This window comes from Rutidosis leptorrhynchoides, chromosome 1, assembly GCF_046630445.1.
Source record: "Rutidosis leptorrhynchoides isolate AG116_Rl617_1_P2 chromosome 1, CSIRO_AGI_Rlap_v1, whole genome shotgun sequence".
In the NCBI taxonomy this organism is placed as follows: Eukaryota; Viridiplantae; Streptophyta; class Magnoliopsida; order Asterales; family Asteraceae; genus Rutidosis; species Rutidosis leptorrhynchoides.
The window spans coordinates 99,249,316-99,372,511 of NC_092333.1; the positions used below are offsets into that span (position 1 = coordinate 99,249,316).

General features: G+C 34.8%; 1 protein-coding gene and 1 long non-coding RNA gene across 2 annotated transcripts; one reads left to right on the forward strand and one right to left on the reverse strand.

Moving 5' to 3' along the window:
• Positions 1-43,631: 43,631 nt before the first annotated feature.
• LOC139863507 (protein transport protein SEC13 homolog A-like) lies at positions 43,632-46,654 on the forward strand. The gene is made up of 2 exons (XM_071852135.1): positions 43,632-43,750; positions 45,568-46,654. Exon 2 carries the CDS (start codon positions 45,601-45,603, stop codon positions 46,492-46,494), a length of 894 nt encoding a protein of 297 aa, XP_071708236.1. The 5' UTR covers positions 43,632-43,750; positions 45,568-45,600; the 3' UTR covers positions 46,495-46,654.
• A 2,567-nt stretch (positions 46,655-49,221) lies between these two features.
• LOC139863515 (uncharacterized) lies at positions 49,222-101,588 on the reverse strand. The gene is made up of 5 exons (XR_011764428.1): positions 101,345-101,588; positions 100,325-100,413; positions 99,343-99,429; positions 49,523-49,595; positions 49,222-49,446 (listed from the first exon to the last, which is right to left on the reverse strand). It is a non-coding gene; the product is annotated as an uncharacterized lncRNA (long non-coding RNA).
• Between the last annotated feature and the right edge of the window lie 21,608 nt (positions 101,589-123,196).

A 123,196-nucleotide genomic window follows, 5' to 3' on the forward strand; every position in this document is an offset into this window, starting at 1 on the left:
CTATATTCATCTTAAATCATCATCATAGTAATCACCAATTTGTCATAACAGATTTTAAGCATAACAGAAACCCATTTAACGGTTGTATTCTTTTCTGAAGTCCAGTTTAACGATATGCAAGTTTGAAACGAAGCCCATTAATCAAATTCTAACTAGATAGCCCAAGAAAAAGGTTTAGTCCAATCCATATATCTGTGATGTTTCATTTAACTAAATTGGATCGTGGGGTTCGGTTTTTAGGGTATAACCCTGTATATTTCATTCTTCCTCTTCGACAGGAACAACAGACCTCATCACCATCGTACATGTAACATATCATTTTTATCAACACACGCTATCAACATCATTAACATTTATAATCGTATGTGAACATGTGGGTTTGATACCCTTGACCCACAACAAACAAAGTAGCTTATTTAAATGATTAAGTGGGATCCTTTGTTTATTACTTTTGGCCAAAGATAAAGAGGAGTAACAGCCCCAAAAGTCAAAGACCCCACACAGATCATTACTCCTAATATATTAATGTGATGATGATTAATTTGGATTTTAAAGAGACCCCATTAATTCGACAGAATTACATAAATATACATGGAAATGCTTTTGTAGCTGCAACGTGCACAACAGGAAAAGAGAGAGATGGTTACTTTGGTTTTGCTTCGAACAGAAACTGATTCATATGCAGCAGCTACAGCAGTTATTATGAAGGTATTGTGTGTTGCAGGATAAAGAACGAAGGAGAGAGAAAAAGCTAGTGGTAGTTGTTTTGACTTTTAGTTGAATTGTAACAAGTACACTCGAGTTAAAAAAAAATGGTGTTTGGTTGTATTAGAACCCGAGCTAGTAGCAATAATAAACAAGGTGATGGTTTGTGATTCAAACAAACATAAACATAGCTGCAGTTTTATGATCTAAAGTGTTATGATGTTCATGGGTGTGGTTGAACATAGGTTTTCTTGTGGTTCGATGGAGGTGGAGTTTGATGGTATTGTGGTTGTCGTTCTCTTCAAACTGCAGTTACAATAATGTACAAAGGGACTATTTTGATGGTTGAATCGTGTAATCAGTTAACGAAGAGGTGGTAATGGGTTATAGAGCGATGGTCATACAACGGGGTGGGTTTGAAGACGAGGGTGGTTATGGATGGTTGTTGCTCACGAAACAAGGTTGTAATTGTGGTATTGGTGATTGGTGATGGAGGCTCACGGTGGCAACGAGTGGTGATTGTCGTCGGTTGTAGTAATCGAATATTTCAAGGTGATGGTTCTCGTTGGTGTGTTCAAGTGGTGTTTGGGTTTTTAATCAATCAAGAATCAAAATAAAGTAGTAATTAGAGAATAATAAAGGAATGGGTTTTGTTTCATAAGGAAATTAAGAGATGTGATACATAAGTGATAAAGTGTCTGTATGTATGCATATTTAAGTTTAAAATATCTTGCAAGAAACCAAAAAAAAAAAACAGTGCTAGTTGAATATTCATAAATATACAAATTTCAAATAGTAGTATATATATAATATAATGAAGACAACGTGCATAATTAATTTAGAGTGCTGACAGTTTCTAAGAGAATGCTATCGTGCTCCGTTGATAAATTAGTGACGGATAAAAGTACTCGGAAAAATTCCAATTTTTTTTAAATTAACTATATTTATTTATTTCGATCTTTTAGGGTATAAAATCAATCATAAAAAGTTGATCAATTATTAACACTCAGTCCCAAGTGAAGATGCACATAGTATTAAAATCTATCTAATATCTTCTAAGTATATCTTTAATAAAACTATAATTTATTATTACTTATTTTTGGACCAACGTTTATTTTAAAAATTATACAGGTTCATTTTTACCTTGTTTAGTATCAATCAACAATGAGTGCTACAATTGTTTACTAAATGAATTTGAAACTATAAATATGTATTCAATATACTTCATTTATATATATATATATATATATATATATATATATATATATATATATATTATATATATATACTACTATTTATTTTACAATATCTATTACTACCTAAAAAGTGACACCCTGTGTCATAATTGAGCCCTAATAAATTCTATTTTATTATTCTTTGCAATTGTAATATGTTCTTAACTACATATATTTGTTAAATGTAGATTTAATAACTATTTGTGACTTCTCATTTTCATCATATTAAATATATTAAAAATCATAACAAATTATTCTTGCAATAATGATAATACGTTTTCAATGATTAGATGTTATGTGTTGATGACTTATGATTAACCATATTAAAAGTCAATAATAAAATTTATATATGTCATGTTAACTACATCATATTTAGTCGTTTGTGACTTCTTATTTGCCATAATATTAAATAACATTAAAGATTAGAAGAAGCTATTTTTATAACGACCCGTCCTAATCCATCTCGACGAATACATTACATTTGGTTACATCGCGAGGTACTTGACCTCTATATGTTACATTTTACAAACATTGCATTCGTTTTTAAAAGACAAACTTTCATTACATCGAAAGTTGACGGCATGCATACCATTTCATAATATATCCAACTATAATTGACGTAATAATAATCTTGATGAACTCAACGACTCGAATGCAACGTCTTTTGAAATATGTCATGAATGACTCCAAGTAATATCCTTAAAATGAGCTAATGCACAGCGGAAGATTTCTTTCATACCTGAGAATAAACATGCTTTAAAGTGTCAACCAAAAGGTTGGTGAGTTCATTAGTTTATCATAAACGATCACTTTCATCATTTTAATAGACCACAAGATTTATATTGCTCATAAATACACATCTCATATCAGGCATTTCACAAACTGCATAGAGATAAAAATCATTCATATGGATTGAACACCTGGTAATCGACATTAACAAGATGCATATAGAATATCCCCATCATTCCGGGACACCCATCGGACATGATAATTTCGAAGTACTAAAGCATTCCAAATTCCAGAATGGGGCTTGTTGGGCCCGATAGATCTATCTTTAGGATTCGCGTCAATTTGGGGGTCTGTTCCCAAATTCTTAGGCTACCAAGCTAAAAAGGGGCATATTCGGCTTCGATCATTCAACCATATAATGTAGTTTCAATTACTTGTGTCTATTTCGTAAAACAGTTATAAAAACAGCGCATGTATTCTCAGTCCCAAAAATATATATTGCAAAAGCATTTAAAAAGGGAGTAATGAAACTCACAATACTGTATTTTGTAGTAAAAATACATATGACGGCGTTGAACAAGTGTAAGGTTGGCTTCGGATTCACGAACCTATATCATTCATTTATATATTAAAACATATTCTTGTAATCGAATAATTCTATATATATTATTATTAATGATATATTTGTTATATTTAATAATTTAAAAGTTTCATTATTTATTTATATATTTTCATTTTTATATATAGAAATATTAATATAATTAAGTTATGTAATTTAAATATATTTTTGTATATGTAATCTTTATTTTTATACTTATAACCTTAACAAAATTTTTAAAACCTTTATTTTCATAATCATAGTAATTTTAATAATAATTATTAATAATGATATTGATAATACTAATAATAATAATAATAATAATAATAATAATAATAATAATAATAATAATAATAATAATAATAATAATAATAATAATAATAATAATAATAATAAAATTTACTTTAAATGATAATATTCGTTTTAACAAAAATGACAGGTTTTGAAAATAATGTTACTTTTAGTAATAATGGTAATAATAATAATACTAATACTGATAATAATAATAACTATAATAATTTTATTACTAATGATATTAGTGATAATAATAATAATACTAGTAATAATAATGATATTGTTAAGAATGATATTTATGTTAATACTGATATTTATAATAATAGCAATCTTATTAAGAATGATAATATTAATAATCGTATTACATAATAATAATACTTGTAAATGTAAACATGATAATAATAATTATATTACTAATAATAACAATAATAATAATAACAATACAATATTAATAATGGTAATAACAATAATAATAATAATAAAAATAATAAAAATAATAATAAGACTACCTTTCAAAATAAGCTTTTAAAAAGAATTGCCACAACCCGGGCTCGAACTCAATACCTCTCATTCTCCAACCACACCCCTAACCATCAAGCTGCCCGTCGCTTTTATATTTTAATTAATAACCAAAATTTACTTAAAGGTTCTCGGCCCAAATTCCATTCCATTTATTATCGACCCAATTATGCACAAAGGTTTATGGCCCAACATAAACCAGATTCGGTCCAACAGGAAATGCTATGTCTTGGCCCAACTTTTCACAGCATCTTCTCTTATAAAAAAAAATTGTACTAGCCTAGATTCGAACCCAGGACCTTTGGCACCCCAGAAAACACCATTAACCACTCTGCCATTTCTACTTTTCTGAATAATGTAGACTTTAATTATATTTAACCTATTAAACTACCTGATTTCATTAACCATTTATTTGTTAAATAAGCTCGATGGAATGTGGAGGTGGGGTTCATCAGACACTACAAACACATTGCTTTTTACTTTACAACCCATCATCATCATCATATAGCTAATACCAATATCATCTTTGTCATTAATCTTCATTATTTCTTTCCTTAATTTAATGGAAAAAGTAGCGGGTGTACTGCAACAGAAACAAAAAAAATAGCTGTAGTTTTTACGGTTTAAGAGTGGTGACAAGGGTGTTGTGGTTTGCAATGAAAAATAGAAAGATAGATGGGTGGTGTCTATCAATTGAGATTATGATTGTTTTTGTTTATTTGCTCAAGGAACCCAGGAACACATGTAATAATAGTTGGAAGAATTCGATGGTGGTGAAAGAATAGAAACAACAAAAAATACGCGAGTATCAGCAGGCTTTAATGGAGGATTTTGTGGTGGAAGTTGTCGTTTGAAAAGAGGAGAGGGGGAGAGAGTTTGTTAGAGGTAGAAGGTGGCATTTGGTGTACTCAATAGAATAAACAAAAAAATATATCTTAACAGTCAATTATAGCAATGGTTATGGTTATGATTTGGGTGATATTCTGGGGTTCAGACGATTGGCAACAAACAATACGGTTGTGAGGTGAGGTTGGATTACAGTGTTGTGGAGGTGAAGTGGTTTTGAGAGGTGGATTATGATGGCGGGTTCACGGTGGTTTTGGTTGTTCTCCATCGAAGCAGTAGTAGTGACAAAAGGAAATAACATGAAGTGATGTAGGTTCTTCAAATTAGAATAGAGAGAGAGAATAAGAGAGATCGGAATTGTGAAAGAGAAGGAGCCGGTGGTAGGGTGGTAGTAGGAGGTTGTCTAGGGTGGAGGTTGGTTGTCTCATAATATTGATGGTGGCCGTAAAATGGTGACTAGTGGTGTTCAGTTTCAAGTGGTGGTGAGGTGTTTGCGGTTGTGATAGTTTTATGGTTGATGAAACGTGACCGATGGTGTTGGGTGGTTTGGGTCGATTGTTTTGGACAGCAAACAGATACAAAAGAAGTTGTATCCGCAGGTATGTGGTGGTGCTCGAGCTGAAGCAGAAACCGATGAGTAACGAATAACAGGAAGCTGTAGCAGCAGGAGTTTACGGTAGTGGGTGTATGTGTTGGTGGAAGGTATCGTTCTATGATCAAAGATTGTGATTGAGTGATCGGATAAAAGCTCTAGTACAAGCTTCGGTTAGCAATAGCAATAATATCAAATGAAAGTTAATTAAAGTGGTTTGTATATGGTACACTATGGTAGATGCAGAATGAGAAAGAGTAATAGATGGAAGTGATTAGGTGGTGGATGTTACATAATGTGCAAGGTGTATATATATATATATATATATATATATATATATATATATATATATATATATATATATATATATATATATATATATATATATATATATAATTAGATACTCCGTAAACTCTAATCTAACAAATCAATATAATAATATAATATTAACCTTTAATATTCAAAAAGAGGATGAAAACGTGTTAAAGAACTTTTAAGGCACAGTAATATGATTGATATCTCAAGTTCACAGACCAAATTACTGTAATTCTGCCGATAGTTTAAACGGACTATTATTTCCTACTCCGTTGTCTACTCAGTGGCGAATAAAAGTACTCCGAAAAATCCCAAATTTTCAGATTAACTATATTTATTTATTTTGGTCATTATGGTATAAAATTCAGTCATTAATTATTAAATAAATTTTACATTAATTATCCACTCCCAATCCCAAGTAAAATATAAAAAATTTTAAAATTAAATAAATAGCTCCTAAATACATTTTTACTTAGCCTATATTTATAAATTCTATTTTCGAATCACCGTTTATTTTAAAATAACATAAGTTCCTTTTTAACTCATTTAATATCTATCAAATGACAATTGAGCGTTACCGTTGTTTATTAAATAACTTCAAAATCACAAAATATATATTCTATATACTTTATTTATGTATATATACTCATTAAATATTAATTATTATATATTATATTTATTTTTCAACATTGATTATAACAATTACAATATATAATATTTCTTTTTATAATATACATATATATTTGTATATATATATTTAATTATATGCAACATCTTTTGAAATATGTCATGAATGACTCCAAATAATATCTCTAAAATGAGCAAATGCACAGCGGAAGATTTTTTTCGTACCTGAGAATAAACATGCTTTCAAGTGTCAACCAAAAGGTTGGTGAGTTCATTAGTTTATCATAAATAATCATTTCATAATTTTAATAAACCACAAGATTTCATATTTCTATTTCTCATAAACATACGTCCCATACATAGAGACAAAAATATCATTCATATGGACTGAACACCTGGTAACCGACATTCACAAGATGCATATAAGAATATCCCCATCATTCCGGGATCCTCCATCGGACATGATATAAATTTCGAAGTACTAAAGCATCCGGTACTTTGGATGGGGCTTGTTGGGCCCGATAGATCTATCTTTAGAGTTCGCGTCAATTAGGGTGTCTGTTCCCTAATTCTTAGATTACCAGACTTAATAAAAAGGGGCATATTCAATTTTGATAATTCAACCATAGAATGTAGTTTCACGTACTTGTGTCTATTTTGTAATACGGTTATAAAAGCAGCGCATGTATTCTCAGCCCAAAAATATAAAGGGTAAAAAGGCAAATGAAACTCACGCATATAAGTATTGTAAAATAGTTAATAAAGCATTTGCATGTATTCTCAGCCCAAAAACGTAAAGAGTAAAAAGGGCAAATGAAACTCACGCATATAAATATTGTAAAACAGTTAATAAATTATTTGCATGTATTCTCAGCCCAAAAACGTAAAGAGTAAAAGGGATCAAATGAAACTCACACATATAATTATTGTAAAACAGTTAATAAAACATTTGCATATATTCTCAGCCCCAAAAATGTAAAGAGTAAAAGGGGAGCAAATGAAACTCACCGTATTATATTTTGTAGTAAAAATACATATAACGACCTTGAACAACTAAACAAATGCAAAGTTGGCCTTGGATTCACGAACCTATATCATTTGTATGTATATTAATACACATAATCGTAATCGAATAAACTTCATATAATATATATATGTCTCATATATTCATTTTGTATATAAAACTGGTAACTCTGTTATGTTATATATTTTGGATATATCTGTATATAAATATATATATCATTTGTTTGTTAAAAATAGCATTTATAATAATGATAAAATAATGTTTGTAATGATAAAATAATGATAACACTTAATATTAATAATAATATTTATGATTCCATTACCGATGTTAATAATGATAATAATACTTATAACAATAATAATAATGATAATACTAATAATAATAATTTTAATTAAAATGATAATTAAATAATAATGTTTTTAATAATAGTTATAATGATCTTCAATAACAATACTGTTATTAACGTTTATAGTAATAAGGATAGTGTTAATACTTTATGTCAAAAATAGTAATACTTATATTGATATTAATACTGTTATTAATAATCATAGATTAATACTAATGCTATTATTAATGAAAATAATAATAAATTATATTATTTTTATACTAATAATGATAATAATAATCATAATCGTAATAATGATAATAATATTTATACTTAGTAATAAAATAATACGATTTTATTTTAGGATGATAATAATATTAGTATTATCAATAATAATAACGATTTATAAATGATTCTTATACTAATAATAATAACAATAATAATACTTATAATTCAATTACTTATAACAATAATAATCTTACCATTAACAATAATAATAATAATAATAATAATAATAATAATAATAATAATAATAACAATAATAATAATAATAATAATAATAATAATAATAATAATAATAATAATAATAATAATAATAATAATAATAATAATAATAATAATAATAATAATAATAATAATAATAATAATAATAATAATAAGGAACATGAGACTACCTTAAGAGAACTCTTTAAAAAGATAAATTGCCCGAAGTGAGGATTGAACCCGTGACCTCTCGTAACCCCAAACACACTCCTAACCATTCAGCCATTTATGTTTTTCTGAATTAAACGCAAACCATTTTATTATAACCCGTATTTTTCTTGTTCTTATTTCTTCTTCCTCCTCAACTCCCATATTTCATTCGATTACATCCTAATCCCTAACATCATTGATCATTTGATGTAACACAGATAATATCTAAATTCGTGATATTAATTAACAGAAGAAAGAAAAAAAATAAAAAAAATAAAAAAAAGAGACAGGAGTTTGATTACAGTCGCTGCTATGTTTTAAAAAAAAAAATATGATTTCACATATGGTAACGTTTTAGAAAAAGTTTAAAGCACGAGATACCTTGAAAATCAATCCTAAAAGCTATCGGTACCATCAATTTAACTTGAATCGTACCATATATCCTTAATTTGATTAAAGAACATTAGTTGACTTTTTAGGAGCAAAACTTTGACTCAAGAATTGAAGCTTGATAATAAGAATTGGAATACAAGACTTTGCAAAAAGATTACTTTGAAGATTTCTAACGAGACTGCATTACAGGATTTTGTTAATTGGCTCGATTTTATTTTTGGCCAAAAAGTAGATAATGTATAAGAACCGACGGGTTTTCAAGAAAAAAATTACTTCTGTTGTTTGATTTCGATTTACAGAAAACGAATTTGAGTATGTGATTAAGGGGTTTGTGCAGTAACAAAATTTGATTGACTCTTATTCGTATCCTGGATTTATTCGACGCCAAATTCGCTCAAAAGGAAGAAACAAGGATAAAAACCAAAATAAAATAAAGGGGATAGTGATATGTAACTGACTTTGGAGACTTTCTAATTGTGATTGGTACGAACCTTTAATCAAATACAGTTTGATAGGCACAAGAGACCAACTACTACATTTTTCTTTAATTTATTGTTTATAAAAAAAATACTAATAATCAATAACTTTGTTATTAATAATTAATAATAATAATAATGATATTAATAATAATAATAATAATAATAATAATAATAAATAATAATGATTCTAATAATACTAAAAAATGCTATTAGTCATGTTAATAACAATAAAATGTGTTATTTACTAATAGATATTAATATTAATACTAATAATAATTATTTTAATAATAATTATAATAACATTAGGTATTAAATAAAATGTGATGGTAATAATAATATTATTCATAATACTAATTATAATAATATTATGATAATAATAATATTGATGATAATAATAATATAACAATCAAATTCACATCTACAAATCATAATTTTAAAATAATATTAATATTACCGATATTAATATTGACATTATTATTAAAAGTAATAACAATAGTATCATAACAACTATATTTTAAATTGTATCATATATATTATTAGTTACATAATATAATATGATAGCCTTTAATGAATATTTATTATTTATAAATTTATATATATATATATATATATATATATATATATATATATATATATATATATATATATATATTATAGTACACATATAAATAATAATTAATCATAGAATTCATAGTTATATATATATATATATGCATTTTAAATTTACACTCAATTACTTTGTATTCTATTTTACGTATTTAATTCAAATGCTTAATTTATATTTTATAATTTTAATTCAATATACATATACTTATATTTACATATACATATTTATTTATAAACACTTGTTCGTGAATCGTCAGGAATGGTTAAAGTCAAATGCATTCATGAAAATAGTTCAAACATTATGAGACTCAGTTTAATAGACTTTGCTTATCGTGTCAAAAATCATATAAGATTAAGTTTAAATTTGGTCGGAAATTCCCGGGTCATCACAGTACCTACCCGTTAAAGAAATTTCGTCCCGAAATTTGAGTGAGGTGGTCGTGGTTAACAATAAAAATGTTTTCATGACAAATATGAGTTGATATATAGAGTTTTATTATCATTGAATAACATGGATAAAATGATTCGATTAATCGAAGCGTATGAATGAAGTTATCACAAAAGATCGAGATGAAGAAATGGAGATTTTCCATAACTTTTGATGTAGTCGCAATTGAATTCCGGAATTCAAGGGATTTAAAGAAAATCTTCGAAATCTAAGAGATTTGATTCTTCGGCGAATAAGGAGATTAAGATCTATATAATTAAATACGGTGATCTGCCTCGATTACTCTATCTGATATTTTCACTATAAATTTTACCTTTTCCGTTCCATTAATCTTCATCACTTCAATACTCAATTCCCAAATTCAAAAAAAATCATGAAATGCTTAATCCAGTTCTGATCCTTGTCCTTATCCTGATTATCGCAACAATCATTCTCTTTTTCCAACTTCCACCGGAGGAATCCGTTTATTTCTACTATGCTTTAGGGATTATTGTATTTATAATCCTCCCGTGTCTTTATATAGCTATTCGTATTAAAATCCACGGTTTGAAATTTCGGTGTTGTCATTAGGCTTTATATTTTCTCTTATATTTTGGATCTCTTTGCCTTTTTATTATCCTCTCGACCTCTAGTAAGGCGAGCAACGATCCAGAATTCATAGATATGAATTTCGAAATGAACATAGTTAACGTTCTAAGAAAGAAATGGTAATAGCAGGATCTTGATTCGTCAAATTACCAGAATATCCGGGAAAGATAGAACTATCAAGAAAATATGTTTTTGATATGTTTATATATATATCAAATAAGAATGTAAGAGTCGTGTAACATGGCACATGATGACGTTAGAGTCTATGAATCATCACGTTTCATTAGAAACTCAGCATGACTTAATGTAATATAATCACGTTGATCAAGTGTCATTATATTATACTAACTCATGCATCAGTTCTCAACATTACTTCAATAACATTCATATTTTAAGCTTGAAAGTTTACAGAATATAGAAACTAACAGTTTCTATATGATGTAACACTGATAGCACTAATAGATTAATGATTCAGATAAAAATAGTTATGAAAATATCTTCAGAAATATGGAGGATATTTATAATGAAAGATACGATGATATCTTGGAATTTCTAAGATCAGAGGATGATGAAGAATATTGTCCGCAAGAGTTTAGAGTAAGGAGCAAGATATTCGTTAAAGACTTCAGCAGGTATTGAATCATTTGGATTCTTTGAAGTCAAACTTATTCTTTGTGATTTGTCCACGGCTTCCTTCATAGTTTCGCATAATCCGTTTTTTGGTACTAAATTTTCTATTGATACTTTTCCAATATAATTATACACAGGAAGCACGAAGAGGTATATAATTTCGGACGAGAATATTTATGAAAATATCCTCAGAAATATCGAAGATATTGATGATGATATTTTGGAATTTCTAAGTTCGATGGTTGATGGAGAAATATTTTCCGCAAGATTTTAACATGACTTCGGAGCAAGATATTCTCTAAAGATTTCAACGGATCCAGAATTATCTGGATTCTTTGAATATAGGGTATGGTCCTTGTATTTGTCCTTGGTCTCCTTCATGGTTAACTCTATCCGTTTTCCAGTTTCAACGTTTCTGAGTTTTTCCAACATATTATTCTTTATCATCAAACTTCCGACGACTAAGGTCGTTTATGGTTGCCTACAGTTTCTGCTGCTTCATTCAGCTTTTTCAACATTCAGAGTATCGATTCGTAAACAGGGTGCCTTTTCAAAAGTTCAGAATTGAAGATCGTAATTCTAGGAGATAATTGTTATATGTATACATATAACTATTGATGTAGAAATGCTACGAGATTCGAAATACTGATTGCTGATTCCCGGTAATTGGTATGGCAATTATTGTTACAGGGTATAGATGAATACAAGATGGGGTTTCAATGAATATAGTGATTTTTCGGAAAGTCCAAATTCATTGAAGTTGCTGGTAATTTTACTGCTAATATGGTGAAATATAAACGGTTCTCCGGTAACGATGACGACAGGCAAACTTATATATCGAGGTTATAATAAGGCTAATTCGAATGGAAGTTGAAGTTGTCTTGTTGGAGCTGTGACAAAATTGGCTAATCTGAAAAGGTATCGCAAAGTTATTTTTCCTAATAAATGCCAAAAGATCTGACGCGGCTATGTGTTGAACTTTTACTCAGTTGCCGAGAGTTTCTCAGGTGCATAACTATATGCATAAGTCTTTCCTTCCGTAGATGAAGTGCGGTTGATTCATCCTATCGATTGAGGTGTTTTCAAGAATCATGAAAGGTTTGAACGCAGATTGTAATCGTGATGATACGAATGGGGTTTACAATGAAATCAAGTGGCAAACTTGAAGAATTGTTTAGTTTCATATGTTATAATCAATATTTTAATTCATTTTAATTGTCCAGTGTTGGTAGTCCACAGTTGATAGTCCACATTTGTAACATCCCGCCTTTTTCCGTCAACTTTTCTGTTTAACTATTTTAAACTCCGTTATATATTTATAACATCTTCCGTTAATACGCGTTTCAATTATCTTGTTTTAGGTAATTTAACGCACCCCATTGCAACTTGAGGGACTTGTTTCGCCAAGACACCAAAGTGGTGACTAGCCACTTGACTAGTCAAACTCTTCCACCTCATTTCTTCATTTAATTTTTCCTTTTCATCTAATACTTCCACCATTCTTTAAATTCATCAAAAAGCAATTCCTCATCCAAATTCGTTCAAGAAGGATTCGATCAAAACAAATTACATATTTGAACTCCTCGTGATCTCCTCTTCGATTCCATACCGATTTCATCAAATTTGGGTAACTTTCTAAAATCACTAATATTATGTGTTCTTGAGATTTTTGAGTTAAAAGGTTGTTAATTAGTGTCTATGGCTCAAGTCTAGTATGATTATGTGTTTTGTATACTCGTTCTTGCTATTTTGATGTAACTAGTTCATATTGAAAGTTCACATGCTTAATCTTGAATTTTGAGTGTTCATATGTTGTTTGATGCTAAGAGTTCATGTTTTAATCTTATTCCTAGTGTTACTAGCTTCGTTATGATGTATGGTTTGGTTAAAGAAACCTTCTAAACTTGATTATGAAATTTGGTGAATTTGAGTTAGGGTTTCATGAACTAGAAATGGACTTTTGATGCTTTAAATGACACGAAATGCTAATTGTAAGTGTTAGGTTGTGTTGTATGCTTAATTACCTTCAAAACGGCATATTGTTCATGTAATTTGGTTACCAAATCATTTAATGGCATTTATGACTTGTATGCATTGAATGAGGAACATTAATTGTGGTTTTTGGTTGTTGTAAGTGGAAATTTGATTGATGATATGTGTTTAGTTGCATCCCTCATCAAAATACCTTTCCAATGATGTATGATAGGCATTATAAGTGTTTGCGGGTCAAGTGTTGTGTTAGAATTGGTTTTGGCTCGTGCATACTTGTGGAAAAGCAGAAACAGACCTGCCCAGTGGGTGGCGCGGCGCGCCCCTATACATGCGCGGCGCGCCAATAGGCCTGGCCAGAATCTGCTCAAATTGTCCCATTTCACGTGAAATGTTTGACTAGCTATTGACCTCCGATTCACATGAAACTTGTTTTAATACACTTGTATATGAATAATTAGCATAGAAAAATAGTCTGGGACCCGACCCGAACATGTTGACTTTTTCGTTGACTTTGACCCGACCAAGTTTGACTTTTTGTCAAACTTAACCAATTAATTATGCAATCTTTCTAACATGATTCTATACTTGTATCTTGCATGAAACTTGACAATTTGCTTCACATGCTACATAATCGAGTCGTGTCGAGCCACAGGACTAATTGAACATCGTTGACCCTGCGTGACTATCGTTATTGATACAACCTATTTGTTTAGGTCGAGACTAGCACTGTTCTTTGCACGTTTACTTGTCGAAGTACTAATACACTCTTGCAATCAAAGGTGAGATCATAGCCCACTCTTCAAACACTTTTATACTTTAAAAATCGTGGGATGAGAAAACATATACAATACATACTTACATATACTTTTCATACTTTAACGTTTTGAATACTATACAAAAGCAAAGATACATACGATTTAGAACGAAAAGCCTCAAGTCCAATTATCATTAGTTACACTTGTAGGGTGTAAGCGAGAAATTATGTTGTGTGGCCATGCGGGTTTAACGAACCCTCATTCGAAGGAATGAAACGTTCTTTCAATGTATAGTGTAGGTTCTAACACTATTATGCAGAGGTAAGATTCAGTTAAGCTTGATAATTGGGTGCTCGTGATACAAACACATCTTTTGAGATGTATACGCTTGATAAACGTTTTATACTAAACCTTGTGATACAAATATACTTTATGCATACAACTATGATTTCACCAATGTTTTCGTTGACAGATTCTCTATGTTTTCTCAAGTCCTTGAACTTAGGTGATGCATGCTTCCGCACATACTTTTTGATACTTGCATTGGATGTCGAGTATATTGCATACGTGGAGCGTATTTTGGTTACTTTAAATTGTGTCGCATGTGTTTCATACAAACTTTAACCATTGTTATGTACTCGTTATGGGAACTTCTTTTGTAAACATTGAAACATCCTTTTATGAAATGAATGCGACATATTTTCGGTCAAACTTTGTTATAAAGACCTACGACACATGTAATGGGACCATACGTAGATGACGCCGTCATTTGAATATTTTTCAGGGTCACTACAAGTGGTATCAGAGCCAGGTTGTAGGGATTTAGAGTTCATTGGTGTCAACCCCGAGTCATAGGGTACATTGGTGAGTCTAGACTACAACCGGCATATAGACTTGACATAGGGATTACTTGACTATTTGTGCATTTATACTCGAACCCTCTTACTCATATCTACTCTTATTCTATCTTACTCTTGCGTTGTATAATTTAATTGACACGCCACCTTGACTATATGTGGTAATGTCGAATGCGCATATGAGTTAGGGTAATATAATTTCCGGGATTATATTACGGTGACTCATATGAACATACCGACATCATGACATAAAGAATTTAAGGCGAGTCAAGGATAATTTTCTCTTTATCTTTATTCCATATCACGGTTAGTATTAGTTAGGATACTAACCAACGGTATTCTTTTGTTTTGAAGGAACAATGCCTCCTCGTCGTGCGCCACGCCGTGAAACACCCGAACAAGCCTTACAACGCATGATAGCCACCGCCGTGGATGCGGCCATGGCCGGTCACTCGTCTAACAACAACAATAACAACAACCACAACAACAATAACCAAGGAGCCGGTAACTCTAGCGAAGGATGCTCCTACAAAGCTTTCATGGGGTGCAAACCCCACACTTATGATGGAACCGGGGGACCGGTTGTGCTTACTCGTTGGTTTGAACAAACCGAGGCCGTCTTTAGCATAAGCGGTTGTCGGGATCAAGACAAGGTCAAATACTCCACCCACACTTTCTCCGGAATTGCTCTAACATGGTGGAACACCTATGTTCAATCGGTGGGTACCGATGAAGCTCATGCCCTCTCTTGGGCCGATCTAAGGGAAAAGATGATTGTTGAATATTTTCCGCGCGAAGAAACCCGAAAGCTTGAGGAAGAACTAAGATCTTTGAAAGCGGTCGGAAACGATCTTAAAGCTTATAATCAACGATTCGCCGAACTATCCTTGATGTGTCCTAATCTTGTTAACCCCGAATCTCAAAGGATTGAGCTCTACATGCTCGGTCTTCCAAAAAGCATCAAACAAGGGGTGATGTCATCCAAACCCACTACTCATCAAGCCGCTATGAACATGGCCCGCCAATTAATCGAAACGGTTGACGAAATCGTAGTGCCGGCTCCTAAGGCCGAGGACAAGTCGGGTGGCAACAAAAGGAAATGGGAAGCCACTCCATCAACCAACTACAACAACACCTCCACCAAGAAGCCTTACAACAACGACGGCAAGAAGGGTTATTCCGGATCTTTACCGTTTTGCAACAAGTTCCACAAACATCATTTGGGTGAGTGTGGAAGGCCGTATTGCGTCAAGTGTCACAAGAGTGGCCATTCGGCCCATGAATGTAGAACCACCGCTCCCGTTGCTCAAAAGGGACCCAATGCACCAAGACCGGGTGTTTGTTATGAATGTGGCCAACCGGGTCACTATAGAAATGCATGCCCAAAGAAGAAAGCCAACCCCAACAACCGAGGCCGAGCCTTCAACATCAACACCGAGGAAGCCCGGGATGATAATGAACTAGTCACGGGTACGTTTCTTCTCAACAACACTTATGTTACTTGCTTATTCGATTCGGGTGCCGATAAATATTTTGTGTCTAAGACTTTGGCTCCTACTCTTTGCACTCCACCACACCCCTTAGATACTACTTATTCCATCGAAGTGGCCGACGGAAAACTCTTAAGTGCCGACACATATTACCGGGGGTGTACTTTAAACATTTTGGGTAATGAATTTGAAATTGACTTGATACCCATGGAACTAGGGAGTTTTGATGTAATAATCGGTATGAATTGGATGGTCAAAAATAAATCTCACATTCTTTGCGATCTTCACGCAATTCGAATTCCTATCGAGAATGGTGAACCATTGATTGTCTATGGCGACAAAAATTGCACCGGACTCAATCTCGTTTCGTGCCTTAAAGTTCGAAAGCTACTTCACAAGGGTTGTTTCGCGATTCTTGCTCACGTTAAGAAAGTCGAGGCCGACGAAAAGCGCATCGAAGATGTGCCAATTGTTAGTGACTTTTCCGATGTATTTCCCGACGAATTACCGGGTCTTCCACCTCATCGACCGGTTGAATTTCAAATCGATCTTATTCCAGGAGCAGCACCCATAGCGCGTGCACCGTATAGACTCGCTCCATCCGAATTACAAGAATTGCAAAGTCAAATCCAAGAGCTACTTGACCGTGGTTTCATTCAACCTAGCCATTCACCATGGGGCACTCCGATTTTGTTCGTCAAGAAGAAAGACGGATCCCTACGAATGTGCATTGATTATCGTGAACTAAACAAATTGACGGTTAAGAACCAATATCCCCTTCCTCGCATCGATGATCTCTTTGATTAACTACAAGGTTCTCGTGTATATTCAAAAATCGATCTCCGTTCGGGTTATCATCAACTAAGGGTTAAGGGGGAAGATGTCTCCAAAACCGCTTTCCGGACTCGTTATGGTAGTTATGAATTCCTTGTCATGCCTTTCGGTCTCACTAACGCACCGGCGGTGTTCATGGATCTCATGAACCGCGTGTGCAAACCTTACCTCGACAAATTCGTTATCGTGTTCATCGATGATATTTTGGTCTATTCTAAAAGCGAAGAGGAACACAAAGAACATCTCCGACTCGTGCTTGAACTCTTGAGAAAAGAACAACTCTATGCCAAGTTCTCCAAGTGTGAATTTTGGTTGAAGGAAGTTCAATTCCTCGGTCATGTTGTAAGTGATCAAGGCATTAAAGTCGATCCCGCGAAAATCGAAGCCATTAGTAAATGGGAGGCTCCTACTACTCCTACTCAAATTCGTCAATTCTTGGGTCTCGCCGGATACTATCGTAAATTCATCAAGGACTTTTCCTTAATCGCTCGCCCTTTAACCGCGTTAGCTCACAAGGACCGAAAGTTCATTTGGTCATCCGAACAAGAAACCGCTTTTCAAATCTTGAAAACTAAGCTAACCACCGCTCCTATCTTGTCACTTCCCGAAGGCAATGATGATTTTGTTGTATATTGTGATGCCTCGAAAAACGGTTATGGATGCGTATTAATGCAACGAAAGAAAGTCATTGCCTATGCCTCTCGACAACTCAAAGTCCACGAACGAAACTACACGACACATGATCTTGAACTCGGTGCCGTCATCTTTGCACTTAAGTTATGGAGACATCATCTTCTTGGTACCAAAAGTACCATCTTTACCGATCACAAAAGTCTCCAACATATCTTCGATCAAAAGCAACTAAACATGAGACAACGAAGGTGGATTGAGACCTTGAACGATTATAATTGCGAGCTTCGTTACCACCCCGGGAAGGCAAATGTAGTGGCCGATGCCTTAAGTCGAAAGGAAAGAGCGGTGCCTCTTCGTGTCCGAGCTTTGAATATCACCATCCACTCCAACCTTAATAGCCAAATTCGGGTAGCCCAAGATGAAGCTCTTAAGGACAACAACATCGCACGCGAACTTTTAAACATTCTCGTCTCCCAATTCGAAGTTAAGGAGACCGGACTTCGATATTACGCCGGAAACATTTGGGTGCCTAGATATGGCGATCTACGAAACCTCATCCTAGACGAAGCCCACAAATCGCGATACTCGATTCATCCCGGCGCCAATAAGATGTACCATGACCTTAAAGAACAATATTGGTGGCCGAACATCAAAAAGGAGGTTGCTAGATACGTCGCCAAATGTTTGACTTGCGCTAAAGTCAAAGCCGAACACCAAAGACCGTCCGGGTTACTTCAACAACCCGAGATCCCGCAATGGAAGTGGGAAAGGATCACGATGGATTTTATCACCAAACTACCGAAAACGTCGGGCGGTTATGATACAATTTGGGTCATTGTTGACCGTCTCACCAAATCCGCGCACTTTCTCGCCATGAAAGAAACCGACAAAATGGAGAAACTTGCACGACTTTACATTAAAGAGATTGTAGCCCGACACGGAGTACCGTTATCGATTATCTCCGACCGAGATGGTCGTTTCGTTTCTAGATTTTGGCGTACGTTACAAGAAGCGTTGGGAACGCGTTTGGACATGAGCACCGCATATCATCCCCAAACCGATGGGCAAAGTGAACGTACAATACAAACCTTAGAGGATATGTTACGAGCCTGCGTTGTTGATTTTGGAAAAGCTTGGGACAATCACTTACCTCTCGCCGAATTCTCTTACAACAATAGTTATCACGCGAGTATTAAGGCCGCACCTTTTGAAGCGTTATATGGTCGAAAATGTCGCTCTCCTCTTTGTTGGGCCGAAGTGGGTGACGTGCAAATTTTCGGGCCCGAACTCATTCACGAAACCACCGAGAAGATTCTCCAAATCCGAGATAGGCTTCGGACGGCCCGGAGTCGTCAAAAATGCTATACCGACAAAAGACGCAAAGACCTCGAATTTCAAGTCGGTGACCGCGTCATGTTAAAAGTCGTACCTTGGAAAGGTGTCATCCGTTTTGGGAAACGTGGGAAACTAAATCCGCGGTACATTGGTCCTTTTGAAATCTTAGAGCGTGTTGGAACCGTTGCGTATCGTTTGGATCTTCCGCCTCAACTAAGCTCCGTCCATCCTACTTTTCATGTATCTAACTTGAAGAAATGTCTTGCCGAGCCCGATATCGTCGTTCCTCTCGAGGAACTTACTATTAATGACAAACTCCATTTTGTGGAGGAACCGGTTGAAATTGTGGACTACGTCGAGAAGGAATTGAAACAAAGCCGGATCCCGATTGTTAAGGTCCGTTGGAACGCCAAAAGGGGACCCGAGTTTACTTGGGAAAGAGAAGATCAAATGCGAAAGAAACACCCTCATCTATTCCCGGTTCCGGAAACGTCAGATTCCGAGGAAGAAACAATGACCACTACGCCTACCTAAATTTCGAGACGAAATTTCTTTTAAGGTGTAGGTAATGTAACATCCCGCCTTTTTCCGTCAACTTTTCCGTTTAACTATTTTAAACTCCGTTATATGTTTATAACATCTTCCGTTAATACGCGTTTCAATTATCTTGTTTTAGGTAATTTAACGCACCCGATTGCAACTTGAGGGACTTGTTTCGCCAAGACACCAAAGTGGTGACTAGCCACTTGACTAGTCAAACTCTTCCACCTCATTTCTTCATTTAATTTTTCCTTTTCATCTAATACTTCCACCATTCTTTAAATTCATCAAAAAGCAATTCCTCATCCAAATTCGTTCAAGAAGGATTCGATCAAAACAAATTACATATTTGAACTCCTCGTGATCTCCTCTTCGATTCCATACCGATTTCATCAAATTTGGGTAACTTTCTAAAATCACTAATATTATGTGTTCTTGAGATTTTTGAGTTAAAAGGTTGTTAATTAGTGTCTATGGCTCAAGTCTAGTATGATTATGTGTTTTGTATGCTTGTTCTTGCTATTTTGATGTAACTAGTTCATATTGAAAGTTCACATGCTTAATCTTGAATTTTGAGTGTTCATATGTTGTTTGATGCTAAGAGTTCATGTTTTAATCTTATTCCTAGTGTTACTAGCTTCGTTATGATGTATGGTTTGGTTAAAGAAACCTTCTAAACTTGATTATGAAATTTGGTGAATTTGAGTTAGGGTTTCATGAACTAGAAATGGACTTTTGATGCTTTAAATGACACGAAATGCTAATTGTAAGTGTTAGGTTGTGTTGTATGCTTAATTACCTTCGAAACGGCATATTGTTCATGTAATTTGGTTACCAAATCATTTAATGGCATTTATGACTTGTATGCATTGAATGAGGAACATTAATTGTGGTTTTTGGTTGTTGTAAGTGGAAATTTGATTGATGATATGTGTTTACTTGCATCCCTCGTCAAAATACCTTTCCAACGATGTATGATAGGCATTATAAGTGTTTGCGGGTCAAGTGTTGTGTTAGAATTGGTTTTGGCTCGTGCATACTTGTGGAAAAGCAGAAACAGACCTGCCCAGTGGGTGGCGCGGCGCGCCCCTATACCTGCGCGGCGCGCCAATAGGCCTGGCCAGAATCTGCTCAAATTGTCCCATTTCACGTGAAATGTTTGACTAGCTATTGACCTCCGATTCACATGAAACTTGTTTTAATACACTTGTATATGAATAATTAGCATAGAAAAATAGTCCGGGACCCGACCCGAACATGTTGACTTTTTCGTTGACTTTGACCCGACCAAGTTTGACTTTTTGTCAAACTTAACCAATTAATTATGCAATCTTTCTAACATGATTCTATACTTGTATCTTGCATGAAACTTGACAATTTGCTTCACATGCTACATAATCGAGTCGTGTCGAGCCACAGGACTAATTGAACATCTTTGACCCTGCGTGACTATCGTTATTGATACAACCTATTTGTTTAGGTCGAGACTAGCACTGTTCTTTGCATGTTTACTTGTCGAAGTACTAATACACTCTTGCAATCAAAGGTGAGATCATAGCCCACTCTTCAAACACTTTTATACTTTAAAAATCGTGGGATGAGAAAACATATACAATACATACTTACATATACTTTTCATACTTTAACGTTTTGAATACTATACAAAAGAAAAGATACATACGAGTTAGAACGAAAAGCCTCAAGTCCAATTATCATTAGTTACACTTGTAGGGTGTAAGCGAGAAATTATGTTGTGTGGCCATGCGGGTTTAACGAACCCTCATTCGAATGAATGAAACGTTCTTTCAATGTATAGTGTAGGTTCTAACACTATTATGCAGAGGTAAGATTCAGTTAAGCTTGATAATTGGGTGCTCGTGATACAAACACATCTTTTGAGATGTATACGCTTGATAAACGTTTTATACTAAACCTTGTGATACAAATATACTTTATGCATACAACTATGATTTCACCAACGTTTTCGTTGACAGATTCTCTATGTTTTCTCAGGTCCTTGAACTTAGGTGATGCATGCTTCCGCACATACTTTTTGATACTTGCATTGGATGTCGAGTATATTGCATACGTGGAGCGTATTTTGGTTACTTTAAATTGTGTCGCATGTGTTTCATACAAACTTTAACCATTGTTATGTACTCGTTATGGGAACTTCTTTTGTAAACATTGAAACATCCTTTTATGAAATGAATGCGACATATTTTCGGTCAAACTTTGTTATAAAGACCTACGACACATGTAATGGGACCATACGTAGATGACGCCGTCATTTGACGATTTTTCGGGGTCGCTACAACATTGACAGTCCAATAATTCATATACAGTTTAATATATAATATTCGAATTAATTAATACGTGTCGTGACCCGTATACATGTCTCAGACTCGATCACAACTCAAAGTATATATATTATTGTAGAATCAACCTCAACCCTGTATAGAGAACTCGATCATTACTGCATATAGAGTGTCTATGGTGATTCCAAATAATATATATAGATGCGTCGATATGATATGTCAAAACCTTGTATACGTGTCCCGATATTTAAAGTGCGTAAAATAAATAACAGAAATTAAATGACGATAAATAAATTGCGATAAATAAAGTGACATAAATAAAATGTAATCAGTTAGCTAGGAACAGTTAGCTGGAAACAGTTAGCGTGGATTCTTAACAAAATTTCTCATAGTTAATTAGTCTGTTTCTAACAAATTTTATTTTATCAAATATTTTCTTCATTATGCCACTTGTTAGATTCTGATAGGTCAAAATCCAAATTTAAATTTAATAAAAATGGTTACTATGCGGTGAACGGATACGGATACCGGTGGATGTAAGTAGGATAGTGAATAACTGTGGAATCAGATTCGAAGAATATACAGTGTAACTTATTAATGTGAAATTTAAATATTCCTCAGGTATTACCTACCCGTTAAAATATTTTCACCATTAACAGTTTGTACGAAAGAATTTTTAATTACAATCTTTATGAAAATATATATACATATATATTTTCTTCAGATATAATCATGGATTTAATGAGTTAATGTGATATTAATCTCATTTGATTTACCGTTATAACTAGAATATATAATCTCTAAAACATTGAAGATTACATAATCGTCATGTCGAACGAAGATAAATGATGTAGAACGATTCGCAGATTGATGATTATGCTCGAGGTACATAATGAGATGTTGAGGTGTGAGATGTTGAACTTGGGTTGTTGGTGGTACTGGTATTGATGTTGGTGGTGCTGTTGGTGCCGTTGGTGGTGCTGTTGGTACGTTTTGCACCATATTTTTCAAGGTTACAACTCGGGCACGTAGTTCGTTGACTTATTACTCCGGGATGATTGTCTGTAAGAACGGGCGAATGAATAATGTTTAGAATCTGAGTTATGATATAGTCGTGGCGAGATATTCAGGAAATGAGGGTGAAAATGGTGTTACGAACATATTCGCCGGTAAGTGCTTCAGGTTCTTCATCAAGAGGTGAATTTGGTTAGTGGAAGGGATCGCCTTCTGCGCGTCTCCATTGATTAAGTTGACTATGAGCCCATCAGATGAATTGGGGATGGATGATTCATTCTGGTGACGCTATTTTCGGAGCTTAGGTGAACATCCATGTTGGAATAGCGGTCGGAACGACTATCGGAATAGCTTATCGGAATCCGAAGGACTCGAACTGGTTGAGGGATTCATCTCGTACGATCAGATGAAGTATTTTCGATAAGAAACAGATTATAGGATGTAGATTAGTACCCTGCAATACATAATTCACATATGCATATACAATACTAAAATCCCATATGTTACGGAGGAATCTACGGAAGTTGTCAGACAAAGTCTACATCACAAGATATGCTAAGATATGAATTACCAGATACGCTAAGATACGATTTTTGTCTATACACTATTCATGCAATCATTGTAGTAAGATGTTTCTAGACTAAGAATGATAAGCAGGTAATTTCCTAAGGATGATAAATAGATGATTTCCGACAAAAATGATAAGCAAAACTTTTGACATGCAGACACGGTCGAAGTCCAGACTCACTAATGCATCCTAACGACTATCAGTTAGACTCACTAATGCAAGACCTGGTTCGCTAAGACCACCGCTCTGATACCAACTGTCAAGACCCGTCCTAATCCATCCGGACGAAGTCCATATCAATTATAAACATTTCACAACAGTTGATTACATCGCGAGGTACTTGACCTCTATATGATACATTTTACAAACATTGCATTCGTTTTTGAAAATACAATCTTTCATTACATCAAAAGTTGACAACATGCATACCATTTCGTAATATATTCTACTATAATTGACTTAATAATAATCTTGATGAACTCAACGACTCAAATGCAACATCTTTTGAAATATGTCATGAATGACTCCAAATAATATCTCTAAAATGAGCAAATGCACAGCGGAAGATTTTTTTCGTACCTGAGAATAAACATGCTTTCAAGTGTCAACCAAAAGGTTGGTGAGTTCATTAGTTTATCATAAATAATCATTTCATAATTTTAATAAACCACAAGATTTCATATTTCTATTTCTCATAAACATACGTCCCATACATAGAGACAAAAATATCATTCATATGGATTCAACACCTGGTAACCGACATTCACAAGATGCATATAAGAATATCCCCATCATTCCGGGATCCTCCATCGGACATGATATAAATTTCGAAGTACTAAAGCATCCGGTACTTTGGATGAGGCTTGTTGGGCCCGATAGATCTATCTTTAGAGTTCGCATCAATTAAGTTGTCTGTTCCCTAATTCTTAGATTACCAGACTTAATAAAAAGGGGCATATTCAATTTTGATAATTCATCCATAGAATGTAGTTTTACGTACTTGTGTCTATTTTGTAATACAGTTATAAAAGCAGCGCATGTATTCTCAGCCCAAAAATATAAAGGGTAAAAAGGCAAATGAAACTCACGCATATAAGTATTGTAAAACAGTTAATAAAGCATTTGCATGTATTCTCAGCCTAAAAACGTAAAGAGTAAAAAGGGCAAATGAAACTCACGCATATAAATATTGTAAAACAGTTAATAAATCATTTGCATGTATTCTCAGCCCAAAAACGTAAAGAGTAAAAGGGATCAAATGAAACTCACACATATAATTATTGTAAAATAGTTAATAAAACATTTGCATGTATTCTCAGTCCCAAAAATGTAAAGAGTAAAAGGGGAGCAAATGAAACTCACCGTATTGTATTTTGTAGTAAAAATACATATAACGACCTTGAACAACTAAACAAATGCAAAGTTGGCCTTGGATTCACGAACCTATATCATTTGTATGTATATTAATACACATAATCGTAATCGAATAAACTTATATATATATGATCTACTAATTATATCATTTTTATATTCATATAATATATATATGTCTCATATATTCATTTTGTATATAAAACTGGTAACTCTGTTATGTTATATGTTTTGGATATATCTGTATATAAATATATATATCATTTGTTTGTTAAAAATAGCATTTATAATAATAATAAAATAATGTTTGTAATGATAAAATAATGATAACACTTAATATTAATAATAATATTTATGATTCCATTACCGATGTTAATAATGATAATAATACTTATAACAATAATAATAATGATAATACTAATAATAATAATTTTAATTAAAATGATAATTAATAATAATGTTTTTAATAATAGTTATAATGATCTTCAATAACAATATTGTTATTAACGTTTATAGTAATAAGGATAGTGTTAATACTTTATGTCAAAAATAGTAATACTTATATTGATATTAATACTGTTATTAATAATCATAGATTAATACTAATGCTATTATTAATGAAAATAATAATAAATTATATTATTTTTATACTAATAATGATAATAATAATCATAATTGTAATAATGATAATAATATTTATACTTAGTAATAAAATGATACGATTTTATTTTAGGATGATAATAATATTAGTATTATCAATAATAATAACGATTTATAAATGATTCTTATACTAATAATAATAACAATAATAATACTTATAATTCAATTACTTATAACACTAATAATCTTACCATTAACAATAATAATAATAATAATAATAATAATAATAATAATAATAATAATAATAATAATAATAATAATAATAATAATAATAATAATAATAATAATAATAATAATAATAATAATAAGGAACATGAGACTACCTTAAGAGAACTCTTTAAAAAGATAAATTGCCCGAAGTGAGGATTGAACCCGTGACCTCTCGTAACCCCAAACACACTCCTAACCATTCAGCCATTTATGTTTTTCTGAATTAAACGCAAACCATTTTATTATAACCCGTATTTTTCTTGTTCTTATTTCTTCTTCCTCCTCAACTCCCATATTTCATTCGATTACATCCTAATCCCTAACATCATTGATCATTTGATGTAACACAGATAATATCTAAATTCGTGATATTAATTAACAGAAGAAAGAAAAAAAATAAAATAAAAAGAGACAGCAGTTTGATTACCGTCGCTGCTATGTTTTTAAAAAAAATATGATTTCACATAAGGTAACGTTTTAGAAAAAGTTTAAAGCACGAGATACCTTGAAAATCAATCCTAAAAGCTATTGGTACCATCAATTTAACTTGAATCGTACCATATATCCTTAATTTGATTAAAGAACATTAGTTGACTTTTTAGGAGCAAAACTTTGACTCAAGAATTGAAGCTTGATAATAAGAATTGGAATACAAGACTTTGCAGATAGATTACTTTGAAGATTTCTAACGAGACTGCATTACAGGATTTTGTTAATTGGCTCGATTTTGATTTTTGGCCAAAAAGTAGATAATGTATAAGAACCGACGGGTTTTCAAGAAAAAAATTACTTCTGTTTTTTGATTTCGATTTACAAAAAACGAATTTGAGTATGTGATTAAGGGGTTTGTGCAGTAACAAAATTTGATTGACTCTTATTCGTATCCTGGATTTATTCGACGCCAAATTCGCTCAGAAGGAAGAAACAAGGATAAAAACCAAAATAAAATAAAGGGGGTAGTGATATGTAACTGACTTTGGAGACTTTCTAATTGTGATTGGTATGAACCTTTAATCAAATACAGTTTGATAGGCACAAGAGACCAACTACTACATTTTTCTTTAATTTATTGTTTATAAAAAAAATACTAATAATCAATAACTTTGTTATTAATAATTAATAATAATAATAATGATATTAATAATAATAATAATAATAATAATAATAATAATAATAATAATAAATAATAATGATTCTAATAATACTAAAAAATGCTATTAGTCATGTTAATAACAATAAAATGTGTTATTTACTAATAGATATTAATATTAATACTAATAATAATTATTTTAATAATAATTATAATAACATTAGGTATTAAATAAAATGTGATGGTAATAATAATATTATTCATAATACTAATTATAATAATATTATGATAATAATAATATTGATGATAATAATAATATAACAATAAAATTCACATCTACAAATCATAATTTTAAAATAATATTAATATTACCGATATTAATATTGACATTATTATTAAAAGTAATAACAATAGTATCATAACAACTATATTTTAAATTGTATCATATATATTATTAGTTACATAATATAATATGATAGCCTTTAATGAATATTTATTATTTATAAATTTTATATATATATATATATATATATATATATATATATATATATATATATATATATATTATAGTACACATATAAATAATAATTAATCATAGAATTCATAGTTATATATATAGATGCATTTTAAATTTACACTCAATTACTTTGTATTCTATTTTACGTATTTAATTCAAATGCTTAATTTATATTTTATAATTTTAATTCAATATACATATACTTATATTTACATATACATATTTATTTACAAACAATTGTTCGTGAATCGTCAGGAATGGTTAAAGTCAAATGCATTCATGAAAATAGTTCAAACATTATGAGACTCAGTTTAATAGACTTTGCTTATCGTGTCAAAAATCATATAAGATTAAGTTTAAATTTGGTCGGAAATTCCCGGGTCATCACAGAATATGAGTTGATAAATAGAGTTTTATCATCATTGAGTAATACGGATAAAACAATTCGATTATTTGAAGAGTACGAATGAAGCTATCACAAAAGAGTGAAATGAATAAATAATGCTTCGTCAAATCTTTTGACGTAGATATGGTTGATTTCCGGAGTTCAAGGGATTTAGAGAAAATTTTCGTAATAAAATTTGGTTCTCCGATAATTAAGAAAATTAGAATCCTTTTTGGTTAAATGTGATTATCTGTCTCGATTGCTCTGTCTGATTTTACACTATAAATCCACCCTCTTCGTTTCCTTTATATGTTGGGGTCCCATTCTTTTGTTTTTTCTTCCCGACTTTAAGTCAAGCGAAAAATGGTCCAGAATTCGTAGATATGAATTTCAGAATGAACAGAGTTAATGTTCTAAGATAGAAATTGTAATAGCACGATCTTGGTTGGTTAAATTACCAGAATACCTTGGAAAAGGTCAAATCATCAAGAAAAATATTTTCTTGATATATTTAGAGGTTAAGTAGAATACAAGAGTCGTGTAACATGGCACATGATGACGTTATGATCTGTGAATCATCACGTTCTATTTAGAAACTCATCATGACTTACTATAATATAATCACGTTGATCAAGTGTCATTATATTATACTAATTCATGCTTCAATTCCCAACACTACTTCATAATCATTCATATCTTAAACTCGAAGGTTTCAGAATTTAGAAACTAAATTAGTTTCCTTTTATGATATATCACAGATAGCGCGGAGAGATAATTAATATCGGACGAGAATATTTATGAAGATATCTTCAGAAATATTGAGGATATTTATAATGAAAGATACGATAATATCTTGGAATGTTAGAATCAAATTGTGATGAAGAAATTCATTCACGATGATTTAGAGCGATTAAGGAACAAGGTATTCGCTAAAGATTTCATCTGAAACAGAATTATCTGGATTCTTTATGTACAAGTTTAGTCCTTGTGATTTGTTCACAGCTTCCTTCATGGTTTGCTCAATCCGTTTCCCAGTTTCAACTTTTCTAAGCTTTGCCAACATACTATTCCTTATCTTTATACCTTCGACTGTTAAGGTCGTGTACAGTTTTTGCTGCTATATTCAGCTTTTTCAGAATTTGAAGTATTGATTTGTAGACTGTGTGCTTTTCAGAATTTCAGAATGGAAGATCATAACTCTAAGAGATAACTGTTATATGTATACATATAACTGTTGATGTAGAAACGTTGCGAGATTCAAAATACTGATTGCAAATTCTAGATAATTGGTATGGTAATTATCATTACAAGATGTCGATGAGTTCATGATAAGACTTCAATAGATAAATATAGTGATTTGTCGGAGAGATTTAAGCCAAAGAGCAACGAGGTTGCTGGTAAGTTTACTACTAATGTGGTGGGATATAATCGGTTCTTTGGTAACGATGATGAAGGGCAACTTATATAACAAGTTTATAATAAGGCTAATCCGAATGAAAATCAAAGTTGTCTTGCTGGAGCTGTGACAAAATTTGCTATTTTGAAAAGGAATTGCATTGTTATTTTCGGTAATAACAACGCCAAAGGAGCTAGCACAGATACGTGTTAAACGTTTACTCAGGTTCCAAGTGTTTTCAGGTGTATAACTATATACATCAATCTCTTCTTCCGTAGATGAAGTTCGAACCATTGTTCATCCTCTCGATTGAGGTGTTTTCAAGAATCATGAAAGGTTTGAACGCAGATTGTAATCGCCAAGATACAAACGAGGTTTAAAATGAAATCAAGTGGCAAACTTGAAGAATTGTTTAGTTTCATATGTTATAGTCAATATTTTAATTCATTTTAATTGTCCAATGTTGGTAGTCCACAGTTGATAGTTCACAGTTAACAGTCCAATAATTCATATATAGCTTAATATATAATATTCGAATTAATTAATACGTATCGTGACCCGTGTACATGTCTCAGACTCGATCACAACTCAAAGTATATATATTATTGTAGAATCACCCTCAACCCTGTATAGCTAACTCGATCATTACTGCATATAGAGTGTCTATGGTTATTCCAAATAATATATATAGATGCGTCGATATGATATGTCAAAACCTTGTATACGTGTCCCGATATTTAAAGTGCGTAAAATAAATAACAGAAATTAAATGACAATAAATAAAGTGCGTAAAGTAAATATCAGAAATTAAATGACGATAAATAAAATTGTGATAAATAAAATGTAATCAGTTAGCTAGGAACAGTTAGCTAGGATTTTTGTTAGCGTGGATTCTTAATAGAATTTCTCATAGTTAATTCCTTTGTTTCTAATAAATTTTTATTTTTTCCAATGTTTTCTTCATTATGCCACTTGTTGGATTCTGATAGATCAAAATCCAAATATAAAATTGAATAAAAATGGTTATTTTGCGGTGAACGGATACGTATATCGGTGGTTGTAAATAGGATCGTAAATGACTGTTGAATCAGATTTGAAAGGATGTACAGTGTAACTTATTAATGTAAAATCTAAATATTCCTCGAGTATTACCTACCCATTAAAATATTTTCACCATTAACAGTTTGTACAAAAGAATTTTTGATTACAATCTTTATGAAAACATATATACATATATATTTTCTTCAGATATAATCGTGGATTTAATGAGTTAATATGATATTAATCTCATTTGATTTATAGTTAGAACTAGAACACATAATCTCTAAAACATTAGAAATTATATAATCATTACGTAGAATGAAGATAATTGATGTAGAACGATAAGTAGAACGATAATTATACTCGAGGTACAGAATGAGATGTTGAGGCATGTGGTGTTGAAACTTGGTTTGTTGGTGGTACTGGTGTTGATGTTGATGGTACTGTTGGCACTGGTGATGTTGCTGAAGCTGGTAGGTTTTGCACCACGTTTTTCAAAATTGATTACTCGAGCGCGAAACTCGTTGACTTCTTCCATTATTCCAGGATGATTGTCGGTCGAAACAAGCGGATGAATAAGGTTTAGAATTTGGGATATCATATAATCATTGCGAGATATCCTGGAAATGAGGGTGAAAATTGTGTTTCAAACTGATTCGCCGGTAAGTGTTTCAGGTTCTTCGCCAAGAGGGAAATTTGGTTGGTGGAAAGGAATTACCTTCTTCTCGTTTCCGTTGATTAAGTTGACTACGAACTCATCAGATGAATTGGGGATGGATGATTGGTTGATTCGATTCCGGTTACACTGCTTTCGGAGCTCGAGTGGAAATCCATATCAGAATAGCTATCGGAAGCCGAGGGACTTGAACGGGTTGCGGCACCCATCTTGTATTGTCGGAGAAATGAATTTTTGATAAGAGATAGATTATAGGATGTAGATTAGTACCCTACAATACATAATTTACATATGCATATATAATACTAAAATCCCATAAGTTACAGAGGAATCTACGGAAGCTGTCAGGCAAAGGTAACAATAACAAATATGCTAAGATATGAATTTATCTATACACTGTCTATGCAATAGAGGCAGTAAGACGTGTCTAGACTTTAAGGATGATAAGCAAATAATTTTCGACACTAAATGATAAGCAAAACTTTTGACATGCAGACACGGTCGAAGTCCAGACCCACTAATGCATCTAAACAACTATCAGTTAGACACACTAATGCAAGACCTGGTTCGCTAAGACCACCGCTCTGATACCAACTATAACGATCCGTCCTAATCCATCTGGATGAATACATTACATTTGGTTACATCGCGAGGTACTTGACCTCTATATGTTACATTTTACAAATATTGCATTCGTTTTTGAAAGACAAACTTTCATTACATCGAAAGTTGACGGCATGCATACCATTTCAAAATATATCCAACTATAATTGACGTAATAATAATCTTGATGAACTCAACGACTCGAATGCAACGTCTTTTGAAATATGACATGAATAACTCCAAGTAATATCCTTAAAATGAGCTAATGCACAGCGGAAGATTTCTTTCATACCTGAGAATAAACATGCTTTAAAGTGTCAACCAAAAGGTTGGTGAGTTCATTAGTTTATCATAAACGATCATTTTCGTCATTTTAATAGACCACAAGATTTTTATTTCTCATAAATACACATCTCATATCAGGCATTTCACAAACTGCATAGAGATAAAAATCATTCATATGGATTGAACACCTGGTAACCGACATTAACAAGATGCATATAGAATATCCCCATCATTCCGGGACACCCATCGGACATGATAATTTCGAAGTACTAAAGTATTCCAAATTCCAGAATGGGGCTTGTTGGGTCTGATAGATCTATCTTTAGGATTCACGTCAATTTGGGGGTCTGTTCCCAAATTCTTAGGCTACCAAGCTAAAAAGGGGCATATTCGGCTTCGATCATTCAACCACATAATGTAGTTTCAATTACTTGTGTCTATTTCGTAAAACAGTTATAAAAACAGCGCATGTATTCTCAGTCCCAAAAATATATATTGCAAAAGCATTTAAAAAGGGAGTAATGAAACTCACAATACTGTATTTTGTAGTAAAAATACATATGACGGCGTTGAACAAGTGTAAGGTTGGCCTCGGATTCACGAACCTATATCATTCATTTATATATTAAAACATAATCTTGTAATCGAATAATTCTATATATTATTATTAACGATATATTTGTTATATTTAATAATTTATAAGTTTCATTATTTATTTATATATTTTCATTTTTATATATAGAAATATTAATATAATTAAGTAATGTAATTTAAATATATTTTTGTGTATGTAATCTTTATTTTTATACTTATAACCTTAACAATATTTTTAAAACCTTTATTTTCATAATCATAGTAATTTTAATAATAATTATTAATAATGATATTGATAATACTAATAATAATAATAATAATAATAATAATAATAATAATAATAATAATAATAATAATAATAATAATAATAATAATAATAATAATAATAATAATAATAATGATAGTAAAAAATGTTACTTTAAATGATAATATTAGTTTTAACAAAAATGACAGGTTTTGAAAATAATGTTACTTTTAGTAATAATGGTAATAATAATAATACTAATACTGATAATAATAATAACTATAATAATTTTATTACTAATGATATTAGTGATAATAATAATAATACTAGTAATAATAATGATATTGTTAAGAATGATATTTATGTTAATACTGATATTTATAATAATAGCAATCTTATTAAGAATGATAATATTAATAATCGTATTACATAATAATAATACTTGTAAATGTAAACATGATAATAATAATTATATTACTAATAAAAACAATAATAATAATAACAATACAATATTAATAACGGTAATAATAATAATAATAATAATAATAATAATAATAATAATAATAATAATAATAATAATAATAATAATAATAATAATAATAATAAAAATAATAATAATAAGACTACCTTTCAAAATAAGCTTTTAAAAAGAATTGCCACAACCCGGGCTCGAACTCAAGACCTCTCATTCTCCAACCACACCCCTAACCATCAAGCTGCCCGTCGTTTTTCTATTTTAATTAATAACTGAAATTTACTTAAAGGTTCTCGGCCCAAATTCCATTCCATTTATTATCGGCCCAATTATGCACAAAGGTTTATGGCCCAACATAAACCAGATTCGGTCCAACAGGAAATGCTATGTCTTGGCCCAACTTTTCACAGCATCTTCTCTTATAAAAAAATTTGTACTAGCCTAGATTCGAAACTAGGATATTTGGCTCCCCAGACAACACCTTTAACCACTATGCCATTTCTACTTTTCTGAATTATGAAGACTTTAATTATATTTAACCTATTAAACTACCTGATTTCATTAACCATTTATTTGTTAAATAAGCTCGATGGAATGTGGAGGTGGGGTTCATCAGACACTACAAACACATTGCTTTTTTACTTTACAACCCATCATCATCATCATACAGCTAATACCAATATCATCTTTGTCATTAATCTTCATTATTTCTTTGCTTAATTTAATGGAAAAAGTAGCGGGTGTACTGCAACAGAAACAAAAAAAATAGCTGCAGTTTTTACGGTTTAAGAGTGGTGACAAGGGTGTTGTGGTTTGCAATGCAAAATAGAAAGATAGATGGGTGGTGTCTATCAATTGAGATTATGATTGTTTTCGTTTATTTGCTCAAGGAACCTAGGAACACACGTAATAATAGTTGGAAGAATTCGATGGTGGTGAAAGAATAAAAACAACAAAAAATACGCGAGTATCAGCAGGCTTTAATGGAGGATTTTTGTGGTGGAAGTTGTCGTTTGAAAATAGGAGAGGGAGAGAGAGTTCGTTAGAGGTAGAAGGTGGCGTTTGGTGTACTCAATAGAACAAACAAAAAAAAAATATATCTTAACAGTCAATTATAGCAATGGTTATGGTTATGATTTAGGTGATATTCTGGGGTTCAGACGATTGGCAACAAACAATACGATTGTGAGGTGAGGTTGGGTTACGGTGTTGTGGAGGTGAAGTGGTTTTGCGAGGTGGATTATGATGGCGGTTTCACGGTGGTTTTGGTTGTTCTCCATCGAAGCAATAGTAGTGACAAAAGGAAATAACATGAAGTGATGTAGGTTCTTCAAATTAGAATAGAGAGAGAGAAGAAGAGAGATGGGAATTGTGAAAGAGAAGGAGCCGGTGGTAGGGTGGTAGTAGGAGGTTGTCTAGGGTGGAGGTTGGTTGTCTCATAATATTGATGGTGGCCGTAAAATGGTGACTAGTGGTGTTCGGTTTCAAGTGGTGGTGAGGTATTTGCGGTTGTGATGGTTTTATGGTTGATGAAACGTGACCGATGGTGTTGGGTGGTTTGGGTCGATTGTTTTGGATAGCAAACAGATACAAAAGAAGTTGTATCCGCAGGTATGTGGTGGTGCTCGAGCTGAAGCAGAAACCGATGAGTAACGAATAACAGGAAGCTGTAGCAGCAGGAGTTTACGGTAGTGGGTGTATGTGTTGGTGGAAGGTATCGTTCTATGATCAAAGATGGTGATTGAGTGATCGGATAAAAGCTCTAGTACAAGCTTCGGTTAGCAATAGCAATAATATCAAATGAAAGTTAATTAAAGTGGTTTATATGTGGTACACTATGGTAGATGCTGTGACGACCCGGAAATTTCCGACCAAATTTAAACTTAATCTCTATATGATTTCGACACGATAAGCAAAGTTTGTAAAGTTGAATCTCAAAATTTTTGGAAAAATTACATTCATGTAATCAATTACCCTTTGACCGTGCTCGACGATTCACGAACATTTATATGTGTATGAATATTATTTGTAAATATATTATAATAATAATATTATTAGTTTAAAAACATAATTAGTATTTAAAATATATATATATATATATATATATATATATATATATATATATATATATATATATATATATATATATATATATATATATATATAAAGTATACTGAATGTATGTATTTAGTTTCGAATTTATTTAGTAAACGATTGCAACACTCGATAGTTATGTAAACAAATCAAGATATAATTATTATACTAATATTACTTTGGTACAATTAGTATTAATCTTAATATCAATATTATTAGTATAGCTATATATAATGTACATAGATATGAAAGGTTATACATTTAAATTGTTACTAAAAATTATTATCCTCATTATTGTTATTACTTCTATTATTTTTATCATATTATTATTATTTTTATCAATATTATCATTATTATTACTAACATAATTATTAACATTATTAATAATAATAATTATTATCATTATTATTATTTGTTATTATTATTAATAGAATTATTATTAATATATTCATATTTACTAATTATGAGCATTAATTATGTACCTAATCAATCCAAATTCTGTTTGAAATCACCATCACACTTTATTTAATTTGTTTTCTGTCTACAATGTGATACCATCGAATCCATAGCAGTTAAGAATTGGAACCAGTTGATTGTAACTATCTGCTTTATTTTTTTTTATTCCCTTAATTGAAAATTCTTGTACTACCTGTCTGAAAAAAATTGCTATACGTCAATTTCACAATCAATTAGGATCAAAGTAACCGTTAAATCATGTACTAAACATATTATTCATACATACACATGGAAATGATAAGAATAGACACTTCATCACTACTACTATGATCTCTCTTCACCTCTCTAAACATCTCATCTCATTCTCTATTATATTACACTTATACATAAACCACTTGAAACTCCTCATGCTTCTTCATTCTCAAAACTCATCCCTCGAGTCACTCATCGATCAACCATAAACACCTTTGATCAACAACCATCGATTTCCATTATCACCACCTTCCATCATTCGCGACTCAACCAAACACCACCCATATCCACCATCAACAAACAATCCATCACTCTATCTTTTGTCCAAACCATAAACACCAAGAACCGCCATTGAGCTCAACAACCATTTGCTACTCGATCCTTATTTCTATCTCTGGTTTGATTAATAACCCCAACCGTTACCCATTTGTTTATCCAGCTATTTTCTGTTTTGATTCAAATGAGCATCAACCACACTTTCATCACCATTATTATATTACAACAAGCAACCATTTAAAAACACCACCTTGTAATCTGCTTTGGCTACTGTCACGTTCATATTTTCTGTTTATGCCAATCGAACCCACTTGAGTTACTACTCATCGAGTTCTGTTGAGAACGAAACCCAAAAACCAATATTTTCCATCACCTAATTTGATTACCAACGAGATAATTGCTACTTGTTTCGTTTTCTGAATCAAACCAAACTCCAACGTATAATATTACTACGAAGCTTTTGTTTATTGTTCGACCATCTTCACTCCCTCTCTTAACCCTTGCAAACAAAGCACCATATTTTTGCTACTGCCATATGGTCTTACTAGGCAACTTTCGAACGACTACAAACCACCTTGAATCACCATTGCAATCAAACCATCATCACCACCCACCTCAACAATATCATCGAGAAACACTGCAGTTACTTTTGTTTTATGATGAAACTATGGTATGATAATGATAAACTAACGAGGTTGAGATGCTACTACCACTGCAACAACATTAACTTCTGTGAAAACAACGAAAATCACCACTGCACTTCTACAACCACTCGCTAGTATTTTTTCTATTTAACCTATTTAATTCACAAATGAAGCATGCGAAAAAGGGATATATACTACTATATGTGGCCAACAATCTTTTTTACCTACTTCCAATTATTCGTTTACTAGTGGGTTAGTGGGAAGGTGTAAAGTAAACCAACTTCCACTAAATGATTAAGATGAAGAGTAGGATAATGAATGATTTGATGATGATGTGTTTGTTGTGCAAAGAAAAAGAGTAGGGAATAGATAATTAATTAAAATGGTTAGGTATTTGAGTGAGGAGAAGTCAGACGCACCATTTGCTATCCCCACATATTCATTTTTAATTGTTACGGATCATTAGAGGGCTAAAAGGATTTATATCATGGGCCGATCGTGTATTAGATTATAATAGATGGGCTTGTGATAGGCCATAACGCGTTTTTTAAGGTGAATTACGAAAGATGATGATGAAAAACGGTTTTGTTTGAGGTAGGATGATAATGTTGATGATCATAAAAGAAACATGGTAAATGAAAAAGGAAAACATAAATATACAGTTAAAAAGATATAGGGTGGGTTTAAATCCGAAATACATAAACAGATTAATGGTTTGGTGGTATTTGTGTGAGCGAGAGGTCACTGGTTCGAGCCCCGGGCTTGGGCATTTTTTTTAGAAAAAGAAGGAGAAGAAGAAGAAGGAAATAGGGTTTTATGGCTTAAAGGGTTTAATGGGCAATTTATGATAAGAAATAAATAAATAGAGGAATGGTTAAGGATATTATTGGGTTAGCGGGACGTCGCGGGTTCAAACCCGGACATGGGCATATTTTCTAGGGCTACTTCCTTGAGGTAGTTATTTATCTATTATTATTATTATTATTATTATTATTATTATTATTATTATTGTCATTATTATTATTATCATTATTAGAAAGATTATCATATTTATCAAAATTATTATTATTACTATCATTATTATTATTTTGACATTAATATTATTATTTTCATATTATCAATATTATTATCATAATAACTATTATTATTATTATTATTGTAAAATAAAACAACTTTTAGTTATTATTATTTTCAATATTATTTTATCAAATAATTATTAGTTATATAAAACTATATTTACTACACATAACATAACTATATTAACACCTTTATAATAAATATTAATAAATATAATTAATAAGGTTATTAATGAAAAATCCAATTAAAATAACAATTAAATCATTAATAATATATAAATTTGTTTGATTACCATTTTATGTGTTAATATATATAAATGATATAGGTTCGTGAATCCTAGGCCAACTTTACATTTGTCCATTGTCGTTATATGTATTTTTACTACAAAATACATTAGGTGAGTTTCATTTGCCTTTTTACCCTTTATATTTTTGGGCTGAGAATACATGCGCAATTTTTATAAATGTTTTACGAAATAGACACAAGTAATCAAAACTACATTATATGGTTGAATGATCGAAGCCGAATATGCCCCTTTTTACTTGGTAACCTAAGAATTAAGGAACATCACTAATTTTGAGAATTAGTGCACGCCTAATTGACGCGAATCCTAAAGATAGATCTATGGGCCCGACGAACCCCATCCAAAGTACCGGATGCTTTAGTACTTCGATGTTTTTTTATCATGTTCGAAGGATTTCCCGGAATGATAGGGGATATTCTTATATGCATCTTGTTAATATCGGTTACTAGGTGTTCAGTCCATATGAATGATTTTTGTCTCTATGCATGGGACGTATGTTTATGAGAAATGGAAATATGAAATCTTGTGGTCTATTAAAATTATGAAATGATTATTTATGATAAACTAATGAACTCACCAACCTTTTGGTTGACACTTGAAAGCATGTTTATTCTCAGGTATAAAAAAAATCTTCCACTGTGCATTTGCTCATATTAGAGATATTACTTGGAGTCATTCATGACATATTTCAAAAAACTTTGCATTCGAGTCGTTGAGTTCATCAAGATTATTATTAAGTCAATTATAGTTGGAGGTATTATGAAATAGTATACTTGCTGTCAACTTTCGATGTAAAGAAAGTTTGTCTTTTAAAAACGAATACAATGTTTGTAAAATGTATCATATAGAGGTCAATTACCTCGCGATGTAATCAACTCTTGTGAATCGTTTATATTGTATATGAACGGGGCATTTCAGATGCAGAGTGAGAAAGAGTAATAAATGGAAGTGATTAGGTGGTGGATGTTACATAATGTTTTAGGTGTGTATATATAAATATATATATATATATATATATAAATATATATATATATATATATATATATATATATATATATATATATATATAAAATTAGATACTCCGTAAACTCTAATCTAACAAATTAATATAATAATATAATATTAACCTTTAATATTCAAAAAGAGGATGAAAACGTGTTAAAGAACTTTTAAGGCACAGTAATATGATTGATATCTCAAGTTCACGGACCAAATTACTGTAATTCTGCCAACAGTTTAAACGGACTATTATTTCGTACTCCGTTGTCTACTCAGTGGCGAATAAAAGTACTCCGAAAAATCCCAAATTTTCAGATTAACTATATTTATTTATTTTGGTCATTATGGTAGAAAATTCAGTCATTAATTATTAAATAAATTTTACATTAATTATGCACTCCCAATCCCAAGTAAAATATAAAAAAATTTAAAATTAAATAAATAGCTCCTAAATACATTTTTACTAAGCCTGTAATTTATAAATCCCATTTTCGAATCACCGTTTCTTTTAAAATAACATAAGTTCCTTTTTAACTCGTTTAATATCTATCAAATGACAATTGAGCGTTACCGTCGTTTATTAAATAACTTCGAAATCACAAAATATATATTCTATATACTTTATTTATATATATATACTCATTAAATATTAATTATTATATATTATATTAATTTTTCAACATTGATTATAACAATTACAATATATAATATTTCTTTTTATAATATACATATATATTTGTATATATATATTTAATTATATGCATATCTATATATTATATATTAAATTAATAATATTAACTATTCTAATATTATTTTATATATTTATTTTCAACAATTAAATCATATATTATTTTAAATAATATATTTCAAATAAAATTATATATATCTATTTACAAATTAGTTGTTCGTGAATCGTCGGGAGTAGTCAAAGGTCAAATGTATACATGAGCACAGTTTACAGTTTTTGAGACTTCAACATTACAGACTTTGCTTATCTTATCGAAATCATATAAAGATTAAGTTTAAATTTTGGTCGGAAATTCCCGGGTCGTCACAATTTTCCCAATACGTTATAAGCCATATAAAAATATGTTTGATGATATGTGAACAACACATTCAAATAGGGTAAAGATTAATTAATTGGATTGCTCATATGCTCATGCATCAAGCATTCAGCCATCAAGCATGATGTACCTGAGTATGATTTTTGTTGTTGTAAATCAACTTTCGATGACGATGCAATTGGTTTCTTTCGTTCAATATTTATAATTGCTTTTAGTTATTGTAGATGTGTTGGATATAATATAATTTATATACTAAAAGTATATTACTATTTCTTTTTAAAATCATATATCTAATTTTGTTGCAAACTATTTAATAGGTGGGATGATATTAAAATGGTCATGAACAAGTGAAGTGCAAGATTTAAGGATGAATGAAGGTATAAATTATTTGGTTTCACAATTCTATGTATGAGCTTTCGGTTTCCTATCCTTTCAATAGATTCTATTTATATGATAATTAATTGGTTAAGAGGCTTTTTTTATGACGTTCTTTTACTGTATATTAAAGCTCCCAAAAAAAAAAACGTTTGTCAACATTTCACATCTCTCATATTTCACATTAGTGAAATTGGGTATTTGTTGTTTAAAATATTAAGAAAATAAATTTGCATATCCTAAAACAATGACACAATATGGTTGTGATTGTACTGCAATCTAATCACATTAGTCAATAACACTCAATTGTTTTGGACGAAGGGTACGAGCACTGAGATTAGCTTTAGATAAAATTCTCATGGAAACATTTCGAACGTGATTGAAGATCTTACCAAACATGATTATGCAACATGACGATTTCCATTTCTACTAATTGAAAAGCATGTGTATAAAAATGTTATATTAATTATATGATGTATTCTTCTTCTTATTCTTTTATATATATATATATATATATATATATATATATATATATATATATATATATATATATATATATATATATATATATATATATATATATATATATATATGAAACAATATTATTATGACTATAGTTCATAATTATAATTATGAATATGATTATGATTAATTATAATAATAATTATTTTTATTATTATTACATTTTAGTTCTAATTTATATAAGTATGATTATTATAGGTGTAATTTTTTTTATTCATGTAAATATATAGATCATGTTTATTTAATTAATTTCCATAAATAATTATATATATATATATATATATATATATATATATATATATATATATATATATATACATACATATGCAATGATATCTATCAATGTAAATATAAAAATGAATAGTTTGAAACTACTGTTATTATCTATGTCGTAGCTTAATTTTAAATTTATGACAACAATATGATAAGGAAAATGAAAACATTGAAAGTAATCATATAATTTATGAGATATAAATTACACTTATTACGAATGAATGTTTATAACTAAATTTAATTAAGGAAAATAAAAAATTAACAGTTATTGAAAATTTTATAACGTTTATTAATAGTTAATTTCATATCAATTGTTATTTAATGTTATGAACCTCCAATTTGGTTCATGTTTATATTTAGAAGTTTTTTTCCATGTATTCCAAGTAATTACTTATTGTCATATATGAAGTTATAAAGAGAGACCTTTAAAAATTCAATGGTAAATTGTAAAGGTAATATATGTTTTAATATTATGAATCGTATTACAATATGTAAGTTTTATAATGTATTTTGGCATCATATGTTAACTCATTTGACCACCTTTAGTAAGCTTTTGTTTATATATAGTTTCATCATACGTTAGTACATATGACCCGAATGTGCAGATTTTTGTAGTGGCAAACAAAACATATGCACAAAAATCCTACTTGACCACTTGCATGATGGGACCAACATCAACTTTCACTTCAAGGTTAATTCCAAGTGTCATACACAAACCGTAAACATATTCGTGCAACGCACGGGCATTGCAACTAGTTAATTCTAATTCTAATACTTACATCATATAATATTTCAAGTTGTATTTCAACTTATTATATCTCTCTCTCTCTCTCTCTCTCTATATATATATATATATATATATATATATATATATATATATATATATATATATATATATATATATATATATATTTACAAGCAATTATTCGTGAATCGTCGAGATTGGTCGAAGGTCAATTGAATATGTGGAAGAGTTCAAATTTTTTGAGACTCAACCTACCAGACTTTGCTTATCGTGTCAAAAATATAATATCGTATCGAGAGTTTGGTTTAAAATTAGTCGAAATTTTCCGGGTCGTCACAGGTTACAATTTCAAAAATTAACGGGTTAAAAGTGTTGAAGTCCAATGTCAATATCTCGACGACGAGAAATCGACGCTCGTCAAGGACGCCAACACAGTGTAGATTTCTCATTCGTCCTAGACGTCAAATTCGAATAACGGCGAAAAAAAGACTATCGACACCCGGTGCTCTAAGATGCTAGATGCCTAAAGAACAAGGTTGCAAAAGACGTGAGACAGGGTCAAGACGGCCGGGTCCTAAAAAAGTCGAGACGGACGTTGACCAAATTTGACTTTTCAATATATAAGTATATAAATGTATATATGTATACATATTTTAAAGCCAAAAACTTTAATCGACTAATTTTTTTTTCCATAATAGTTGTCACCGTTAGTTTATTTTAATACAAAAAGTTTAAACTAAAATACGACAAATTTTACCGATTTTACCTACTTTCTGGCTTTTCCAAATTTTGACCGACTTTGACCCGATTTTTTTCAACTTTGACCCGAATTTTGACCATTGACTGTCATATTATACGGTTTTCTTCGAGACGAGACGAGACGAGGTAGTCACCAAACAATCGTAACGAGCGTCGTAACAGCTTGAGACGGGATCTTTTACAATAGTGCTAAAGAGTAAAGAGTAAAGTCACCATCCTATTTATCTTTTCACAGGGTGTCCTTTTTAAATTACCCGGTTACGATTCAACCCGGATCCAATTCAAAAGTGGAACATACTTTTTATATTTCACCAAAACCCCTCACATCGCGCATATCGGCACGAAACGACAATTCGCAACACCAGTTCATCTTCTTCAAAGGTACCTTGTACACGATCAGTTATTATATGTAGATCTGCATTATTCATTAGATAATTATGTTGTATTCCTTAACCAATCGATCTATACGTATGTTCAGATCTATATGTGTATTTTAAAAATTATAAGATCCTTAGCCATTAGATTTTGCAGATGCATATACGTCTAAATTCGTTCTGTAATTTGTACGAGATCTCATAATTAAATGATGCGTGCCTTCAATTAGAAGTTTATCTGGTCTGTGTAATATTGTATTCATGTAGATTAGCTTATGAACAATTAGGATTTAGGTAAAATTGTTATTTTTCTTTTAAATACACTTCCTATTATTGGTTTCATGGATTTTTATTTTTTTATATTATTGTTGTTCTGGTAGTTAATAATAAATAACTCAGTGTTTGTTGAAATTGAATTTGGATATTGAGGATCTGTTTGTAACATAAAGTTGATAAAATTTGTGAGCATTTGTTGCAAAAAGTTTCATATGCTGGATTAAATGAACATTATAAAACATTGAGTGGAGTGTTTGGGTGGGTTTATTGTATTAACTTATTTGATTACTCTAATATAACAAGCTAGACTAGATATTTAGTGTTTAGATAAGAGTATTTGGCTTAACTTATATGCTTATTGTTAGCAGGATTTTATAAGCTTGAAATAAGCTTAAAATTTTGAGCTTATTTGCTTATAAGCAGTGAGTAATAAATATAAGCCCAGCCAAACACTTTTCGAGCTTATTGTTAGCAGGATTTTTAAGCTCAAAATACACTTTTTATTTTGGTATCGTGGATTTAGGAAGAATGTTGGTTTTCATTGCTTATTTTGAGTGGTGGAAATTGAACCCGACTACAAAGGGTGAAACTAGTGACAGGGGTAAACACTAAAAAATACCTTATTGAGCCAGATGGGCGAGCACCCCCTCCACATAGCCTAAGATCCGGCCCTGCTTATTTTGTCGTGCTTATCTGGGTAAATAATAAGCATGGACCAACGTACTTATTTTATGTTTGTATTCTTTATGAGATTAAGGAGATAAGCAGTTTTTCAGCGGGTGTTTGGATTCGCTTAAAGGCTTTAAAAATAAGCATCAAGTGGATAAACACTGACATAATTAATCCCAGACACCCCCTTAAGTTCGCTTGCTTACCATTTTGCAAATTTTTGTGTGTATCTGTCTATCTGAATATTATAGGGAGTAAGTTTTGGTTTGACATATATATATATATATATATATATATATATATATATATATATATATATATATATATATATATATATATATATATATATACACTAAGATATTGTTAGCAGGATCTTAGTGTTTGGATAAACACTAAGATATTCAATCCCAGACACCCCCTTAGGGATTGCATCACATATATGTCATCTGTTACTCTACTTTTATTATAGGACTGATTAATGAACATTAGTAAGAAACATGATATAAGCATATTAGATACCATCGAATGCTTTCTTAGAGATATAACTACAAACATCCCCATAAGTTGAATTACTGTTGATTTCATATGTAGATCGTGCATCCTATTGAGGTTAGCATACTTCTCAAAAGTCCAAACTATAAAAGCGATTGTAGATTCAATTTATCGATCAGATAATACGATCTTCCCCTTAGTGTTATATGTGTTTAAATGTTTAATTAATAATCTAAAACGTGGCTTGGTATTATAGTTTGTGCCCGTGATAGAGATGGGAGGCATTTGTTTTTATTTTTTAAAATCAAAACCTTAAATTCTATCAAACCTTATTTTTTCTTTCAGTTATTCAGTTGTTTTAAAATCTCGAATCTTCTGGAACTGTAGGATTAACAAAATATAGCAAGGTGGTAGAAAATCATGCCTAAGCAAAAGATCGAAACGGGACACACCGACATCATCCATGATGTCAGCATGGATTATTATGGAAAACGGGTTGCATCTGCCTCATCTGATGCCACTGTCAAGATAAGCAGTTTGAACTCACAGCACCTTGCGACGCTTTCCGGTCATAATGGGCCTGTTTGGCAAGCTGTTTGGGCCCACCCCAAATTCGGATCACTTCTCGCATCATGTTCATACGATGGCACTGTAATCATTTGGAAAGAAAGTTCTTTAAACAACTGGACACCAACTGATACCTTCAATGATCACAAATCATCTGTAAACTCGATTGCGTGGGCCCCTCACGAGCTCGGTCTTTGCTTGGCATGTGGGTCTTCCGACGGGAATATTTCAGTCCACACCGCCAGGTCTGACGGTGGTTGGGACACCACAAGGATAGACCAAGCTCACCCTGTTGGTGTAACCTCTATTACGTGGGCCCCTTCGATGGAACCTGGGTCACTAATCGGGTCGGGTGAGTTTGACCCAGTTCAGAAACTGGCTTATGGTGGTAATGATAACACCGTGAAAATCTGGAAATTTTCTAATGGTGAATGGAAATTGGACTGCCTTTCGGCTCTTAAAATGCATACTGATTTGGTTAGGGATGTGGCGTGGGCTCCTAATTTGGGCCTTCCTATGTCCACAATTGCAAGCGGTTCACAGGATGGTACAGTTGTAATATGGACTGGGGAAAAAGAAGGTAAGCAATGGAAGGGTAAAGCGTTAAATGACTTTAAAGCCCCTGTTTGGAGGGTCTCGTGGTCTCTTACTGGGAACCTGCTGGCTGTTGCTTCTGGGGACGATAACGTCACTTTATGGAAAGAAGCTGCTGATGGAGAATGGCAAGAAGTATCGAGTGTTGAATAATTTCTTATTTTCTGGAGCATACATCATTTTTGAGTGTATTTTGTATTTGACTTTTTATGAATTTGATGTTGTTTTGAATTTGTTAATGATAATAATTATCAGAATACTTGCTTAGCATTTGTTAGATGGAACAAAAATGATAACAATGCTTATTTGTTTACTGTGTTATATTCTTTCTCAAATGTGTTAGGTTTTTGAGTGTTGGACAGGGTTCTTAGTTATTGCAATAGCCGCAGTGTTATGTAGATAACAATGCAGCTATTGATTGTGATCCTACACCAAGAATGTAAAACAACTCAAAACTACATCTCAAATGATTGTTTCTTTGAAGACTATTCGTTTTTTAAAACCGTTTCTCAAATGTTTGGGGGGCCACATCCCCTCTATGTCTCCACTGAGTACTGCACTACCGCCACTGCATAGACTGGTTAAATATAGACCGGTTAGTCGTTGATGGGTTAAAATGGGCTGTCTCCTAAACGGGTCGGGTTAGTTCTTATATAATACATATGTTTTCGAAGAGTCCTTAAGCATTAAAATACAGTTTTGGCAAATTTGAACCTGCTTGATCCATTTGACATGTTTCTTTAAATCTACTTCTTTATATTACCCGTTAGAGATGAAATGGAAACTAAATCAGCCCGATCAACAAGTATATGGGTTGATATTGACACCTGTTAATTACTAATTACTAATACTTTATATATAACCTCTCAATTTCTATCGACAATAAACAGAGAATCCGTAACCGTCATCCACAGTGGCGGATCTAGGATTAGTAGTGACTGGTTAAAAATAAAAAACAAAATTCTACTAGATGTCTTATTTCAGTGGTGTCACTCATAAAAATTTACACTATCCAGTGGTGTCAAAAATTAAAAACTCAAAAAATTTCCCACTACATCGCGTATTTCAGTGGTGTCCCGTGCTATCACTCGTTACTTAATAGGTCCGCCCCTGGTCATCCATCAACGGCTAGTCGTCTTCATCTTTGTACCTAAAATTTTTACAAATAACGCATAGTAATAATCGGTGACTTAACACAAACCCTAGGCAACGATTAGAGATAAAGAAAATATCGAAAGAGAATATACGAAAGTGGAAAGTGTGAAAGAAACGATTGGAACCCTAACACTTACTTTTAGCCACAACAAACGAAGAAACATGAGACGATGGAGAAAGACGATGAAGTAGGAGTGGCGGTGCTGGTGGTATCCGGCGGCGCCGGCGGTAAATGCAGCGGCGATGATGGCGGTAGCAGAGGTGATTGTGCTAAGGCTGCCTTACCTGGTAACTTTTATTTGTTGATGGTCTCAGTGGTGTCTCAACTAAACTATCGAACACCACAACTTTACCATCATAAAAAAATTTGGGCACTTGATCTTTGACTCATCAAAGTCAGATGCCATAAGCTACCCTAATCCAAAACCTCAACATTATAGTGTATACCAATAAGCAAGGGATCCCAATAAAATGTCCCATCCCATTCGCCAATCGCCATATATAGCTGCTTGGTTTCAGAGTAACACCCAAACAACAAAAATACAATGTATAACCCGAAGATGGGCATTTTTAAGAAACACATTGCAACTTTAAGAAAATCATACATTCAGAGTGTAATTACTAAACTGTTTATAACAGCATAATCTTAAACAGCGCAGACCTGTGGCAAAACTGATTGCAACTGCCTCAATATGTCCAGTCATTGATTGTGATTTCATTCTGATGGTTTTAGATTTTTCAGTAGAGTCATCGGGCCAATTAGTTTTAACAATATTCATCATCATCATCATCATCATCATCATCATCATCATCATCATCATCATCATCATCATCATCATCATCATCATCATCTGTACTTTGGCGGTTTGGCCATTATTTGCATAGCGAATAACTAATTTACAGAGAATCGCACGTATAGAAGGACCCAATTTAATTTACAATTGATCTTAACGTTAATACAGAAGGACCCAATTTAATTCATGAAAACACTACAAATTGTGGCAATCCTTTAAAATACTGTCAATCTGATGAGGCCTAAGCTAGCGTCACAGTTTATCCCAGACTCGGAAACGTTTTGGAAAAAGAATCACAACTTGTAGTTCGTTCAGAATGATTCATGCCAAAAACATGGCTCGGTATATACATAAAACCAAACAACTGGTTGGGCCTAAAGCTAAAACAATGAAGACGGAGACTAATTCCAAATCATCAAGGTCGACTAGTAGGAGCAATAACATAAACTTATCAGAAGACGCAATAAATTTCAAGGAATTTGGTGAGCAACTTGGATTTCGTTGGGATGAACCAACCAATTATTAAGGTAGGGTTCTCTCATGCATTTAAAACCTAATCATGAAGATCCTTTCGCTTAATATTCATGGATTTAGTATAAACAAAATCGATGTGAGAACAGATTGGTTCAATAAATTGTGAGCATCCGAGAATCCCATAGTCGCATGGATACAGAAAGATGCAGTATGTAGCACAGGAGGATAGTTACTCCGTATTAATTTGGGATCCAAACATATTTCTAGTTAATCAGGCACTTGAGAGTGAGTTTTTCATTGCCTCTTATCCTTGTATTTTATGTCACATCTATTGATATTCAGGCAAGGTGTCTGGCAGTTTACTTTATTTTGGTGCTCCATCATATAAACTAGATAAATTCCGGCCACTGCGGCTAGATGTAGGTGCGTTAACAGTGATAACAGCCATTGTTGCTTAATAACATTGATATAGCTACATTTACAAAATTGCTACATCGTTGATAATAACATGCTTAGGATCGATTTTCGAGGTACATTTACAAAGTGCCTTCATAGTATATGATATAGCTAATTCCCAGTGACATTTACATTTACATTTGTAGTTCCTGGTTATGCCCTGGTTGGCATCTCCTGGTTGGCATCTCCTGCTTTTTTATTTTCACCGTGCCGCTGCTTTCTGCAACTACAATAAGGTAGGTATATGCTATTAGTATGCGTATGAAATGATTATTGTTATTTGGTATATACTTATTACTTACTGTTTGTTACATTGTTTGAAATAGTGTCCATTTTTATATCTTCTCTTCCAACGGTCTTTTCCGCAACTGAATTCTGTAATTAGCATATATTTAGTTCTTAAACCTTAACAAATGAGTTTATTACCCACGGACAATAAAGTTTTTGATCATCCAAAAGCATTACATAGCTGACTCCAGCTACCGGGTGTTTATGAATGGGGTTGTCCCTATGTATTCTTACTCTTTGATACATTAGAGAGAGATACCTCCGTATCCTCAGGCAGTCTTTGGTAACTTCGTGATGAAATCCATGGTAATACCATCCCATTTCCATTCTGGGATTTCTGGTTGTTGAAGTAACCCTGACGGCTTCTGGTGTTCAGCTTTGACTTTGGAACAAGTTAAACATTCCCCAACATATGTTGCAACGTCTGTCTTTAAATTAGGCCACCAATAATGTGTCTTAAGATCTTGGTACATCTTTCCAACTCCAGGATGTATCGAGTATCTTGTCTTATGTGCCTCATTCAATATCAACTTCTTTAATCCACCCAACTTCGGTACCCAAATACGGTTTGCAAAATATCGAATTCCATCTTCCCGTATAACGAGTTGCTTCTCATACTTCTTCATTATTTCATTTCCTATATTTTCTTTAGTAAGTGCTTCTCGTTGAGCCTCTTTGATTTGTGAGTTGAGATTCATGCGAATTTTTATGTTCATTGCTCGTACTCGAATTGGTTCTCGTTCCTTTCTGCTTAAAGCGTCAGCCACCACATTCGCTTTCCCGGGATGATAACGAATTTCACAGTCATAGTCGTTTATTAACTCGACCCACCTACGTTGCCTCATGTTCAGCTGTTTCTGATCAAAAATATGTTGAAGGCTTTTATGATCAGTAAACACAGTGCATTTAACCCCATACAAGTAGTGTCTCCATATCTTCAATGCAAACACGACTGCTCCCAGTTCTAGATCATGCGTCGTATAATTCCGCTCGTGAATCTTTAATTGTCGGGATGCGTATGCAATAACTTTCTTTCGTTGCATAAGAACACAACCAAAACCTTGTCGCGAAGCATCACAATATATTTCAAAATCATCGTTCCCTTCAGGTAACGATAAGATAGGCGCCGTAGTTAACTTCTTTTTCAGTAATTGAAATGCACTCTCCTGCTCAGAAGTCCATTCATATTTCTTCCCTTTTTGCGTTAACGCTGTCAACGGCTTAGCTATTCGGGAAAAATCTTGAATAAACCTTCTATAATAACCGGCTAAACCCAAAAATTGGCGTATCTGCATTGGTGTCTTAGGAGTCTCCCATTTTTCAATGGCTTCAATTTTTGCTGGATCAACCTGAATTCCTTTGCTACTAACAACGTGGCCAAGAAATTGCACTTCTTTCAACCAGAAAGCACATTTAGAAAATTTAGCATATAGCTGTTCTTTTCTTAACAACTCTAATATCAACCTTAAATGCTGCTCATGCTCTTGCTCACTCTTGGAATAGATAAGAATATCATCAATGAAAACGATAACAAACTTATCTAAATATGGACTACAAACTCGATTCATGAGGTCCATGAATACAGCTGGCGCATTCGTCAATCCAAACGGCATGGCCAAAAATTCGTAATGACCGTAGCGTGTCCGAAAAGCAGTTTTCGGTATATCTTCTTCTTTGACACGTAATTGATGATAGCCCGATCTTAGGTCAATTTTCGAGTACACACATGATCCTTGGAGTTGATCAAATAAGTCGTCAATTCTCGGTAGTGGATACCGATTCTTGATAGTTAACTTATTTAATTCACGATAATCTATACACATTCGGAAAGATCCATCTTTCTTCTTGACGAATAAAATTGGAGCTCCCCACGGTGAAGTACTTGGTCGTATGAATCCACGATCCAGTAATTCTTTTAACTGACTCTGAAGTTCTTTTAACTCGGACGGTGCAAGTCTATATGGAGCACGGGCAACCGGTGCAGCTCCTGGTACAAGATCTATTTGAAATTCTACAGATCTAAATGGAGGTAATTCCGGCAACTCTTCCGGAAATACTTCAGGAAAATCTCTTGCCACAGGCACGTCATTGATGCACTTCTCTTTTTCTTTCTTTTCGACTGTGCATCAATGACGTGCCTGTGGCAAGAGATTTTCCTGAAGTATTTCCGGAAGAGTTGCCGGGATTACCTCCATTTAGATCTGTAGAATTTCAAATAGATCTTGTACCAGGAGTTGCACCGGTTGCCCGTGCTCCATATAGACTTGCACCGTCCGAGTTAAAAGAACTTCAGAGTCAGTTAAAAGAATTACTGGATCGCGGATTCATACGACCAAGTACTTCACCGTGAGGAGCTCCAATTTTATTCGTCAAGAAGAAAGACGGATCTTTCCGAATGTGTATAGATTATCGTGAATTAAATAAGTTAACTATCAAGAATCGGTATCCACTACCGAGAATTGACGACTTATTTGATCAACTCCAAGGATCATGTGTGTACTCGAAAATTGACCTAAGATCGGGCTATCATCAATTACGTGTCAAAGAAGAAGATATACCGAAAACTGCTTTTCGGACACGCTACGGTCATTACGAATTTTTGGTCATGCCGTTTGGATTGACGAATGCGCCAGCTGTATTCATGGACCTCATGAATCGAGTTTGTAGTCCATATTTAGATAAGTTTGTTATCGTTTTCATTGATGATATTCTTATCTATTCCAAGAGTGAGCAAGAGCATGAGCAGCATTTAAGCTTGATATTAGAGTTGTTAAGAAAAGAACAGCTATATGCTAAATTTTCTAAATGTGCTTTCTGGTTGAAAGAAGTGCAATTTCTTGGCCACGTTGTTAGTAGCAAAGGAATTCAGGTTGATCCAGCAAAAATTGAAGCCATTGAAAAATGGGAGACTCCTAAGACACCAATGCAGATACGCCAATTTTTGGGTTTAGCCGGTTATTATAGAAGGTTTATTCAAGATTTTTCCCGAATAGCTAAGCCGTTGACAGCGTTAACGCAAAAAGGGAAGAAATATGAATGGACTTCTGAGCAGGAGAGTGCATTTCAATTACTGAAAAAGAAGTTAACTACGGCGCCTATCTTATCGTTACCTGAAGGGAACGATGATTTTGAAATATATTGTGATGCTTCGCGACAAGGTTTTGGTTGTGTTCTTATGCAACGAAAGAAAGTTATTGCATACGCATCCCGACAATTAAAGATTCACGAGCGGAATTATACGACGCATGATCTAGAACTGGGAGCAGTCGTGTTTGCATTGAAGATATGGAGACACTACTTGTATGGGGTTAAATGCACTGTGTTTACTGATCATAAAAGCCTTCAACATATTTTTGATCAGAAACAGCTGAACATGAGGCAACGTAGGTGGGTCGAGTTAATAAACGACTATGACTGTGAAATTCGTTATCATCCCGGGAAAGCGAATGTGGTGGCTGACGCTTTAAGCAGAAAGGAACGAGAACCAATTCGAGTACGAGCAATGAACATAAAAATTCGCATGAATCTCAACTCACAAATCAAAGAGGCTCAACGAGAAGCACTTACTAAAGAAAATATAGGAAATGAAATAATGAAGAAGTATGAGAAGCAACTCGTTATACGGGAAGATGGAATTCGATATTTTGCAAACCGTATTTGGGTACCGAAGTTGGGTGGATTAAGGAAGTTGATATTGAATGAGGCACATAAGACAAGATACTCGATACATCCTGGAGTTGGAAAGATGTACCAAGATCTTAAGACACATTATTGGTGGCCTAATTTAAAGACAGACGTTGCAACATATGTTGGGGAATGTTTAACTTGTTCCAAAGTCAAAGCTGAACACCAGAAGCCGTCAGGGTTACTTCAACAACCAGAAATCCCAGAATGGAAATGGGATGGTATTACCATGGATTTCATCACGAAGTTACCAAAGACTGCCTGGGGATACGACACCATTTGGGTGATTGTTGATCGTCTCACCAAGTCTGCACATTTCTTGCCTATAAAGGAAACGGATAGAATGGAGAAACTATTACGATTGTATATAAAGGAAGTTGTTTCAAGGCATGGAATACCTATTTCCATTATATCCGATCGTGATAGTAGATTTACATCAAAGTTCTGGCAATCACTACAGGAGGCCCTAGGAATGAAATGTCCCGTTCTTATTGATTAAAAACGTTCCATATTAATTGATTTCGTTGCGAGGTTTTGACCTCTATATGAGACGTTTTTCAAAGACTGCATTCATTTTAAAACAAACCATAACCTTTATTTCATCAATAAAGGTTTAAAAAGCTTTAAGTAGATTATCAAATAATGATAATCTAAAATATCCTGTTTACACATGACCATTACATAATGGTTTACAATACAAATATGTTACAACAAAATAAGTTTCTTGAATGCAGTTTTTACACAATATCATACAAGCATGGACTCCAAATCTCGTCCTTATTTAAGTATGCGACAGCGGAAGCTCTTAATAATCACCTGAGAATAAACATGCTTAAAACGTCAACAAAAATGTTGGTGAGTTATAGGTTTAACCTATATATATCAAATCATAATAATAGACCACAAGATTTCATATTTCAATACACATCCCATACATAGAGATAAAAATCATTCATATGGTGAACACCTGGTAACCGACATTAACAAGATGCATATATAAGAATATCCCCATCATTCCGGGACACCCTTCGGATATGATATAAATTTCGAAGTACTAAAGCATCCGGTACTTTGGATGGGGTTTGTTAGGCCCAATAGATCTATCTTTAGGATTCGCGTCAATTAGGGTGTCTGTTCCCTAATTCTCAGATTACCAGACTTAATAAAAAGGGGCATATTCGATTTCAATAATTCAACCATAGAATGTAGTTTCACGTACTTGTGTCTATTTTGTAAATCATTTATAAAACCTGCATGTATTCTCATCCCAAAAATATTAGATTTTAAAAGTGGGACTATAACTCACTTTCACAGATTTTTACTTCGTCGGGAAGTAAGACTTGGCCACTGGTTGATTCACGAACCTATAACAATATATACATATATATCAAAGTATGTTAAAAATATATTTACAACACTTTTAATATATTTTGATGTTTTAAGTTTATTAAGTCAGCTGTCCTCGTTAGTAACCTACAACTAGTTGTCCACAGTTAGATGTACAGAAATAAATCGATAAATATTATCTTGAATCAATCCATGACCCAGTGTATACGTATCTCAGTATTGATCACAACTCAAACTATATATATTTTGGAATCAACCTCAACCCTGTATAGCTAACTCCAACATTCACATATAGAGTGTCTATGGTTGTTCCGAAATATATATAGATGTGTCGACATGATAGGTCGAAACATTGTATACGTGTCTATGGTATCTCAAGATTACATAATATACAATACAAGTTGATTAAGTTATGGTTGGAATAGATTTGTTACCAATTTTCACGTAGCTAAAATGAGAAAAATTATCCAATCTTGTTTTACCCATAACTTCTTCATTTTAAATCCGTTTTGAGTGAATCAAATTGCTATGGTTTCATATTGAACTCTATTTTATGAATCTAAACAGAAAAAGTATAGGTTTATAGTCGGAAAAATAAGTTGCAAGTCGTTTTTGTAAAGGTAGTCATTTCAGTCGAAAGAACGACGTCTAGATGACCATTTTAGAAAACATACTTCCACTTTGAGTTTAACCATAATTTTTGGATATAGTTTCATGTTCATAATAAAAATCATTTTCTCAGAATAACAACTTTTAAATCAAAGTTTATCATAGTTTTTAATTAACTAACCCAAAACAGCCCGCGGTGTTACTACGACGGCGTAAATCCGGTTTTACGGTGTTTTTCGTGTTTCCAGGTTTTAAATCATTAAGTTAGCATATCATATAGATATAGAACATGTGTTTAGTTGATTTTAAAAGTCAAGTTAGAAGGATTAACTTTTGTTTGCGAACAAGTTTAGAATTAACTAAACTATGTTCTAGTGATTACAAGTTTAAACCTTCGAATAAGATAGCTTTATATGTATGAATCGAATGATGTTATGAACATCATTACTACCTTAAGTTCCTTGGATGAACCTACTGGAAAAGAGAAAAATGGATCTAGCTTCAATGGATCCTTGGATGGCTCAAAGTTCTTGAAGCAAAATCATGACACGAAAACAAGTTCAAGTAAGATCATCACTTGAAATAAGATTGTTATAGTTATAGAAATTGAACCAAAGTTTGAATATGATTATTACCTTGTCTTAGAATGATAACCTACTGTAAGAAACAAAGATTTCTTGAGGTTGGATGATCACCTTACAAGATTGGAAGTGAGCTAGCAATCTTGAAAGTATTCTTGATTTTATGAAACTAGAACTTTTGAAATTTATGAAGAACACTTAGAACTTGAAGATAGAACTTGAGAGAGATCAATTAGATGAAGAAAATTGAAGAATGAAAGTGTTTGTAGGTGTTTTTGGTCGTTGGTGTATGGATTAGATATAAAGGATATGTAATTTTGTTTTCATGTAAATAAGTCATGAATGATTACTCATATTTTTGTAATTTTATGAGATATTTCATGCTAGTTGCCAAATGATGGTTCCCACATGTGTTAGGTGACTCACATGGGCTGCTAAAAGCTGATCATTGGAGTGTATATACCAATAGTACATACATCTAAAAGCTGTGTATTGTACGAGTACGAATACGGGTGCATACGAGTAGAATTGTTGATGAAACTGAACGATGATGTAATTGTAAGCATTTTTGTTAAGTAGAAGTATTTTGATAAGTGTCTTGAAGTCTTTCAAAAGTGTATGAATACATATTAAAACACTACATGTATATACATTTTAACTGAGTCGTTAAGTCATCGTTAGTCGTTACATGTAAATGTTGTTTTGAAACCTTTAGGTTAACGATCTTGTTAAATGTTGTTAACCCAATGTTTATAATATTAAAAGAGATTTTAAATTATTATATTATCATGATATTATGATGTACGAATATCTCTTAATATGATATATATACATTAAATGTCGTTACAACGATAATCGTTACATATATGTCTCGTTTCAAAATCATTAAGTTAGTAGTCTTGTTTTTACATATGTAGTTCATTGTTAATATACTTAATGATATGTTTACATATCATAATATCATGTTAACTATATATATAACCATATATATGTCATCATATAGTTTTTACAAGTTTTAACGTTCGTGAATCACCGGTCAACTTGGGTGGTCAATTGTCTATATGAAACCTATTTCAATTAATCAAGTCTTAACAAGTTTGATTGCTTAACATGTTGGAAACATTTAATCATGTAAATATCAATCTCAATTAATATATATAAACATGGAAAAGTTCGGGTCACTACAGTACCTACCCGTTAAATAAATTTCGTCCCGAAATTTTAAGCTGTTGATGGTGTTGACGAATCTTCTGGAAATAGATGCGGGTATTTCTTCTTCATCTGATCTTCACGCTCCCAGGTGAACTCGGGTCCTCTACGAGCATTCCATCGAACCTTAACAATTTTTATCTTGTTTTGCTTAAGTCTTTTAACCTCACGATCCATTATTTCGACGGGTTCTTCGATGAATTGAAGTTTTTCGTTGATTTGGATTTCATCTAACGGAATAGTGAGATCTTCTTTAGCAAAACATTTCTTCAAATTCGAGACGTGGAAAGTGTTATGTACAGCCGCGAGTTGTTGAGGTAACTCAAGTCGGTAAGCTACTGGTCCGACACGATCAATAATCTTGAATGGTCCAATATACCTTGGATTTAATTTCCCTCGTTTACCAAATCGAACAACGCCTTTCCAAGGTGCAACTTTAAGCATGACCATCTCTCCAATTTCAAATTCTATATCTTTTCTTTTAATGTCAGCGTAGCTCTTTTGTCGACTTTGGGCGGTTTTCAACCGTTGTTGAATTTGGATGATCTTCTCGGTAGTTTCTTGTATAATCTCCGGACCCGTAATCTGTCTATCCCCCACTTCACTCCAACAAATCGGAGACCTGCACTTTCTACCATAAAGTGCTTCAAACGGTGCCATCTCAATGCTTGAATGGTAGCTGTTGTTGTAGGAAAATTCTGCTAACGGTAGATGTCGATCCCAACTGTTTCCAAAATCAATAACACATGCTCGTAGCATGTCTTCAAGCGTTTGTATCGTCCTTTCGCTCTGCCCATCAGTTTGTGGATGATAGGCAGTACTCATGTCTAGACGAGTTCCTAATGCTTGCTGTAATGTCTGCCAGAATCTTGAAATAAATCTGCCATCCCTATCAGAGATAATAGAGATTGGTATTCCATGTCTGGAGATGACTTCCTTCAAATACAGTCGTGCTAACTTCTCCATCTTGTCATCTTCTCTTATTGGCAGGAAGTGTGCTGATTTGGTGAGACGATCAACTATTACCCAAATAGTATCAAAACCACTTGCAGTCCTTGGCAATTTAGTGATGAAATCCATGGTAATGTTTTCCCATTTCCATTCTGGGATTTCGGGTTGTTGAAGTAGACCTGATGGTTTCTGATGCTCAGCTTTGACTTTAGAACACGTCAAACATTCTCCTACGTATTTAGCAACATCGGCTTTCATACCCGGCCACCAAAAATGTTTCTTGAGATCCTTGTACATCTTCCCCGTTCCAGGATGTATTGAGTATCTGGTTTTATGAGCTTCTCTAAGTACCATTTCTCTCATATCTCCAAATTTTGGTACCCAAATCCTTTCAGCCCTATACCGGGTTCCGTCTTCCCGAATATTAAGATGCTTCTCCGATCCTTTGGGTATTTCATCCTTTAAATTTCCCTCTTTTAAAACTCCTTGTTGCGCCTCCTTTATTTGAGTAGTAAGGTTATTATGAATCATTATATTCATAGATTTTACTCGAATGGGTTCTCTGTCCTTCCTGCTCAAGGCATCGGCTACCACATTTGCCTTCCCCGGGTGGTAACGAATCTCAAAGTCGTAATCATTCAATAATTCAATCCACCTACGCTGCCTCATATTCAGTTGTTTCTGATTAAATATGTGTTGAAGACTTTTGTGGTCGGTATATATAATACTTTTGACCCCATATAAGTAGTGCCTCCAAGTCTTTAATGCAAAAACAACCGCGCCTAATTCCAAATCATGCGTCGTATAATTTTGTTCGTGAATCTTCAATTGTCTAGACGCATAAGCAATCACCTTCGTTCGTTGCATTAATACACAACCGAGACCTTGCTTTGATGCGTCACAATAAATCACAAAATCATCATTCCCTTCAGGCAATGACAATATAGGTGCCGTAGTTAGCTTTTTCTTCAATAACTGAAACGCTTTCTCTTGTTCATCATTCCATTCAAATTTCTTCCCTTTATGCGTTAATGCAGTCAAGGGTTTTGCTATTCTGGAAAAGTCTTGGATGAACCTTCTGTAGTAACCAGCTAGTCCTAAAAACTGGCGTATGTGTTTCGGAGTTTTCGGGGTTTCCCACTTTTCAACAGTTTCTATCTTTGCCGGATCCACCTTAATACCTTCTTTGTTCACTATGTGACCGAGGAATTGAACTTCTTCCAACCAAAATGCACACTTTGAAAACTTAGCGTACAATTCTTCCTTCCTCAATACTTCTAACACCTTTCTCAAATGTTCACCGTGTTCTTGGTCATTCTTTGAGTAAATAAGTATGTCATCAATGAAAACAATGACAAACTTGTCAAGGTATGGTCCACACACTCGGTTCATAAGGTCCATGAACACAGCTGGTGCATTAGTTAAACCAAACGGCATGACCATAAACTCGTAATGACCGTAACGTGTTCTGAAAGCAGTCTTTGGAATATCATCTTCTTTCACCCGCATTTGATGATACCCGGAACGTAAGTCAATCTTTGAATAGACAGACGAGCCTTGTAGTTGATCAAATAAGTCATCGATTCTCGGTAGTGGGTAGCGGTTCTTGATGGTAAGTTTGTTCAACTCTCGGTAGTCGATACACAACCTGAATGTACCATCTTTCTTCTTGACAAACAAAACAGGAGCTCCCCACGGTGATGTGCTTGGTCGAATGAAACCACGCTCTAAAAGTTCTTGTAATTGGCTTTGTAGTTCTTTCATCTCGCTGGGTGCGAGTCTGTAAGGAGCACGAGCTATTGGTGCAGCTCCTGGTACAAGATCTATTTGAAATGCAACGGATCGATGTGGGGGTAATCCCGGTAATTCTTTCGGAAATACATCAGGAAATTCTTTTGCGACGGGAACATCATTGATGCTCTTTTCTTCAGTTTGTACTTTCTCGACGTGTGCTAGAACAGCATAGCAACCTTTTCTTATTAGTTTTTGTGCCTTCAAATTACTAATAAGATGTAGCTTCGTGTTGCCCTTTTCTCCGTACACCATTAAGGGTTTTCCTTTTTCTCGTATAATGCGAATTGCATTTTTGTAACAAACGATCTCCGCTTTCACTTCTTTCAACCAGTCCATACCGATTATCACATCAAAACTCCCTAACTCTACTGGTATCAAATCAATCTTAAATGTTTCGCTAACCAGTTTAATTTCTCGATTCCGACATATATTATCTGCTGAAATTAATTTACCATTTGCTAATTCGAGTAAAAATTTACTATCCAAAGGCGTCAATGGACAACTTAATTTAGCACAAAAATCTCTACTCATATAGCTTCTATCCGCACCCGAATCAAATAAAACGTAAGCAGATTTATTGTCAATAAGAAACGTACCCGTAACAAGCTCCGGGTCTTCCTGTGCCTCTGCCGCATTAATATTGAAAACTCTTCCACGGCCTTGTCCATTCGTGTTCTCCTGGTTCGGGCAATTTCTAATAATGTGGCCTGGTTTTCCACATTTATAACAAACTACATTGGCATAACTTGCTCCGACACTACTTGCTCCGCCATTACTCGTTCCGACACCATTTGTTCCTTTCGTTCTATTAACCCCTGGTCCGTAGACCTCACACTTCGCCGCGCTATGACCATTTCTTTTACACTTGTTGCAAAATTTGGTGCAGAACCCCGAGTGATTCTTTTCACACCTTTGGCATAGCTGCTTCTGATTGTTGTTGTTGCGGTTATTATTGTTGTTGGGATGATTGTTGTAGTTGCTGTTGTTGTTGTTGTTGTTGGGCCGTTTGTTGTAGTTGCAATTGATGTTGCGATTGTTGGGATAATTGTTGCGATTATTGTTGTAATTGTTGTTGTTGTTGTATTGGTGATTCTTATCACCGTTTTCCTCCCACTTTCTTTTGACTTGCTTCACATTGGCCTCTTCAGCAGTCTGTTCTTTAATTCTTTCTTCAATTTGGTTCACGAGTTTGTGAGCCATTCTACATGCCTGTTGTATGGAGGCGGGCTCGTGTGAACTTATATCTTCTTGGATTCTTTCTGGTAATCCTTTCACAAACGCGTCAATCTTCTCTTCCTCATCTTCGAATGCTCCCGGACACAATAGGCACAATTCTGTGAATCGTCTTTCGTATGTGGTAATATCAAATCCTTGGGTTCGTAACCCTCTAAGTTCTGTCTTGAGCTTATTGACCTCAGTTCTGGGACGGTACTTCTCGTTCATCAAGTGCTTGAATGTTGACCAAGGTAGTGCGTACGCATCATCTTGTCCCACTTGCTCTAGATAGGTATTCCACCATGTTAACGCAGAACCTGTGAAGGTATGCGTAGCGTACTTCACTTTGTCCTCTTCAGTACACTTACTTATGGCAAACACTGATTCGACCTTCTCGGTCCACCGTTTCAATCCGATCGGTCCTTCGGTTCCATCAAATTCCAAAGGTTTGCAGGCAGTGAATTCTTTGTAGGTGCATCCTACACGATTTCCTGTACTGCTAGATCCAAGGTTATTGTTGGTATGTAGCGCAGCCTGTACTGCGGCTATGTTTGAAGCTAGAAAAGTACGGAATTCCTCTTCATTCATATTCACGGTGTGTCGAGTAGTCGGTGACATTTCCTTCAAAATAGTCAAATGGAACAAGTTAATCATACAGAATGTTAAGAGTAGTTAATAGTATTTCGTAGCATAATATGAACTCATTAATAAAAGCTTTTTCTTCATATTAGCGTTTTATAAGTTTAAATTCGGGTAGTACCTACCCGTTAAGTTCATACTTAGTAGCTAATATACAATTCAACTACTACAATTCTATATGAAAAACTGATTGTAATAATATTTCGCGTTCAAGCTTTTATACAATATTTTACAAACTTACAATACCGCTTATTTTACATAAAACATGAAATATAGCACACAATAACTTTGATACAAGATAGTTGTGAAGATAATTCTAGCTAGTACACAAGTCGTTCAGCAAAGGCAATAAAGACACGTAATTCATACGTCCAGAAACAAGTCATGCATTCTGGTTTTACTAGGACTACTTCCCATCCTTGGTCTTGTGCAACATAACCGTTATGGCCGTTGATAAGACAGCGTGTTGTAACATCATCAAAGGGACGAGGGTTACGTAATGTCCAACAGTCCCGTAATAATCTAAAAACCTCATTTCTTACCCCAATTACCGACTCCGTCACTTGTGGAAACGTTTTGTTTAATAGTTGTAGCCCGATGTTCTTGTTCTCACTTTGGTGAGAAGCGAACATTACTAATCCGTAAGCATAACATGCTTCTTTATGTTGCATGTTAGCCGCTTTTTCTAAATCACGAAGTCCAATATTCGGATATATTGAGTCAAAATAATTTCTTAACCCGTTGCGTAAAATAGCATTTGGGTTCCCCGCAATATATGCGTCAAAGTAAACACATCGTAACTTATGGGTTTCCCAATGTGATATCCCCCATCTTTCAAACGAAAGTCTCTTATAAACCAAGACATTCTTGGAACGTTCTTCGAATGTCTTACAAACTGATCTCGCCTTAAATAGTTGTGCCGAAGAATTCTGGCCGACTCTAGACAAGATTTCATCAATCATGTCTCCGGGTAGGTCTCTTAAAATATTGGGTTGTCTATCCATTTTGTGTTTTTAAACTGTAAAATAGACAAGAGTTAGATTCATAAAAAAAAAATACTTATTAATACAAGCAATTTTTACATATATCATAAAGCATAAGCACACTATATTACATATATTACACCACAGGAATACAACTATCTTATTCCGACTCGCTCGTTTCTTCTTGTTGGGTTTTGGTTCGTTTTGCCAAGTTTCTAGGGATATATGATGTTCCCCTAATACGAGCCGTTGTTGTCCACATTGGTTTAGAAAAACCTGGTGGTTTAGAGGTTCCCGGGTCATTGTTACAACTTAAGGACTTCGGGGGTTGACGATACATATAAAGTTCATCGGGGTTGGAATTAGATTTCTCTATTTTTATGCCCTTTCCCTTATTATTTTCTTTTGCCTTTTTAAATTCAGTTGGGGTTATTTCTATAACATCATCGGAATTCTCGTCGGAATCCGATTCATCGGAGAATTGGTAATCCTCCCAATATTTTGCTTCCTTGGCGGAAACACCATTGACCATAATTAACCTTGGTCGGTTGGTTGAGGATTCTCTTTTACTTAACCGTTTTATTATTTCCCCCACCGGTTCTATTTCTTCTTCCGGTTCCGATTCTTCTTCCGGTTCCGATTCTTCTTCCGGTTCCGACTCTTCTTCCGGTTCCTCTTCGGGAACTTGTGAATCAGTCCACGAATCATTCCAATTTACATTTGACTCTTCATTATTATTAGGTGAGTCAATGGGACTTGTTCTAGAGGTAGACATCTATCACATAATATCAAACACGTTAAGAGATTAATATATCACATAATATTCATATGTTAAAAATATATAGTTTCCAACAAAAATGTTAAGCAATCATTTTTAAAGAAAACACGGTCGAAGTCCAGACTCACTAATGCATCCTAACAAACTCGATAAGACACACTAATGCAATTTTCTGGTTCTCTAAGACCAACGCTCGGATACCAACTGAAATGTCCCGTTCTTATTGATTAAAAACGTTCCATATTAATTGATTTCGTTGCGAGGTTTTGACCTCTATATGAGACGTTTTTCAAAGACTGCATTCATTTTAAAACAAACCATAACCTTTATTTCATCAATAAAGGTTTAAAAAGCTTTAAGTAGATTATCAAATAATGATAATCTAAAATATCCTGTTTACACATGACCATTACATAATGGTTTACAATACAAATATGTTACAACAAAATAAGTTTCTTGAATGCAGTTTTTACACAATATCATACAAGCATGGACTCCAAATCTCGTCCTTATTTAAGTATGCGACAGCGGAAGCTCTTAATAATCACCTGAGAATAAACATGCTTAAAACGTCAACAAAAATGTTGGTGAGTTATAGGTTTAACCTATATATATCAAATCATAATAATAGACCACAAGATTTCATATTTCAATACACATCCCATACATAGAGATAAAAATCATTCATATGGTGAACACCTGGTAACCGACATTAACAAGATGCATATATAAGAATATCCCCATCATTCCGGGACACCCTTCGGATATGATATAAATTTCGAAGTACTAAAGCATCCGGTACTTTGGATGGGGTTTGTTAGGCCCAATAGATCTATCTTTAGGATTCGCGTCAATTAAGGTGTCTGTTCCCTAATTCTCAGATTACCAGACTTAATAAAAAGGGGCATATTCGATTTCAATAATTCAACCATAGAATGTAGTTTCACGTACTTGTGTCTATTTTGTAAATCATTTATAAAACCTGCATGTATTCTCATCCCAAAAATATTAGATTTTAAAAGTGGGACTATAACTCACTTTCACAGATTTTTACTTCGTCGGGAAGTAAGACTTGGCCACTGGTTGATTCACGAACCTATAACAATATATACATATATATCAAAGTATGTTCAAAATATATTTACAACACTTTTAATATATTTTGATGTTTTAAGTTTATTAAGTCAGCTGTCCTCGTTAGTAACCTACAACTAGTTGTCCACAGTTAGATGTACAGAAATAAATCGATAAATATTATCTTGAATCAATCCATGATCCAGTGTATACGTATCTCAGTATTGATCACAACTCAAACTATATATATTTTGGAATCAACCTCAACCCTGTATAGCTAACTCCAACATTCACATATAGAGTGTCTATGGTTGTTCCGAAATATATATAGATGTGTCGACATGATAGGTCGAAACATTGTATACGTGTCTATGGTATCTCAAGATTACATAATATACAATACAAGTTGATTAAGTTATGGTTGGAATAGATTTGTTACCAATTTTCACGTAGCTAAAATGAGAAAAATTATCCAATCTTGTTTTACCCATAACTTCTTCATTTTAAATCCGTTTTGAGTGAATCAAATTGCTATGGTTTCATATTGAACTCTATTTTATGAATCTAAACAGAAAAAGTATAGGTTTATAGTCGGAAAAATAAGTTACAAGTCGTTTTTGTAAAGGTAGTCATTTCAGTCGAAAGAACGACGTCTAGATGACCATTTTAGAAAACATACTTCCACTTTGAGTTTAACCATAATTTTTGGATATAGTTTCATGTTCATAATAAAAATCATTTTCTCAGAATAACAACTTTTAAATCAAAGTTTATCATAGTTTTTAATTAACTAACCCAAAACAGCCCGCGGTGTTACTACGACGGCGTAAATCCGGTTTTACGGTGTTTTTCGTGTTTCCAGGTTTTAAATCATTAAGTTAGCATATCATATAGATATAGAACATGTGTTTAGTTGATTTTAAAAGTCAAGTTAGAAGGATTAACTTTTGTTTGCGAACAAGTTTAGAATTAACTAAACTATGTTCTAGTGATTACAAGTTTAAACCTTCGAATAAGATAGCTTTATATGTATGAATCGAATGATGTTATGAACATCATTACTACCTTAAGTTCCTTGGATGAACCTACTGGAAAAGAGAAAAATGGATCTAGCTTCAATGGATCCTTGGATGGCTCAAAGTTCTTGAAGCAAAATCATGACACGAAAACAAGTTCAAGTAAGATCATCACTTGAAATAAGATTGTTATAGTTATAGAAATTGAACCAAAGTTTGAATATGATTATTACCTTGTATTAGAATGATAACCTACTGTAAGAAACAAAGATTTCTTGAGGTTGGATGATCACCTTACAAGATTGGAAGTGAGCTAGCAATCTTGAAAGTATTCTTGATTTTATGAAACTAGAACTTTTGAAATTTATGAAGAACACTTAGAACTTGAAGATAGAACTTGAGAGAGATCAATTAGATGAAGAAAATTGAAGAATGAAAGTGTTTGTAGGTGTTTTTGGTCGTTGGTGTATGGATTAGATATAATGGATATGTAATTTTGTTTTCATGTAAATAAGTCATGAATGATTACTCATATTTTTGTAATTTTATGAGATATTTCATGCTAGTTGCCAAATGATGGTTCCCACATGTGTTAGGTGACTCACATGGGCTGCTAAGAGCTGATCATTGGAGTGTATATACCAATAGTACATACATCTAAAAGCTGTGTATTGTACGAGTACGAATACGGGTGCATACGAGTAGAATTGTTGATGAAACTGAACGAGGATGTAATTGTAAGCATTTTTGTTAAGTAGAAGTATTTTGATAAGCGTCTTGAAGTCTTTCAAAAGTGTATGAATACATATTAAAACACTACATGTATATACATTTTAACTGAGTCGTTAAGTCATCGTTAGTCGTTACATGTAAATGTTGTTTTGAAACCTTTAGGTTAACGATCTTGTTAAATGTTGTTAACCCAATGTTTATAATATTAAAAGAGATTTTAAATTATTATATTATCATGATATTATGATGTACGAATATCTCTTAATATGATATATATACATTAAATGTCGTTACAACGATAATCGTTACATATATGTCTCGTTTCAAAATCATTAAGTTAGTAGTCTTGTTTTTACATATGTAGTTCATTGTTAATATACTTAATGATATGTTTACATATCATAATATCATGTTAACTATATATATAACCATATATATGTCATCATATAGTTTTTACAAGTTTTAACGTTCGTGAATCACCGGTCAACTTGGGTGGTCAATTGTCTATATGAAACCTATTTCAATTAATCAAGTCTTAACAAGTTTGATTGCTTAACATGTTGGAAACATTTAATCATGTAAATATCAATCTCAATTAATATATATAAACATGGAAAAGTTCGGGTCACTACAAGGAACTCGTTTGGATATGAGTACCGCGTATCATCCGCAAACCGACGGGCAGAGTGAAAGAACGATTCAGACTCTTGAAGACATGCTCAGGGCATGTGTGATCGATTTTGGAAACGGATGGATCAAATGAAACAAAAATATCCACACTTGTTTCTCGATGACGCAAAATAGGTACAATTTTAAAATTTCGGGACGAAATTTATTTAACGGGTAGGTACTGTAATGACCCGCACTTTTTCGATCATTCTATACTTATAAGATTAATATTTACATAAATTAAACCTTACCAACATGATAAGCAATCCAAATTGTTGAGACTTATGTTTCCGAAAAGAGTTTTACACAACATTTGACCGTCTAGTTTGACCGATGATATCACGAACTATACAATATATGATAATTATACGTTTGTGTATATATATGTATATATACATATTTAACATGATTAATGAATGTTTTAATATCTCATTTTGTATTAATAACAATAAGTTATAAGTATATTTTGAAACTACTAACTTAAGTTTTCAAAACGATAACCATACGTAACGTTATTTGACATAAATACTTATAACCTATAATGTTTATACATATATCGTATATGTAATGTATTTAATCACTTTTAAGGACTTAAATACATAAAATCATATAAGTGTATTCACAAAAGATAGCTATATTTGAATCCTCATTCTATTTTTCACAAGATTTCTATACGTATATCTAGAGTATATGTACTCGTATCATACCTAACTTCTATACGTATTTACTATTGGTATATACACATCAAATCACCACCTAACTAGCCCTTGTTACTGCCCTAAGGTAGAGGTAATTGCTTTTGTATGATTGTTTGACAAATACACAAGATTACAAGCTTAAAATTTTGTCCTTGCCCCCCCCCCCATATCACGTTTTAAAGGGTCTTCATGGATCCTCATTTTGATTCATTTTAACTTCAATTATCTTAGCTAATACACACACTCTTTCTTAACCTTTAAACTCCATAATCATCCAGCAAGTTACCAAGAAGATCTAGCCATAAAAACCTTACTTAATCACCATAAGAAAACTCTTACAACAACACTTCAAGAAATCCTTCCAAGAACACAAACTTACTTCCAATCTTTCATCCAATTCCATCACCCTTTTGGTTCTAGGTTCTTACTCCTCTTTTACAGCAACCTTGTCCAAGGAACTTGAGGTAGTAACTATGTTCATAACCTTATTCGATTCATATATATATAGCTATCTTATTTTGTGGTATAAAATTTTAACAACAAGAACATAGTTTGAATGTTTTCAAACTTGTTTGCAAACTAACTAGATCCTTCTAACTTAACTTTTAAAATACTTCAAGACCTGTAATATATCTTAAATATATGCTAATTTAACAAGGTTTAACTTGGTTTTTCAAAGAACACCTTAAAAACTGTTTTTACGACGTCGGAGTGTAACCGGGGGCTGTTTTGGGTTGGATAATTAAAAACCATCTTAAACTTTGAATTGGAGGTTTATTTTCTGGAAAAATGATTTTTACTATGAATATGTTAACGCATAAAAATTTTATGATTTAACTCAAAGTATAAGTATTTTTAGAAAAATAATCATTTAAGGTTGTTTACATGATGGAAAATGATTAACTTCATAAGTTTCACCAAAGTTTGACCTATGACCTGTGATTTCGAATACAAACTAAGGTATTTACAGTTCATATTCTTAAAGAGGGACTCGATCCAAGGAAGTGGCAAGTTGAACCAACGAAAACGGAGTTGTAACGAAGAAACTATGACCAAAACGAAATCGGATATCCAAGACTAGTTTAGCTACGTGATTAATTGGAAAAAAATTAAATAAACCACATCCTTCTAAAATAACATGATATTTTATATATATGTACTCATAATTTAATTTTATATGGTTCAGGATCACCCGTAAACAATACGAGAAGATTAATCATAAGATCCCATGATTGTACGCAACACGTCATTTGACAACACCGGTACTTTATGTACGCAACACGTCATTTGACAACACCGGTACCGTGGGTCAAGATTAATCTCGACCAATACATATACGATGGGGGTTTTATTTATTTCATTGGGGGTTTATTAAACATCTAAATATGAACCATTAAAATTGAATTACTAACTACGGACTAAGAAATTATTAAAACTATTAAAAGTATAATAAGTATATATATGTGACGATTGTTTAAAATGGAAATATATTGATAAACTATATATGGATAGGTTCGTGATATCAACCGGAGACCAAGTCAAAATATATATATCTTCAAGGCAAAAGTGAGTATATAGTCCCACTTTTAAACTCTAAATATTTCGGGATGAGAATACATGTATTTTATGTTTTACGATATGGACACAAGTAACTGAAAAATATATTCTACGTTGAGTTGTACCACTGGCATACTTCCCTGTAGCTTGGTAACTGTTATTTACAGCGGTATTGTAAACGCGAATCCTGTTGATAGATTTATCGGGCCTGACAACCCCAACCGGACTGGACGACCAGTATTCAACGGTTGCACAGTACTTCGTTTCGTGACTACACTTGGTACGGTGTAGTAAGATTTCATAATAAAGGGAATATGCGACGTGATTAAATGTTAAGTATGGTTACCAAGTGCTCAACCACTTAGAATATTTTTATTAAAACGTTTATATATGAAATCTTGTGGTCTATATATATATTGATGCCGGCATTAAACCTATATCTCACCAACTTTATGTTGACGTTTTAAACATGTCTATTCTCAGGTGATAATTAGAAGCTTCCGCTGCAACATGTTGAATTTAAACAAGATCTTGAGTATGCATATTTGTGTCAAAAATAAAACTGCATATCGGAGGATTTGTAATGTAAAATATGCTAGAAATCGTAATGTTATCATCACATGTAAAGTTTGTAAGTCTAAGATTATCGCTAAACGATAATCATCTTTTTATTGTCTAAAGCTTGTATTAAAATAAGAGTTATGGTTTGTAATGTAAAATAAATGCAGTTGTTCTTTTAAAAATGTCGCATATAGAGGTCAATACCTCGCAATGAAATCATACGTTATCTAACTCGTTCTTATGGTTAAGGACGGGTTATGACATGTGGTATCAGAGCGGTGGTCTTAGCGAACCAGGTTTGCATTAGTGTGTCTAACCGAGAAGTCGTTAGGATACATTAGTAAGTCTGGACTTTGACCGGGTTTGATTTAAAAACCATTGCTTATCATTGTTGGTTAAAATTTATATGTAAATATTATGTAGTACTAATGGGTTAGTTGTTGTGTGATAGATGTCGGGCTCAAAACTTGTCATCACGTTCAGCGACTCCGAACCAGAATCTTCAGATGGTGTTCCAGTCATTAACCTATCCGATGACGAAAATAATATCTTTGGGGAAGACTCACAAATTCCGGATGAACCGACTATAGAGAACCCGGAAAGTGAACCCGAGGAGGAAAGTGAACCCGAGGAGGAAAGTGAACCCGAGGAGGAAAGTGAACCCGAGGAAGAAATACAGGAAATTACAAAAGAAGAGTTCGAACTAGGAAAGAAACGAAAGGCTAATGAATTAGAAAATTCAAATCCCGAGTTTAGTAAGGATGATGTGGCACCAACTTCACTAGACACTACCACCCCTATTCCCGCTATTCCTATTCGTTCTATCCCGGCATCCAGTTCTTCAGTCCCACAGCCAAAATATAGGCAGACAGCCAGGATAAGCGTTAAGCGATTCTTTGAACCTAAACGTCCTAGAAAATAGACCAAACGATGCGCTGCCGTATTAAACCATGGGATCATATAATGTTTTGTATAATATTATTAGTGTGGTTTGTTTAATGTTCGATGTAAGATAAGCATATGTAAAATAGTGAAGTGTGAAATGCAATAATTTTCCATGGTTAAGTATTATTTAGATGGTAGTAATTGATTCTGTACTAAGCTATTAAGTATGGACATTAACGGGTAGGTACTACCCTAGATATAATTATAAAACGCTAATAAGAAGAAAAGGCTTTTATAATAATACCTGGTTCATATTATTAATAAGCTATAATGTACTGTAAATATACACTACATCTATAATATTCCATGTGAATAATTATTTTCTTTTCATTCTTATAGAAGAATATGGCGCGATTGAACCGAATGACGGAACAAGAAATCCAGGAACTCATCAATCAGCGAGTGAACGACAGAATGTTATGGGTCGAGGCTGCAAGAGGTGCTGCAATTAACCCAAATCCTCGTGTGGGGTGCACTTACAAAACTTTTCAAGCTTGCAAGCCCTCATCATTCAGTGGAACAGAAGGACCGATCGGTTTAACCCGGTGGATAGAAAAGATGGAGACTGTGTTTAAAATCAGTGGTTGTGTTGAAAAGGACATGACCAAGTATGCATCATGCACTTTACAAGATAGTGCACTCACGTGGTGGAAAAATTATGTGAAGGCTGTAGGAGGAGATGTAGCTTATGATACTCCGTGGGAAGAATTCAAAACAATGTTAATCAACGAATATTGTCCAAGGAACGAGGTTAGGAAGTTGGAAGATGAGTTACGAAGTCTGAAGGTTATTGGTACTGAAATCACCAACTACAATCAGCGATTCATGGAATTAGTTTTGCTATGTCCTGAATTGGTTCCAACCGAAGAACGGAAGATTGAAATGTACAAAGATGGTTTGCCCAAAAAGGTCAAGGCAAATGTTACAGCATCGAAACCTAAGACAATTCATGAAGCTATAACCATGGCAAACGAGCTAATGGATCAGGTCATCATGGATAAGAAAGTATCCAATACTGATGTGAAGGTATCAGGTAACAAAAGAAAGTGGAATGGAAATTATGATCGAGGTAACCAACAACAATCTTTTAAGAAACAAGAAATCACGCAAGGTGCGGGTAGTGGTTTAAGCTTTGGTTATAAAGGACAAAATCCTTTATGCAACCGATACCACAAACATCACTCTGGTTACTGTAATGTGGTATGCAACAAATGTAATCGAAAGGGTCATCTTGCTGAAGATTGTAGGACTCTCGTTACAAATACAAATGGTACCAAGACTCCTGCCACTAATGCAAATAGAACTGCTTTGGCTACTGTTACTTGTTATGGATGTGGGAAACAGGGTCATTATAAGAGCGAGTGCCCGAATCCAGAGAAGAATATCGGACCTGCACGAGGGAGAGCATTTGTTATTAATGCTAGAGAGGCGTGTGAAGACACGGAGCTTGTTACGGGTACGTTTACCATTAATAACTTATCCGCATCTATTATATTTGATACTGGTGCCGATAGAAGTTACGTGAGTAGAGGCTTTTACGCTAAATTGAATTGTTCATCATTACCTCTAGATGCTAAGTACATGATTGAGTTAGCTAATGGTAAACTAATTAAAGCCGATAAAATTTGCCGTGATTGTAAAATAAATTTAGCCGGAGAAACGTTTAAAATTGACTTGATACCCGTAGAATTAGGAAGTTTTGATGTAATAGTCGGCATGGACTGGATGTCCAAAATAGGAGCTGAAGTTGTGTGCGCCAAGAAGGCAATTCGCATTCCTCGTAAAGATAAAACGTCAGTAATGATTTATGGAGAGAAGGGTAACTCAAAGCTAAAACTCATTAGTTATTTGAAAGCTCAAAAGTGCTTGAAGAAAGGGTGCTATGCTATCTTAGCACATGTTAATAAAGTCGAAAAGAAAGAAAAAGAGAAGTGCATCAATGACGTGCCTGTGGCAAGAGATTTTCCTGAAGTATTTCCGGAAGAGTTGCCGGGATTACCTCCATTTAGATCTGTAGAATTTCAAATAGATCTTGTACCAGGAGCTGCACCGGTTGCCCGTGCTCCATATAGACTTGCACCGTCCGAGTTAAAAGAACTTCAGAGTCAGTTAAAAGAATTACTGGATCGCGGATTCATACGACCAAGTACTTCACCGTGGGGAGCTCCAATTTTATTCGTCAAGAAGAAAGACGGATCTTTCCGAATGTGTATAGATTATCGTGAATTAAATAAGTTAACTATCAAGAATCGGTATCCACTACCGAGAATTGACGACTTATTTGATCAACTCCAAGGATCATGTGTGTACTCGAAAATTGACCTAAGATCGGGCTATCATCAATTACGTGTCAAAGAAGAAGATATACCGAAAACTGCTTTTCGGACACGCTACGGTCATTACGAATTTTTGGTCATGCCGTTTGGATTGACGAATGCGCCAGCTGTATTCATGGACCTCATGAATCGAGTTTGTAGTCCATATTTAGATAAGTTTGTTATCGTTTTCATTGATGATATTCTTATCTATTCCAAGAGTGAGCAAGAGCATGAGCAGCATTTAAGGTTGATATTAGAGTTGTTAAGAAAAGAACAGCTATATGCTAAATTTTCTAAATGTGCTTTCTGGTTGAAAGAAGTGCAATTTCTTGGCCACGTTGTTAGTAGCAAAGGAATTCAGGTTGATCCAGCAAAAATTGAAGCCATTGAAAAATGGGAGACTCCTAAGACACCAATGCAGATACGCCAATTTTTGGGTTTAGCCGGTTATTATAGAAGGTTTATTCAAGATTTTTCCCGAATAGCTAAGCCGTTGACAGCGTTAACGCAAAAAGGGAAGAAATATGAATGGACTACTGAGCAGGAGAGTGCATTTCAATTACTGAAAAAGAAGTTGACTACGGCGCCTATTTTATCGTTACCAGAAGGGAACGATGATTTTGAAATATATTGTGACGCTTCGCGACAAGGTTTTGGTTGTGTTCTTATGCAACGAAAGAAAGTTATTGCATACGCATCCCGACAATTGAAGATTCACGAGCGGAATTATACGACTCATGATCTAGAACTGGGAGCAGTCGTGTTTGCATTGAAGATATGGAGACACTACTTGTATGGGGTTAAATGCACTGTGTTTACTGATCATAAAAGCCTTCAACATATTTTCGATCAAAAACAGCTGAACATGAGGCAACGTAGGTGGGTTGAGTTAATAAATGACTATGATTGTGAAATTCGTTATCATCCCGGGAAAACGAACGTGGTGGCCGACGCTCTAAGCAGAAAGGAACGAGAACCAATTCGAGTACGAGCGATGAACATAAAAATTCGCATGAATCTTAACTCACAAATCAAAGAGGCTCAACGAGAAGCTCTTACTAAAGAAAATACAGGAAATGAAATAATGAAGAAGTATGAGAAGCAACTCGTTATACGGGAAGATGGAATTCGATATTTTGCAAACCGTATTTGGGTACCGAAGTTGGGTGGATTAAGGAAGTTGATATTGAATGAGGCACATAAGACAAGATACTCGATACATCCTGGAGTTGGAAAGATGTACCAAGATCTTAAGACACATTATTGGTGGCCTAATTTAAAGACAGACGTTGCAACATATGTTGGGGAATGTTTAACTTGTTCCAAAGTCAAAGCTGAACACCAGAAGCCGTCAGGGTTACTTCAACAACCAGAAATCCCAAAATGGAAATGGGATGGTATTACCACGGATTTCATCACGAAGTTACCAAAGACTGCCTGGGGATACGACACCATTTGGGTGATTGTTGATCGTCTCACCAAGTCTGCACATTTCTTGCCTATAAAGGAAACGGATAGAATGGAGAAACTATTACGATTGTATATAAAGGAAGTTGTTTCAAAGCATGGAATACCTATTTCCATTATATCCGATCGTGATAGTAGATTTACATCAAAGTTCTGGCAATCACTACAGGAGGCCCTAGGAACTCGTTTGGATATGAGTACCGCGTATCATCCGCAAACCGACGGGCAGAGTGAAAAAACGATTCAGACTCTTGAAGACATGCTCAGGGCATGTGTGATCGATTTTGGAAACGGATGGGATAAATATCTACCATTAGCAGAATTCTCGTATAATAATAGTTATCATGCGAGCATTAAAGCTGCGCCATTCGAAGCATTGTACGGAAGGAAGTGTAGATCTCCTATTTGTTGGAATGAAGTAGGAGATCGACAATTAACTGGTCCCGAGATCATACACGAAACAACTGAGAAGATAGTACAAATCAAGGAGAGATTGAAAACAGCCCGTAGTCGCCAAAAGAGCTACGCCGATGTTCGAAGGAAACCATTAGAGTTTCAGATCGGTGACATGGTTATGTTAAAGGTGTCACCGTGGAAAGGTGTAATACGCTTCGGAAAAAGGGGTAAACTGAACCCAAGATATGTAGGTCCGTTCAAGATTATCGAACGCATTGGACCGGTAGCTTATCGACTCGAGTTACCGCAACAACTCGCCGGAGTACATAATACATTTCACGTCTCAAACCTTAAGAAGTGTCTTGCAAAGGAAGACCTCACCATTCCTCTTGAAGAAATCCATGTCGACGAGAAACTACAATTCATCGAAGAACCAATCGAAATCATGGACCGTGAAGTTAAACAGCTCAAGTAGAGCAACATACCGATCGTTAAGGTTCGTTGGAATGCTCGAAGAGGTCCCGAGTTTACTTGGGAACGAGAGGATCAGATGAAACAAAAGTATCCACACTTGTTTCTCGATGACGCAAAATAGGTACAATTTTAAAATTTCGGGACAAAATTTATTTAACGGGTAGGTACTGTAATGACCCGCACTTTTTCGATCAATTTATACTTATAAGATTAATATTTACATAAATTAAACCTTACCAACATGATAAGCAATCCAAATTGTTGAGACTTATGTTTTCAAAGAGAGTTCTACACAACGATTGACCGTCTAGTTTGACCGATGATATCACGAACTATACAATATATGATAATTATACGTTTGTGTATATATATGTATATATACATATTTAACATGATTAATGAATGTTTTAATATCTCATTTTGTATTAATAACAATAAGTTATAAGTATATTTTGAAACTACTAACTTAAGTTTTCAAAACGATAACCATACGTAACGTTATTTGACATAAATACTTATAACCTATAATGTTTATACATATATCGTATATGTAATGTATTTAATCACTTTTAAGGACTTAAATACATAAAATCATATAAGTGTATTCACAAAAGATAGCTATATTTGAATCCTCATTCTATTTTTCACAAGATTTCTATACGTATATCTAGAGTATATGTACTCGTATCATACCTAACTTCTATACGTATTTACTATTGGTATATACACATCAAATCACCACCTAACTAGCCCTTGTTACTGCCCTAAGGTAGAGGTAATTGCTTTTGTATGATTGTTTGACAAATACACAAGATTACAAGCTTAAAATTTTGTCCTTGCCCCCCCCCCCCCATATCACGTTTTAAAGGGTCTTCATGGATCCTCATTTTGATTCATTTTAACTTCAATTATCTTAGCTAATACACACACTCTTTCTTAACCTTTAAACTCCATAATCATCCAGCAAGTTACCAAGAAGATCTAGCCATAAAAACCTTACTTAATCGCAATAAGAAAACTCTTACAACAACACTTCAAGAAATCCTTCCAAGAACACAAACTTACTTCCAATCTTTCATCCAATTCCATCACCCTTTTGGTTCTAGGTTCTTACTCCTCTTTTACAGCAACCTTGTCCAAGGAACTTGAGGTAGTAACTATGTTCATAACCTTATTCGATTCATATATATATAGCTATCTTATTTTGTGGTATAAAATTTTAACAACAAGAACATAGTTTGAATGTTTTCAAACTTGTTTGCAAACTAACTAGATCCTTCTAACTTAACTTTTAAAATACTTCAAGACCTGTAATATATCTTAAATATATGCTAATTTAACAAGGTTTAACTTGGTTTTTCAAAGAACACCTTAAAAACTGTTTTTACGACGTCGGAGTGTAACCGGGGGCTGTTTTGGGTTGGATAATTAAAAACCATCTTAAACTTTGAATTGGAGGTTTATTTGCTGGAAAAATGATTTTTACTATGAATATGTTAACGCATAAAAATTTTATGATTTAACTCAAAGTATAAGTATTTTTAGAAAAATAATCATTTAAGGTTGTTTACATGATGGAAAATGATTAACTTCATAAGTTTCACCAAAGTTTGACCTATGACCTGTGATTTCGAATACAAACTAAGGTATTTACAGTTCATATTCTTAAAGAGGGACTCGATCCAAGGAAGTGGCAAGTTGAACCAACGAAAACGGAGTTGTAACGAAGAAACTATGACCAAAACGAAATCGGATATCCAAGACTAGTTTAGCTACGTGATTAATTGGAAAAAAATTAAATAAACCACATCCTTCTAAAATAACATGATATTTTATATATATGTACTCATAATTTAATTTTATATGGTTCAGGATCACCCGTAAACAATACGAGAAGATTAATCATAAGATCCCATGATTGTACGCAACACGTCATTTGACAACACCGGTACTTTATGTACGCAACACGTCATTTGACAACACCGGTACCGTGGGTCAAGATTAATCTCGACCAATACATATACGATGGGGGTTTTATTTATTTCATTGGGGGTTTATTAAACATCTAAATATGAACCATTAAAATTGAATTACTAACTACGGACTAAGAAATTATTAAAACTATTAAAAGTATAATAAGTATATATATGTGACGATTGTTTAAAATGGAAATATATTGATAAACTATATATGGATAGGTTCGTGATATCAACCGGAGACCAAGTCAAAATATATATATCTTCAAGGCAAAAGTGAGTATATAGTCCCACTTTTAAACTCTAAATATTTCGGGATGAGAATACATGTATTTTATGTTTTACGATATGGACACAAGTAACTGAAAAATATATTCTACGTTGAGTTGTACCACTGGCATACTTCCCTGTAGCTTGGTAACTGTTATTTACAGCGGTATTGTAAACGCGAATCCTGTTGATAGATCTATCGGGCCTGACAACCCCAACCGGACTGGACGACCAGTATTCAACGGTTGCACAGTACTTCGTTTCGTGACTACACTTGGTACGGTGTAGTAAGATTTCATAATAAAGGGAATATGCGACGTGATTAAATGTTAAGTATGGTTACCAAGTGCTCAACCACTTAGAATATTTTTATTAAAACGTTTATATATGAAATCTTGTGGTCTATATATATATTGCTGCCGGCATTAAACCTATATCTCACCAACTTTATGTTGACGTTTTAAACATGTCTATTCTCAGGTGATAATTAGAAGCTTCCGCTGCAACATGTTGAATTTAAACAAGATCTTGAGTATGCATATTTGTGTCAAAAATAAAACTGCATATCGGAGGATTTGTAATGTAAAATATGCTAGAAATCGTATTGTTATCATCACATGTAAAGTTTGTAAGTCTAAGATTATCGCTAAACGATAATCATCTTTTTATTGTCTAAAGCTTGTATTAAAATAAGAGTTATGGTTTGTAATGTAAAATAAATGCAGTTGTTCTTTTAAAAATGTCGCATATAGAGGTCAATACCTCGCAATGAAATCATACGTTATCTAACTCGTTCTTATGGTTAAGGACGGGTTATGACATGTGGTATCAGAGCGGTGGTCTTAGCGAACCAGGTTTGCATTAGTGTGTCTAACCGAGAAGTCGTTAGGATACATTAGTAAGTCTGGACTTTGACCGGGTTTGATTTAAAAACCATTGCTTATCATTGTTGGTTAAAATTTATATGTAAATATTATGTAGTACTAATGGGTTAGTTGTTGTGTGATAGATGTCGGGCTCAAAACTTGTCATCACGTTCAGCGACTCCGAACCAGAATCTTCAGATGGTGTTCCAGTCATTAACCTATCCGATGACGAAAATAATATCTTTGGGGAAGACTCACAAATTCCGGATGAACCGACTATAGAGAACCCGGAAAGTGAACCCGAGGAAGAAAGTGAACCCGAGGAGGAAAGTGAACCCGAGGAAGAAATACAGGAAATTACAAAAGAAGAGTTCGAACTAGGAAAGAAACGAACATTAAACATTAAACATGGTTAAGTATAATGTTTAATTTTCCATGGTTAAGTATTATTTTGTAATTTCCTGGAACAAAATAAATGCAGTTGTTCTTTCCTAGTTCGAACTCTTCTTTTGTAATTTCCTGTATTTCTTCCTCGGGTTCACTTTCCTCCTCGGGTTCACTTTCCTCCTCGGGTTCACTTTCCGGGTTCTCTATAGTCGGTTCATCCGGAATTTGTGAGTCTTCCCCAAAGATATTATTTTCGTCATCGGATAGGTTAATGACTGGAACACCATCTGAAGATTCTGGTTCGGAGTCGCTGAACGTGATGACAAGTTTTGAGCCCGACATCTATCACACAACAACTAACCCATTAGTACTACATAATATTTACATATAAATTTTAACCAACAATGATAAGCAATGGTTTTTAAATCAAACCCGGTCAAAGTTCAGACTTACTAATGTATCCTAACGACTTCTCGGTTAGACACACTAATGCAAACCTGGTTCGCTAAGACCACCGCTCTGATACCACATGTCATAACCCGTCCTTAACCATAAGAACGAGTTAGATAACGTATGATTTCATTGCGAGGTATTGACCTCTATATGCGACATTTTTAAAAGAACAACTGCATTTATTTTACATTACAAACCATAACTCTTATTTTAATACAAGCTTTAGACAATAAAAAGATGATTATCGTTTAGCGATAATCTTAGACTTACAAACTTTACATGTGATGATAACAATACGATTTCTAGCATATTTTACATTACAAATCCTCCGATATGTAGTTTTATTTTTGACACAAATATGCATACTCAAGATCTTGTTTAAATTCAACATGTTGCAGCGGAAGCTTCTAATTATCACCTGAGAATAGACATGTTTAAAACGTCAACATAAAGTTGGTGAGATATAGGTTTAATGCCGGCAGCAATATATATATATAGACCACAAGATTTCATATATAAACGTTTTAATAAAAATATTCTAAGTGGTTGAGCACTTGGTAACCATACTTAACATTTAATCACGTCGCATATTCCCTTTATTATGAAATCTTACTACACCGTACCAAGTGTAGTCACGAAACGAAGTACTGTGCAACCGTTGAATACTGGTCGTCCAGTCCGGTTGGGGTTGTCAGGCCCGATAGATCTATCAACAGGATTCGCGTTTACAATACCGCTGTAAATAACAGTTACCAAGCTACAGGGAAGTATGCCAGTGGTACAACTCAACGTAGAATATATTTTTCAGTTACTTGTGTCCATATCGTAAAACATAAAATACATGTATTCTCATCCCGAAATATTTAGAGTTTAAAAGTGGGACTATATACTCACTTTTGCCTTGAAGATATATATATTTTGACTTGGTCTCCGGTTGATATCACGAACCTATCCATATATAGTTTATCAATATATTTCCATTTTAAACAATCGTCACATATATATACTTATTATACTTTTAATAGTTTTAATAATTTCTTAGTCCGTAGTTAACAGTCCGATGTTAGTAATTCAATTTTAATGGTTCATTTTTAGGTGTTTAATAAACCCCTAATGAAATAAATAAAACCCCCATCGAATATGTATTGGTCGAGATTAATCTTGACCCACGGTACCGGTGTTGTCAAATGACGTGTTGCGTACATAAAGTACCGGTGTTGTCAAATGACGTGTTGCGTACAATCATGGGATCTTATGATTAATCTTCTCGTATTGTTTACGGGTGATCCTGAACCATATAAAATTAAATTATGAGTACATATATATAAAATATCATGTTATTTTAAAAAGATGTGATTTATTTAATTTTTCTCCAATTATTTTCGTGACTAAACAAGTCTTGGATATCCGATTTTGTTTTGGTCATAGTTTCTTCGTTACAACTCCGTTTTCGTTGGTTCAACTTGCCACTTCCTTGGATCGAGTCCCTCTTTAAGAATATGAACTGTAAATACCTTAGTTTGTATTCGAAATCACAGGTCAAAGGTGAAACTTTGGTGAAACTTATGAAGTTAATCATTTTTGTTACAAAAATATCATTTAATGACCATTTTTCTAAAAACACTTATACTTTGAATTAAATCATGAAATTTTTATGTGTTAACATATTCATAAGAAATATCATTTTTCCAGAATATAAACCTCCAATTCAAAGTTCAAGATAGTTTTTAATTATCCAACCCCAAACAGTCCCCGGTTGCACTCCGACGTCGTAAAAACAGTTTTTAAGGTGTTCTTTGAAAAACCAAGTTATACCTTGTCAAATTAGCATATATTTATGTTATATTACAGGTCTTGAAGTATTTTAAAAGTTAAGTTAGAAGGATCTATTTAGTTTGCAAACAAGTTTGAAAACATTCAAACTATGTTCTTGTTGTTAAAATTGTATACCATAAAATATGATAGCTATATATATATGAATCGAATAAGGTTATGAACAAAGTTACTACCTCAAGTTACTTGGACAAGATTGCTGTAAAAGAGAAGTAAAAACCTAGAACCAAAAGGGGGATGGAATTGGATGAAAGATTGGAAGTAAACTTGTGTTCTTGGAAGGATTCTTGAAGTGTTTTTGTAAGAGTTTTCTTATGGTGATTAAGTGATGTTTTTATGGCTAGATCTTCATGGATATTAGCTGAATGGTTATGGAGGTTAAGGCTCTTAAAAGTGTGTGTGTTTTAGTTAAAGGAAATGTGTAGTAAAATGAAAATGGAATGGAGTATAAATGGTGGTGTAAAAGGTGTATAAGTTTGTAATTTTGTGAAAAAATCTTTTAATCATGTGAAATTGTCATACTAGATAACAAAAGTAGTTACCTTATACATAAGGCATTGAACAAGGGCTGGTTGGTGGTGATTTGATGTGTATATACCAATAGTAAATACGTATAGAGGTTAGGTATGATACGAGTACATGTACTCTAGATATACGTATAGAAATTTTGTGAAAAATGGAATGAGAATTCAAATATAGCTATCTTTTGTGAATATACTTATATTGTTTTATGTATTTAAGTCTTTAAAAAGTGATTAAATACATTATATATACGATATATGTATAAACATTATAGGTTATAAGTATTTATATCAAATAACGTTACGTATGGTTATTGTTTTGAAAACTTAAGTTAGTAGTTTCAAAATATACTTATAACTTATTGTTATTAATACAAAATGAGGTATTAAAACATCCTTAGATCATGTTAAATATGTATATATACATATATATACACAAACGTATAATTATCATATATTGTATAGTTCGTGATATCATCGGTCAAACTAGACGGTCAATCGTTGTGTAGAACTCTCTTTGAAAACATAAGTCTCAACAATTTGGATTGCTTATCATGTTGGTAAGGTTTAATTTATGTAAATATTAATCTTATAAGTATAAATTGATCGAAAAAGTGCGGGTCATTACAGTACCTACCCGTTAAATAAATTTCGTCCCGAAATTTTAAAATTGTACCTATTTTGCGTCATCGAGAAACAAGTGTGGATACTTTTGTTTCATCTGATCCTCTCGTTCCCAAGTAAACTCAGGACCTCTTCGAGCATTCCAACGAACCTTAACGATCGGTATGTTGCTCTGCTTGAGCTGTTTAACTTCACGGTCCATGATTTCGATTGGTTCTTCGATGAATTGTAGTTTCTCGTCGACATGGATTTCTTCAAGAGGAATGGTGAGGTCTTCCTTTGCAAGACACTTCTTAAGGTTTGAGACGTGAAAGGTATTATGTACTCCGGCGAGTTGTTGCGGTAACTCGAGTCGATAAGCTACCGGTCCAATGCGTTCGATAATCTTGAACGGACCTACATATCTTGGGTTCAGTTTACCCCTTTTTCCGAAGCGTATTACACCTTTCCACGGTGACACCTTTAACATAACCATGTCACCGATCTGAAACTCTAATGGTTTCCTTCGAACATCGGCGTAGCTCTTTTGGCGACTACGGGCTGTTTTCAATCTCTCCTTGATTTGTACTATCTTCTCAGTTGTTTCGTGTATGATCTCGGGACCAGTTAATTGTCGATCTCCTACTTCATTCCAACAAATAGGAGATCTACACTTCCTTCCGTACAATGCTTCGAATGGCGCAGCTTTAATGCTCGCATGATAACTATTATTATACGAGAATTCTGCTAATGGTAGATATTTATCCCATCCGTTTCCAAAATCGATCACACATGCCCTGAGCATGTCTTCAAGAGTCTGAATCGTTCTTTCACTCTGCCCGTCGGTTTGCGGATGATACGCGGTACTCATATCCAAACGAGTTCCTAGGGCCTCCTGTAGTGATTGCCAGAACTTTGATGTAAATCTACTATCACGATCGGATATAATGGAAAAAGGTATTCCATGCCTTGAAACAACTTCCTTTATATACAATCGTAATAGTTTCTCCATTCTATCCGTTTCCTTTATAGGCAAGAAATGTGCAGACTTGGTGAGACGATCAACAATCACCCAAATGGTGTCGTATCCCCAGGCAGTCTTTGGTAACTTCGTGATGAAATCCATGGTAATACCATCCCATTTCCATTCTGGGATTTCTGGTTGTTGAAGTAACCCTGACGGCTTCTGGTGTTCAGCTTTGACTTTCGAACAAGTTAAACATTCCCCAACATATGTTGCAACGTCTGTCTTTAAATTAGGCCACCAATAATGTGTCTTAAGATCTTGGTACATCTTTCCAACTCCAGGATGTATCGAGTATCTTGTCTTATGTGCCTCATTCAATATCAACTTCCTTAATCCACCCAACTTCGGTACCCAAATACGGTTTGCAAAATATCGAATTCCATCTTCCCGTATAACGAGTTGCTTCTCATACTTCTTCATTATTTCATTTCCTATATTTTCTTTAGTAAGTGCTTCTCGTTGAACTTCTTTGATTTGTGAGTTGAGATTCATGCGAATTTTTATGTTCATCGCTCGTACTCGAATTGGTTCTCGTTCCTTTCTGCTTAGAGCGTCGGCCACCACGTTCGCTTTCCCGGGATGATAACGAATTTCACAATCATAGTCATTTATTAACTCAACCCACCTACGTTGCCTCATGTTCAGCTGTTTTTGATCGAAAATATGTTGAAGGCTTTTATGATCAGTAAACACAGTGCATTTAACCCCATACAAGTAGTGTCTCCATATCTTCAATGCAAACACGACTGCTCCCAATTCTAGATCATGCGTCGTATAATTCCGCTCGTGAATCTTTAATTGTCGGGATGCGTATGCAATAACTTTCTTCCGTTGCATAAGAACGCAACCAAAACCTTGTCGCGAAGCGTCACAATATATTTCAAAATTATCGTTCCCTTCTGGTAACGATAAAATAGGCGCCGTAGTCAACTTCTTTTTCAGTAATTGAAATGCACTCTCCTGCTCAGTAGTCCATTCATATTTCTTCCCTTTTTGCGTTAACGCTGTCAACGGCTTAGCTATTCGGGAAAAATCTTGAATAAACCTTCTATAATAACCGGCTAAACCCAAAAATTGGCGTATCTGCATTGGTGTCTTAGGAGTCTCCCATTTTTCAATGGCTTCAATTTTTGCTGGATCAACCTGAATTCCTTTGCTACTAACAACGTGGCCAAGAAATTGCACTTCTTTCAACCAGAAAGCACATTTAGAAAATTTAGCATATAGCTGTTCTTTTCTTAACAACTCTAATATCAACCTTAAATGCTGCTCATGCTCTTGCTCACTCTTGGAATAGATAAGAATATCATCAATGAAAACGATAACAAACTTATCTAAATATGGACTACAAACTCGATTCATGAGGTCCATGAATACAGCTGGCGCATTCGTCAATCCAAACGGCATGACCAAAAATTCGTAATGACCGTAGCGTGTCCGAAAAGCAGTTTTCGGTATATCTTCTTCTTTGACACGTAATTGATGATAGCCCGATCTTAGGTCAATTTTCGAGTACACACATGATCCTTGGAGTTGATCAAATAAGTCGTCAATTCTCGGTAGTGGATACCGATTCTTGATAGTTAACTTATTTAATTCACGATAATCTATACACATTCGGAAAGATCCGTCTTTCTTCTTGACGAATAAAATTGGAGCTCCCCACGGTGAAGTACTTGGTCGTATGAATCCGCGATCCAGTAATTCTTTTAACTGACTCTGAAGTTCTTTTAACTCGGACGGTGCAAGTCTATATGGAGCACGGGCAACCGGTGCAGCTCCTGGTACAAGATCTATTTGAAATTCTACAGATCTAAATGGAGGTAATCCCGGCAACTCTTCCGGAAATACTTCAGGAAAATCTCTTGCCACAGGCACGTCATTGATGCACTTCTCTTTTTCTTTCTTTTCGACTTTATTAACATGTGCTAAGATAGCATAGCACCCTTTCTTCAAGCACTTTTGAGCTTTCAAATAACTAATGAGTTTTAGCTTTGAGTTACCCTTCTCTCCATAAATCATTACTGGCGTTTTATCTTTACGAGGAATGCGAATTGCCTTCTTGGCGCACACAACTTCAGCTCCTATTTTGGACATCCAGTCCATGCCGACTATTACATCAAAACTTCCTAATTCTACGGGTATCAAGTCAATTTTAAACGTTTCTCCGGCTAAATTTATTTTACAATCACGGCAAATTTTATCGGCTTTAATTAGTTTACCATTAGCTAACTCAATCATGTACTTAGCATCTAGAGGTAATGATGAACAATTCAATTTAGCGTAAAAGCCTCTACTCACGTAACTTCTATCGGCACCAGTATCAAATATAATAGATGCGGATAAGTTATTAATGGTAAACGTACCCGTAACAAGCTCCGGGTCTTCACACGCCTCTCTAGCATTAATAACAAATGCTCTCCCTCGTGCAGGTCCGATATTCTTCTCTGGATTCGGGCACTCGCTCTTATAATGACCCTGTTTCCCACATCCATAACAAGTAACAGTAGCCAAAGCAGTTCTATTTGCATTAGTGGCAGGAGTCTTGGTACCATTTGTATTTGTAACGAGAGTCCTACAATCTTCAGCAAGATGACCCTTTCGATTACATTTGTTGCATACCACATTACAGTAACCAGAGTGATGTTTGTGGCATCGGTTGCATAAAGGATTTTGTCCTTTATAACCAAAGCTTAAACCACTACCCGCACCTTGCGTGATTTCTTGTTTCTTAAAAGATTGTTGTTGGTTACCACGATCATAATTTCCATTCCACTTTCTTTTGTTACCTGATACCTTCACATCAGTATTGGATGCTTTCTTATCCATGATGACCTGATCCATTAGCTCGTTTGCCATGGTTATAGCTTCATGAATTGTCTTAGGTTTCGATGCTGTAACGTTTGCCTTGACCTTTTTGGGCAAACCATCTTTGTACATTTCAATCTTCCGTTCTTCGGTTGGAACCAATTCAGGACATAGCAAAACTAATTCCATGAATCGCTGATTGTAGTTGGTGATTTCAGTACCAATAACCTTCAGACTTCGTAACTCATCTTCCAACTTCCTAACCTCGTTCCTTGGACAATATTCGTTGATTAACATTGTTTTGAATTCTTCCCACGGAGTATCATAAGCTACATCTCCTCCTACAGCCTTCACATAATTTTTCCACCACGTGAGTGCACTATCTTGTAAAGTGCACGATGCATACTTGGTCATGTCCTTTTCAACACAACCACTGATTTTAAACACAGTCTCCATCTTTTCTATCCACCGGGTTAAACCGATCGGTCCTTCTGTTCCACTGAATGATGAGGGCTTGCAAGCTTGAAAAGTTTTGTAAGTGCACCCCACACGAGGATTTGGGTTAATTGCAGCACCTCTTGCAGCCTCGACCCATAACATTCTGTCGTTCACTCGCTGATTGATGAGTTCCTGGATTTCTTGTTCCGTCATTCGGTTCAATCGCGCCATATTCTTCTATAAGAATGAAAAGAAAATAATTATTCACATGGAATATTATAGATGTAGTGTATATTTACAGTACATTATAGCTTATTAATAATATGAACCAGGTATTATTATAAAAGTCTTTTCTTCTTATTAGCGTTTTATAATTATATCTAGGGTAGTACCTACCCGTTAATGTCCATACTTAATAGCTTAGTACATAATCAATTACTACCATCTAAATAATACTTAACCATGGAAAATTATTGCATTTCACACTTCACTATTTTACATATGCTTATCTTACATCGAACATTAAACAAACAACACTAATAATATTATACAAAACATTATATGATCCCATGGTTTAATACGGCAGCGCATCGTTTGGTCTATTTTCTAGGACGTTTAGGTTCAAAGAATCGCTTAACGCTTATCCTGGCTGTCTGCCTATATTTTGGCTGTGGGACTGAAGAACTGGATGCCGGGATAGAACGAATAGGAATAGCGGGAATAGGGGTGGTAGTGTCTAGTGAAGTTGGTGCCACATCATCCTTACTAAACTCGGGATTTGAATTTTCTAATTCATTAGCCTTTCGTTTCTTTCCTAGTTCGAACTCGTCTTTTGTAATTTCCTGTATTTCTTCCTCGGGTTCACTTTCCTCCTCGGGTTCACTTTCCTCCTCGGGTTCACTTTCCTCCTCGGGTTCACTTTCCTCCTCGGGTTCACTTACTCCTCGGGTTCACTTACTAAACTTGTGTTCTTGGAGGAAAGTGAACCCGAGGAGGAAAGTGAACCCGAGGAGGAAAGTGAACCCGAGGAAGAAATACAGGAAATTACAAAAGACGAGTTCGAACTAGGAAAGAAACGAAAGGCTAATGAATTAGAAAATTCAAATCCCGAGTTTAGTAAGGATGATGTGGTACCAACTTCACTAGACACTACCACCCCTATTCCCGCTATTCCTATTCGTTCTATCCCGGCATCCAGTTCTTCAGTCCCACAGCCAAAATATAGGCAGACAGCCAGGATAAGCGTTAAGTGATTCTTTGAACCTAAACGTCCTAGAAAATAGACCAAACGATGCGCTGCCGTATTAAACCATGGGATCATATAATGTTTTGTATAATATTATTAGTGTGGTTTGTTTAATGTTCGATGTAAGATAAGCATATGTAAAATAGTGAAGTGTGAAATGCAATAATTTTCCATGGTTAAGTATTATTTAGATGGTAGTAATTGATTCTGTACTAAGCTATTAAGTATGGACATTAACGGGTAGGTACTACCCTAGATATAATTATAAAACGCTAATAAGAAGAAAAGGCTTTTATAATAATACATGGTTCATATTATTAATAAGCTATAATGTACTGTAAATATACACTACATCTATAATATTCCATGTGAATAATTATTTTCTTTTCATTCTTATAGAAGAATATGGCGCGATTGAACCGAATGACGGAACAAGAAATCCAGGAACTCATCAATCAGCGAGTGAACGACAGAATGTTATGGGTCGAGGCTGCAAGAGGTGCTGCAGTTAACCCAAATCCTCGTGTGGGGTGCACTTACAAAACTTTTCAAGCTTGCAAGCCCTCATCATTCAGTGGAACAGAAGGACCGATCGGTTTAACCCGGTGGATAGAAAAGATGGAGACTGTGTTTAAAATAAGTGGTTGTGTTGAAAAGGACATGACCAAGTATGCATCGTGCACTTTACAAGATAGTGCACTCACGTGGTGAAAAAATTATGTGAAGGCTGTAGGAGGAGATGTAGCTTATGATACTCCTTGGGAAGAATTCAAAACAATGTTAATCAACGAGTATTGTCCAAGGAACGAGGTTAGGAAGTTGGAAGATGAATTACGAAGTCTGAAGGTTATTGGTACTGAAATCACCAACTACAATCAGCGATTCATGGAATTAGTTTTGCTATGTCCTGAATTGGTTCCAACCGAAGAACGGAAAATTGAAATGTACAAAGATGGTTTGCCCAAAAAGGTCAAGGCAAATGTTACAGCATCGAAACCTAAGACAATTCATGAAGCTATAACCATGGCAAACGAGCTAATGGATCAGGTCATCATGGATAAGAAAGTATCCAATACTGATGTGAAGGTATCAGGTAACAAAAGAAAGTGGAATGGAAATTATGATCGAGGTAACCAACAACAATCTTTTAAGAAACAAGAAATCACGCAAGGTGCGGGTAGTGGTTTAAGCTTTGGTTATAAAGGACAAAATCCTTTATGCAACCGATGCCACAAACATCACTCTGGTTACTGTAATGTGGTATGCAACAAATGTAATCGAAAGGGTCATCTTGCTGAAGATTGTAGGGCTCTCGTTACAAATACAAATGGTACCAAGACTCCTGCCACCAATGCAAATAGAACTGCTTTGGCTACCATTACTTGTTTTGGGTGTGGAAAACAAGGTCACTATAAGAGCCAGTGCCCGAATCCAGAGAAGAATATCGGACCTGCACGTGGGAGAGCATTTGTTATTAATGCTAGAGAGGCATGTGAAGACCCGGAGCTTGTTACGGGTACGTTTACCATTAATAACTTATCCGCATCTATTATATTTGATACTGGTGCTGATAGAAGTTACGTGTGTAGAGACTTTCACGCTAAATTGAATTGTTCATCATTACCTCTAGATGTTAAGTACATGATTGAGTTAGCTAATGGTAAACTAATTAAAGCCGATAAAATTTGCCGTGATTGTAAAATAAATTTAGCCGGAGAAACGTTTAAAATTGACTTGATACCCGTAGAATTAGGAAGTTTTGATGTAATAGTCGGCATGGACTGGATGTCCAAAATAGGAGCTGAAGTTGTGTGCGCCAAGAAGGCAATTCGCATTCCTCGTAAAGATAAAACGCCAGTAATGATTTATGGAGAGAAAGGTAACTCAAAGCTAAAACTCATTAGTTATTTGAAAGCTCAAAAGTGCTTGAAGAAAGGGTGCTATGCTATCTTAGCACATGTTAATAAAGTCGAAAAGAAAGAAAAAGAGAAGTGCATCAATGACGTGCCTGTGGCAAGAGATTTTCCTGAAGTATTTCCGGAAGAGTTGCCGGAATTACCTCCATTTAGATCTGTAGAATTTCAAATAGATCTTGTACCAGGAGCTGCACCGGTTGCCCGTGCTCCATATAGACTTGCACCGTCCGAGTTAAAAGAACTTCAGAGTCAGTTAAAAGAATTACTGGATCGTGGATTCATACGACCAAGTACTTCACCGTGGGGAGCTCCAATTTTATTCGTCAAGAAGAAAGACGGATCTTTCCGAATGTGTATAGATTATCGTGAATTAAATAAGTTAACTATCAAGAATCGGTATCCACTACCGAGAATTGACGACTTATTTGATCAACTCCAAGGATCATGTGTGTACTCGAAAATTGACCTAAGATCGGGCTATCATCAATTACGTGTCAAAGAAGAAGATATACCGAAAACTGCTTTTCGGACACGCTACGGTCATTACGAATTTTTGGTCATGCCGTTTGGATTGACGAATGCGCCAGCTGTATTCATGGACCTCATGAATCGAGTTTGTAGTCCATATTTAGATAAGTTTGTTATCGTTTTCATTGATGATATTCTTATCTATTCCAAGAGTGAGCAAGAGCATGAGCAGCATTTAAGGTTGATATTAGAGTTGTTAAGAAAAGAACAGCTATATGCTAAATTTTCTAAATGTGCTTTCTGGTTGAAAGAAGTGCAATTTCTTGGCCACGTTGTTAGTAGCAAAGGAATTCAGGTTGATCCAGCAAAAATTGAAGCCATTGAAAAATGGGAGACTCCTAAGACACCAATGCAGATACGCCAATTTTTGGGTTTAGCCGGTTATTATAGAAGGTTTATTCAAGATTTTTCCCGAATAGCTAAGCCGTTGACAGCGTTAACGCAAAAAGGGAAGAAATATGAATGGACTACTGAGCAGGAGAGTGCATTTCAATTACTGAAAAAGAAGTTGACTACGGCGCCTATTTTATCGTTACCAGAAGGGAACGATAATTTTGAAATATATTGTGACGCTTCGCGACAAGGTTTTGGTTGCGTTCTTATGCAACGGAAGAAAGTTATTGCATACGCATCCCGACAATTAAAGATTCACGAGCGGAATTATACGACGCATGATCTAGAATTGGGAGCAGTCGTGTTTGCATTGAAGATATGGAGACACTACTTGTATGGGGTTAAATGCACTGTGTTTACTGATCATAAAAGCCTTCAACATATTTTCGATCAAAAACAGCTGAACATGAGGCAACGTAGGTGGGTTGAGTTAATAAATGACTATGATTGTGAAATTCGTTATCATCCCGGGAAAGCGAACGTGGTGGCCGACGCTCTAAGCAGAAAGGAACGAGAACCAATTCGAGTACGAGCGATGAACATAAAAATTCGCATGAATCTCAACTCACAAATCAAAGAAGTTCAACGAGAAGCACTTACTAAAGAAAATATAGGAAATGAAATAATGAAGAAGTATGAGAAGCAACTCATTATGCGGGAAGATGGAATTCGATATTTTGCAAACCGTATTTGGGTACCAAAGTTGGGTGGATTAAGGAAGTTAATATTGAATGAGGCACATAAGACAAGATACTCGATACATCCTGGAGTTGGAAAGATGTATCAAGATCTTAAGACGCATTATTGGTGGCCTAATTTGAAGACAGACGTTGCAACATATGTTGGGGAATGTTTAACTTGTTCCAAAGTCAAAGCAGAACACCAGAAGCCGTCAGGGTTACTTCAACAACCAGAAATCCCAGAATGGAAATGGGATGGTATTACCATGGATTTCATCACGAAGTTACCAAAGACTGCCTGGGGATACGACACCATTTGGGTGATTGTTGATCGTCTCACCAAGTCTGCACATTTCTTGCCTATAAAGGAAACGGATAGAATGGAGAAACTATTACGATTGTATATAAAGGAAGTTGTTTCAAGGCATGGAATACCTTTTTCCATTATATCCGATCGTGATAGTAGATTTACATCAAAGTTCTGGCAATCACTACAGGAGGCCCTAGGAACTCGTTTGGATATGAGTACCGCGTATCATCCGCAAACCGACGGGCAGAGTGAAAGAACGATTCAGACTCTTGAAGACATGCTCAGGGCATGTGTGATCGATTTTGGAAACGGATGGGATAAATATCTACCATTAGCAGAATTCTCGTATAATAATAGTTATCATGCGAGCATTAAAGCTGCGCCATTCGAAGCATTGTACGGAAGGAAGTGTAGATCTCCTATTTGTTGGAATGAAGTAGGAGATCGACAATTAACTGGTCCCGAGATCATACACGAAACAACTGAGAAGATAGTACAAATCAAGGAGAGATTGAAAACAGCCCGTAGTCGCCAAAAGAGCTACGCCGATGTTCGAAGGAAACCATTAGAGTTTCAGATCGGTGACATGGTTATGTTAAAGGTGTCACCGTGGAAAGGTGTAATACGCTTCGGAAAAAGGGGTAAACTGAACCCAAGATATGTAGGTCCGTTCAAGATTATCGAACGCATTGGACCGGTAGCTTATCGACTCGAGTTACCGCAACAACTCGCCGGAGTACATAATACCTTTCACGTCTCAAACCTTAAGAAGTGTCTTGCAAAGGAAGACCTCACCATTCCTCTTGAAGAAATCCATGTCGACGAGAAACTACAATTCATCGAAGAACCAATCGAAATCATGGATCGTGAAGTTAAACGGCTCAAGCAGAGCAACATACCGATCGTTAAGGTTCGTTGGAATGCTCGAAGGGGTCCCGAGTTTACTTGGGAACGAGAGGATCAAATGAAACAAAAATATCCACACTTGTTTTCCGATGACGCAAAATAGGTACAATTTTAAAATTTCGGGACGAAATTTATTTAACGGGTAGGTACTGTAATGACCCGCACTTTTTCGATCGTTCTATACTTATAAGATTAATATTTATATAAATTAAACCTTACCAACATGATAAGCAATCCAAATTGTTGAGATTTATGTTTCCGAAAAGAGTTTTACACAACGTTTGACCGTCTAGTTTGACCGATGATATCACGAACTATACAATATATGATAATTATACGTTTGTGTATATATATGTATATATACATATTTAACATGATTAATGAATGTTTTAATATCTCATTTTGTATTAATAACAATAAGTTATAAGTATATTTTGAAACTACTAACTTAAGTTTTCAAAACGATAACCATACGTAACGTTATTTGACATAAATACTTATAACCTATAATGTTTATACATATATCGTATATGTAATGTATTTAATCACTTTTAAGGACTTAAATACATAAAATCATATAAGTGTATTCACAAAAGATAGCTATATTTGAATCCTCATTCTATTTTTCACAAGATTTCTATACGTATATCTAGAGTATATGTACTCGTATCATACCTAACTTCTATACGTATTTACTATTGGTATATACACATCAAATCACCACCTAACTAGCCCTTGTTACTGCCCTAAGGTAGAGGTAATTGCTTTTGTATGATTGTTTGACAAATACACAAGATTACAAGCTTAAAATTTTGTCCTTGCCCCCCCCCCCCATATCACGTTTTAAAGGGTCTTCATGGATCCTCATTTTGATTCATTTTAACTTCAATTATCTTAGCTAATACACACACTCTTTCTTAACCTTTAAACTCCATAATCATCCAGCAAGTTACCAAGAAGATCTAGCCATAAAAACCTTACTTAATCACCATAAGAAAACTCTTACAACAACACTTCAAGAAATCCTTCCAAGAACACAAACTTACTTCCAATCTTTCATCCAATTCCATCACCCTTTTGGTTCTAGGTTCTTACTCCTCTTTTACAGCAACCTTGTCTAAGGAACTTGAGGTAGTAACTATGTTCATAACCTTATTCGATTCATATATATATAGCTATCTTATTTTGTGGTATAAAATTTTAACAACAAGAACATAGTTTGAATGTTTTCAAACTTGTTTGCAAACTAACTAGATCCTTCTAACTTAACTTTTAAAATACTTCAAGACCTGTAATATATCTTAAATATATGCTAATTTAACAAGGTTTAACTTGGTTTTTCAAAGAACACCTTAAAAACTGTTTTTACGACGTCGGAGTGTAACAGGGGGCTGTTTTGGGTTGGATAATTAAAAACCATCTTAAACTTTGAATTGGAGGTTTATTTTCTGGAAAAATGATTTTTACTACTGGTTCCTCATTATGGAGACCTGATAGATAAAGGACATTACATAGCTGACTCCTGGATGTAGGTAATTCGTGACTGCTTAAATATCTTAGATTTATGCAGAGCTTCTTATATGTAATGTTCATTGTACTATTAATGTTTTATATTACAATGACAATGGTCATTAGATGTATACGTGTTAAGGCTAGAACCTGCCTTCTATCAGAGTAGAACCCTAATCGATTAACAATCACAAACGAGCAAGCCGAATGATAAACACAGAATAAAAACAACACGAGAATTATAGTGGTTCGGTTTCTAGGTGAAACCTACATCCACTTTGGAACTAGAGAGTATTATTATTAATTTGGAGGTGATAATTTACAAGTACAATGAGAGACTATATATAGACTAAGTACCACCAATAAAAAACGGCTCAACAAATTAGGGTTGGCCAGACCCTGACTTGGTCACCAAGTAAACTCCAGGCCCGTTGTTATTGGGCTTAAATACCGAAGCCTACACCTCAACAATCTCCCACTTGGAGGCTTCGAATAACATCGATCTGCACTCTTGTACTTCTGCAATGCAAGACTCAGCTCATCTCTTCTCTCTCTAGTTCCTGCCTTCTCTTCAATGTTCCTGAAGGCCAGTTGAAGCTATGCACAGCTTCAACTTATCCAGCGTTACTGGTTTGGTGAACATATCTGCCGGATTCTTTGAACCTGGAATGCTCTCCAGATTAAATGTTCCCTTGCTTATCCGTTCTCTGATAAAGTGATACTTCATGCCAATGTGCTTCGTCTTAGCATGATAGACTGGATTCTTTGCTAACTTGATTGCGCTCTCATTATCACAATATAAGACAAATTCTGTCTGTTTGCTGCCCAGTTCTTTCATGAATGTCTTCAACCACACTAGTTCTTTACTGGCTTCAGTCAAGGCCAGGCCATGTATTCTGCTTCAGTAGTAGATAGAGCCACGCTCCTTTGAAGCCTAGACATCCAACTCACTGCTGTTCCTCCTATAGTGAATACATACCCGGTGGTGCTCTTGAAGGTATTATTGCATCTACCCAAATCTGCATCAGAATAACCCCTGAGAGTAGTATCCCTGCCCTTGAAACATAACCCAACTTTAGGAGTACCCTTTAAATACCGCAGTATCCACTTCACTACTTCCCAATGTTCTTTCCCCGGAGCTGACATAAAGCGACTAACCATCCCAACTGCATGTACTATATCAGGTCTTGTACACACCATAACGTACATTAGACTAACCACTGCGGATGCATAAGGAACCTTAGCCATTTCTGCTTTTTCTACTTCAGTTTTAGGAGACTGATGTTTAGAAAGCTTTTAATGACTTCCCAACGGTGTGTTTCTTGGCTTTGTAGACTCACCATTCATTCTGAACTTTTCAAGAACCTTCCGAATATACTTTTCTTGAGATAAAGAAACTGACCCATCTTTATTCCTGCATATACTCATACCGAGAATCTGCTTAGCTGGCCCGAGATTCTTCATTTCAAATTCTCTAGATAATTGCTTCTTCAAATTGCATATTTCAACCATATCAGAACCTGCAATTAACATATCATCGACATAAAGAAGCAATATAATATAGGAGCTCTTGAACTTCTTCAAATAACAGCAATGATCTGTAGAACTTCTCACGAATCCTGTCTTCTCCATGAAATTATCAAATTTCAAGTACCACTGTCTGGGAGCTTGTTTCAAACCATACAAGCTTCTCTTTAGATTATACACAAGACTCTCCTTTCCTTTGACACGAAACCCCTCTGGTTGAGACATGTAAATGTCTTCTTCAATGTCGCCATGCAGGAAGGCTGTTTTAACATCCAACTGTTCTAAGTGTAACTTCTCGGTTGCAACCATACTTAGAACCAATCTGATAGTCGTCATCTTCACTACTGGAGAAAAGATTTCAGCATAGTCGACTCCTTTCTTTTGTTGAAATCCTTTGACAACTAATCTTGCTTTGTATCGTTTAGAACCATCCGCTTCATCTTTGACTCTGAAAACCCATTTATTCTGTAAGACCCTTTTTCATGGTGGTAACTTGGTCAGCCTCCAAGTTTGATTTTTCAATGAAGATTCCATCTCGCTTTTCATAGCCTGCTCCCACTGGAACGAATCTTTCACCTTCATTGCCTCAGAATAACTTTCTGGTTCCCCATTTTCTGTCAAAAGAAGATAGTTAACTGTTTGACTAAACCTTTCTGGCTGTCTTGTAACTCGTGTAGATCTCCTGACCCAATTGGACTGGTCAGATTGTGGTGGGGACTGTGGGGTATGCTCATCATCAGACTCTGAGCTCCCACTATCTGAAGTCTGCTCGTGATCAGACTCCGAACTTTCACTGTTAGGAACTCCACTGGAACTTCAGTTTCATCCTCTGGAGTTTCTCTTTCATCTTCTCTAGTTGTCTCTGTGTCAACCTCAAATTCAACTGATTCTTTTTCATTTGGTGTTGAGTTGAAATCCTTGTACAATTCTGCTTCATTGAAGGTGGCATGTTTACTTCTGATAACATGTTTTCCCTTGTTATCCCATAACTTGTAACCCATGTCATCTCCCCCATAACCAATGAACACGTACTTCTTTGCTTTTGCATCAAGTTTGTCACCATCTTTATTAATATCATATGCACTGCACCCAAAGATTTTTAGATGCTCATAACTGATTGCTTTACCTCTCCATTCTTCTTCGGGTATTTTGAAATCAAGCGGAGCTGATGGAGAACGGTTGATCAAATAAGCGGCAGTGCTTACTGCATCAGCCCATAGAGACTTTGGTAGCCCACAATTAAGTCTCATGCTACGTGCTCTCTCATTTAAAGTACGATTCATTCTTTCTGCAACTCCGTTTTGTTGTGGAGTACCTGGAACCGTCTTGATCATCCGAATGCCATGATCAACACAATAGTTAACGAATTCGGTGCTGATGTATTCTCCTCCATTATCCGACTTCAAGCATTTTACCTTCAAATCACAAGATAATTCAACAGCAGATTTCCATTTCTTAAAAGCTTCAAATACATCAGATTTATTTTTAAGAAAGTAAACCCATACCTTGCGTGTTGAATCATCGATGAAAGTAACATAATAGCGTGCTCCTCCCAATGAAGAAACAGGAGTAGGCCCGAACACATCCGTGTGTACTAGCTCCAACTTCTGAGCCTTTAAAGTTCTGCCTGCTTTTGCAAAGGTGACCTTCTTCTTCTTTCCTAGAACACATGACTCGCAAAAGTCCGATTCAACTCTCTTTAGACCGGGAATTTTACCATTAGACACTAGCATTTTCATCCTTTGTCACTCATGTGACCTAAACGTTGGTGCCACTGACTAGTTAAGCTACGATCATTGGAAACTGTATTTACTTCATTAGCTGGAACTTCTACCATATAAAGAGTGTCTCTCTTCTTACCCTTGGCTATTACTAAGTTCCCCTTTATTACTTTCCACTGACCTTCACCAAATAGCACACTATATCCTTGATCATCAAGCTGTCTAACAGAGATTAGTTTCTTCTTTAGGCCAGGAATAACTCGGACATTTTCCAAGGTCCAATTAGTGCCCAAAGAGGTCTTTAGCTCTAAGTCTCCAATCCCTGTAATGTCAAGACAATGATCATTAGCCAAACGAACTTTACCAAGATTACCTGTTCGTAGATTCTTCATCAAATGTGGACTTGGAGTAGCATGAAACGATGCTCCTGAATCCATAACCCACGCATCAATTGTATTCTCAATGCAGCAAACAAGGACGTTATCATAATCATCTGTTGCAAATGCAACATTAACTTCATTTGGCTTTGATGATGTTACTGGCTTAGTGCACTGGTTTCGGAAGTGTCCAGTCTCCTGACAATTCCAACATTTAATATCATTCCTCGTTCTCGACACACTCCTCCTTCTTGACTTTGACCTGCCCCTGGTGGTGTTACTTCTGCCTTTCCTCCTACCCCTCTTCTGTGCTCAGCAAGTTTCCTGATGGTTCTCTTGAACTCTTTCTTCTTATATCTTCTCCAAGAATAAAATCACGAATGCTCTCAAACTTTAGCTTTGAGGACTCTGTGGATCCACTGATAGCTGTGACTGAACCTGACCAGCTTTCAGGTAACGAAGATAATAATAGAAGAGCTTTGACTTCGTCATCGAACTTGATATCAACTGACAGTAACCGAGAGATAATATTGTTGAAGTTATTAACATGATTTGTTACTGAAGCACCTTCTTTCAACCTGGTGTTTACCAACTGTCTGATCAAAAACACCTTGTTAGAAGCAGACGGCTTCTCATACATATTTGCTAAGGTCTTCATCAAACCATGTGTCGTGGTTTTGTTCACAATGTTAAAGGCAACACTTTTTGTCAACGTGAGTCTGACAACTGCTAGGGCTTTCCTGTCAAGTGTTTTCCACTCGTCGTCTTTCATTCCTTCTGGTTTATTCTCATTCAAGGCATCGATCAGATCCTTCTAACATAACAAATCTTCAACCTGCATCTTCCACCACCCAAAATCTTGCCCATCAAACTTGTCGATTTTGATCCTTCCTTCTTCTGCCATTGAAAAAAAAAATTATTGGATCTGAGGTCAACAGCAATCTGATCTGTAACAGTAGCAGTAAATCTGTAACAGCAGAGTCTGGTGACAGCTAGGGTTGATCTGGATCTGTAACAGCAGAGTCTGATGGCGGCTAGGGTTGATCACTGGTGGCGGCTAGGGTTTAGCACCTGCAATCTGATCTGTAAAAAATAGCAACAACAGCAGCAGCGACTGGATCTGTAACAACAACAGCTATGATTGACGGCTAGGGTTAGAACTCCTGCAATCTGGAACAGCAGCTGCAATCTGATCTGATTTATTTTTTGTTTGTTTTGCAATCGGCTAGGGTTTAAACCTGGAGCTCTAGATACCAGTTGTTAAGGCTAGAACCTGCCTTCTATCAGAGTAGAACCCTAATCGATTAACAATCACAAACGAGCAAGCCGAATAATAAACACAGAATAAAAACAACACGAGAATTATAGTGGTTCGGTTTCTAGGTGAAACCTACATCCACTTTGGAACTAGAGAGTATTATTATTAATTTGGAGGTGATAATTTACAAGTACAATGAGAGACTATATATAGACTAAGTACCACCAATAAAAAACGGCTCAACAAATTAGGGTTGGCCAGACCCTGACTTGGTCACCAAGTAAACTCCAGGCCCGTTCTTATTGGACTTAAATACCGAAGCCTACACCTCAACAATACGTCATGTACAACGGTTTTTGCATCAAGACGGCCAAAATCAGCCTCAGCTTATCTTGCTCAAAAAAATTGGTGGGTATAACAAATTGACCCATTTACGTGCAACACTGTTAGAAGCAATATAAATGCATCAACGAATAACCTCTCTTTAGACTACTGTTGTTATAATTATTTCTAATGGACCAACTTATGTTTATTGCTTTTAGTATTTTAGATTGTCTAGTCTTTGTAGCAACGGAGTTACGTACCTTCCATCTATTGATATAAAAACCTTCAGGCATCCCTTCGAAGACAACAGATGGTCTAACCCCGAAGCATATCGCAACGATAAAAAACTGCATACAACAATAATGAAATTCTCATCAGAATTTATCAAGGCCATTATAATATAAATGAATCACATTTCTATGAAGTATAGATCACTTATATAACTCTACTTTCATTAGATAAAATATTAAACACTTTAATATTAAGTTTGAAATTGTATTATTAATAAATTAGCTAAACTAATGAGATCTTATTATTATTATGATTTGTTTCATCTACATATCTTTTGTTAATCATACCTTGATTATCAAATGCAGATAGGTTATTAAGGAAATGGGTGAAGGTTAGAGATTGTCTAGCATTCTGCATCTCCAAATAGAACATCATTCTCAAACAAAGTTTAGTGAAATATTAAATATGTATACTTTTGTAAACAGACTCTACACATTATTTTAAAAATGTAATTATTATAATAATAAAAATGAGTATCAAAAGTGTCGATGGGTCAGTCCTACCCAAACCAATTTAACCCTAACCCCTTAGTTCACCTGCCCGTTACGGGTCAGAAGTTTATGTGTTTAAAGTTTGTTTTTTTTTTATTTGTTTGTCGTTGCTCCGTATAAGACTAAGTCTAGGTAAAACGGTACAACACCACACAAAAGCTTGAAGGATATGTACCATGAATATTAAAGGCAATGTGTTTTTGAAGATGAAGTTTACGATTGTGGTTTCCATGGGTTTTTGATGGAGATATCACCTCAAATCCATAGATTCCAACAAATCTCAAACTCTCTTTTGTTATGTATTTAATCAGTATTACCCAAAAAATTAAATAGTTATTGTGTGGTGTTGAAGATGAACTGTTGATGTATTTTATTACTATTATATATTGAAACTTATAACCATCTACATCCATAAATGATTTAATAATGTGATTGTGTTTTGTGTTGTGTGAAAACTTACTTCTTTATTGATAGATGGAACTCTTCAATGTATGGGTTGATGTAGTAATATGATGCTGAAGTAGCTGAGAGCTGCATCTTGTCTCTGTGCTGATAAATGTAACAGATGCATTCAAATTGAATTAGAATATGATGATAATAAGTAGCTGCTGATATACTAAGAATTTACCCTGTGAGAATAGCTATATATTGATGAAGGTATAATGCAAATTATTTCGGAATACATATAAAACCTTCCATATCAAGTACTTGTACATACAACAGACTGACAGAGTTTGATTTTGAGAAGAATTCATTTAGTTCTAAGGGATGTTCATATTAGATTAGGAAAAGCTTAGTTTTTTATCTCTAATTTTAACGAATGATGGATTGCTAGTGTATTACAAAATCAACCTTATTAACAACAACATTTAGAAAATCATCTATCATCTATCTTCATAATAACATATTTATTTGTCAGCATAGTAATATATATAGAAGTATAATTTTTCATTTCAAAAGAGATTAAAGTTAGCTCAAATACACCATACTAAGTCATTGGATTCGTACAGATCCATATCATATATACAATAACAAAATCATTAGCATTAGTTGGCATACCTTTGGGACCCTAATTTTATACCAACTGATTTCATGACTTTCACATTTTATACCAACTGAGTATGGCACCATATGTATTTATACAAACCGAAATTAAAACTGAAAGCTAATGACTATGAGAAGGTAATTAGAGGTTCTTCTTTGTTCAATGAAACATATTAACAAACAGTTGTAATGCATAAAAATATTCTTGCACTATAGCTGTGCACAGGCACCACATATCCAGCAATATGAGCCAGGATATCAATTTAGCAATTTATCCTACGTTCAATAGCTAAAAAATGAAAGATTTTTTTTTTTTTTTTTTTTTAAAAAAGAACAGAATAGTTAACCCCAAGTGGAAAATCAAAACGAAAACCCTAAAATCTACCTCCAAAATCCACGCAAAAAAAAAAAAAAAAAAAAATAGGAAGAAACATACCTGAATCTCCTCTCATTTAGTTTGTGATTCCAGGGTGTAGGTGACATCTGATTCCGGCCACCGAAAGCAATCAATGTAGCTGAAAATTCACGCAATTGATTCCTAGTAGTGGGGTTTGCAACGATGAGCAGTTGACGTTGTGATAGCGGTGGTGATAGCGGTGATGGAGGTGGTGGCTGGGGGTGCCTGGAAGTGGAAGAAGAATGTGGGAGGAAGAGATGAGCGGTGTTAAATTAGGGCTAAATAAAAAGGCTGGGGGAGAGTGGGTGTTTTCTTAGCGACGCGACCATAATCTGTGTGGCTTTTAGTAAGGGTAGTAAGGGTAATAATTCTGTTGTGATTTGTGTGTGAAATCGAAACTCCCAAAGTTCTCCAGACTAACAGTTTAAGTACTTTGGCTTCTTTGACCACATTTTCCGATACTAATATTTTCCTTCTTTGTAATTCTATTCTATTTTACCAATATCGGTAATTGTTTCCAATACTAATTTTTCGAAAACTAAATTTTAAAACTATTGTGCAAGGCATGAGGTCTTACACTTGTTTCAAAATAAAGTTTACCATGTACTATTTGATTTGATAGAAAATGAAAACTAAATGTAATTTAATTTCTGATTTTCATCTATAATAGATTTTGTAGCTTAATCTTATCTAAACTATATATAATGCATTTATTCATTTCTCTTATATTTGGATTTAACATTGTTTATCGGGTGATATTCATATACTACCAATTTTGTACAATCATTTAAAGCGACTTTAGTAGTGAATGAATAAATTTCGGTGGTGTACGGATCATCACTACCCTCCCTCAATGTCTAAGTATTATTATAATCTATACATTTATATTCATCTGATATTTGACAGGGTAATATACTTCTCTTTTTGTCCTGAAATTTTCGTTTTAGTGGTGTATAAATTTTCGTTATATTTTTCTCACCAAATATTTATATTCAAAGTTTGTTGATGATTTGCGTATCATCTAATAATCATTTTTAGATTATTGAGATTTACTTGAAAGTAAAAGTTATATAGTAACACTCAACAACAATTTGGGGAGCGTGAAATGCACGCCTCTAAGAGTTACTAGATACTATCACAAAAATAGCAGGGGAGTTAAGGGGGGCCATGCCCTTTTGTGGGCTATAAGGTTAGCGCCCCTTGCGGGGTCTAAGGGGCAACGCCCTTGGTGTTGGATGCAATAACATATACTCAATTGTTACTTCCAACGGATTTTTCCGTCAAAAGTCACATCGTGGATTAATGATTATTTTCCCGTCGAAACGAAGGGTTGCACCCTTTCATGCCGCAACCCAATTTAACACTTTAAAAAAAAAAAAAACCGTGGCTGCGTTTCATTTCAAAATATAGAAAAAATGTTTTACGATTCAATAACCAATCGGATTATCAATTTTGTACTCCGTTTCTAACAAAACTGAAATATCAAATATATTAATTCACCCGAATTTTGTATTTTCATAATTTACCCACATTAACATATATACCAAAACTCATACAAATCATTCTTCTTGATTGGTCAAGTTGGGCGACGTCAACAATGACTATAAATTTTTTTTTTTTTTCCAAAAACAACTTTCTTATAAAAACTTTTTTTTAATTTTTTTTTTTTTACTTTTTATATTACTAACAAAAAAATTAATCATTTTGTAACAATCATCCATTAGCCTAATTAAGTATAGACATTTGGGACGATGTTTGTTTTACATAGCGAAACCATCTACTGCAGTAAATGATTTCCCGCCACAATGAACGTGCATATTTTAAAACACACGCATATTTTCTAATATTCGGATTTTAATCTTCAAGCTTTGCATCAAAACATTGTTCATGTCTTATTCCAATCAAGTTTTCGTGACCCAAGACTTGTAAGGTCGAGATACTTAATTGAGTAAGTTTTTCACGATTCAGGTATCGGATTATAAATTTCATATCCCGTTTTCTAACAAAATTGAAATATCAAATTTATCAATTTACCCGAAGATTGTATTTTTATAATTTACCTAAGTGTTCGTTTTAATAATAAGTATCCGGAAAATTTATAATGCGTCCTCTGATCGTCGGGAATGTCATGCTATGAAACCAACCTTATTTCATGTCGTATACCAACTTATTAAAATGTGTAAATGATTATTTAAGTTACCTGTATTGCTTATTTTCATTGACTTTTAGTGTATTAATACGATATTAATTATGATTAAAAATTGATTGAGATATTATTCAATTTCCTGGTGGTTTTATTTTTTGATAGAAAAAATTGATATGATTACTAAAGGATGTTATCGTACATAGGTGGGAGGAGAAAGTTGGAGGTAGGTGACTTGGTTATAAAAGGAGGGCTAAGTCTTTATTCCAATTTGCACCAATCAATACACTTTAAGTATTTGATTATTTCTTTCTTTCTTACTCTTGTTTGAGAGTTGTATTAGTTAAATATTTTGGAGAGTGTAGTTGTCTTAAGAGAGTCATCTATATCATTGTAACAATTTGTGATATAGTGTATTTCTCTCTTTGGGGGCCGGTGATTTTTCTCCTGTTTTGGAGTTTCCACGTTAAATCTTGTGTTGTGTATTGTTCTTATTTCTTTACTATTATCATTGGGCTGGGTGTTGGGAATTAGTGAGGCCGAAATTTCCCAACAACTGGTATCAGAGCGTCAGGTTTGACGGGGGTCTCGGTTATAGGAGTCGGAGTATGCTCTGTGGTTGCCACGGAAGTGGATCGTCCACATCAAAAACGAGTTCTATTGATCGTATAGGGTATCTGGTTAGACAATATTTTTTCTGATTCGTAGTAATAGTTGGATTTGTTAGTGGCGAGTTGTGGATTTCCGATTTAAAGGGTCATGGCTACCTGCTACATCTTTTGGCTATTCGAAACGTGAGCAAAATCAGAGAAAGTGTTGTTTATAGGATACGGATACGATGTCGAAGTTCAGTCCAATGAGGTTTGATGTAGAGAAATTTGATGGGATGATCAATTTTGACTTATGGCAGGTTCAAGTCAAGGATGTGTTGATTTAGTCCGGATTACACAAGGCATTGAAAGGTAAACCCACCTTTGTTCCCGGCAGTGATTCTAGCAGTAAGTTCGATGAAGAAGAATGAGATGATATGGATTTGAGGGCAGCAAGTGCGATTCGTTTGTGTCTTGCAAAGAACGTGCTTGCAAATGTGCATGGGTTATCAACGGCAAAGGATGTGATGCCCCGTACTAAATCAAAGTGTACGGACCATCAACAACAGGATCATTACAAGGTCAAACACTATATGCTGTTTCAAAAGAGTTTGCATTCATAATAAAAGTGATGTCTTAACCAACATCAAAAGTTTAACAACCCAAAAGTATGCTTCTACCAATAGCAAGCATAAGTAATAGTATGTGACCCATAGGTCGTTACAAATATATCGTTTCAAAAGTATCATGTTTGAATGCAAAATAACGTTTCATGCGGTGACTTCTCTAAGCGCAGCGGGTGTCTACAAAGCATGACTAGTACAGCGGAAGCAAGCAAACCTTAAGCACCTGAGAAAAACATGCTTAAAAACGTCAACACAAAGGTTGGTGAGCTATAGTTTAAGTATAACAGTAATGTAATGTAGGCCACAAGATTTCAGTGCTTCAACAAGCGTTTAAATCAGCAATCCAAATCAGTATGATAAAGTATATGTTCAACCGTGGGCACTCGGTAACTAACTTAACGTTTAATAATATATCACCCCTGAAAGTACACTTGGCAAGTGCGTATGTTTACGAAGTATTAAACACTCATTAAATGCTAGCGCGACTAGCCTGAGTGGGGATGTCAAACCCTATGGATCCATATCTAAGATTAGCGTTCACCGGTTCAAAAACCAATGACTAAACGTTACCGAGCTAAAGGGAATGTTTATGCCGTTGTATAACCCATACATATATAAGTTTAAGTACTCCTGCCTAGTATGTAAAACGTAAAATGCGCATGTATTCTCAGTTCCCAAAATAGTTAAAGTAAAAAGGGAATGCTATAACTCACAATGATAAAGTAGCGGTAAGGTATGACCCGGGAAAAGTAAGCAAGTATGTAGGTTGTCCAAACGGGTCCTCAACCTAAGTCAAATATTACTAAGTCAGTAAATCATCCCAATAGGTTTATAAGTATGTAAAATAGGTCTTAAAGGTCATCATCATTCATCATCAAACGAAAGGTATAAAGTAAGTTCCGTTCATGAAGGGAGTTTAAAACAAAGGCTGAGTTCGGTCAGTCACCACTGCCTCTACACCTACTGAAATAAGGTGAGACCAGTGGCCATGGCTCCGTATATGAGTCCTTTAGTTGTGGTAAAAATCCCAGAAGCAAACTCGTCTTCGTTCGACCGTAGCGACGGTCTAAGTGCGAGTAGGTCAGAATTTTCAGCACAACGTTAAAAGGACATAGGGATGATCGGAGGGCCATAAATCCTAAACCGTAACTTGGATTAAGACGAGTCCAAAATGAAAAGTTATCTACTCGAACAGAGATATCTGAGAATCATCTTTACAGTAGCCCAGGTCATACGGGTCAGACACAGAAACAGTAAAACAGTAGGGTCAGTAGGTTCCGGTGGTTCTTGGTGCTCGATGCTTATCATGGTTCTCATCCTTGATGCATATAGCTTCAAGTGTACAACTCGTTGATGTGTTTGCATCATTTTCACCAAGGTTTGACCATCATAACCCAAGTGTAAGTCTAAGACATGAAGCACAACTCACTTAAGTGTTGCAAGTGTTTTGATGAACCAAAGTTACATCAAAGTCTTAGATTCAACACATACATGAAATGTAAAAGTAATATTGAAATACAAACTTGAAAGTAAACTAACTTATCAAGATCTTAAGATGTAGAACATAGTTCTTAGTTAGATCTTGAAGATCCAAGACCCAAAAGTCTAGATCTAAAGTTATTAAGTTAAATCTAACACAAGTGTATGAAGTCATAACTAAAGAGTTACACTTCCATGTTCTTGAAATCTTAAAGTTAACTTTTAGTTTCAAGAAGTATGAGATCAAGACTAACTTGTAATACTTGATCATTTAAACCAACAACATGAAATTAAAGTACATATTATAAAGAAATAAACTAAGTAAACAAGTAGCTAGTTCATGGGTTGTTCTTACTTTAAAGATTCAAACCAAAGTTTGATCTTTAAGAATGTAAACTTTAAGTTTACAAACATGACTTACAAGTAATGATTCTACAACCATGAACTTAAAATCTTTTAACATATTAAGTGTAGAACATAAACTAGAAAGTTTATGTTCTTGTGTGTTCTTGTAAATACAAGATAAATGAAGAACAAACTAACAAGTTTGGTTCTTGAAAACTAGGAAGTAACAAACAACAACAAAGAATGATGATGATTAATGTTATTGGTTTCGGTTTTGGTCAAGAGAAAAGGAAGAAGAAAACTTTGTTACTTACAAAATGTAGAGAAAAGATGAGAGCAAAAGTTGGGAGAAAATGAGAGAAAGTTGCAAGTATTATTTGTTTGTGTGTAAAAGTGAGATGGAACTAGTGAAAAATGCAAGTAATAAGTGATAAAAAAAAAAACTTTGAACTCCCTCCTAGCATCCAAAACTTACGGTTTTCACAAGGGGGAAGGGGAAGGAAATATTCACTAGGTTCTTGCATGTATGTGTCATAAAAGATGGATATAAGGTGGCATGCATGGGGAAGATGTATAACAAGTTTGCAACTAGATTCCTTACTAACATAACCAATTTAGTTTAACTTGAAAGTAATACTTACATGTGAGAATGGGCTAGTAAGTCCATATAAGATGTAGGGTGGGCTTATAAGCTCAAGTATGTATGTAAGTAACAAGTTAAATAAATAAGCCCAAGTCCAAATAAATAACAATCCAATAAAAGCCCAAGTAATTAACTAATAACCTTAGTTAATTAAAATGATTAATAAAACTTAATCATGAATGTAAATAATATTCAAAAACATTATTCATGTAATGTACGTGTGTCACAAAGACGCTCCGGGCATTCAAAAGTCATGTATGATTAATCATGGTAACGAGTAAATGTAATCATATACATTCGTTAAATCACAAGTATTAATAATAAATATTATTAATTAAAAGTGGAAAAACCAGGGTCGTTACAAAGGAGCTTTGGGTTAAACTAGAACAGTTGTACCAGGGCAAGGGCATCTCAAATCGGTTGTGTCTTAAAGAAAAATTTCATACTCTGCGTATGGATGGAGGTTCAAAGATTTCAGATCATCTAAGTATTCTTAACGGTATTGTTTCAGAACTGGAGGCTATTGGAGTTAAAACGGATGATGAAGATAAAGCTTTGAGGTTGATATTATCTTTATCATCGTCTTATGAACACATGAAACCTATTTTGATGTATGGGAAGAAAACTCTGAAGTTTGAAGACGTTACTAGCAAGCTCATATCCGAGGAGAAAAGACTAGAAGGTAACGGGGTCTCGTCATCAGGAGATACGATAGTGTTGTGTTCGGATAGGCGAAAAAGAAACTCTGGGAAGAATCTGGTATGCTGGAGGTGCGGGAAGACTGGGCATGTAAGGGTTAATTGTCCAGGTGGAGCTAATCCGGCAAATGGCTCCAAAGACGCTAACATTGTCTCCGTTGTTACGGAGAGTGACGAATTCCTCTGAAGTCACACCATCCTCATGGTGTGTCCGCGCCACCATGGAAAGGGATGTTCGTTAGCGGTTCCACAATTGCACATGGGCATTGGTTTGGCATTGATGCAGGTTGTGTGGTGGAAACTGATGTTGTAGCTGATGAAACTTCCAGGGAAAGCCAAACAGGAAGTTGCACCATAAAGTTTCAGCTGGTTGTTCAACAACATGTGCTGAGGTGAAATGCTTGGAATGTGATATTCTAAGTGCTATACTCTTAATGGTGGAGTATGATAATTCTTGTTAAGAGTTATGATTGTCTGTGATGACAATGATTGTCGGTTTAGACAATGTTCGGTAAAGATGCAAGTTTTGTCTCCTGGGAGATAATGTCATCGGCATGAAGATGAGGATCTTGAAGTTGTCGTCGAGGAAGCATCTATATCGGTTATCCTCATAATGTTGAAGTATGGTTATCTTTTTCTATCAAAATGTGGAGATTTGTTGGTTTTATTTTTTGATAGAAAAAATTGATATGGTTACTTTGTGAAGGATGTTATCCCACATAGGTGAGAGGAGAAAGTTGGAGGTAGGTGACTTGGTTATAAAAGGAGGGCTAAGTCTTTATTCCAATTTGCACCAATCAATACACTTTAAGTATTTGATTATTTCTTTCTTTCTTACTCATGTTTGAGAGTTGTATTAGTTAAATATTTTGAAGAGTGTAGTTGGCTTAAGAGAGTCGTCTATATCATTGTAACAATTTGTGATATAATGTATTTCTCTCTTTGGGGGTCGGTGGTTTTTCTCATGTTTTGGAGTTTTCACGTTAAATCTTGTGTTGTGTATTGTTCTTATTTCTTTACTATTATCATTGGGCTGGGTGTTGAAAATTAGTGAGGCCGTAATTTCCCAACATTTCCATCAATTATCAAGTATTTATAATTTATTACATTTGACAATTTCATACGCATTTTAAATTATTAGTCAATTAGGTTGAATATTAGTGAATTTGTATTTAATATTATGCAAATTTTCAAATCTTCAAATTCTTTCTCAAGAAATGATACCAATTTAAAACTTGGACGCATCAACGGAGAACGAATCAAATAAGTTGTAACGACTATAAAAAGTTGTTTTTAATTGTGTATCAAATCAACGATCAAGTGAAAGTGTAACAAAATTGAACCATGCTTTATTGATTGTGTTGTGGGGTTTATATACCCGATTATATAAGTTTGAAGAAGGAATGGATATTTAATATTGTAACATAATCCTTGTCTAATACACATTCCTAATCTTGTACCCGAAGTTATCTTTACAGCAAGATATACGCAAATAGACCCCGCAGTCACAACGAGAGGTGGACCCCGAGACTGTCTTAAATCGTCAAATAAAACACGAGGCACTCATTTGATGAAAATACCAACGACCTGAAAACGATAAGGAACATGTTACACGCAGATTTCTCCTTTGGCCACCTTTTCGTGAACAAAGTGGATGTCCATCTCGATGTGTTTGGTTTGTCGATGTTGAACCGGATTTCAGAAAGAAAATAACACTAACATTGTCGCATAATACAAGTGTAGCTTTGGCAATAGGACAATGACGTTTAAGTATCAAATTCCGAATCCAACATGTATATGAAACTGCGTTTATAACTTCTCGGTATTCGACTTCCGCGCTAGAACGAGATAGTGCGGGTTAGCGTTTAGACGAGCACGAAACAAGATTGTCTCCAAGAATAACACAGTAATCCAATGTCGACCTCCGTGTATCAGGATAACTGGCCTAATCCACATCTGTGTAAGCTATCAAAGTATGTAGTCTCGTGAGATAAAGGTAAATGTCGAACGTATATGTGCCTTTCAAATAACATATGATGGGTTTGAGAGCTAGAAGATTAAACTACGGTGGCGATGGATGGTGTCCGGTGACGATAATGGTGTACGGTGGCAATGGATAGTGATACGGTGGTGTAAAGCTAAATACAAATTACGCGAACCTTTGTCAGTGATGGTGTACGGTGGCGATGGCGATGGAGATAGTGGTGGATTTGTTTAATTGGAACTCTAAACCCAAATACTAACTTTATTGGGAACCCAAATTCGAAAAATATTTCAAAGTTACGCGATATTTGTTATTTTCGAAACGGTTTTCGAGATTTTTTACCAACGATGTTTTTACGCAAATTATGATGTTTTCGAGAAAGTTTTTGCGTGATTCGTGAGCTATCATAACACGTGGAGGTTTCTAATTGGCCTAGCCCTTTTTCACGATACGCGATGGTTGATCGAGAAGTCAATGTCTATTACCCAAAAAAACCCTCTGACAGTGTTTATAATTGAGAGATAAGGTGAGATTTGTCTATTTGGGTAAATTTCTCTATATAAAATCCAAGATATTGACAAAAGTGAAAATAAACACTTATCGTGGATCATGTATATGAATACATAGTTGTTGCACGCCATATGATATACCAGGACGAGTGAATGTAAGAAATTTTAAAGCTCCGATGACTGCGATATTTTGAAGAATTCGGGACATGGTTATCTACTTGTGTACTCAGCTTAGAGTAAGTATCGACGAGTGTATAGACATGATTACATTCCTCCATTCTTTCGCGTTGTATAATGTCCATGACGTACGAGTGTTGTCTCAAGAATAAGCCTTTTTTATCCCGGGTAACCTTGATGCCGAGAAAGTAGAAGATGCCGAGAAAGTAGAAGAGAGGACCGTGGTCGTTCATGACGAATTCACGTATAAGCAAGCTCATGATGGTAGTGCGTATTGTTGAGAAAAGCGACACCGAATTATAGCAAACCGCTAGTAATACTTTGAAATAATTACAATAAAGGAACACCAAGATTTAACGTAGAAAACCCCAATAGGGTAAAAACCACGGGCAAGGAAAGAAACGTTTCACTAATAAGAAAAATAGGAATTACACTTTCTCTCTAATTACAATGATAAGTATCAATCTTTATATCTCTTGTAATTAGGAGATTAATGCTCACAACTCTCTATTTATCTACTAGAATACAAGATTGAAGAATGAATATGGGATGAGAAATAAGCTTGAATTGAGCTCTTATTTATAGAGCTAGAAATGATGGTACGTGATATATGCAGACAATATCCTTGCCAAAATCAAATTTGATTCTCCAAATTGTAGGTACCAAACTTTGACCAAGCATTCACCTACCATGCCAACTAATTATTTTAACAATTCACCAACTCCCACTTTATTTGACAATCTCCCACTTGAAGATTTGATTGAAACTCAATAAATCTTCACACAATAATCCTTCCTTGCCAATGATGTTGCTTACGTCTCCGCTAGGCCGCATGAGGAACGGCACCAAATAAACTTGTCACGGTTGATTGACTTTGTTAGAAAATCAGCTACATTTTTATCAGTATGAATTTTCTGCATATCCACGGTTCCTTCTTCCACTTTCTCACGAACGAAGTGATACTTAACTCGTATATGCTTTGTCTTTAAATGAAATGCCGGATTCCTTGCAAGATGCAAGGCACTCTGATTATCACAAAATAGAGTGATATTCTTTTGTTTGTGTCCGAGTTCCTCCAATAACATCTTCAACCATACTACCTCTTTAGTAGCTTGAGTAGCTGCTACATATTCTGCCTCTGTTGTTGACGTTGCCACAACTGACTGCAGTTTTGAAACCCAACTTACTATTCCACCACAAAGTGTGAAAACATATGCAGTGGTAGATTTACTTTTATCGATATCACCTGCATAATCTGAATCAACATACCCTTTGACAATAAATTTCGGTTCCCCATAACATAATGCAATATCTAAGGTTCCTTTGATGTATTTAAGGATCCTCTTTACCTCATTCCAATGCTCTTTACCAGGATTCGCCATGTACCAACTAACTACTCCCACTGCATGTGCAATGTCTGGTCTTGTACATATCATTGCGAATATTAAACTTCCCACTGCTGATGCATACGGTACGCGAGACATCTCCTTCCTCTCGTATTCACTGCTAGGACACATAATGGAGGATAACTTGAGATTAGTAGAAAGTGGGGTTGAGATTGGCTTACTATCTTGCATATTGAAACGCTCTAAGATTTTTCTCAAATAATTCTTTTAAAAAAGCCAAATCTTCCTATTATCTCTGTCTCGATGAATTTGCATCCCTAGAATCTTGTTTGCGGCACCCAAGTCTTTCATTTCAAACTCCCTAGCCAATTGAGCCTTCAGCTTATTAATACGATCTTTGTTGGGGCCTGCAACCAACATGTCGTCTACATATAACAACAAAATAACAAAGTCATTGTCCCCAAATCTCTTGAAATATGCACAAGGGTCTGCATAAAGTCTGTTATATTCAAGGCTCATTATGAAAGAATCAAATCTCTTGTACCAACATCTCGGCGCCTGTTTGAGACCATACAGAGATTTCTTTAACCTGCAAACCAAGTTTTTTTTTTCCTTGTAGTTCAAAACCTTCTGGTTGAAGCATATAAATTTCTTCTTCAAGATTTCCATGAAGAAATGCAGTTTTCACATCTAGCTGCTCTAGATGCAAATCAAATGTAGCACACATCGCTAGAACTACTCAAATTGTTGTAAGTCGAACCACAGGAGAAAATATTTCATTAAAGTCCGTACCTTCTTTCTGAGCATATCCTTTAACCACCAGTCTTGCACGATACTGCTCCACTTGATCATCCCCATTTCGCTTGATCTTATACACCCATTTATTTCCAATAGGTTTTCTACCTTTCGGCAATGGCACAAGTTCCCATGTTTTATTTTTATGAAGAGCTTCAATTTCTTCCTGCATAGCTGTCATCCACTGAGATGCATCTGAATGATTTAGTGCCTCGCGAAGAGTTGTTGGCTCTTCTTCCTCTGTTAGAAGACAATATGCAACATTACTTTCCATAATATAATCTGAGTGCCACCCTGGACGTTTCCTTTCCCGATTAGAAATACGAGTCGTTGGAGCTTCATCAACGACTACTTGATTTTCATCGTGCTCTGGTACTGCTTCAGAAGAATCTTTATAAAATTCATTTACAACCTGTATCGGTGTAGTTTCTTTTGAAGTGATAACATCTTTAAGATCTTTGTCTTCCGTAAAGACAACATCTCTGTTGATGACTACTTTGTGGGCAGTGGGGTCCCACAAGCGATACCCCTTAACTCCATCAGCATACCCCAAGAACAAACACTTTCTGGACTTCGGATCCAACTTTGTCGTTTCTTGAGAATTGTACATTGCGTACACAGGACTTCCAAATACATGAAGGTCAGAATAATCAACTGGTTTTCCAGTCCACATTTCCATCTGCGATTTCAACTCAATTGCAGTTGATGGTGACCGATTTATCCCGTAACAGGCAGTACTTACTGCTTCTGCCCAGAATGATTTTCCCAAGCTTGCAGTTGCCAACATCGCCCTTGTTCTATCTAATAAGGTTCTGTTCATCCGCTCTGTCACTCAGTTTTGTTGAGGAGTGTATGCCGTCGTGAACTGCCTTTTGATACCTTCTTGTTTGCAGAACTTATCAAATTCATCACCAGTGTATTCTCCTCCATTATCAGTCCTTAAACACTTGATCTTTTTACCAGATTTAAGTTCAACCCGCGCTTTGTAAACTTTGAAAACTTCAAACACACCCGCCTTTCTCTTGATTGGGTACACCCAACATCTCCTAGTATAATCATCAATAAATGATACAAAATACTTTGCTCCTCCTAGGGATTGAACTGGTGCTTGCCACACATCAGAGTGAACCAATTCTAGAATCAATTTACTTCTAGAATTTGATGTGTTAAACTTCAGGCGATGCTGCTTGCTGATTACACAATGCTCACAGAAAGGTAGCGATACCTTTGTAAGACCAGGAATAAGATTTCTTTCAACAAGAATCTTTATACCTTGCTCAGACATGTGCCCAAGCTTTTGATGCCATGTCATAGCAACTTTATCACTTGAACTATTCGAAGCAACAGATGCTTCTGATTCCTGTACCATCTCGCCTTTCAGAATGTATAAATTAGCACCCACCTTTTCTCCTTTCATAAGTACAACCGCGCCTTTCTTGATTATCATGATCTTCTCATGTATCACCATCTTACAACCGAGATCATCCAATTGTCCTAAAGACAATAAGTTCTTCTTCAAACCCTCTACGTATCGTACACCTTGAATAGTACGAACTGTACCATCGTGCATCTTCATAATGATATCTCCGATTCCAATGATCTTTAGTTCATGATCATTGCAACTGTATACAGATCCTCCTGAGATACGTTCATATTGTTTGAACCATTCTCTTCTAGGGGTCATGTGAAAAGTAGCCCCTGAGTCAAATAACCAGACATCAACAAATGTCTTTCTGCCTTCATTTGCTACCACTACTTCACTAATCAAAGCAGTCCCATCATCTGAAGTGCTTGCAATATTTCCTTGAGGATTTGAGTTATTTAAACTTTGACAATCCTTCTTCAGGTGACCTTTCTTGCCACAATTGTAGCATGTATAGGTCTTCTTCTTTTTAGAATTCGGTTTACCATGATTGTGACTCCCACTTGGGCCACGTTCCGTTGATCTCCCTCCTGAAACCAATAAGGCCTCCACTTATCATGAACCGGCCTGTTTGTCCTCCTTATTATTGTGCTAATTTTCTTCTTCTAGAATAGCAGTCGCAACTTCATCATAGACTAGATACTCCGAGAGAACATTATTGGTTAAGTTAATAATGAGTTAATCATACGAATCAGGTAGACTCTGAAGTAAAAGTTCAGCACGTTCTTTTAGCTCTATATTGCGACTTAATGAAGCTAGTTGAGAAAATAGAGTATTCAAAGAATTAATGTGCTCATTAACTGAAGTAGATTCATTCATGCGTAGCGCATAAAGTTTCCTCTTAAGGAATATCTTGTTGTGGAGTGATTTGGTCTCGTACAATTTTACGAGGTGATCCCAAATCTCTTTCGCCATCTTCTTTTCTTCAATGCTAGACAACCATCTGTTAGTGCCAGATGAAGATTTGCGATAGCCTGACCGTCCATCTCTTCCCATTTTTCATCAGTGACTTCGGCGGAACGTCCACTAATGGCCGCCAAACACTTATCCTTTCTCATGATAGCTTTCATCTTTAGTTTCCATAACGAGAAGTTACTCCCGTTGAACTTTTCAATTTCGAATTTCGTAGACATTGCTATAATCATAATCTTCTTTTCGACAATACTATTTTTCAGAGAAATAGTACCCGAGAACTTTTATCGAGTGAAATTAATCTTACTTATTTTCTGATGTGGACGATCCACTCCCGTGGCAACCACAGAGCATACGATAAGTAGATTAATACACACTAGATATTAGAACCTTTGCTCTTGATAACACTTGTTGAGAAAAGCGACACCGAATTATAGCAAACCGCTAGTAATACTTTGAAATAATGACAATAAAGGAACACCAAGATTTAACGTGGAAAACCCTAATAGGGTAAAAACCACGGGCAAGGAAAGAAACGTTTCACTAATAAGAAAAATAGGAATTACACTTTCTCTCTAATTACAAGGATAAGTATCAATCTTTATATCTCTTGTAATTAGGAGATTAATACTCACAACTCTCTATTTATCTACTAGAATACAAGATTGAAGAATGAATGCGGGATGAGAAATAAGCTTGAATTGAGCTCTTATTTATAGAGCTAGAAATGATGGTACGTGATATATGCAGACAATATCCTTGCCAAAATCAAATTTGATTCTCCAAATTGTAGGCACCAAACTTTGACCAAGCATTCACCTACCATGCCAACTAATTATTTTAACAATTCACCAACTCCCACTTTATTTGACACGTATCAGAAGACTTAGTAAGGATAATGTCATCAACATATAGAAGAAGATAGGCCACGCCGGTACCAATACGTTAATAAATAAATAAGGAATGATCCGATGCACGATGAATAAATCCAATTTGGGAGACAAAGGTTGTAAATCGCATATACCATACGTAAGGAGATTGTTTTAATCAATATAGAGATTTCTTAAGGAGACGCACATGATTTAGTAATCTAGAGTTTTAAAAACTATATGCTTGATACATGTGGACGGTTCAATGAGTACCCTATGAAGAAATGCATTTTTAATGTCCATTTGATGAGAGCTTCATGACTTAGATAGTGCAAAAGTAAGTACAATCCATATGGTAGTGAGTTTGACTACGACACTGAATGTTTCATTGCAGTTAATTCCTACATGTTGAGACTTTCCATTACCAATAAGACAAGCCTTATGTCATGAAAAGGACCCGTCTGAGTTAGTCTTATGTCTAGAAATTCACATAGTCATAATAACATGCATATCGGGGGTTCGAAGTACTAAAACTCCAGTCTTATAGTCAATTAAAGCATTAAACTCATCAATCATGCCACTTTTCTAATTAGGACCTAGTAGATCTTGGCGAGGGGTGCGAGGCATATGTGATAAAGTTGTATGAGAGAGATTGAATGAGACTTTTGATTTAGTAATACCCGACATGCCATGAGTACGCATAGTACAAGTAGGAGCTAGGGACATGCACATGTGGACTTTGAAGCGAAGGAGGACTTGGTGGCACATATATGATTGGTTCGTCTGGGTCCGTGTAAGGTTGATCATTTGGGCTTGGTGAAGGCGCCCAATGGGGCTGATTTGGAGAATGTGATGAATTACATGAAACTTGAATATTAGGGTGTAGATATGATTGAAATATGTTATAGGGTATATGCATTGTGATGCCCTGTACAAAACCATCATGTACGAATCATCAACAACAGGATCATTACAAGGTTAAGTACTATATGATGTAATAAAAGAAGTTGCATTCACGATAAAAAGATGACATCATAACCGACGCCAATTGTTTTACGACAACAGTATGCTTCTACGAATAGCAAGCATGAATAAATGTATGTGACCCTTAGGTCGTTACAAAACATAGTTTCAAATGTATTAAAGTTTGAATGCAAGATAAACAGTTCATGCGGTGATAACACTAGAGCAGCGGGTGTCTACGGCAAGACTAGTACACAGCGGAAGCAACCTTAAGCACCTGAGAAAAACATGCTTAAAAATGTCAACACAAAGGTTGGTGAGCTATAGTTTAAGTATAACAGTATGTAAGGTAGGCCACGAGATTTCAGTGCTACTAAGAGCGTTTCAAAACAGTATGATAAAGTATATGTTAACCGTGGGCACTTGGTAACTAACTTAATGTTTATACCCCCTGAAAGTACACTTGGCAAGTGCGTATGTTTACGAAGTATTAAACACTCGTTAAATGCTAGCGCGACTAGCCCGAGTGGGGATGTCAAACCTATGGATCCATATCTAAGATTCACGGTTCAAAAACCAATGATTAAACGTTACCTAGCTAAAGGGAATGTTTATGCCGTTGTATAACCCACACATATATAAGTTTAAGTACTCGTGCCTAGTATGTAAAACATAAAATCCGCATGTATTCTCAGTTCCCAAAATAAGTTAAAGTAAAAAGGGAATGCTATAACTCACAATGATAATGTAGCGGTAAAGTATGACTCGGAAAGTAAGCAAGTAATGAAGGTTGTCCAAACGGGTCCTCAACCTAAGTCAAATAGTACTAAGTCAGTAAATCGTCCGAATAGGTTTAAGAGTATGTAAATAAGGTCTTAAAGGTCATCATCATTCATCATTAAACAAAAGGTGTAAAGTAAGTTCCGTTCATGAAAGGAGTTTAAAATAAAGGCTGAGTTCGGTCAATCACCACGGCCTCTATACCTACCGAAATAAGGTGAGACCAATGGCCATGGCTCCGTGTATGAGTCCTTTAGTTGTGGTAAAAATTACAGAAGCAAACTCGTCTTCGTTTGACCGTGGCGACGGTCTAAGTGCGAGTAGGTCAGAATTTCAGCACAACGTTAAGTGGACATAGTGACGATCGGAGGGCCATAAATCCTAAAACGTAACTCGGATTAAGACGAGTCCTATATGAAAAGTTATCTACTAGAACAGAGCTATCTGAAAATCATAATTACAGTATCCCAGGTCATACGGGTCAGACACAGAAACAGTATAATAGTAGGGTCAGTAGGTTCCGGTGGTTCTTGGTGCTCGATGCTTATCATGGTTCTCATCCTTGATGCATATAGCTTCAAGTGTACATCTCGTTGATGTGTTTGCATCATTTTCACCAAGGTTTGACCATCATAACCCAAGTGTAAGTCTAAGACATGAAGCACAACTCACTTAAGTGTTGCAAGTGTTTTGATGAACCAAAGTTACATCAAAGTCTTAGATCTAACACATACATGAACATTAAAACTAATAATAAGTTACAAACTTGAAAGTAAACTTTTGAAATCAAGGTCTTGAGTTGTAGAACATAGTTCTTAGTTTGATCTTGAAGATCCAAGACTCAAAAGTCTAGATCTAACATAAGTGCACCAAGTTATAATTATAGAAAGCTTACTTACATGTTCTTGAACTTTTAAAGTTATTTTGTTCAAGATAAATGAGATCAAAGTTAACTAGTAACACTTGACCAATTTTAACCAACAAACATGAATTTAAAGTGCATAATATAAAGAAATAATCTAAGTAAACAAGTAGTTAGTTCAATGTTGTTCATACTTTAAAGATTCAAGCCTAAGTCTTGATCTTTAGAAAGTAAACTTTAAAGTTTACTTCATGAACTTCAAGTATGATTTACAACCATGAACTTACAATCTTTTGAAACAATATATGTAGAACATAAACAAGTAAGTTTAGTTCTTCTGTGTTCTTGAAATTACAAGATAAAATGAAGAATCAAACTAGAAAGTTTGGTTCTTAGTAACTAGTAAAGAATAACAACAACAAAGTAAGTACTCAACAATAACATGAAACAAGTAACAACACAACAAAGAATGATGATGATTTGTGTGTGTGTAATTCGATTTTAAGACAAGAAAGGAAGAAGAAAAACTTGAACAAGTTACTTACAAGTTGAGAGAAAAAAGAGAGAAAATGTTATGCAAGTAAAAGTGTGTTTGTGAGAAATGAGGATGCAAGTAAGAAGTAATACAAAAAAAAGAATTTGAACTCCTTCTCACCCCTTGTGGTTGACGATCAGCAGCAAAAAAAAAGGAAGGGGGAGAAGTCCACAAGGTTATTGTATGTTAAAGTTCAAAAAGATGGATAATAGGGGTGATTGCATGGGGATTATGGTGCAAGTATGTTGCAACTAGATTCTTCACTAGTTAATCTATCTAGTTTAGTTCCAAGGTAATACTTACATGGTAGGTTGGGCTAAAAGGTCAATTAAGAAGTAGGGTGGGCTCTTTAAGTCCACTAACATTAATTTAAGCCCAAGTCCAAGTATTTAACAACTAAAGTCCAACAAAGACCAAGTAATTAACTAGAAACCTTAGTTAATTAAAATGATTAATAAAACTTAATCATGAATGTAAATAATACTTGAAAATATTATTCGTGCAAGTTTCGTGTGTCACAAAGACGTTTCGGGCAATTAAAGTCAAGTACGGGCAATCATGGCAACAAGTAAATGTAATAACATACATTTGTTTTATCACAAGTATTAATAATAATAATTATTAATAAATAAACGTTGAAAAATTCAGGGTCGTTACATTACCCACCTGTTAAAGAAAATTTCGTCACGAAATTTAAGCTGAGGTAGATAGAGGAGTTGGGAAAAGGTGAGGATACTTCTGCATCATTTGATCCTCTCGTTCCCAAGTAAACTCAGGTCCTCGTTTGGCATTCCATCGTACTCGGACGATCGGAATCTTATTGCGTTTCAAAGTCTTGACCTTACGGTCCATAATTTCAACAGGCTCTTCCACAAAGTGGAGTTTATCATCAATCGTAAGTTCCTCCAGTGGTATGATAAGTTCGGGTGCAGCAAGACACTTCTTCAAGTTTGACACGTGGAAGGTAGGATGAACTGAGCTCAACTGTGCTGGTAGATTCAAACGGTAAGCAACGGGTCCAACACGTTCCAAAATTTCAAAAGGACCAATGTATCGTGGGTTTAACTTTCCACGTTTTCCAAAACGGATCACACCTTTCCAAGTGCAACCTTTAACATTACACGGTCACCAACGTTGAATTCAAAGTCTTTACGTTTACGGTCAGCATAACTCTTTTGACGATCGCGGGCAGTCTTAAGTCTAGCTTGAATCTGAGCAATCTTCTCCGTGGTTTCATGGACTACCTCGGGTCCGGTGATTTGCTTTTCGCCTACTTCGGCCCAACAAATAGGAGATCGGTACTTATGACCATACAATGCTTCAAAAGGTGCAGCATTAATGCTTGAGTGATAACTGTTGTTGTACGAGAATTCGGCTAACGGCAAATGCCTTTCCCAGGCCTTTCCGAAATCGATGACACATGCACGCAACATGTCTTCCAAGGTCTGAATTGTTAGTTCACTTTGCCCGTCGGTCTGTGGATGATAAGCAGTACTCATGTTAAGACGGGTTCCCATGGCTTCTTGCAAAGAATGCCAAAATCTAGAAGCAAAACGGGGATCGCGATCGGAGATGATCGATAAAGGTACACCATGACGAGATACAACCTCCTTGATGTACAATTGAGCAAGTCTTTCCATTGTATCAGTTTCCTTCATCGCTAGGAAGTGTGCAGATTTGGTGAGGCGGTCAACAATAACCCAAATGGTATCGTATCCGCCCACCGTCTTAGGCAGCTTGGTGATAAAATCCATTGTGATCCTTTCCCACTTCCATTGTGGGATCTCCGACTGTTGAAGTAATCCAGAGGGTCTTTGATGCTCGGCTTTAACCTTCGAGCAAGTCAAACACTTACCAACATAAGTCGCAACGTCCTTCTTAAGATTCGGCCACCAATACTGTTCTTTAAGGTCGTGGTACATTTTGCCCGCTCCGGGATGAATCGAATATCTCGACTTGTGGGCTTCATCAAGTATAAGGTTCCGTAGATCTCCATAATAAGGTACCCAAATTCTTTCGGCATAACATCGGAGTCCAGACTCCCTAACCTCGAATCAAGAGACAAGTATGTTCAAATGTTCATGAGATATATTCTCCTCCTTGAGAGCCTCATCTTGGGCTACTCTGATCTGGCTGTTGAGGTTCGAATGAATGGTGATGTTCAGAGCCCTAACACGAAGAGGTGCCGTCCTTTCCTTTCGGCTTAAAGCGTCAGCTACAACATTGGCCTTGCCAGGGTGATAGCGAAGTTCACAATCGTAGTCGTTGAGCACCTCGATCCATCGACGCTGTCTCATATTCAGTTGCTTCTGGTCAAAGATGTGCTGGAGACTCTTGTGATCGGTGAAGATAGTGCTCTTAGTTCCATATAAATAATGTCTCCACAATTTGAGTGCAAATACAACGGCTCCAAGTTCAAGATCGTGAGTAGTGTAGTTCCGCTCGTGAATCTTCAATTGGCGGGAGGCATAGGTAATAACCTTTGATCGTTGCATCAGTACACAACCAAAACCACTTTTCAACGCATCGCAATAAACAACAAAGTCGTCACTGCCTTCGGGAAGCGATAAGATAGGTGCGGAGGTTAACTTCTTCTTCAAAGTTTAAAATGCTGATTCGTGTGCGGGTTCCCAAATGAACTTCTTGCCCTTGTGAGTCAGCGCGGTCAAAGGACGCGCAATCAGAGAAAATCCTTCAATGAACCTTCGGTAGTAACCAGCGAGACCTAGGAATTGGCGAATATGAGTCGGAGTAGTGGGGGTTTCCCACTTACTGATAGCTTCAATCTTGGCGGGATCAACTTTGATACCCTGGACGCTCACAACATGACCCAGAAATTGGACTTCTTTCAACCAAAATTCACACTTGGAGAATTTGGCGTAAAGTTGCTCTTGTCTCAAGAGTTCAAGTACTAGTCGGAGATGTTGCTCATGCTCTTCTTCGCTCTTAGAGTAGATGAGGATATCATCTATGAAGACGATAACAAACTTATCCAAGTACGGCTTGCAGACACGATTCATAAGGTCCATGAACACGGCAGGTGCGTTGGTTAATCCGAATGGCATCACGAGAAACTCATAATGACCATAACGGGTCCTGAATGCAGTTTTCATCATATCACTTTCCTTCACCCTCAGCTGGTGATATCCGGATCGCAAATCGATCTTAGAGTAAACGCTCGATCCTTGTAGTTGATCAAAAAGATCGTCAATTCTAGGAAGAGGATACCGATTCTTGATTGTCAATTTGTTGAGTTCACGGTAGTCGATACACATACGGAAGGATCCATCCTTCTTCTTCACAAACAACACAGGTGCGCCCCAAGGCGAGAAACTTGGTTGGATAAATCCACGGTCTAACAGCTCTTGTAGTTGACTTTGTAATTCTTGCATCTCGGAAGGTGCGAGTCTATAAGGTGCGCGAGCTACAGGTGCTGCTCCTGGCACTAAATCAATCTGAAACTCTACTGCTCTTGGCAGCGGTAATCCGGGAAATTCCTCTGGGAAGACATCTGAAAATTCGTTCACAATTCGAACATTGTTCACGCTCTTCACCTCAGTTTCTACTGTTTTCACATGTGCTAGGACAGCAAGACGTCCCTTCTTCATAATCTTTTGTGCTTTCACGCAACTAATGAGGTTCAACTTTGAGGTACATCTCTCTCCGTAGATGATTAGTGGCTCACCGTTTCCTTGTGGTATACGAAGTGCTTTATCTCCGCAGATAATATCGGCCCTTATCTTGCTCAACCAATCCATACCGACGATCATGTCAAAACTTCCCAATTTGATAGGTATAAAATCAATTTCGAAATCTGCACCAGCTATGTTGATGATAGCTCCTCGACTAATATGGTCAAATTTCTCAAGTTTTCCATTGGCGACCTCGACAAGCATACTCTATTTTAACGGGACTAATGACCAATTAATCTTATCGCAAAAATGTCTACATACATAACTTCTATCCGCACCAGTATCAAACAAGACAGAAGCTAAAAGGTTGTTGATTTTGAATATACCTGTTACCAAGTCGGGGTTTTCGCGTGCGTCCCTTGCATTAACATTGAAAGCTCTAGCGCGCGGTGGTCTGCCATCTTTTCGCTTATTTGGACACGCATTTCTGAAATGGCCCGTCTGCCCACATTCATAACACTTCTTCGGCCCGTTGGTGTTTGGCTTCCCATTCAAAGTGGTGACCTTGCAGTCTTTCCCG

What these genes read in the sequence shown, in the direction of transcription:
- LOC139863507 (XM_071852135.1), top strand. Translation starts at nt 45,601, where the DNA reads ATGCCTAAGCAAAAGATCGAAACGGGACACACCGACATCATCCATGAT.